The sequence below is a fragment of the Juglans microcarpa x Juglans regia genome, chromosome 8S (assembly GCF_004785595.1).
Source record: "Juglans microcarpa x Juglans regia isolate MS1-56 chromosome 8S, Jm3101_v1.0, whole genome shotgun sequence".
Lineage (NCBI taxonomy): Eukaryota > Viridiplantae > Streptophyta > Magnoliopsida > Fagales > Juglandaceae > Juglans > Juglans microcarpa x Juglans regia.
Genome location: NC_054609.1, coordinates 9,993,274 through 10,137,452, shown reverse-complemented (window position 1 = coordinate 10,137,452; position 144,179 = coordinate 9,993,274). Strand labels below are relative to the sequence as shown.

The window sequence follows — 144,179 nt, the reverse complement described above, 5'->3', positions numbered from 1 at the left end:
CTGTGTATGTATGTAAATTCAAACAGCAAAAATGTCTTATTTAAATTTTGAAAAATGATAAACATGGAACTCTTTTATAATTATTTTATAACTCTTCTAAAATATTAAAATTCTGTTTCTGGGACACTATTGTTTTCTGTAAGAACTAATTTATTTTGGAACAATGATAATATCTTTTATTTAATTATTTTGAAATAATATTAAATATTTTGGAACAATCAATCGTGATTAATTTATAATGATATAAAATTTATTTTGTATTAAACAATAAATAATAAATGTATGTTAGATAGACTACTGGAGACTTGTACGCCGTTGAGTGTTGACTATGCTTTTTGGTTGCGTAAATCAGGTGGCAAATCGTGGTGTTGACGTGCGACAAAGGCTCGAGCTAGATATATATAATAATGATATCGATATATTTTATAATACATATTTAAAAAATGAGATATATTATTATTTTATAAAAATATTTCATAATTTAAAATATAATTATATAAAATATTATAAAAAGATTTATGTATTTATTATGAATTTTTATCTATAATTATTTTTATATATTCTTTATACACTCTACTGATTTAATTAATCAAAACAGTTATTTTATTTTAAAAAAAATGATAGAACCAATTTACATTAGTTGAGCATATAAAGATTGCATAAAAGTGATTGTATATGTAGTTTTTATTTTTTTAATATTATTTTGTTTTTGAATTTAAAAAAATTGAATTATTTTTTATATTTTATTTAAAAATTTAAAAAAATTATAATGATAAGATAATAATTAAATTAAAAAATTAAATATTTAAAATTAAAAAATATTTATATTTATAATATTTAGATATTAAAATGAGATGGAAGTGTTTCTTTCCAAATCAAGTCAGTGTTAACTAATATTCCAGTAGTATATGAGCTTTGCTATTTAATAAGGCTCACACATTATACATCATAATTTTTTTTATTTTTTAAAATTTTTATTTTATTTTATTCTTTTTAAAATAATTGAATTCTTCAATGTATTATTTTTATATCACATATTTGATAAAAAAAAAAATTTAAAAATAATAAAAAAGATGATGTATTATGTGAGGTTTACTAATAGAATTTTTCTTAATATATTTGATGATTTTTCACCTAACTAATAAGTTTTTTGCCACAATTATATTCGGACTCTGTTAGAGCCAGCGAGACTTTCTCTTGAGAGTCCTATCGCAGTTTATACTTTTTTATTTGGTGCTTTTTTCTAATATAGTTTTTAGATCATTTTAAATATTTAAAAAAATCATAAACTTATTAAAAAAAATATTTTCTTAACTATTAAGTTAAAAAAAATAAAATAAAAATATCGATAAAAATTAGAAGAGAAATACTTAACACCGGTCTGTCCAAGTTTCTTCTATTGACAGCTTGTCAATAAATTAAGTGACACTTACACTTTTCACTATAGCTATGTTGTATCTACACTACATCAGATTCTCAACTATTGGCAGTGCCTTCGCACCCCCTCGAACACCCCCAAATCTTCTCCCCGTGCCCTATTTGACTTCCACCAACTCACCCTCACGAAGCCCAAAACTCCACCCTGCTGAGCCGCTCTACTCTCAGAGATTCAGAGCAACGCTTTGCAATTATGGAAGAATGTTTTCCTGAAGTTTTCTTATGCTTAAAGTGAAAACCCAAGAGTAGAGCGGTTTTACTCTCAGTAACAACAATTCGATTTCAAAGTGCTTCAACAGGGCCTCCTCCAAATTTCCTTCTGCTTCAAGATTGAGAATTTCGAAGTCTTTATACTTGCCCATTCCGTCCATATTTACTTATTCATCTCCATCTGGCTCATTGTGTACTTCTTCGGCTTGCTCCATCAAAATATCATTTTCTTCTATAAAAATATTTATAATATCAGATTATATAATTTGGTGATCTCTCACATCAAACGTGTATGGTGCCTGATAATCTTGAAAAGCTTCAAGATTTTGTATTGTTTCACCATTTTGTAACTCATAATTCTTAGCCATCCGGCCAGAAAAATCTCATATCTTCACTGTTTCATGTTCACAACCTTCGTCAATATCTACAGATTGTGGCTCCGTCAATTCACGCAACTCATCAACTGCTCCCTTCTTTTCATCCTCAACTACCTATAAAGCTTCACTTTTTCCACCATTTCATTTTCCATATACTATTTCATTTAGCACCTCAGAAATTTTTACTCTTCCTGTTTTAAAATCTTCCACCATTTTATTCTTCCTCACTCCTCTCCTCGTTAGCTCTGCAGCATCCTCGATCCAAACCCATTTATATTTCTTGTACTTGATCCTAAATGTTAGTTCCACTCTCAAGTCTCATAGCCAAGAAAGTTTCCGACGTATGATTCTGAATGTTATAGTACCCACCTTTAAGATTCTTCAAAGATTGCAAACTTGGTGAAGGAGCTATAGAAACTGAAGATACATATAAGGTAGAAAGAACGAAGCAAAACAGAGACATGGCAACAGTGTTTTCAGTGTCTGATTTCAGAAAATGGAAAATCTCCTCTCGACCTCGGCTTCTTCCACTTTTGATGTTTTACCATGTGCATGAGTGCATTGTAAATTTGGTGTAATTTGTGACGTGGCAGTAGATGTGTGGAAGGTTGTTATACTAAGCAGCCCGACCGCTTAGAAACGAGACTGAAATTAGAAACTCTCGTGAGAAAGTCATGCTGCTGGCCAAGCATTTTTCATTACATTCTCTACATTTACCATGCAATTATGAGGAAAATCTTTAAAGATACCACCAAAAGAGACTTGGGGGTGTGATTTAAACCGAGAAGGCAGGAAGTGCCTAAAAAAAATGAATAATGATAGTATGTCTTTTTATTTTGTATCTTCATTTTGACCATTCATGTATTTAATTTTTTAATTTTTTTCTCACTAATTAGGAAGTGACTATTTGTGTATTGACATTTTTTTTTTATTTTTTTAAAAATATTTAATCATATTTAAAAAATATTTGAAATAAAAAGTAAAAAAAGATACAATTTACACTAGGATTATTATTATTATTATTATTATTATTATTATTATTCCTCAATATATAATTATGATGTTATCAACTATTCCACTGTATTATTATTATTAAACCAAAATTAATACTATAAAATCACATCATCGACACTCATCAGTATTGACAATATATCATTAAAACAAATTTACAAAGTAAAAAATAATTGTGACGCTCCTAGATTTCGCTTGGGATCGAACGGATATCTGAAGAGTCGAGATATACAACACGGGTATCACATGGATTTCTTCACTCTTGTAGTGGTCCAAAAACTAATTGTGATGCCCCAAAAACTCGTAGTGGTCGTACATTGTCCTAAAGGCAATTTTCGGCATATCTTGTTCCTTGACCTTCAGTAGATGATATTGATTGCAGATTGATATTTGAAAACACTACTGCTCCTTGCAATTGATTCAGCAAATCGTTGATCCTTGTTAACAGATACTTGTTCTTGATTGTCACTTTGTTAAGCTCTCTGTAGTCTATGTACATCCTCATAAATCCATTTTTCTTCTTCACGAATAGCATAGGTGCTCTCCATGGCTAAGAACTGGGGCGAATAAAACCCTTCTCTAACAATTCCTCCAACTGCACCTTGAGCTCTTTCAATTTCGTAGGGGTCATACGATACGACGCCTTGTGAGTCGGAGCTGTCATAGATTCCAACTCATCTCAAACTCCATTTCTCTATCTGGCGGTAATCAAGGTAACACTATCAGCGAAAATTTTGGGAAAGTCTTTAACTACGGGTATCACATGGATTTCTTCACTCCTGACTATTTTCTCCACAATCATTAATAGAAATGTTGAGGCTTCATCCTTGATGCAGTTTCTGGCCTGCAAAGTCGAAATCACTAGAGGGATGGCCTTAACCGACGCTCTTGCGTGACTCATCTTGTCTTCACTTGAGGGTTCAAACACAACTTTTCACTTCCAATAATCTATCTTAGCATAGTGCTTGAATAGCCAATCCATCCCCAAAATTAGGCGAACTCCATCTGACTGAATACTAGCAAGTTAGCCTTTAGCGTCCTTCCTTCTAGCTCCACAGGACAATCCTTAACTAAACGGGTACAAGCTATTGTATTCTCGTCATGAATCATCACTACAACTCGTCGAGGTAATAGCTCAGCTCACAAACTACAAATCCGTGCAAAGGCTATAGACACAAAGGACTACGACGCGCCCAAATCGAATAGCGCACAAGTCGTGAACCTTAATAGGTTGACATTTCCTAATAATATATAACGCGATACTATTATTAATACTAATCCTATTATTCAAGCTAACAAAAATGCACAAACAATTAAGGAAATACCAGTGATGACGCTAGCCTCTTCAGCCTCTCATGCGTCAGCATCGATATCACCTGGGGTTACTGCATACAAGCGCGTTGGGACGTGGGGCCTTGGCTTATTATAACCAGCTTCACTACCTTGTGCAGTGTGGGGACAATCTCTGATCAAGTGTCCAGGCTTCCCACATCGGAAATGGACTCCTTATCCATAACAACATTTTTGGGGATGATGCTTTCCACACTTTGGGCACTGCGGGCAGAAAGACGGCTTGTGTCTTCTTGCTGCTATTCCCTTGCCTTTAGTCGGGCTGGAAAAAGATATTTTCTTCTCGATGCTACGACTTGAAATGAAAGGCATGGTCCTTTTCTATTCGGAATTGATCTAGATCGCAAGGCCTCTCTGTTCTGCTTCTGCTATTGCAAGTATGTTCACCAACTCCTAGTAGGTCCCTATTTTGTGGCAAGCTACTTGGCTATGAATCCTAGGCTGAAGTTCTGCTTGAAACTTCTGCACTTGCATACTTTATGTAGAGATCAAGTTGTGGTATGAACCTTCCTAATGCCATAACTTGGCGGTGTACTGCTCTACTATTAGACTAGCCTGAGTTAAAGATGTGAACTCATGCGCCTTCTGTTGTTTGACAGAATCTGGGAAGAATCTGTTGTCAAACTCCTCCTTGAATCTCCCTCATATCAAAGCATCGAGGGTTCTAAGTTCCATCATAAGAAGCTGCCTTTGGGTATCCCACCATATTCCAGCTTCTCCTTAGAATAGGTATCCAGCGTATAGTACCTTCTGGTCTTTAGTGCAACAGTATATCTCGTACGTCCTTTCGAGATTAATAATCCACTTGTTTGGCCTCAAGGGCCTTTCATTACTAGAAAAGTTTGGGTAACGGTAGATCAGAAATTTCTCATACGAACAATCCCTAACTTTGGGTCTAGATGCATGCACTTACTGTTGTTGCTGATGTCTAACCATGTCAATCAGTAGACGTATTGTTTCAGTGAATCCTTGTTCCCTATCCATCGTGGGATTCTGATTCTCTTGATTGATATCTCTTCCAGGGTTTTGAGGTATCCTACCGCGAGTCATGTGTCACTTCCTGAAACACACAGACACAATTATCAAAACCACGTACTAGCCCTTATACTTCAAGAAATTCAAGCCTAATAAAGACTAAAATTTCAAACCTAATCTTTGGTGCAATTCTTAAGGACATGTGGATTTTAGCCAGAGATGTATTGCTCTAATACTACCCTGTGAGGCCCCTAGATTCCCGCTTAGGATCAGATGGAGATCTGAAGCGTCGGGACATGCAACACAAGGTTACCTGCCCTCGTTCATGACTGTTAAAGATGCAATACACCTAACATGAATCTAGCAATATGCAATATTCGTAGCGGATAAGTTTCTTTTCTTTGAGCAAGCACTAATATGCATCAAACTAATAACATCACAACTGATTCTGAAACATATTACATAAAACATAAAAGTAATACATATCCATGATTACAACATAACTCCAAAACATCTGTAATCTCAGAGGTACTTTAGACATAGCTCCATAAGTATATTCACCAAAATAAACCTATTGGATTAGTCCGTCAAGCAACTCACGTAACTCGACTAGGAATGTCATAATGCTATCTATAAACCTAATCATGGAGACCATGAGCTCCACGTCATGTCGGCACTGCCTAATCGACCTCCTCCAACCGGCCAGGCTCAACTCAATCTCTTAATTCTGGCACATTGCCTATCATTCCGAGGAATGGTAGTTAGGAATACTATGGTGAGATTTGAGTACAAATTTCAGTAAGTTAACAGAAAACTTTAACATATAGTTTATACATGTATGCATGACAATAAAAGCGTGAATGCATAATCATAATCACAAATAAGCATGACGTGACTTGACATTTAATATGATATAAACTGACATGACTTTAACTTGAACATAGACTGAACTTGAAACTGAACTTGACATGACATGAACTTGAACATGAACTTAACATAAAATATATGAATTTAAAATCTTATTCAATAAATAAACATGATTAATAAACGTGAACATATGAATGCTACACGATTCCCCTTGATCCGTGTGTCCTTATCGATTACTGCATCACAACACAGAAGCACCAGTTGTGAGTGCATTAATATACGTGCCAGTTTGCAAGTATCTGCACTTGTTGTGTGGAACATGTAATGTACATATCCCGTGTCAGGTATCTACACCAGCACGAGTATGTAAAACATGAAATTGAAATATGGGTGACACCATCAGTGTTAGTGCCTGATTTCGCTCTGGTGTCCAATTAATTAGGTCCCATTCAAAGTCTATTGATCTTTACCTTGTCAATCCAGGAAATTTTACACTAATTTAGACACTCTAAAGTGAACAAATGAGTTCCATTAGGGTATTACCTCAACTTAGCACTTAAGGTCGTGATAAACGTAAACAGACTTGACTTGACTTGGAAAAATTGTTATCGAGTTACACAAACTATACTCAAGACATAACGTGATATGAAACAAAAGGACAAATGATCTAATGTAACGTAACGTGACATGTACATGAGCTACATGGCATGACATAACATGAAACATACGAACATTTCGTGACATGACATAACATGTAACAGAAAAAAAATTTATAACATGGCAAAACATGTAACAGATAAATATTTTGTGACATGACAAAATGTGTAAAAGATAAACATTGAGTGACAGAGTACATTATGTAACAAATAAATATTGCGTGACCTAACCTAGTCTCATCATGCAAAATGATCATATCATTAAAATCAACCCCAAAACTTTCAAACTAACATCCTAACATGTAGACCAAAGATTTAGGATCATCATATAAAAATAACAAAGCCATTAGAGCATGATTTTACCACAAAAGATCCAAACTTTCACAAAACAAAAACTGTTTCACTCCTTTGGTTTCCAACTTTTTAGATCTATGAAAAACTTTCATCAAAAGCTTATAACATGCAACAAATCCTCATCAAACTTTCATATAAACATGTTAACTACACGTCAAAAGAAAATCAAACCAATATCTTTCCAGTAGCTTGGTCAAAAATATCAAAATAACAAGCATTGTCCAGTTTACCGCTCAAAATGACCTTTCCAAACTTAAAACAACTTTTGGCCGATCAAATGACCATGAAAAATCCACAGAAACTAGACTCAAAGAGGAACAACTCTTGTGAAGGGAACTTCATGAGACAATATTTACAAAAACTTCAAAAAGGGCGTGCAATGTGACTCAGGAAAACTATCCGAGAGAACCTTTAGGTTTCCTCCAAGAAAAGTGTTGGAAATGGATGAAATGAAAGGGAATGAACTTGGATGCCTTCTTACACAACTGGGGGGGGGGGGGGGGGGGTGATGAAAGGGCTATGAATGAAACTTAAGTGATGGCTGTGTCAGCCAAAACAAGAGACAAAACCAGCCCATGATTTTCTGTCGTTGGAGTGCAGAGTGAGAGGGTGGTGATGAGGGGACTTGACCTTCACATCAAGTACAACTTGGGGCAGCTTTGGACAATGTTTGATCAGCCATGGCATGAGGGAAATTCCCTTCACAAGCCTTGCAAAGGTGGCTCAATTTCATGAGGCTTAACTGAATGGGCCTCGATTTGGGGTTTAAGTAGGGTTTGGTTGCTATAAAGCCTGAATCTAATTTTTCATGGCCCAATAAAATTTATAAGGTTAAAGGATTGAATAATGATGTCATAACATGAATTTGTATGGTTATAGCATGTGAAAATGATTTGATCTAAGTGATTAAAAACTAAGCTAGAAACTGGATCGAATTAGGGTTTGGAAGCAAATTTGGTGTTTGGGGAAACCATTTAAAGTTTTGGTTTCAACCAAAATTTTGAGGTTTTAATTAGATTCTAAGTGTTAATTAGGGTTTCTCTAAGGTTGAAACCCTATTTGGTTTAGTACAAATTGGATAGTTGGATGGAATAATAGTTTTCTTAGGTGGCATGACCTTAATGTTTAATTTCCTTTACATTTCCATCTCATGGTTACTCTGGTGTCATGTGTCCAATACTATTCACAAAGTGTGATTAAAATCTTACCAAGTGTCCAAATAAAACTTCTATAACTTAATTTGGACATTCTACACTGTAATTTTGAAAACACTACACTTGGTATACAATTAAGGTCACTATTCACTTCAAAAAAATAAAAAATAACTTTGCACTATAAATTCTAAATAATCATACTAACTTTAGAATGCAAATCGTTTATAAAATTTTGGCTCTGAATCGCTTCAAAATTATCAAAACACATTTTTCAAGAACAAAAAATGGTTTATTGTGTCATAAAATCCTAAATATTCAAACGAAACTAATGACGCAAATTGTATCTCATTCTGACACTTTTAGGTACCTCAAATAAATAAAATCGCTCTTCTAGCACCATAATTAGTGGTTGAATCGATTCGTAAAAACTTTTATATTTTCACGAGATTCCTAAAATTTAAAGAAATTCATCCATTGAATTTTTTGTAGGCTGTTACAATAATATTTCCAATCAAATTAATAATCTCTTTTAAATCCAATTCATTAAATGTAATTAATGTATTTATTTAAATTACTAATTTTTATTATCGAAACACACCTTTTTTCTAAGTTATGCTTTATTTAATCGGGCACATTTTGTAAATAGCTCATGCTATATCTCTTTGTTCAAGCAAAATTTGTAACGTCTTTCATAACTAATAGAAACAAAAGGAAAGTAAAAATTAGAAATTCTATTGCTCAACACAAATTAAAGATTTCTAAAATTAACACTTTTTTAAAGGTCTTATTTATTGTATAATATCTCAAGTTATACAACTTAGTCAAATAAGATATTTTTCATTTAATAAAGCTAGCTATCCATGTCCATCATGCAAGTTTGTGATTAGTTTCAATTTCAAAATTTTAACTTTTTTTTTAATCTAATTATTACCTAATTATTACAACTTTCCCAAAAATCCAAACAAAATAAAAAAAATAATTCAAATTTTTTAAATCTCAAAATAAAAGTTATATTATAATAATATTTTTATTTAGCATTTTCTCTCTCATTTTACAAAATTCTATAAAACATTTTATCTCAAATCATTTCACTATTATTTGTAAACTATTTTATTACTATTTACAGATTTCTTATTTTATCTAATCTCATATGTGTAATCAAATGAGGTCTGAATGTTGAGGACATCATAAACAGGAGAAGTGCATGTTAATGATATTTTTATTATTATCAATCTATAATAAAAGAGCGAGTTTATATACTACTTAGTAGGAATTCATGTGATGATTAGGACCAAAGTGCCCCTTTGCAAATTCCATATTGGATTAAAATGCCCTTGCTACATATATCAAATTGAACAATGTGTCCGTACTATAGTTCTTGGGTTGGGCTAAAATGTCCCTGCTACATGTCCAAAGAGACTAGGCCTCATTTGGAGGTTGAGATGAGATGAGAAATATATGAATAATAGTGAAATTGTTTAAGTAAAATGTTTTATTGGGTTTTGAAAAATAAAAGAAAAAATTAAATATAAATATTATAAAGTTAAAATAGTTTTTGAATTTTTTAATATTATTTTTGTTTTGAAATTTGATAATGTTGAATTATTTTTTGTATTTTGTTTATAATTTTAGAAAATTTGTAATGATTAGGGAATGATTAGATGAAAATTTTGAAATTGAAAATTATTTGTACTTGAGTGATGTTTGTGAAGAAAATGAGATGAGATGAGATTCATCTTAACATCCAAATAGTGCCTAAACTACCCCCACAATAAACCAAATTAAACATAAACACCCTTATCCATATCAAAGTAGTCGAGTACAACAAAAAATCTCCATAACCAGTTTTAGTTTTATCTTCTTTCGCACTCCCCACTTTCCATCTACTCTTCTTCTTCTTTTTTTTAGAACTATGTTTGTTCGTCAACCATGGTGTGACCGGATCTGATCACGACGCGACCTGCCTTCTCTCACTCTCTTTCTGCACTCCCTTCCACTTTTGCAAGACCCTTCTCTCACTTTCACACTAAAGACCCATGGTGTTGTTGTCTCCGTGGGTTTAAGATGGAGATTTTTGGTGGGTATTTTTTTCTCTAGTCGTAACACTGTTGTTGCCATTGTTTGGAGATGGTATGTGAGCAGTTTGTTTGGATGCAAGCACTTTTGCTTGCCCCAGGTTCCAAACACCCTTTGCTCGTCTCTGGAGTACAATATTCTTTGATTGCCCTACTGTGTTTTAAGAACATCACTTTAATTCTTTTTTTTTTATTTTTTTATTTTCAAATAATATGTATGTGGAGAACTGGGGCACGAGCACTTTGTTGGATCTTGAGCTCTTTGCTCGCCTTCCAGATTGTCGCTCACCCTGGGGTTGAAGCGATTTGCTTGCCCTCTAGGATGCAAGCACTTTTGTTCGCAGCGAGCAAGGTGCTTACTCCCAAGTTTGAAATGTTGTTACTCGTCCTAGTGCGAGCATTGTTGAAAAGGCAGGTCTACACCCACCGCTGGGGGCTCCCACTGGGAGCTCCTGCTAGGCCATCTCAATTTTTTTTTCGTTTTTTGTTTTCATATCATTTTTTAATACTTAAAAATATTTTTTTTAAAATTATAATATTATTAAAAAATTCTTTCTTAATCACTAAACAAAAAATAAAAAATAAAAAAAGACAGCGGTAGGTTACAGCAGGATCCCCCAGCAGGATCCCTAGCTTTTTCCTTGTTGAAAAAAATCACTTTATTTATTTTTTAAATGCTCTTCCATGATAAGAGCACTTTGCTTGCCTGGGGTGCTAGCTCTTCTACTCGTCTCGAGGTGCGAGTTTTTTCCTTTGGGAGGGGTACTTTGCTTGTTGAGGGGAGAGTTGTTGTTGCTCGTCCTGGTGTGATACCCTTTATTTGCCGTAGAATGTAAGCACTTTTGCTTGGTTGGAGGTGTGAGCACTCTTTGGTTGCCTCGAGTTGAGCAAGCATGGGGTCCAAGCATTCTTCGCTCGCTTCGAGGTGTGGGCTCTCTATTCTTACGCTTGAAAATTGTGGTAGTGGGTAGGGGTGCTACCTGCCCCTTACGGGGTGGGGCCACCCCTCCCGCGCCCCCTGCCCCCTCATGGGAAGGGGTGTGAAATTCTTCCTCGTACCCTCGTCGAGGTGTGGGGGTAGACCCCCATCCGTCAACCCCCCCTATATTGGGCCTTTGGCCCAGCTCAGTTTTCTGGGCCCTAAATGGCCCAAAATCCATTTTGGGCCACTTTAGGCCCAAAATCCGTTTTTAGGCCACTTTGGGTCCATAATTTAACTAAAAAAAATAAATATATTTAAAAATTAAAATATATATATATATATATATAACTATTAACTATATACTAAATTTCAACTATTAACTAATTAAATAATAATCATTACTAAGGCACTAAGAGAACTAATAAACTATTACAATATTACTAACTCCTCTAAAAATATTAAATATTACAAATTGTACTATTTGTAGCAACATTACACTTAATTGTAAATTAACAATTATAACTTATAACTTTTCAATTTAATCAATTTGGGATGGCGCTGTGGCGGTGAGTTCACTGAGTGGTGAGTTGTGTCGACTGCTGTGAGATTAAAAATCAAGATCATAAAAGTTAATAAATTATAAAACCTGAAATATTAATAAGTTAAAAATAAAACAAATTAGAATTGTAAAGTTATAAAATGAAACAAAAATTTAAAAAATTAAAATACAAAATATTAAAAGTCTAACCAAGATGAGATTGGGATTGTGCAATTGGACTTTGAGATGAAGATGAGGCAGATGAGCATAGATCGGTTATTAGGATTCGACATATGTATATTGAGAATATAAAAACTAAAAAATGTATAAGCAAAATATTTAGATACTAAAATATGATATAAAATTATAAATGGAAAAAACAAGCAAATGACAAATGGCAATGGTGGGTCAAATACAAAGTCATAGTGTCATATTGCATCGGAGATAGCCGTAGACGTCGTCTCATGTATCACTATAACAATAAAATTTGAAATGAAATTAATGAATACTAATTAAATAAAAATAAATTAATTAATAAGAAATTAGAAAATGAAATTAAAATAAATACCAGATCTAGGCTGATCACTACTCTCCTCCTCGACGTCGGCCTCCTCATACTCAAAAACATCTAGAACATGAATTGGAGTTCCCTTGATCCAATTCTGTATGCAAATCAAAGCCTCCACAATGGTAGGAGCTAATGAATTCCGAAATAAATTCAATACACGCCCTCCGGTGCTAAAGGCCGATTCTGAGGCTACGATGCTAACAGAGATGACCAAAAGACTGCGGGCTATCTCTCCAAGGATGGGATACTTCACGAAATTCACCTTCCACCAATTTAATATATCAAAATCTCGTGAAAATGGTAGAAGTTTCGCAGCTAAGTATTTGTCTATGACTAAGCCTCTACAGAACTTCGAATGAAGGGGATCTGCTCAAACCTCTCACTCAAATCCAATCTACGTCTTTTCCCACTATCGACTTCTTGAACCGGTGAGGGTTAGGTGTAGGTGCCGCAATATTACCACCACGCAGTACGGTAAACTTATCAAATAATCTATTAGGAGTTTCTCGAACCCTTGCTGCAATAAGCTCCTCCCATGCTTGCCCGTACGCAAGGCCCAATCCAAATATTATGCCACCCACCTTAAACTTCAGGTCAAGGACGACAGCTACATATAACAAAATATTAATCCTAATAAAATCTCCCCAATACTTGTTGTACTTAGACCTCATAACCAATGTTATCTCTTGCATCCTAATGTGACGACTTACGACCATGTCATCTAATTCTTATTTTACCCTAAATATTTGCTGACATAATTAATGTGATGTAGGATACAAAGTTTCAGATATTGTCGTGGTGACCTCATAAAAAAATCTCAAAAACTCTACAAAAATACATACAATCTCCCAATCATCATCTACGAGTTTTTCTAATCCTCTGTGATCATAAAAATATTTAACATATTGGATGTTTTCATCACCCAATAGTGCAAATGCTCGCTTATATTCTTGGGCAGCCTCCAACATAAAAAATGTTGAGTTCCATCGTGTAGGCATATCAGTACGAATGCCCTTCTTGGATGTTAGGCCCGCAGACCTTGAAGCAACCTTGAATTTCTCCAATCTCGAAGGAGAATATCTCACCCATCTCACAGCAGTCCTGACCCAAGCAATCGAGTCATGAAAATCCCTCAAACCATAAGTAACAATAAGATTTAAAATATGTGCCGCACATCTCGCATGCAGACACTCACCACTTAAGATTGTCTTATTTGCCTTTCTAAGATATATTTTCAAACGTCACAATGTGACATCATTAGACGAGATATTATCAATTGTGACTGTAACAACTCGGGTCAACCCCCACTCCTTTATTGCGGCCTACAAGGCCTTCCCAATTGTTTCACCCTTATGATCGGATTTGACAAAATTTTATAATTTTCTTATGCAATATCCAATTACAATCAACAAAATGCACAGTTAAAGACATATAATTAAAATTTTGGATTGATGTTCAAGTATCAGTGGTAAGGCAAACAAATTGACCGGCCAATTCACCCCTCAACTTCTCTTTTTCAAACCACAAATATTTTTTTACTTCCTTTGCTACCGTGTGGCGAGAAGGAATATTAAACATTGGTTCCAAGTAGCAAGCAAATACTTGGAACCCTTTCCATCAACAACTTGAAAGGGTAGCTCGTCCATGATGATCATACGAGTTAGGTGTCTTCTACACTTATCAGGATCATATTTAGTATATCCCCTCAAAGTTGCACCCCCACTAGTCTCATCCGCCATTTTTTAAAGTCCAATTTCTAGCCTAGATAGGCTCTTCTCTTGTAATGATCTTAATATTGGACTTTTTTTTACATTGCTCTTCTAAGTGTACCTTTAATTGTGAGGTGTCATGTTTCCTATAGTGACGTCCATAAATTTTTTCACAATGGTTACACTTGGCTTGAGGGTTATTGGGGTCACCACCATCTAGTTTGGTGAAATGAACCCAAACTATAGAAGCAAGTTTTTTGCTGGGCTTGGGGGTAGGGCAAGGTGTCGTAGGGGTAGGTGTTGGGCCAAGGGTAGGGGTAGGAGTAAAACCAGGAGTAGGGGTAGGTGTAGGGGTAGAGGTAGGGGTACCCTGGGCATGGAAATGAAAGTTCGCACTATAATCTACTGGCATATCCATGAACTCAAACAAACAAGAAATCTGAAATTATAGCAAACATAGTAACATGCCAAACAATTAACATCTAAGCATTAACATATATATTAGAAGTTGGAAGATCAAACAGCAATATATAAGGACTCTGGATAAACAAGTCAAAGTTAGACGCATTTATGTCTTGGAATCACTTCATCAGGAATATCTAAGTAAATGGTGAATACATTAGTCTTAGTGAACTGTAGACAACACCCTAGATATGGTGTCCTTCCTTTAAACCACATGGTTATACATTCACAGGGAGTACAGTCTCCATTACCTTGATCAGTTTAAAAATTAGTTTCAGTCAAACGTGAATGGTACACACCAATGACATCTCTGGCCAACAATATGCTTTAAGCAACATAAAATATTAAAACTTTTTTGTAAGAACATAAAACATTATAAATTAAGCTGGAATCAAAGGACCAGCCCCAGAGAGCGAGCGAGAGAGAGAGAGAGAGAGAGAGAGAGAGAGAGGATCATTTGTATGTTAAAAAGATGGCATGCGAGGACGACAAGCAAAAGGAAAAAATGACCAAACTTGACCAACCACTAGCATGTAGAGAACAAAGAAGTCTAGCATTTAGCTACCCAATGCTAAGACAATAAAAACAATATACGTATATAAAAAAAAAGGCATACACATGTACGAATGTTGCCACCAGACCAAAATCTTTACATCAATGGATGATGGCAGAGTTTATAATAAAACGTATTGTGATCAAAGGAGAATCTTGGCAGATGGGAAGATCAAAACTATTTTATCAGCAAAAGGGAAACACAACATCCCATATAATGAACATCCAAAAAATATCAATGCCTTTCTAAGTAAATAATTATCCATCATAAATCACCCAAAAAATATTAATTACACATGAAAACTATTATAGTAATCCAAGTGAAAATGCATTTTATATTTGAGTTTGTTGATGCTAAAGCTTTTTTAAGAAACAATAGTTACCAACAAAGAAAAGGAATCCTAGGACAAAAAACACAATTACACGTGAAACGAAATCCTAAATTAATTTAGGGGTTTCAAAGATTGAAACCCCCAAATTATTGTAGAGTATTTCGAAAAAGAAGACTTTTATAGACAACTAGCGGTGGGGAACCATCGGGTAATAAGCTAATGTGGTTTTATGCCACATTAGCCGATATATTAAAAAAAAAAGAAAGAAGAAAGAAGATCATCCTAAGCTGTGTCACTTATGAAATTAGGGACACTTCCCCAAATCTGAGAGCACAAGGACTATTGAAATTCAGAAACTTGAAATCCACCTTAACAATGGCTTCCTCCAAACAATTCGCAGCCGAGAAAAAGACCAAAGCAACCAAACCCACAAAATCACCTAAGAAGCAAAATAATCTTTTGCGCAACAAAGACTTGTAGAACCTGAGAATTGCATAACCTAATGGAAAGACTTGGCAACAAAGACCCATAATCCAAAATCTCTTATTATAATAAAACCTTTACAACGAAACGGAAAGTATACAACACCTACCCATTACGTAAAAGCTAATATAAGGTAATTACAAAATGAAAAACTATAATATGAGCAAAACGGAAAATAACCCAGAAGAGATTCGAGAATAGAAATGAAGCAAAATATTTCTACAACAAATGAAATGGCACCGTTTTTCCATTGACGAAACGACGTCATTTCGTTATTTGTATATAAAAAAAATAACCCAGATATATATACTTATATATATAATTATATCTATATATATATATACGGGGCGGGGCGGGAGTTGCCCCTATCCTGCCCCCGCCCTCGTCTTGGGGGTCAGATGCAGGTGGGGCCACCGCCCCCCGCATCTGAAGGATGGGGGGCTCTGCCCCATTAAACGAGATCGAAGTGGAAGTGAGGCGAGGCAACGGGGTCGGGGCCCTACTGCCCACCCCTAGTGTTGGGCACTTTTGGTAGCCCCTCCACCCAAGCGAGCTTTGTTGCTTCTTATAGTGCTCTGCTCACGTGCAATTCTGGGATCGAGCACTTTTGGTCGCCCCCTCCATGGCGCTCACACTAGGGGGAGCACTCCGCCATCTTGTGCTTGCCTTGGTAGGGATAACTTTTGCTTACCTCGGACAAACCTTCATACGCCAGGGTGCATGTCCTTTACTTTTGCTCATCCCTGGGTTCGAGCATTCTTTGCTAGACTAGGGTGTGAGTTCTGTTTGCTTGTCTTGATATTTGATGTGGTGGGCATGTTTACTCACCTATCGGGTTCTGTGCACTTTTTTTGGCCCGTCCAACCAGGCAAGCGAGCGTTTTTGCTCATCTCTTGTCGAACCTTCTTGTTCCTTCATGATGCTTGCCGAAGAGGTGAATAACATAAAATAAAATAAAATATAAAGTGGCTTAAACTCTTATTATTTGGAGCACTTGAATATTATCTAACTTTATGTACTCAGATTCTCTTTAATCTATTTGAATTAGATGATTTAATCTAGAAAAAGAAATACATAACATTAAATATTAAATGCCAAATCCACAATGTCAAACTCCAAACATCAAATATCATGTCCATTTCTCTTTAGATTAAGGTCATGTTTGGTGTTTTTTAATTTTTTTCAACATTTATCATAACTTTATTTCTAAAAAATAAATATAAAAATAATCTAAAAATAGAAAATTCTATTTCAACTTTTCATCCTATCCTTCTCCCAATACAAAAATCAATAGAAGTCTTACAAACTTCAAACCACCTTTTAATTTCACCTATCCACTTTTACAAACTTAGATACAATATATATATATATATATATATATATATATATATTAAATATTTATCTAAAACTTTTTTTTTTCTCTCATTTTCAAAATCCAAGAAAAAATATATATCAAAACAATTCCCAAAATTTTTCAGATAATTAGAATATAATTATCTTCAAATTAGAGTTGTCATTGAATTGGCAAAAGAAAATAGATCAGTTGTGACTAATGATAGACATTTAACAATTTTCAATCTATTCAAACATATGGTACATGGTATTATATACTCTTTTTTTTTTTTTTTTTTTAAGAGTGATACTACTCTGCTACTTAGACATGTCTATTCTGTGCACCGTCTAGTACAATTTATATTTTTCTTTTCTTTTTTACTTTTTATTTTAAATGTTTTTGAAGTATATTTAAATATTTTAAAAAAATAAAAAAAATATTAATATACTAATAATTATTTTTAATTAGTAAAAAAAATTTTAAAAAAATTAAATATATGGACCATCGAAATGAAGAGACAAAATAAAAAATCATGCTAACATTATTATTTTTCTAAATAATGTTACCAATTATTGGATTGATTAATGAACGATCTGAGCACTTAAGAGGGTCAATACTCCAAAAAATATACGAGAGAGAGAGAGAGGGGTCAAATCGAGTGGCGAGGGTTGGGTGCGTTTTTTCATAATATATTTGTGGTGGTGGTGGTGGTTTTAGACAAAAGAGTTCCAGACCAAGACAGCGAGAGGCCTCTGAAAGCCTGAGATAAACAGTGTATGGGATTCCTGTAGCTCGATACCCGAGGAAAGAACCCTTCTTCTTCTATCCTCTCACTCTATCTCTCTTTCCTGCCCTCCTTTCAGCTCATCCTATCTCCTTCAATCTATGCCGATGGATCCTTTCGATTTGTTTCGCAAAGGTATATTTTGTGTGTGTGTATATATATTATATATATATATATATATATATATATATATATATGTCAGATCTTTCCACTACCTTTTTCCCCTCTTTAAATTTGCAAGCTTCTTATTGATTTTCTGGGATTTTTTTTAAAGTTTATTTTCCCCCATTTTCTGGTCGTCGAATTGACTCAGATCTCTTGTAATCGATTTAATTGAATACCGGGAGGTCAATGGTTTGCTTTGCGGCTGTTTTTCTTGCTTTCGTCGTGTTTTTCCCCTTTTAATTTGCTTTTCGTGATTATATTTTTTAAACGCTACAGGTTGATAATTTATGTGGTGTTCTAGGGTTTACTTCGATTACATCGTTTATAATATTAGTCTAAGGATTTCGTGTTATTCTGTCTCTGTTTGTTTTATGTAAGCATTATCCTGTCTCTGTCGTTTCTTCTGAAAATTGCTAAATCTTCCGAATTCAGGAATTATAGAGTTTTGAGAGTTCTGTGCTATTTTGTCCCATTTATGAGATTTGGTTCAGAGTACTCTAATTACTTAGAAGCTGTTCCATGAAAAATGTTTAGCTGTAACTGAATACTTTGAGATCGTGTTATGCTTGTTTCACTTTTCCATGATGGATTCACATTGTGTATACTCCTATATCCATACCTTTTAGATGGGATTTCGGTTTACTTATCTATTTATTACCTATTCAATTTATCACAAATCAGGAAAGTTAATTTTCTGAAAATGCTCATAAAAAGAGCTTAATGATCAGATTTAGCACTCTGTGATATCTGGGATTGGCATTCAAATTCACTTGTGGGAAGTACTGGAGTTTATTCCTGTGGCCGCGTGTTAAAGTAGAAACTTCTTGTTCAATAATACTAAGTGGTGTACTTGAATGGAACTTCACTTTGCAGGCTTTGGGTGAAGCGTACTGAAGCTTGACTTAGCTCTCTCACTCAGAGATTTTCTATGCATGTCTAGTTTGTGTATTTTTTTCTATTTGACTAAATAATGAGCTTGTCCAAGAAAGGAACCCATATTAAGGATGCAAAGCTTAGCAACCCAATTAAGGTGGCAACTTTAAATCCAAATGCAGCAGAATTTATTCCGTTTGCCCTCAGATCTTCATCATTTGGAAGCAGCAGTACAGCAGATGTGACATCAAGGCTTGCTACTTCGGGGAGTCTGGGAAAAGCAGTGTTAGATCGATCAGAGTCATCTGTCTCAAATAATTCCGATGAAGAGGCTCACCAATACTGGTGCCAACAGCTCCCTGATGATATTACCCCTGACTTTAAGGTCATGGGAGAAGATGAATCACAAAGCATTGGGAACCTCTCTCTGGTGGGTCTATCTTTACATGACGAAGCGTCGAGGTTACCTGCTTCCAAGGGCAGTGGATACCTGTTGAATGAGCAGCAAGAATTATCTTCACACAGCATTAATGGTAATAGCTTTGCTGGAAAGTTGAGATTTTCTGCTTCATCCCATGGGGAAGATGCATCTCCAGTTAGTCTTCTGCATATGTCAAATAAACCATGGGACAATCATATTGTGAATGGTAATAAACTTGTCAGCCATGATGGGGAGGGACCTCCTTATGATGGCAATTCCCACCAGAGATATATGAATGATATGTTTGGTGAGCATGCAATTGTGGAGGATAATGATATGAACCCTGTTGAGTTCTTGGTATCTCAGTTCCCTGGTTTTTCTACTGAAAGCCTTGCAGAAGTTTACTTTGCCAATGGATGTGACTTGAACCTGACTATAGAGATGCTCACTCAGTTAGAGGTAAGCTTAATATTAGTCAATTTTTTTTGGCAATCTGCACATACGTGTAAGTCTCTCTGATATTATTTAATTGCCATAAATGTATTTGAGATAAGGAATTATGCTTCATCTTATGGATTTTTTTGGTGATGTGTGTGTAATTCTAATGGGTAAGATGCTAACCATAGAGAGCAATACCTCTGGTGCCTTCTTTTGGCAGGGAAGAGCTGGCTCCCCATATAGTTTTGAGGTGACCCAATGCTCCAATACTCGTGTGTAGCCATCAGTTCCTTAGTCACTGGCCTGGTACAGGGGGAGTTAGTGATTCTTTTTGGGTCATCCTCTTCTTACCCAATAGCACTGTGCTTTATTATTATCTGTTGTTAGTTTGACTATTGCATAATATATGCTATAGGCTTCTTGGTTTCAATGGGGGCAGTGGTTGTCAGTTTTAAAGAGTTAACTTGTTTTTCATGTATCCTGAAGCAGCATGAATACATGATTTCTTTTGATTCTGTAGCATATATTGTTAGTTTATCCCTTTCAATTTCTCAATGTGATCTTTGTATGAAGGGAATTCAATTTAGATTTTTGTTATAATTGTAGCTTCAAGTTGAGGGTGGTTTCAGTCAGAATATGAACTCAAAGACCTTGTCAGCCCCCAATCTTGGTACAATGGACTTCCCTGCACTTACTGTTGCGTGTAGTCAGAATGATCCTCCAAAATATGCTGGGGATGATCTCCCACAAAGTGGCAGTCTTTTCCGATCTGACAAGGACAACATGCTCTTGTTCAAATCCGGATCTTCTGTTCCATCTAGGGGTGCTATAGATTTTGCATCAGCTGTCCGGAAATTGGCATCTCAGGATTCTGGTATATGGAAGTACGAAAGAAATGGTTCCTCAGATGCCACTATTGGATCAAGTAGAAGTTCCCATGTTTTGGCTAGTGCTTACAATAGTGGACATGGGAGAGACATCTATGGTGACAGATTACAAAATCGTGGTTCTGCTCGGGCAGCTCCCATCTGGCTTGATACTGGAGATGCAGTTGGTAATATCCCCTGGTCAACAAAATAACTTGTCTTTATATGCCTTCAATTTGAGAATAAGGCCTTCTGCATTAATAATGGCTTTCACATTTGTTGAGATGACAGCGAATATGTATTCTGAGCTGCGTGGGGATGCTCGTGACCATGCACGCCTGCGTAATGCATACTTTGAGCAGGTATGTCTGGAATTTTGTCAAACTATTGTCAACTGAAAAATGCAATTTATATTTTTTTCCTAGTAGCAATTTTTAACAAAAAAAAAAAAAAAAAAATCCTTTTTTTTCATATAAGAGTAAATCTTGGCTGCCTAAATAAGGGGCAAATCTATAATTTCGTTTTGCTTGTGTAGAATCATGAAAAGAAACCCAACCTGCTTTCACCTCCGTCTCTCATCAACCACCTTAATTCTCATCCTCTCTCTCCCTCTTGATTGGACTCAAGTATAGTTTTTCTTTCACATCCATTATTGTTGTTGTCTCGATGAAAAAACAAAGCTTTAATGCAGCTTCCTAGGTGAAGTTATAAAATATTAAAATAGGATAAACTCCTTATGGCTTAACTGTTGTATGAGGCCTTTTTTATTTGTCATCCTACGGTGTAGAAAGAAACACTTTGCCTGCTTGAGATCTAAGCATTAGCATCTGTATAATTCAACCTTCCATTATCATGGTGCAAATAACAAGTATATGCTTTACAAGTGGCTAAGGTGCTACTTAGACTACAAGAGGGTAAAGTGTTGCTTCTATAAATTGCTGGCAGGTGAAATGCCACTTTTTATAAACTTGAGGTGAGTATAATACCACTTTTTTCACGAGGCATGTGATCTACATGTGCATAGTTCAATGGCATAAATTGACAAAACTAGTGAAGTTAAACTCAAAGTGGGTGAAGCATATTTTAAACCCACAGATTTGGCAAAGCCGAACTTGCTTTATAACACGGATGAGCCAAGTGCTATAACACTTAAAAAAAAACAGTCAAGAAACAGATGGTACATTGTGGGCATGTTACCTTCATGATCCTTTAATATGGTGGTAGTGCCCCCCGCAATGGCTATCACCTATCAAAGCCATCAAAATAGGAAAATTATCTATGGTATGCAGGATGAATTCTGGCCATGCTCATATTTGAATTTTAGCAATAATTGTGACAAGTTTAAGATCCAATTTTGCAACATTTGAATTTTGAGACTTATATCTCATATTTTGTTAATTTCTTGAAACCCCGAGGAGATGGCTCAAGTGGTAAAGGCCTTGGTCTTGGTGGTATGCTTCCTCCAGATCTAAGGTTCAAATCCTTTTGGGTGCAAACAATTTCTAGGGGCCATCGGACTGGTGGAACTTCCCCTTGAATTACCTGAGGTGCACTTGCTGGAAACTTCTTGTCGAAGGCTTATGCACCCTCGGGATTAGTCGAGACTTTGTTCTCGGACACCCGGTGCCAATAAAAATAAATAAATATTTTGTTAATTTCTTGATTGAAAATGAGAAGATGCTATCATGGCCATCCAACACGCCTCTTCTCATCTTAAAAAAAAAAATGGAAGAAAAAACTGCAAAAAAATTAACAAATCTAGAAAAGAAAAAGTGGACAAACCTTCCATCACTATCACTGCCCTTGTTTTTAGTCCTGGGGGTGGTTGGGGCCACCTGAGTACACTTCTGTTGGAGGGTTAGGGCCTGCACTGCCGAGCAAGGAGGAAGATCCCCCTTTGTTCAAGGTTGAGGGGCAAAATTAAAGAAAAAAAAACAACTGGGACTGGCTGTGCCGGCCCTCCCCCTTCCACATAGAGACAAGCCGGATGGCCCCAGGGACTGGAACCAAGGGCAATGGTGGTGACTATGGAGGGTTTTCCTCTTTTTTTTTTTTTGGAGGGCGGGGTGTTTAAGCAATTGACGGAAGTCTTGAATTTCAACTTCTGTGAAACTCAGGGTTATCGTAATTTCCCTTATTGTCTGCACAGTATGCCATTGATGTCTCATTACATGCTACACCAATTACCTTAGTTGATAGTGTGAACTTTAAAAATAGGCACGACAAGCATACCTCATTGGCAATAAGGCTCTAGCAAAGGAATTGAGTGCTAAAGGGCAGCAGCACAACATGCATATGAAGGCAGCTCATGGAAAAGCTCAAGAATCTATTTATCGCCAGAGGTTCGTAGTTCCCTGCTGGTCTCCTTTAGTCGAAGCAATGATCCATGTAGATGAGTTGAATGGATAATAATATTATGTTTAACATTTTTACTTTCATACATTTATTAATTTTTGAAGAGGTTGATTTGATACTTTTGGCTGCAGGCTGATTGACATCTTCATATTCTCTCATGAATTATCTTGCAAATCCAATTGGAATTTTTTTCCATCCCTCTCTCTCTCTCTCTCTCTCTCTCTCTCTAACACACACATTCATTCATACCCGGATTGCTTCTCTTTAAATGTTGTAACTGCTGCCCGCATTGTCTGCCTATTTGAAGTTAGACAGGAGCATTGCTACTGGTTCCAAAAAAAAAAAAAGTAAAGTAGCAGTTGAATTGCTACAACCTCGTGGAAAGATAATGACAGTAATAAAATGTTGTTAGACTGAGCTTTAATTAGATAACAGATGCCAATTGTGAGAAGTCTCCACATTTCACTGCAAGAACCTATAGAATCAGGGTTTATTATTTGTTTGTTTTAGCTATTTACTATGTTTGAACCATTGGCTTTAGGAACCCAGTTCCTCCAGAGATGCAGAGCAATGGTAGAGGACAGGAGCGAATGATAGACTTGCATGGGCTGCATGTTACCGAGGCAATGCATGTTTTGAAGCATGAGCTGGGTGTGCTAAGGAGCACCGCCAGGGCAGTACAGCAGCGCCTACAGGTTTATATATGTGTTGGAACAGGTCATCACACCAGGGGTTCCCGCACTCCAGCAAGACTTCCAATTGCTGTGCAGCGATATTTGCTTGAAGAAGAGGGTCTTGACTACACCGAGCCACAGCCAGGGCTGCTTCGAGTTGTGATATATTGAAGCAAAACCCATCCAGTCATAGTCGCCACTCTCATTGTTGTATCTGTATATGGGAGAAATGAAGAGTAGATCAAGTTCAAAAAGGAAAAAAAAAAAAAAAAAAGGTTTAAAAAATGGAAAATGAAGAAAAGATATCGGGAAGTTGGAGGGAGAAAAGTTGAAAATGAAGCCAGTGCATGATTTAGGTTTTACTGGTTGTCAATGGTATCAGGTGTTGGCAAGCATCAGGATTTCACATCATCGATCAGCCGATTTGTTGCAACAGTTTTTGTTTGTTGTACCTTAAATTGTATTTCTTTTATTACATTTTTTTTTCAACAATTCTCAGTTGTAACTGATAGAATTAAATTAAATCATAGAACAGATCACCTTGCCATTTATGTAAATGTGCAAATAAACTACAGGGAAATGAACACTACCATTGGTGAAAAGAGCTACTCTTGACCAACTGTAAAACAATTTGGTGGGGCTGAGTAATTTTTGACTAAACCAAAGGCGAAGACGGATTGAAGAAGATGGCAAAAGATTAATATTAAATAGGTTGGGCAAGTCGGATTCATGGGTTGTGTTTGTCGTGGAGAATTATGGATATGCAAGTAATTAACACAATCTCTCATATCTTATAAGCAAAATCTTTACGAATATTATATTAGTAATATTTGTACTAATATTTCATCATCATTATTTATGGAGTAATGTTTAGATAATCTTAGAGTGTGTAAGTTTTGCATATTCTCTTTGAAAAAAGTAGGGTTTACTATTAAAAAATAATATATATTTTTTTACGTGTTTCAAATTTACTCTTTTTTTAAAGAGAGTGTAAGACTTGCATATCTTATAACTATAAATATCATTTTTCTTATATATTTTGACAGGTATTTCATCATCATTAATGGATATTTTCCATCTTAACAAAGATTGATTCAATGATTATTCAACACATCACATCGGCTTAAGGGTGATAATTTCTACTATTTTTTTTGTATCATAGATATTCATAGCTATATACGAACATTCTACGTATACACTCCAATTCATCCAATTATAATGTCGTGATATTACTCAACAGTTTTTAAATTTATTTTTCTAAAAATTAAGGCCTCCGAGGATAATCTAACTAGTTTGTGTGGTTGGTTTGTTGGTTCCACCGACTAGACTCTTTGAGTGATTCAATCGATACAACATTTTTTTTTTTGAGGGGGGGGGGGGAGAATATTTCAATATATCTATTAATAATAATTATTTGAGTTAACGAGATTTTAAAAAATGAGAGAAAAAATTGAATAAAAATATTATAAAGTTAAAATATATTTTTATTTTAAATTTGAAAAATTTGTTACTTTTGTATTTTGTTTAAAAGTTTAAAAAATTTGTAATGATTAAATAATGATTAGATGAAAAAGTTAAAGATTTAAAATTAAAAAATATTTTATATTTAAGTAATGTTCGAAAAAAAAATGATAATACCTAAAATTACTAAGAATAATTGTGTTACTAAACGGAATCTTACCCATCCGAAGAACAACGAACCATCGCATTCGCATTTTGGTAAAAAAATTCTCATTATGCCAGCTAGAATAGGCAAGACTCCTATTGTACACGCAAGAGAAGTAGACTTGAATTGCTGGACCGTTTGGTCATTGGGTTCTATGTGATTGAGGTCTCATTCATTCAAGAGGTGGTTAACATTATATTGTCAATGTTCGTACTTCAAGGACAATGACCCATCTCGTCACCTTTATTTATTTATTTATATGTTATAATTTGTAAGATTGTTATTATTAAGTTTTTCAAACTATTTGTAATATTTGTAATTTAATATGTAATAGTTTTAAATTAATATTTAATAGTTTTAGACTATTTTATAATAGATTAGAATTATTATTAGTAATTTTATTAAGTTTATTTATATTTAGAGATAAGATTTAGGTGATGTTTGGATAATGAATTGAAATGAGATGAGTTAAGTTAAGATGAAAGTTAAATAAAATATTGTTAAAATATTATTTTTTAATAATATTATTATTTTAAGATTTGAAAAAATTGAATTGTTTATTATATTGCGTGAAAATTTGAAAAATTATAATAATTAGTTGAGATGAGATAATATGAGTTGAGATCAATTCTCAATCCAAACAGAAAATTTAATATATTTTAGATTTTCAAATTTTGTGCTCATAGGTGAAATCATGAACTGACAGGCTTTAGGCTAAAATTGACATAAAAACACTTTGAAAATGTATTTTGGACCCAAAAAGGACTAAGAAATAAGTTGTGGGCTCAATAGGCCCATTTGAGGCCAATGGGTGGGTGGATACTCTGGAAGCCAATCTATTCGCCTAACGTCCCGCCCAAGCAGGACGAAGCTGTGGCCGGGGTGCTAATCTAATCCTAGCCCATATAGGTGTGGGGGGTGGGTGGCTTGGCTACCCGCCCGCTAGGTGGGTGGTAGGCCTAGGCCTTGGAGTGGAAAAATGAATGTCAATTTCTAAGATGAACAAGGTGCATTGTTTTCTTTATTTGTAGCACACTAATTCGGATATATGCTCCTTTTATGTCAAATCTTGGAAAGACGTCTCATCCAATGTTAAAGAAAACATTACAAGTTGAAAAATTCTATTCATCATTCTCACACCATATACTACACATAATTTTTTAATTTTTTTCGCCTATCAAATGTGTGGTTTATGGATAATGAGTAAAAAAACTCAATTAGTTTAGAAAGAATAAATCCAAAAACAACTAAAAAATTTCAAAAAAAATTAAAATAAAAAAGTGTGGTGCACGGTGTGTGGGAATGATGAGTAGCAAGACTCGCTCTTTGATAATTATACTAGGTTAAATCATTAGTTGTTTCAAAACTTGAAATGGATGACAAAATATAAATTTAATTATTTAAATTATATTCTTAATGCTCTTCATATGTGGGCTAGACTCTCTCAATAAGTGGATATACAACACGTAAAATATTTAATTAAGAGTAAGTTTTCGAAAGGACCTCTAGTCAAATAACATGAAAAAAAAAAATTATTTGCAAGACTCTTTATTGACACACCAAATATGTTGATAATGCGACAAGCTTTTAAACCAGTTTACATAAAAAGGTATTGGCATTTTGACTCTTTTTATTACTATAATAGGCCTCACAGTTAATACACTATAATGGATTTGGATTTTTATGTCAGTTTAGCCTTTGTGACAGTCTAGAAACTGTCACGGAAGTTGGAAGATAAATAGACTTACGTTTGAACATTAAAGTTTCTACATTCGAACGTCAACAAGACATTGTCGTTTTTTGTTGAGTACATTCGAACTCTATCAATATACTTGCGAACGTATATAGTACATTCGAACATATGTTTATATGTCCTACCAGTTTTGTAGTTAATTCAAATGTTATGTGATCTACGTGCAAACGTAATCATATAAATTAAATATATATTATGTGGATGAATTACGTTCAAACGGTATAAGGTATGTGTGAACCTTACGGTTATAGCATTTGAACGTAATGTCTTAACGTTCGAACATTTGTACATTGGAATTTAAATTTGAAAACTTAAATATCCATACCAAAAGAAAGAATATAATATTAAACAAGAAATTTTAAATTAAAAGATTGTTGAGAACTGAAATACATAAAAATGAAATATATTAACTAATATTGTTCTTTACAGAAAGATAACAAAAAATGATATGAAATGATAAACAGAAAAGTAAAAAATGGATCAATAGAGCTACGGGTATGCGTTGTTTAAATATGTATGAAATTCATCTGACAATGTGTTGACAATTTCGTTTAGGATATCTAAACGATGGCTATTGAGGACATAGTGTCCTCTACTAATGCCCGAAGAAACCCAATTTGTCGGTCGATGTATGCAGTAATATCCTACACAATTGCATCGATCGAAGCAGGGTGCGCTTCCCCTACAACTGCACCCATTGGCTCCCTACTAGCACTCTCGTTGTGGGGAGCAACATTAGCCCCAAACTGGGTCGGTGACACAAGATCTGGTGGAGGCCCAGGACACTGCGAGGTGGGTAGTTTATCTGGGGCGGATGCCTCCTAAAGAGTAACGGAGGTGTGCGAAGGTAGGCTCAAGCTAAGATTCTGCTCGTGAGCGTAATGGTATAAGCCTGCCTGACTGTGAGACCGACTGGTCGAACAGAGACGAAAGTCGGCCATAGTGATCCGGGAGTCCCGTGTGGAAGGGCTCTCGCTCAACGGATCAAAGGTACGCCGGGGATAACAGGCTGATGATCAAGCATGCCCCTTCGCCTGTCCAAGGCTCCACCGATGTGAGGTCATATTGAACGGGCTATCTGCTCGGCCAACCACTCCTCTGCTTGGGGTGTCACTTTTGGCTACAGCAACAATCAAGTAATGATCATCCATATGGAAGGTTGTCGGTGGAGATGACGCTGGCCTCATAACAGATCCTCGCAAATATCCGTAATGGCAAGTCAATAGAGTCTCCATTTTCCAAGCGTAGAAGGAATTGTGCATGAGACTAAATGTGGCCTTATGTGCCACAGAACCTACGTTTGTCGTAACTATGAGTTGCAACATCCAGAAAAATGGTAGCATTGTACTCTGGTGGAAGGAGTTCTTCGTCTCAAACGGGGTGCGGTATCACCCAGTGAGAGTGAAGAGTCCTCGCTGCGGGTCATCATCTTGAGGTCGAGTCCCATCGCCATTCGAATGGTCTACATCTATGCCTGTCGAATTGGCCTTGTTAGGGCCAGCAGATTATCCAGATGTTCCAACATCCGATACGTCATTGGCCTGATCCAATGTAACGAACGACTTAATTACTAGAGGGATCTTGAGTAGGTTGGCGAAGACGTCTACCGATATCTCAAACTGAACATCGCGTACACATACGGGGAGAGTATTTGCATCATGTGGCATGTCCTGCATCTGCATGTAGAACTCGCGGACCATGGATGTGTATATCTTCCCCCTCGTCGATCTTGATCTTGCGTTCGGCCATAACTATTCGAATGCTGATCCGTGACGAGTCTGTGGTTCCTTCCCTATCCCATTTTTGTGTTGTCAAATGATGAGACATATCCTGCAGAAAAAACAAAAATATGAGTATATGTGACGCCCCAATCCCCGCTTGGGATGGAACGGAGACTGAGAGCATTGGGACATACAATACAAGGTTTCATACCCCAGTTCATGACAGTTAATATGCAATACATTCTAGTATGCAACTAGTAGTATGCAATAATCGCAACGAAAATAAAAGGTTAAGGTGAAAAATAAGCCAGAATAACTAAAACATCCTAACTTCATTAAATAATCATCATGTTCGAAATACTAAAGTAGTATAGACTTATATACAAAGTCATAACATTCTCTTAATGCGATCTAAAGCATAAAGGACTTGAGCTATGAATATCAAAATTAAGTCCAGCTTCCTCTCCATATCCGACTCCTCCTCAATCATGCGAATCCAGTGCTCCATCAATCTTGTCCTGGTCGATTCTTGACACAACTTCTATAATTCTGAGTGGAATAATAGTGGTCTCATAAAAGGGTGAGATTCACTCGAAATCTAAGTAAGTTAAACAACTAATTGACACAAAGATAAATCAATCTTGAAAAATGATAAATATGCGATGCATGAGATGCAGAAAATTAGTATACATGTCTCCCATTTAGATTCTTCAACATCTTTAAAAAAAAAATGAAGACGCGGGTTTTTACGAAGTAAGTAATTTCGTCAATATTTTTGAAAAGACATAACTTCTTCATAAAAATTTCATCATAGATTTTCTTCATCATAGACTTACATTATTATCTTAATTAATAACATAACGTGTGGTAATGTCACAGTTCTCTGTATCCACTGTGAGTACCTGCCGGTAACCGTAGTATAACTTGCGTTGAAACTACGTTGTCTATAGACTCGTTCTCAATGCATTGGTAAATATAACATAACATCATAAAAATCATAACGTGTACACCCATCCTAGCCTTTGGGGTCGTGATAAAATAATTTTTATGCAATATTTTAGAAAATATTTTTCATGACATGTGCAAATGTAGTAAATTTCATGCAAAAAAAAAAAAAAAAACTTTTATAAATGTAATATGCAAAAATGGTGAGAATGTCATATGTTATATAAGTATGCACTCAATGTGTCACATAACAAGATAAATTATGCCCAAAATGATAATTGAAGAATAAATGAAGCATTTATCAATAATTCATAAAAAATTTATCAATGTGTAAGTTAGATGCCAAACTTACAAACTTTCGGGAAAATTCGAAATTAGCGTCGTAGCTGTGTAAATTGTGTGTATACTAAGTTAGAGTTAATACTCTTATGGATAGGTTCAAAATCAAAGGTTTCAAAAAAATTGGGTATTCACAAAAATGCCCCTAGACTTTCAAAAATTGCCATCTAGGCCCTAAGTTTTAACTAATTGCAAACAAACTCCAAATTTAACCAAATTTCATGGACTTCATATTTTTGGCATTCTAAAACCATCTATGCCCTTAGATTTTCAAAATTCAAAGTGGAACTTGTCCAATTAGTCCCAACCTGTGGCATGCATCCTAGTTGATGCCTATGTGTATTTTCAACTATCGATCCCTATGAATGCATGCATATGAGATTTTCTTTAATCACTAATGATCACGAATGTCTTTAGGGACATTATGAAGTCTAATCATTGAGTAATGAAGTTCATCCCAACACTTAATCAAAGCTAAGAAATCCTTAATCACCAATATGCTTAAAACCGATTTATGCTTGATAATCAAAACAAGATAGATTTAAAACCTATTATGACATGCTTCTAATCACAAATTTAACCTTCAATAAAATCATTTTAGGATAATGATAGATCATATCAAATCATGATTAGGACATGCCATAGCTAAATTTCAAATTAAAAACATTCAATCATTCAAACTTCCTTTAATTGACCCGATTTTGCATTAAGCATCATAACCTTCTCAAAACTCAACCAAATTTCATACCAACACTTAAGGAAGAAAACTTACAAATTTCGTGGCCTTCCAAGCACTCTAGACTGCCCTACAGAAGAACACTCGAGAACTCTCGAAAACTCACTTGGTTTGCACTCTTTTGATCTCTAAGAGGGGGAAATGCTCTCAAGGCTCAAGTTGATGCTTGGAGCTATGATGTGGGTGAAATCAGAAGGGGAGGGAAGTATTTATAGGTGGCCAAGGGGTGAGGGCCGTTGGCTTGGGTGCTTGGTGATTGGGTGAATGGGAGGTGCTCAATCTGGAAAATTTTCAGATTTGCTTGCATGAGCTTAGGTCACTTGTGCAGAATGAAATGGTGCCCTAAACCACCATAATTTCCTCTCCACAATAGCTGCAAGGATCTTGTAGATGATTTCAGGTCGTGGGGCATCATTTGGATGGCAGAAGATCCCTCAAACCACCTTTAAAAACATATGGATGAATGTGGTTTTGTGGTGGCAGAAAATCAGTTCGGTTTTGGATCTTTTTGGGAGCAAAAATGAGTCAAAATCCTTCATGATGGTCATGGAACTCTTGGTGATCGGGTGGATAAGGAGGTGGCGCGGGGTGGTGGTGCAAACCATGGCAGGAGGCTGGTTCAAATTCAATCCAAATAGTTCCTACACAAAGTAGACCAAGGTGCACCCGGTTTGGTTCTTTGAGTTGGTTGATGCAACCAATTTTATCCAAGGCTCAAACTGTGTTTGGGAGGGTTTAATAAGGTGTTTAAGGACTATATTACCATTGAGGATAAACCACATAAATGTTGGGACCAAGGGTAAAACAGTCCAAGCATTACAAAGGGTAATGCACAAAACCGATTGAAGCATGATTTGGGCTTATTATGTCATTTTTCTTAATGACATGTGGAATGGTTTAGCTAGGGTATTAACATGGTCTAATCATGGTTTAAGGGAGTATTAATTCAATAACATTTGAATTAAAAAGTTTAAGAAAAGATTAAGCATGGTTAAGCTTCAAAGCATAGTTTAAAGTGTACTAACCTCAAGTATGATGGTTAATGGCCTTAGCCAATTTTAAAAACTTAATTTGGGTACTTTGAGTATGATTTGAGCTTAAGAAAACCAATGGTACGGTGTGTTGGGCCTTTGGTCTTTGAATGATAAAATGAATCCAAACATGACTTTGGGTCATATAAGCTTGAAAAGGGCTAAGGGTCCAGTCTACACCAAAAGCCTTATGCCTTCCTATTCTTGGGCCAAGACTAGTCTTGATTTTTTAAGGGCTTGGTTCAAGGTTTTCTTGGGCTAGGCCCATGAATGTACTTGGGTCCTAAAAAGCCTCACCAAAATTACTAATGGGCTTGCCTCTCTAATCCTTAGCTCATTAATACTAAGTACCAACATTAATGCTAATCTCACTATCAACCTTAATGAAAGTGATTAACCCATAATTAAAAGCCTAATCTGGAGTACTTAAGGGTTAATCAAGAGTTAATTAAGCGGGGTTTTGCACACATACGAAATCTTACATAGTCTCACAAATCCTCTCTGTTTTGGTTCACCGTGCACATACTCAGACCACTCAATCTCTCTTTGTGCAGATCACTATTCCTTTCACTAGATTTCAGTGAGCTTTGGGCTTAGAATTCTATGGGTTGCTTTGAATTGGGGTTGTACGAAGCTGTTTGAGACATTATTAGGTAATGCCCTTATGAAACATTAGATAGTGATGTTCATTAATTGCTAGTGTAAATCACAAGTAAAACCGCAACATTGTGTCACAGGGCATTGGCATTATCTTTAAGCATCGTCCACTCGCTTTCATTTTTATCGTACTAAACTCACGAATTTAGGTAAGTTAATCTATAGCGATAGTATCGTTTTTTTTTATATACTTGATATTATGATCTGTATTTTAATTTTTATTTGAAAACTTTTATGTTTTTAGTTATATAGTGAGTGTGGGTATAATTGGAATTACGTGGTTGGATTGAAATGTGGATAATGTGTAGTTGATGTGGTGGCTATGTGTGATTTATAATTGCATGGCTGGTTGGGATTGGCGGTGACCAAAGGGGAGCAGTGTATTGGTGTTGGTTGTCTTTGATTAAATGCATGCTGGTAAGAGGTAAGATGTATGGGTTATGTTTGGCTGTTGGGTGGAGATTTTAGTGGCTGTGTTGGGGTTTAAATGCTAATGGATTGATGAGGGAACTGTTCGGATTTAATTTTACGATAGGTATTGAGTTAAAATGGGGCTGATTTGGGTTGTTATTCAATTATAGTAGCTTATTGGGTTGGTTTATTAAATGTTTGGTATATATTTTGACTAGGTGGTGATACTGTTAGAGTTCAGACTCAAGGCGTAGATAATACACGGAAGTCAAGTAAGTGGGGTTCCTATGCTAGATTTGCATAAAAAGAAATGAACTGAGGTTGGTTTATAAAAATGTGCATGTTGTTCTAAAAAGAAAATGTGAAAAACAACCTTAGTATATGTTTTGCATTCACTCATGAGATTTGTATGAAAGATAAAAGAAATGCTTTTGACATGAATAGTGTAGACATGAGCAATATTTGACATGTTTATAAAATGTGCAAAAGAGAGAATATGATATCTGTGAATTTTTGTACATATGATATGAAAATGATTTGGATCTGTTTTTGATCAAATGGAAATGATATGAATATGTCCAGCACGTGGTTTGATATGATATGAATATGAAAAACCTTTGGCATGCTTATCTGTTTTGTTTCTGATTCTGAATATGGTTATGATATGATGATACTGGTTCATGTGATATGGTTGGTACCAACATGATATGATATGATATGATATGATATGGGTGCACCCACGTTGGAAACAAAGTGGTCTTTTATGTGTTCTTTCCTATGTGCACACTTGGGGCTCCGTGATTGAAAAATGGGAAGTTTCACAATATGGTACTGCCTGGTTTGGCCACCGAGGATAGCACAATCCTACCATGGGGGTTAAACATGGTATATGATATGATATAATAAGATGAAGATGTTTAGTTATGTTATGCCAAAGTGTTTTTAAATATGAAAATGATATTTGAATTTGGACAGTCGGTTTTTTGAATATGAAAATCGTTTATGAATATGAAAAGATTGAGAAGTCGTTTTGATTTTCTGATAACACTTTTTGAGATGTGCATATGAAAATGAAATGTTTTGTTTCTGTGTACTAAACTTTCTGAAAAGGCTCATGTTTATATACTAGTATATGTTCTCTACTTATTGAGTTGTTGATAACTCACACCTTATCTTCACAATATTTTTCAGAAGATATTGATGACCCAGCTGGGGGTCAGGAATAGAAATTGGAGCTTGGCTAGCTGTGAATAGAGGGTCGAGTACCTAAGGGTACTAATGTTAATAGAAGGGTTTAATTTGAGTATTTGGAGTTCATTATGTTATTTGGATCTATTGAGATTTAAAGATTTATCAGTTTATTATATTGAGACTACTAGAAGATTGTAGACCCATTGGTTTATGTTATTATCGTAGTGATGACTTTGTGGAGTTTATAATGTGTTTGTTTTTTTTTTGGAAAATATGAGATTGTTTACTGTTTATGAAATCTTTGGAGATTTTAGATGTGTTGGGAGACATAGGTAGTAATCCTCCGACCCATTTGGGTAAGGGGCGTTACATCTATTGTCGCTCATGCGAAATGTGTCAAAAGCTAGGAGCTTTGTCCCATCATAATATGATGCCCTTAAATCCGATCTTTGTGATTGAAATTTTTAATTGCTGGGGTATTGATTTCTTGGGACCGTTCCCTCCTTCCTTTGGATACCAATATATTATTGTGACAGTAGATTATGTGTCAAAATGGGTAGAGGCAGCAGCTTGTAGGAGTAATGATAATAATACAGTAATCAAATTTCTTAAAGAAAATGTATTGTCTTGGTTTAGTACACCACGTGCTATCATTAGTGATCGAGGCACACACTTTTGCAACCGTTCATATGAGGCTTTGATAAAAAAATATAGGGTTGTTCATAAAATTTCTACTGTCTACCATCCTCAGACAAGTGGATAGGTAGAATTTGCCAATAGGGAAATTAAGCAAATCGTATAGAAAACAATAAACATTGATCCCAAAGATTGGTCTTTAAGACTAGTTGATGCACTTTGGGCCTACTGTACAGCTTTCAAAACTCCTTTAGGTATGTCGCCTTATAGGCTTGTTTTTGGAAAGCCTTGCCATCTACCTATAGGGCTCGAACATCGAGCTTATTGGGCCATCAAGCATTTTAATTTTGAACTAGGAGAGGCGGATAATTTAGAAAATTTCAGTTGACCGAGTTAGAAGAGTTGAGAAATAATGCTTATGAGAACAGATGGGACACGCCAACTCAGATGCCTTCTGTTACACCTAGCATTAAAGTACTTAAGTCAACAAGTAAATGGAGGATGCAGATGACCCTCCATTCTCTGACTGAGGGGACTGGAAGTGATCGTGCTATCCGTTCACCACTGGGACACACCCGGGAAACCACGTTGCATTAAAAGCACAGTCTCAGGACCCACGCCGCATTGAAAGCTTTGCCTCAGAACACCACATCACATTAAATACCCAGACTAAGATAAATGCGGGTGGGACATCTTAACCCTGATACGGGGAAGAGAATGTTCCCTCATAGCTTCATATAAAAACTACAACCTAGGTACAAAAAACTCTCTCTAAACTCTACGATTAAAAAGAAAAGACTCTAAACCCACTAACTGAGGCATCTGAGGTTCCCCAGACCACCTCGAGCCCACCTTCTCCCTTGTGTTTGCAGGTGAAGATCCTAGCCCGAGTTGCCAGAACCCTTTTCAGGCATACGAAACACGATGCTAATAGTGGCATTGTCTGTGGGATCTTTCCTATAGGCATATCATGTCCTTTGTATGCCAGCGACAACCCATTCTCGACAACTCAAGGACCAGAAGCATTATCAGAAGACATGTGAGAGCATTTTGGGGAAATGGAGTGGTTGATAAAAACGCTGACTGCACAAGTGGAAACACTCCAGAGGGAAAACGAAGCCCTACGGGTAGACACTACCAAGCTACCTAAAGACAATGAGCCTAGCCATAATAGACCAGGGCGAGTCGCCAGCCATAAGAGGAACGAACGCCGATGATGAAGACAAAAAGAAGATGCAGCATGAGCTTCGCGACCTCATGGACAAATACGAAGTTATGGCAAAAAAGGTGGGAGCCTCATCCTCAGTAGACCAGATGCTCACAAGCACGAATCTATCTTACAATGTGGAAGTCATGGCTATGCCGCTGCCACCGAAATTTAGGGTTCCCTATATAGACTTGTACGATGGATCCAAGAACCCCTTGGAGCATCTAGACACCTTTAAGGCTCATGTGAGACACCTTTAAGGCTCATGTGACCATCACAGATTCCTCGGGGAGATCGCATGCAGGGCCTTCTCATTGACCCTAAAAGGTGTGGCATGGGCATGGTTCGTATCCCTGGCACCGAACTCAATCTAGAGCTTTGAGGACCTGTCTCGTCTCTTCATCATGTAGTTTATGGCTAGTAGGTGGAGAAAACGCCTAACGGCTTACCTCCTAACTCGACCCCTTCACGCCTATGAGGGTCAACGATGTGAGTCTAGTATGATGAACTGCTTGACCTTTATCCAATTTACAAGTCTAAAGGTCGAGTCCACTCTTACGAACAACTGAAACCCCCTCACGTCTACTAAGGGTCAATGAGGTGAGTACAGTTTGACAAACTGCTCGATCTCCATCCAGTTTATGAGTCCAAAGGGCGAGTCCAGTCTTAAGAACTGCACGACCCCCCCCCCCCCACGCCTGTGAGGGTCAACGAGGCTAGTCCAGTCTGATGAATTGCTTGACCTATATCCAGTTTATGAGTCCAAAGGGTGAGTCTAGCCTTATGAACTGCTTGACCCCCCTCACGTCTGTGAAGGTCAATGAGGCAAGTTCAATCTAATGAACTACTCAACCTCCATCCAGTTTACGAGTCCAAAGGGTGAATCATGTCTTACGAACTGCTCGACCCCCCCTCACACCTATGAGGGTCAACGAGGCGAGTCTAGTCTGATGAACTGCTCGACCTCCATCCAGTTTACGAGTCTAAAGGGCGAGTTCAATCTTATGAACTGCTCGACCCCTCTTACGCCTATGAGGGTCAACAAGGCGAGTCCAGTCTGACAAACTGCTCGACCTCAATCAAGTTTACAAGTTTACGAGGCGAGCCTAGTCTTACGAATTGCTCGACTTCCATCCAGCTTACGAGTCTGAAGGTTGAGTCTACTAGGTAAGCCTAGTCTTACGAACTGCTCGACCCCCCTCATGCCTACAAAGGTCAATGAGGTGAGTTTTGACGAACTACTCGACCTCCATCAAGTTTACAAGTCTGAAGGGCAAGTCCAGTCTTATGAACTACTTGACCTCCATAAAGTTTACAAGTTTACAAGGCGGGCCTAGTGTTATGAACTACTCGACCTCCATCCGGTTTACAAGTTTGAAGAACTAGTCCAGTCTTACGAACTGCTCTCCTCACGCCTACGAGGGTCAATGAGGCGAGTCTAATGTGACAAACTGCTCGACCTCCATCCAGTTTATGAATCCAAAGGGCGAGTCCAGTCTGACGAACCGCTCAACCTCCATCCAATTTACAAGTCCAAAGGGCGAGTCTAGTCTTACGAACTGCTCGATCCCCCTTACGCCTGTAAGGATCAATGAGGTGAGTCCAGTTTGACGAACTATTCGATCTCCATCTAGTTTACGAATCCAAAGGGTGAGTCTAGTCTAACAAACTTCTCAACCCCTCTCACGCCTGTTAGGGTCAACAAGGCTAGCCTAGTCTAACGAACTGCTCGACCTCCATCCAGTTTACAAGTCCAAAGGTTGAGTCCAGTCTTACGAACTGCTCAACCCCTCTCACGCCTGTGAGGGACAACGAGGCGAGTCCAGTCTGACAAACTACTTGACCTCAATCAATTTACAAGTTTATGAGGCAAACCCAGTCTTACAAATTGCTCGACCTCCATCCAGTTTACAAGTCTGAAGGGCGAGTCTGATCTTATAAACTACTCGACCTCCCTCACGCTTGTGAGGGTCAACGAGGCTAGTCCAGCCTGACGAATTGCTCAACCTTCATCAAGTTTACAAGTCTACGAGGCAAGCCCAGTCTAATGAACTGCTCAACCTACCTAACGTAGTTTTGATTATCTTGCATCTAAGGCTAGCTATCACCTTATGTTGGCTTCGGTCAATAAGGCCTTAGAAGAAAACATCATCCTGGTGCGCCTTGGCCTAGGCTCGCACGATCTCCAGCCAGCTTGCCTCCGCGGGGGTCGCCTTTGGTCTGACTTCTTTGTCCACAGGTACGACCCCCCATATGGCCCGCACGAGATACTCCCTCTAGTATAGTCTTCTTGACAAGGAATTCCCATCCTTTGCCAGACAAGAAAAAAAGAATCGCCAATTCCAATCTTAGACCCGATTGTATTGTGGCTTTAAACAGGCCACTTCCTGCCCTGGGTGCGAGCAGAAGCTGCAGATGTTTCCCTTATGCTTCAGGATGTTGAGGGCCAAGAGGAACTCCTAGGCTGTGAGGTCTGGATGCTTAGGGTCGACCTCCTACAACGCCCTACACCAAACTATGCAGCAACACACCAAGATGCTCCATGTGTTGGGGTGGAGTTGCGCAGAGGTCAAGCCAAGAAAACCCAAAACTTCGTAGACCGGCTTACAAAAAGGGAGCCACAACCCACTGGCAAACATACCAGGGTATAGTGCAACCTTCGAGGTGAAACCCTTTGGATCCACGGCCCCTTCATGGGCCTCAGGAATCTCCAGGATGACAGATTCTAGGAACCCATAGAACGCCTTCAACAACCATAGAGTCACAAAAGTCACCTTCGACCTGCAGTTGGAACCTTTAAAGGACAGACATTTCACGAGCCAGTGATGGGTCGTCATCACCAGGGCATCGAACAACAGGACGAGAAGTGTTCTTAGCAGCCATTGGGGAGAATAGAACTGATTAGGGTGACAAAAGAATGAGAGAAGGGAATGGAGAAGAAAGGGAACAAGAAAGCAAATTCTAAGGCACCGAAAGAGAATAGAGGCAAACATACCAGAAATGGGAAATGGGGCGCAATAGCCCCTCGCGTCGATTGAACTGACCCAAGTAACGGGTAGGACATGCGTTGCATGAAGGAAGGTGGACGGGTGCAAGCCCCGTTATACATGCTACATGAAGCAACGTAGGAGAAGAATTGTCATTTGATTAGCCCACGCAAGGGGAGCCCGAAGAGCATAATGGAGTGCACATTAGATCTATCAAAAGTGTGTTGCCAAAAAAAAAGAAAGAAAGAAAGAAGAAAAGAAAACAACTACAATGGAATTCCTGTTGAACTGGTTCAGCAAGAATTGGTAAGGTACTAGGAGGGGTATTCCCCCCCTCCCGGCCGAACATTGGGGCCCGTTCCAACTCGTGTCTCACCCTTCCAAGGCCTTAGAGTCGCCAAAGGGGTCCAACCCTCAAAGTTGCATCAGAGGGAGGAGGATGCATAGCGTGATAAGCCAGATAATGGGGGAACAAATGGGACACGCCAATTTTGACATCCCCTGCTGCACCTAGCATTAAAGGACTTACGTTAGTAGGTAAACAAAGGACATGAACGACCTTTCATTCTCTGAAGTGATCGCGCTATTTATCCACCACCAGAACACACCGTGGAAGCCATGCCGCATTAAAAACACCGTCTCAGAAGCCACGCCGCATTGAAAGCTCTGCCTCATAACGCCATGTCGCATTAAATAACTAGACTAAGATAGGCACGAGAGGAACTGCTTAACCTTGACATGGGGAACATAATGTTCCCTCGTAACTTTGTATAAAAGCTACATACCATGTACAAAGAACTCTCTCTGAACTCTACGATTAAAAAGACAAGAATCTAAACACTCAAGACTAACTGAGGCATCTGAGGTTCCTTGGACCACCCAGAGCCTACCTTCTCCCTTGTGTTTGCAGGTGAAGATCCTGGCATGAGTTGTTAAAACCTTGTTCAGGTGCACGAAAGACGATGTTAACAACTAGTCTAATATATATATATATATATATATATATATATATAGTATCCTACTATTTTACTATAATACTTTTAAATAGTATCGTGTATATATATATATATATATATATATATATATTCTGTATTCTCGAGTGAAGAAGCTGAGTTGATTAAAAAGATTCCTATAAGCTCTTATAACTGTCCAGACAGACTCATGTAGAGATGTTCAAAAAATGGTATGTTCTTTGTTAAGAGTGCATACCATCTGCATAAGGAATTGGTGGAAAAGACTAAAGGGTAGGGGTCAAGCTTTAATTCTCATAAAGGTGTTTGGTGCAAGCTATGGAAACTGCACATTCCTAATGCAGCGAAGCTTTTTTTCTTGGAGAGCTTGTTTAAAATCTCTACCTATAAGGGAACATTTTTTTAAGAAAAAAGTGGTGGAAAACCCCAACTGTCCTATATGCTTGAGTGAAACAGAAACAATTGTTCATGTCATATAGGATTCTAGTGCAGCTAAAGATGTTTGGGGTGCTTCCTCTAAGCAAATTCAGAAATGTGGGTCTTCTGTTACATCTTTTATGCAATTATTTGATGGTATGATGGAGTTGTTAGAGCAGGAGGCTTTGGAGGAATTTATTATGACAACTAAAAAGATTTGGCAGAGAAGAAACTCTTTCATCTTTCAAGATAAGTTTGCTCACCCAAATATGGAAGTGCAACAAACTAAAGAACTGCTATCAGCATATCAAGAGTGCCAGCTTACAAAAGAGTTTTCCAGGTCTGATATAGGAAGGATCCAATCTAGATGGGAACCTCTTCCTTTGGGATTTTACAAAATAAATTGGGATGCTGCAACCAGAGAAGAGGATGAAAGACTAGGAATTGGAATTGTCATAAGTGATTTTGAGGGTATGGTGCTGGCATCTAGGAGTATGCAGAGGACAATGTTCACTGATTCCTTCTCAACTTAGTGTCAAGGAGCTTTGCAAGCCATAACTTTTGCTAAAGAGATTGGGTTGAGGAGGATAATATTGGAAGGGGATACTTTGCAAGTTGTTCATAGCCTTAAACTCGACAGTTCACAGTTCCATAGTGCAGGTGTGTTAATTTGGGATGCTAAAGTAGTGTTATCTCTTTTTTATCATTGAGATGGTGTTCATGTGAAAAGGGATGTCAATGTGGTAGCACATGTTTTGGCTTTAAAGAGTGAAGAGGATGAGATTAGAATGGAGGAGTGTCATTCATGTATTTTGCGTTTCCTTTGATGATTATTAATGAAATTCACTATGTTTCCTTTCAAAAAAAAAAAAATTATATTGGATGCTATTATATATACATATTTATAGTATAATTCACATATGCTATTACACAATACTAGTAACTACTATTAAATGTATAATACTAGCAAAGTACAATACTATGTTGTAGATCAATATAGCATAGTCCTATATTTATAATGCATGATCAGTAGTGGAGGATTTTAGTGAAGATGAAGACAACACTCCGAGTATAGAGGCATACCAAGATTGTGGACATGGTTTAATTTATTTGTTGACCTTAGTGCATTGGTATAAATCTCGTTATGCTGAGATGATGTTCCGCCTCTACATCTCGATGCATTGGCATTAAGTGATCATCCAGTTGAAGATCTTAACGACTCAGAGGAAGAAGAAGAAGAAGAAGAACCAAAGGATGAGGAAGAAGACAAAGAGGAGCAATAATATGATGATGATGACGATGACGATGACGATGACGATGACGATGACGACGATAAGCTAGATCTTGTAGATGAGGCGGATGCCATGAATGATGTTATTGAAAGAAATTCTGAAACAATCATGGACAATACATTTGAGGATGGTGGAGAATAAATGTAGTAAATGTTTTATTTTAAGTAGCTTGTGGTATATATTTATCATGATTATTTGTACGCCAATTCATTAACAATGATAGTGATTTTGATGGATGCCACAGAAACGACAATGAAGAAATGTTCCTCCGGCACCAAGTCCGAAACCAGTTGAGGACTCCCCACCGGAGGACCCCACCCCTGATGAAGTTCATACACTAGAGGTAGACCAGTCGACACCTGACAATAAGTACACTATTGTCAACAATTTATTATTTATATCTTATTTCAGGAGAATTAACTATTTTTAATAATTTTAAGTATATTAGCTAATTCCTTGTCACGTCGTGAGCGTGGCTTAACACATGGCCTAGGATTGGAAAAAATGAGAAGGTACTGGAAAATCAAGGTCAATATCCCTAATAACTACACTGAGCTGTGGATGATAGTGGCGCATGGCTTTCCTCCTATGTCAGGACACTAGTTAGAACTTGTGCGGCCTTTTACATGCGATCTTGGCAAGATGTTCCAAATGAGGTTAAGGATCACATTCAGAGTCATGTACTGGTGCGTTTATATACCCCAAGTTTTTTTTACAAATTTGTTTAATTATTATTTATGATGTGGTGTTACTGTTTGTATGCATGGTATCTTAATTATTAACTTATTAGGATGAACTTGAGTTAAATTTCGGTCATAAAGAGGAAGTACAAGGGACAATGTCATGAACATTGTTTTGGCGTCACAATGGGAGAATATCATGAACACTTCAAGAGCTTTGAGACATTGGAAGAGGCTGTTCAAGCACCTTTTCAACAAATAAACTTAGACGATTGAAGGAAGTATTGCGAACTTTTCGCAAGTCCAGATTATCAAGTAATTGAGATTTTTTCTTATAACTTATTTAAATTATGTCACTATTGCATAGGTTATATTTAACATTATTACCTTCTCCCGTAGCACTTAAAATTCTATCAATGAACAGAATAGGTCGCCTTTGACAATCCACCATTGTGCAGGTTGAAGGTCATCCCAACGTCTCACAGAGAAAATGGTAATTAGTTGGAGAGACCATTTCCTATTTTGTGTTGAAGCAATTTATAAAGTGTAGGTTGAAACCAGTGAAATCAAAGGGCATTACTTGAATGCTACTGCAGGTACATGCAAAGAAATGATCAAAAGGGCTGTATTTGCCAGAGAATTGGGAGTTCCTGTCGTAATGCATGACTACTTAACTGGGGGATTTACTGCAACTACTAGCTTGGTTCATTATTACTGAGATAATTGTCTACTTCTTCACATCCATCGTGCAATACATTCAGTTATTGATAGACAGAATAATCATGTTATTATATCTAGATCTTTTTTTCATTAACATTAATGAAGTGCTAACGTGATTTAATTTTGTATGTGGCTTTATTAGAAACACGATGATCCTGAAAATTTCTCTCTTATTCATGTGTATATTGCTACCCATACCAATATCAACTGCGAATGGATTGATCCTATCGCCAGAGATAATTATGTAAGTAAAATTCAGTTTTGTAAATAATTATGCCAACATATATATCATTCGCTTATTATATTTTTGTTTAGTTTTTTATTTGTTTGTTACTTATTGTAGTTTATGTATTTCTTGTAGAAGAAAATGATTGAGCTGCAGTCAACCTCTGAGGAATCTTGTACCAGTGATGTCGACATATTTACGCAGGTCCCTGAGACCAAGTCTGGTTTGGTCAGAGGGCTAAGATGCTTTTTCAAGCATGTCGGTTCATCCTCCATGGCCTCAGGTTCAGAAGTTAATAATCTTAACAAAGCTTTACACGCCACGTGCCAGGAAATTGAGCAAATGAAGTTGAGACAGTAGGAGTTGGAGGATCTCCTATCTTGATAGTCAAATTTAGAGACGTGTTTGCAGGAGCATCAAAGAGACCAGGAGGAAAGAATATGCAATGAAGTTTAAGAACAAAAACAGAGGGAGATGTTGGTCTAGATGGAACGTGTCATGTCACTACAACATGATCGCAGTGGTCGAGAAAAGAAGAAGAAATCAACTTTAATATTTGGTAGAAACATTTATCATCCAATATATTTAATTTTATTTTGTACCCTCTCAAACATTTTAGCTTTGTTGTGTATGATACAATTTGAATGATATTTAATTTTATCTAATTATTAGTTTTGATAGGCCAAATGTTCGAATGTAGACCTCACACGTTCGAACCTGTGATCACTTTTGAAAAGATGTTCAAACATAAATACCGAATGTGCGATAACAATGTTCAAACATGTATTGTTCTCAAACGTGCAAACATATCCTTGCACATCCGAACGTATATCCCTTTACATCCAAACTAATAACAACCCGGCATTCTAACTATATAGTACCATTCGAACATTGTATTTAAAAAAAGATTCAAACATATTTACAAACCGTCTGAAAGTCTATTTGTTCACATTCAAAATTTTGTCGATGGGCATTCACATTTAAAATTCAAACGTCGCGTTTCAAATGCTCGAACAAATGGTACATGCGAACGTGTGTATATTAACAGTTCGAACTAACTTAATTGAAGGTTAGAAAAATAGCGTTATAATGATACAAGATTGGGTAAACATTCGAATGGAAAAACATACGTTCTAATGATCACGTTCGCAAGGAAGGAGTAACGATAGACTATCAACCGTCACAAAAAATTAATGTTCGCGACAATTGCACAATAAATCGTCACAAAAAATATTTAGTGACGCCTTAGTCATGTCGGTATGTTAAGTGTTTCTAACCATCTCAAAAAAGTTTATGTGATGGTAAATAGTATAACTCACATTATAAATCAACATTTTCCCAAAAGTTTAACTTGATAAGTAGTAAATTTAATTATTTAAATTATATCTTAACATATACGCTACTTTGTTTTAGAATGAGCTCAACTTTAATTTCAGTTATAAAAAGGATGTTCAAATTTGAATAAGTCAATATCATCAACATTTTGACATCATACAGGTAGGTGTCATTATTAATGTTAAGACGCTAGACAGAATTGGAGTCAGACAGACGTCATTTTTTAGAAAATTATGGAAAGCCAAAGTTCTACTACTGACCTTGACTCAAATTTAATTTTCTTATAAAAGTGCCAGATACAAAGATTACTTATAATAAATAAAGTCATTTTGTATTTTAAAAAACTGAAGACATAAATGAGAGTGTGCGGAAGCATTTATAAAAATTTTCTTGACTTTTTACTATAAGAATCATAACTTAAAATTTCTACACATGATCTAGGCCTCTGTTACGCCTCCCTGGAACAAGTTTCGTTGTGCAGCTCTAGCTTCATAATATCCTGACCTTGGGTGGTTTAAGAACATAAAAACAAGTAAAATGAGTCGATGACTCAGTAAGAAACCTATCATAATATAAACATACTTAACATAAGGTTTTTCATAAAATATTTCATGCTGAGAACTTAAAATCATGACTATGCATACGTATGCTATGACATGCATGACTTATCTTGACTTATCTTACTTATCATACTGGCCCACACACTTAACCATGTGCGCAAGGTTGTACACCAGTCCGACATCCCACAGCCACAAGAGGAGTCGCTAATAGTATTCTAGCATACTATGGTGGACCACATTTAGCTCCGCGACTTGCACATCCACCCATAAATCGCATTGGTACCATACATCTAAATGACCATCTAATTAACTATTCTAAGCTTATCTTACACTTGATCTTATGAAAACTTAAGTGTCTTATGCAACATAAGATGCATGAGATGTATAATACACACATAACAACTATAATATGCGGAATGAGACGTGATGAATGACGTGCTTGCAAATATCATGACATGCGCGGTACATAAACACTGACTTTCAAAGAACTGGCTTAAATAATAATATATATAACTAGCTAACGTATGTTAATCCTAATTTATGATCAGACTACTTACCTCGCAGAGTTAATCAAGTATTTCTGCCATGAAGTCGATCACGTGAACTAGAAAGAGAGAGAAAACCTGAGGGATGTTATGAAAAGAATGAGGCAGTCGACTATTGGCGTGGTGAATGTGGGACATGCACGGCACTGGACTGGGTATCTTGGGTTCGGCCACTGCACTTACGGAGGTTTATGGTTTTTTCAAATAACACACGGAAGTGAAGATTTTTATAGAGATATTTGGAGAGGGCACTGATGAGTTCAAATTCGAGTTTGACTCAATCACGATCATTCAAGAAGAGAGTTTGAATTTAAAAAATGATCTAGTAGTTCATTCAATGTAGGATTGACAGTGATTGAGACTACATATGGGACTTTAATTAGTGATGATTTTAAATTGAAATAAATTTCTAATGGCCGATCTTTAAATTCCAAAAGGAGTATAACCCCTTGAATAAATAATAAATGAGATTTAACCTAGTCATTGAGCCTAATTAAAACTTCTAATCAACCTCAATAATTATCACTTATGGGCTTAACCAATATGGCACATTAAATATAATTTAGGCCTAATAAAATTATCAATATTTCGACCTTAAAATTATTGGGCCGGGTCGTTATATGGAGAGGCGATGGAACAACCTTTCAAGAAATAAGTTCAAATGCTTGAAGAAGTCTAGGAGAAATGTTGCAAATCTTCTCAAAACCTGAGTATCAAGTGATTCTATTTAGTTTTCTTCAAATACTCTCAAGTTTTTCAAAATATGCTTTTGTATCAAATCCTTTATTTTATTGTTTATACAACATTTGTTGCTAAAAAAACTTAAATCGATAATTGATTATTTTCTTACTGATCATATTTTTTTTTTCTTTCAAGATAGGATGATCGAGTTACCGCCTGCATCTTCTAGTGACATCTAGAACTCTTAAACCATCGAGACTAAGTTACGTTATGTGACATGACGTTGATGTTTTTGCAAGCATGAGGCCACCTTCACAGCTCTGTATGAAGGTGAGGAAAAAAAGACCTCTTCTCTTGTTATTTTAAAGGTGGGGAAGCATTTGCGGTAGCAAAAAAAAAAAGAGTTTGGTACAATTTGGACTTTGTTTTAATATTTGAGGCAATTTTATGTCTCTCATTAATGTGAAGAAGCTAGGAGTGGGCGGCTGGCCACAACATTTGGCTCGTCCCCCACCTTGATCTAGCCCTCGCCTAGGGTGACCCGGCACATGGCCAGCGTGCAGGTGGAACCCCACATTGATCTTGGTGTTAGGGGATGGGCCAGCCCACCCAAGGTATCCCCCGTTCGCTCTGCCCAAATTATATATGTATATATAACAAGTTTTTTTGTAAAAAATAAAACGACGTCGTTTTACCTTCTGTTTTGTTTTAAAAACCGCCCTCCCCCCTTGTGGTCTCTCCCCCTTTCTCTCCTTACTCAATCTCTCTTCCTCTGTTTCACCCCCAAGTCGCTGTCATCCCCAACCCTGTTTGGTCGCCTTCCGTAGTAGTCTCTCTCTCTCTTTCTCTCTCTCTCTCTCTCTCCCACTCATTGTCGCCCCTACCCCCAGGCCCAGGTGTGACGTCCCCAATCCCTGCTTGGGATGGAACAAAGACTTAAGAGCGTTGGGACATGTAACACTAGGTTACATACTCCCGTTCATGACAGTTAATATGCAATGCATCCTAGTATGCAACTAGAAGTATGCAATAATCGCAGCGGAAATAAAAGGTTAAGGTGAAAAATATGCCAGAATAACTAAAACATCCTAACTTCATTAGATAATCATCATGTTCGAAATACTAAAGTAGCATAGACTTGTATACAAAGTCATATTATTCTCTTAATGCGTTCTAAAGCATAAATGATTTGGGCTATGAACATCAAAATTAAGTCCAGCTTCCTCTTCAAATCCGACTCCTCCTCAATCATGCGAATCCAGTGCTCCATCAATCTCGTCCTGGTCGATTCCTGACACAACTTCTATCATTCCGATAGTGGTCCCATAAAAGGGTGAGATTTACTCGAAATCTCAGTAAGTTAAACAACTAACTGACACAAAGATAAATCAATTATGAAAAATGATAAATATGCGATGCATGAGATACAGAAAATCAGTATACATGTCTCCCATCCAGATTCCTCAACATCTTTTAAAAAAAATGAAGACACGAGGTTTTACTCAGTAAGTAATTTCGTCATCATTTTTGAAAAGACATAACTTCTTCATAAAATTTTTATCATAGATTTTCTTCATCATAGACTTACATCATTATATTAATTAATAACATAACGTGTGGTAATGTCACAATTCCCCATATGCACTGTGAGTATTTGCCGGTGACTGTAGTATAACTTACGTTGAAACTACGTTGTCTATAGACTCATTCTCAATGTATTGGTAAATAACATAACATCATAAAAATCATAACATGTTGACTTTGCTCTGGTGTTCTTTAAGGGGAACCCATTCGAAGCCTGTTGACTGTTTTTCGTCAACCCAGGGGTTACCACTCTATTATTAAACACTCCCAAGTGGACAGAGAAGTTCCACTAGGATAATTCCTCATCCTAGCCTTTGGGGTTGTGATAAAATGATTTTCATGCAATATTTTAGAAAATATTTTTCATGACATGTGTAAATGTAGTAAATTTCATGCAAAAAAAATGACTTTTATAAATGTAATATGTAAAAATGGTGAAAATGTCATATGTTATATAAGTATGCACTCAATGTGTCATATAACATGATAAATTATGCCCAAAATAATAATTGAAGAATAAATGAAGCATTTATCAATAATTCATAAGAAATTTATCAAAGTGTAGGTTAGAGGCCAACTTACAAACTTCCGGCAAAATTTGGAATTAGCATCATAGCTATGTAAATAGTGTGTATACTAAGTTAGGGTTAATACTCTTATGGATAGGTTCAAAATCAAAGGCTTCAAAAAAATTGAGTATTTACAAAAATACCCCTAGACTTTCAAAAATTGCCATTTAGGCCCTAAATTTTCACTAATTGCAAACGAACTCCAAATTTAATAAAATTTCATAGAATTATTATTTTTGGCATTATAAAACCATATATTCCCTTATATTTTCAAAATTCAAAGTGAAACTTGTCCAATTAGTCCCAACCCATGGCATGCATCCTAGTTGATGCCTACATGTATTTTCAACTATTGATCCCTATGAATGCATGCATATGAGATTTTCTCTAATCATTAATGATCACTAAAATCTTTAGAGACATTATGAAGTCTAATCTTTGAGTAATCAAGTTCATCCCAACACTTAATCAAAGCTAAGAAATCCTTAATCACCGATATACTTAAAACCAATTCATGCGTGATGATCAAAACAAGATAGATTTAAAACCTATCATGACATGCTTCTAATCACAAATTTAACCTTACATAATCATGTTAGGATAATGATAGATCATATCAAATCATGCTTAGGACATGCCATAGCTAAACTTCCAATTAAAAACATTCAATCATTCCTTTAATTGACCCGGTTTTGCATTAAGTATCATAACCTTCTCAAAACTCAACCAAATTTCATACCAACACTTGGAACAAAGCTTCAAATGCTAGATAGGATCAAAAGGAAGAAAAATTATAAATTTCATAGCCTTCCAAGCACTTTAGACTGCCTTACACAAAAACACTAAAAAACTCATCAAAACTCACTCCGTTTGCACTCTTTTGATCTTAGAGCACTCTCATTGGATTAGCTAAAGCTAAAGTAAATTTTTGATGAATGTAGGATGAATTTAGCTTTTAGCTATTTCATTCACATAAGTCTCTACATTAGAATAGCCATCTTTTCATTATATGACAAAAAAATAATATAAGATGAATTTGACTTTGACTATTCACATCAAATCTCCACATTGGATTATCCATTTATTCATTATATAGTAATGAGTAATTAATAATTTCAAAAATATTTTGATTTTTTTAATTATGAATTTATTTCATTTTATCATATTTTACTATTCATAATATTATATATTAATTAGTAATCATATTCTAATTATATTTTTTCAATTTTCATTTAAAAGGGAGAGAGAAATAATTAATATAAAATGTATTTGATGAATGAATAGTTCCTTTCAAATTTAGAAATAATTTTAGAAGTAACTATAGCTAAATTCCAATTATTTGGTATTTAGTTATTCCAATGTGATCACATTTTATGATTTAATAGCCAAATCTTCAATGGATTTAGCTTTTAACTAATCCAATGAGAGTGCTCAGGGGAAAATGCTCTCAAGGCTCAAGATGATGCTTGGAGCTGTGGTGTGGGTGAAATGAGAAGGGGAGGGAAGTATTTATAGGTGGCCAAGGGGTGAGGGACGTTGGCTTGGGTGCTTGGTGATTGGGTGAAGTGGGAGGTGTTCAAATCTAGAAAATTTCCATATTTACTTGCATGAGTTTTGGTCACTTGTGTAGAATGAAATAGTGCCCTAAACCACCATCATTTCCTCTCCATAGTAGCGGCAAGGGTCCTGTAGATGACTCCAGGTCATGGGGCATCATTTCGATGGTAGAAGATCCCTCAAACCACCCTTAAAAACAAGTGGATGAAGGTGGTTTTGTGGTGGCTGAGAATCAGTTCGGTTTTGGATCTTTTTGGGCAGCAAAAATGAGTCAAAATCCTTCATGATGGTCATGGGAATTCTTGGTGATTGGGTGAAGGTGGTGGCGTGGGGCGGTGGTGCAAACCATGGCAGGAGGCTGGTTCAAATTCAATCCAAATGGTTCTTACACAAACTAGACTAAGGTGCACCGGGTTTGGTTCTTTGAGTTGGTTGATGCAACCAATTTCGTCCAAGACTCAAACTGAGTTTGGGAGGGTCTCACAAGGTGTTTATGGATCATATTACCCTTGAGGATAAACCACAAAAATGTTGGGCCCAAGGAAAAAACAGTCCAAGCATTACAAAGGGCAATGCACAAAACCGATTGAAGCATGGTTTGGGCTTGTTATGTCATTTATCTTAATGACATGTGGAATGGTTTAGCTAGGGTATTAACATGGTCTAATCATGTTTTAAGGGAGTATTAATTCAAGAAAATTTGAATTAAAAAGTTTAAGAGGAGATTAAGCATGATTAAGCTTCTAAGCATAGCTTAAAGTGCACTAACCTCAAGTATGATGGTTAATGGACTTAGCCAATTTTCAAAACTTAATTTGGGTACTTTGAGTGTGATTTGAGCTTAAGGAAACCAATGATATGGTGTATTGGGCCTTTGGTCTTTGAATGATAAAATGAGTCCAAACATGGCTTTGGGCCATATGAGCTTGAAAAGGGCCAAGGGTCCAATCTACACCAAAAGCCTTATGCCTTCCTATACTTGGGCCAAGACTGGTCTTGATTTTCTAAGGGCTTGGTTCAAGGTTTTCTTGGGTTAGGCCCATGAATGTACTTGGGTCCTAAAAAGTCTCACCAAAATTACTAATGGGCTTGCCTCTCTAATCCTTAGCTCATTAACACTAAGTACTAACATTAATGCTAATCTCACTATCAACCTTAATGAAAGTGATTAACCCATAATTAAAATCCTAATCTAGAGTACTTAAGGGTTAATCAAGAGTTAATTAAGAGGGTGTTACACCAGGTCTCTCTCTCTCTCTCTCTCTCTCTCTCTCTCTCTCTCTCTCTCTCTGTGGAAACTCGTCATTGGTGGACGTTCCTGGGCCAATTTGGAACAGAGGCACTCTTGCACGGGGGTAGGACCAGGGCCCGGGGGCCCAACTCACTCCCCTCCTCCCCTTGCCACCCGTGGTGGGGAGGGGTCAAAAACCACCTGTCCGGGAGCCCAACATAGGTCGCAATGTCACTATGTGTAAACGTCATGTCTTTAGTATATGTTCACATACTTGTAACGTTCCAAAGTCAAGAAATTTCCATGGGCTTGTTTAAATTCAAATGTAATATTGTTGATTCAAACACACAAATATTCACGTTCGAATGTGAAAAATAATAATGTTCTAACATTAAGTCATTTACGTTTGAATTTAAAATCCGTTCAAATGTAATTTTCCACTTGTTCATATTGCAATAGATACAGTCGAATGTATAGATTGCACAACCCATTACTAAATCTAGCATTTCTCTTTATTTATACCCAAACATTGTTACAGTTAGGGAACCAAACCTTACAAAATGCTGTTCACACTAGACAATTAGGCCACAAACAAGCACAAAATATTTTCAATGACGGTTGAAAAGCAACCTGTCACAAAAAGCTTTGCAATGGTGATATTGTTACAGTTGTTGTAGATTGTTTTGTCATATTGTTACAATCAAAAAATATTTTTTGTTACATTTTTATGATTTCTTTCATTTCTTCCATCACAAAAACTCAATTTTGGTGTTGTGTTGTCCCAAGTCTAAAGGCATGTGTAGAAAATTGAAACATTACAAGTATATATGAAACATTATTATGCAAACCGAGGAAATAAGTAAATATGATGATTTCTTTACTTTCTTCAAAGTATCAATACAATATACATATATATATATTTAAATTGCTTGAAGTATTATGGTGTAATGTTGTCATTATTTGGTAGCATGTATGTAACACCCTGTTCTACAATAAGGATATTTTTTTAAAATTTTTAGGAAACTGGTGTGCTACTAAATTTTGATTTAAAAACTTTTCTTCTTAATGAAGTGTCAGGTACAAAAAATTCCTGTTGAGGACGTGTTTCACCGACGCGCACTCTCAATCTCTTGCAACCAAAGAGTAAGAGGGCTTGGGGGTGGTAAAGGGGACCCTCCAGTGCCTAAGTCAATAACAACATGAGTAATCTCAAAGCCAATCAATCCCCTCTCTTCATTAGCATACCTGGCCTATTTAAATAGAGATTTTGCCCTCTTCTGATCCTTTGGGTTTAATTGCCTTATATGTTATTTCAAACTTGGGTTTCCGTTCCTCAGAGTTATCTATCTATTTTGAGTGGATAGACACCTTTAGCAACGCTGGGATAGTTGGCAGGCACTTTCTTTATCGGTTCAGCCTAAACCCTACTGGGTTAGGTTGGTATTTAGTCCTCAAGTGTCTTGTTGGGCCGTGGAGGTCCATGCCCAGGAAAACACCCTGTGGGCCTTTGGGAGTATTGGAGCCCTTCCAGTTACCCCGTGAAGTCTCATGGCATATTGTAATGGGACTTTTACATTAGGCCTTATAAGGTTCTTGATTGATTTATTTTATTCCCCTTGGATTACTGTGTCATACGGTGGACTCTTTAAATCACTAAAGAGGTGTTGGGCTTTGAAATTATTTCTGTCTGTGAGGTTAGGCTTTGGGACTTACGATTTGAGCCCAATCCCTTGTGCTCCTTTCAGCTACCCCGCAAGTCCTTGCGACACGAGAAGGGTTTCTGTGGCAACATTTGGAATTCTGCGTCATGATTCCCCACGATCCTTGTCAGAAAAAAAACCTTCTCTCGTATTAATTGTCATCAGTATTTATTGCGGGGCATTTTTCAGCTTTATTTTCTTCCTGTCTTCTTGCGGAAGTTTCTTGATTTACTCCTTGGCCCTCCTCGTTCCCGTCTCTTCGTATTTCTCAGTCCTTCTTCTTTCTTTCCTTCCTTTGCGTTTTCCGCACTCACATTTTCTTGGCTTCTGGTAAGAACCCTGTCGTAGGCTCTTCTCGAGGTGGTGGTCCTTCGCAACCCCACGAGCCCTCTGCCCTAGGTGGTGCAGGTGGCGCTGCTACTAACCCTTATGTCGATGGAGGCGTTTCTCGCTCCATCTTCAAAGGTCATCGTTAGGTTTCCTCTCTCTCCCGTTGCGAGTTGGATGGTGCGAAAGACCATTTTAATATCCCCAACTAAGTGGGGTTGTCTCTACCTAGCCAACGGAGGGGAGCGATAGACATCAGAGGTATGGCCATTTCCGTCACTCTTTATTTAGCTATTTTTACAATGGGGCTTCGCCTGCCCTTCGTGTGGCCCGTTCGCAACGTCTTTGATGTCTTGCGTCTTGCTCCGGCCCAACTGGTGCCGAATGTATGGCGTATCTTGATGGCTTGCTACGTTTTGTGGTGGCGAGTTCTGGAACCCACTGATGACGATTATCCTGATCTCACTGCTGGAGAATTCCTTTTCCTTCCTGGGTTTAGGCGTTTGGATGGGAATCTATGCAGTTTTAGATCGAGTAGCAAACTTGTTCAACTTGAGCGTAAATACTCCCGCACTAAAGATTGGTCAAAGAAGTTTTTCTTTGTTTCAAGAATGGGTGAGAATTTCTGGCGAACGAGGTTTTACACCGGGAGTTCCCCATTCAAGCAGATTGGTCGCATGTTCCCAACTAGCGTGACTTTGAGGTCTTACTGTCCCCCCAAGAAGAAGCTCGCATTCGCTTGGTTCAATCTTGGGCAATGGCCAATCTTAATTCTACCTAGTCTGATGCCCTTTTGACGCCCACAAACATTGATGGATTTTTTATGGTCCCTAGTCGTGCACATGTGCTTGATCGTGAGATCTTGGGTGCCCCTTCGCAGCGGGAAATCTAAAAAGTTGGCACCATCTGTGGAATAAGTTTATCTTGCAATCAACGTGCTTTTCACATGCCCACCACCACTCGATCTCAAGCAACTAAAGATCAGGAGGAGACTTCGCGAAACATGGAAGGAAGGCTTGCTGAAATGGAGGAAATAGTAAAAAAAACTCACCAAAGAGGTCAACTCACTGAGGAAGGAGAACAAACCATAAAAGGGAAGACACCACACCCAGTTAGGCTGACAGGGTAGAGATGGAGGCATACAATGCGGGCACTGGTAAGGCCCACCGTGAGGACGAGGACACGAAGAAGCTGCACAATGACTTGCACAGCCTCATGGATAAGTATGAAGAAATGGCCAAAAAGATGGGGACATCGTCTTCAGTTGACTAGCTGTTAACCAATACTAACTTGCCAAACACTTCGGAGATCATGACAGTACCACTTCCAGCGAAGATCCAGTGAAACACCTAGAAACCTTTAAGGCCCACTGACTCTCCATGGATTTCCGGGAGAGACTGCATGCAGAGCTTTTCCTCTGATGTTAAAAGGAGTAGCTTGGGGATGGTTTGGAGCGCTGCGATCGGGCTCCATCGAAAATTTTGAAGAACTCGGCACATAGTTCATCACCCAGTTTATGGCCAGTGGAGAAGATGGCCGGTGGCATACCTATTAACGAAGAAACAGAGGGAGGACAAGAGTCTGAAGGTATTAGTGCGATTCAATAAGGAGAGAATGACAGCTGACAACCAAGATGAAAAATTCATATTGGCTACATTGCTCGGGGAAATCTAGCCAAGAAGTCCTTTCATGACCGAGCTAGCAAGAAAACTCCATCTACCCTACGAGAGTTTATGGATTGGGCAGATGATTTTGTGAATGTTGAAGACACATTAATTGCCCTCACCACCAGACCGGGGCGAAAATCGGAGAATGTGTCGAGGGAAGGCCTTAAGAAGACCCATGAAAATAGCCAAAGGCCAAGGAAGAATCAATACGAGAAAAAGAGGGAGACGCTTATGAGGCGATATAGCAGTGGTCATGTACACTATTCCAGTGTACAAGACCAGGTCAAAACAAAGGAGAGTAGACGTGACGAGGACCACAGGCGACCGTCATAAAGGTATTGTACGCACCACAGAGTGAATGGCCATCGAACCGAGGATTGCCATACACCAAACAAAAAATTGAGGAATAAAAAGGCAATGGAGAGCAAGAGTGCATTGTGGCCGAGAACACATCTCTGCCACGACGTTTAAACAATAGGAGGCAAGAGTACAAGTCTAGATGGAGAGAAAGCCCGAGGAGGAGATCACCTAAGAGGGCGAGGAGGTCACAAGAACCAAGAAACCAATGGCCTAGGCAAGAGGCAGATAGGCAGAATCCACCTTTGGGAGAAATTCGTACCATAGATGGGGGATATGCAGGAGGTGGTCCAACCTCGTCGAGGAGAAAAGCCTCTGCAAGGTGGGCAAGATACGAAGAAGTTTACAATGTGGAAAGACCTATTAAACAAGCACAGATGTAGACCTTGCCCCCAATTTCTTTTGGAGAAGAAGACTCCAGGGGGTAGTATACCCCCACGATGACGCAATAGTAGTGACAATGCTTGTAGCAAATTACACAATGAGAAGGATATTGGTAGATAACGAGAGCTCAGCAGACATCCTGTTTTGGGTTGCTTTCACGAAGATGGGATTAAATGCGAGTCAACTTCGCCCAGCACGAACCACATTGAAGGGATTCATGGGATACGCAATCCAACCCATGGGATCCATTACATTGCCTGTGTCAGTAGGGACTGATCCTTACATCGCCACCAACATGACTGAGTTCTTGGTGGTCAGAACGCAGTCATCGTATAATGCCATCATAGGCCGACCAACATTGAATGCTTTGAAAGCAATCACATCGACTTACCATCCGAAAGTGAAGTTTTCGACACCAACGAGAATTGGCGAGGTACGCGGTGAATATGTGCTCACTTAGGAGTGTTATGTGCAGGAATTAAATGAGGAGAGCGGGACGTAAAATTGGTAGAGTTGTAAGAAAATGGCGATGGAGTCTTCCCGCCACCTCCACCCGCAATTTTCATGACAGAAGTAGAAATGAGGGATAAGGAAGCAATGTGACAAGCAGAAGTTGACGAACAGTTGGAACTTGTGTCTTTTGATCCAACCCAGCCGACCAACCGTCTGGGTATCGACTCCTTTTTTAGCACAAAGACGTCTTCACCTAGAATCACCAAGATATGCCAGGAATCTGTAAGGAAGAAGAGGAATTTCAACACTATAAGAAGTATCAAGCTATGGCAGAGGAAGTCTATCGTCTGTTGACAGTAAGATTTATTAGGGAGACTCAGTATCCATAAAGGTTGTCAAACGTTGTCCTAGTGAAGGAATCCAACGATAAGTGGCGAATGTGCGTCATTTCACAGACCTAAACCGAGCGTTCCCAAAAGATATTTTCCTCTCCCCAGGATAGATCTGATAGTCAATGCCACGACTAGTCACAAGTTGTTGAGCCTCATGGATGCCTACTATGGGTACAACCAAATCAAAATGAGCCATGCTAACTAGGATAAAATGACCTTCATAACTGACGGGGGTCTATACTGTTACACAATTATGCCATTCGGATTGAAGAACATGGGAGCAACTTACCAAAGGCTGGTCAATAAAATGTTCGAAGATCAGATAGGCCGGAACGTGGAGGTGTATGTGGACGATCTCCTGGTAAAGAGCATGGAGTTTGGGCAGCATGTGGAAGATTTGAGGGAAGGTTTCAGCGTATTGCGCCAATACAAAATGAAGCTCAACTAGACTAAGTGTGCGTTTGGGGTTCAGTTGGGCAAGTTCTTGGGCTTCATGTTGTCTGAAAGGGGCATCGAGGCAAATCCCGAGAAACTCAGGGCGATCATCAACATGAAGTCACCTATGACTTTTAACGAGGTTAAAAAACTGGCGGGAAGAATAACGGCTCTCAACAGGTTCATATCCAGTTCAATAGATAGGTGCATGCCCTTTTTCCAGGTGCTGAAGAAGGCGCAAGAATGAGATACGCAATGTGAAGAAGCATTTGCATAGTTGAAGGAATACCTCGCCCACCCGCCACTACTCAGTCAGACTAAGCAAGGGGAGCCCTTGTCACTCTATTTGACCTCCACTTCAGAAACGGTGTCCGCGAATTTAGTCAGAGATAAAGGAAGGATCATAGGCCCATATATTATGTTAGCAGAGCTTTGAGAGGAGTAGAGAAGCGATACCCAAAGATCGAGTTGATCGCCTTCGCCCTAGTGACGTCAGCGTGGAGGTTGTGCCCTTAAGGGTCATCACTTCCACGCCCTTGCAAAAGGTACTGCAAAGGCCTAACACTTTAGGACGACTGGTGAAATGGTCTGTGGAGTTAAGCGAATAAGACATCAGTTATGTTTCCGGAACCTCTGTCAAAGGGCAGGTCTTGACCGATTTTGTTGCTAAGTTAACAAACTTTCATGAGGAGACACCGAACGTGCCTGAGAAGGAACCGTGGCTTGTGCATGTAGATGGCTCATCTTGCCGAGCAGGAGGTGGTGTGGGAATCCACATGGTAACAGAAGATGGCATGGAGAGTCTTTTCATGCCATCCGACGAAACTTCAACGTGACAAACAATGAAGCGGAGTATGAGGCAGTGCTCATGGGGTTGGCCATAGCTGAAGGATCAAGAGGGAGTTTGATAGTTGTCAAGGCGGACTCCCAGGTGGTGATTGGCCAAATCACGGGGGCGTATTCAATGAAGGGACTGAAGCTAATGAGGTACCTCCATCATGTTCAAGAGAAGTCCCGTTGATTCCAATATTTTTGAATCGAGCGAATTCCCAGATGGGAAAATTGGAAAGTGGATAGACTGGCAAGGGCAGCATCGGCAAGACAGGAGCAGCTGTTGCCATGGGAGGTAGCCCTTAGGATGGTAGATGCGACGACCATAAGGGATAAAGTTTGTGGAATCGATGGAAGTTTGCCAGAATGGGTAGATGACATCACTCAGTACTCGAAAGAAGGCGAGCTACCCATTTCTCGGGAGGAGGCAAGGAAGATTCACCTTGATAGATGGAACGTTATACAGGCGGGGCTTTTCTAGTCCACTACTCAGATGTATTTCGAAGGAGGAGGCCGAGTATGTTATGAAGGAAGAACATGAAGGTATTTGTGGGAATCATTCAGGAGGAAGGTCGTTGGCGGCTAAAGTCATGAGGGCAGGCTACTATTGGCCAAACGCCTTGCGGGATGCAAAGGATTCATGAAAAGGTGTGCCCAGTGCCAACTGCATGCGCCAGTCTCAAACATGCCACCAGAAGAATTGAGGTCAATGATGGCTCCGTGGCTGTTTGCCCAATGAGGGATAGACTTGGTTGGCCTTATGCCCCTGGGTAAGGGAGGAATAAAATTCATCATCATCGTCGTCGACTATTTCACAAAATGGGTAGAGGCTGAGGCAATAGTAGCAATGACTGCTCAAAGTGTGACAAAATTCATCTAGAAGGCAATCGTATTCAGGTTCGGGATTCCACAAAGCATTGTCTCCGACAATGGCAAGCAATTCGATTCAGAACATTATTGTGGGTGGTGTGCAGAACTTGGGATCAAAGTCAAGTATTCATCTCCCAGACACCCACAGGCAAACGGACAGGTCGAGGCAACTAATAAAACCATAGTCGAGATACTAAAAAAGAAAGTAGGCGAAAAGAAAGGGACGTGGGCAGATGAACTCCCCGAGATTCTATGGGCATATGGGACACACCCAGGACATCAACATGTGAAACTCCTTTTGCCTTGGCCTATGGAACCGAAGCCATGATACCCATAGAAGTGGGGGTACCAAGACATAGGAGGTCCTATTTCGACACCAATGAGAATGAAAAGAAACTGGAAGAGCATCTGAATCTACTAGAAGAAAGAAGGGGAAATACTAAGACAAGGGTGGCAACTTACAAGAGGAAGACAAAACAATATTTCAACAAAAGAGTGAGACTGAGGTCTTTCAAGGTAGGAAATTTGGTGTTAAAAGAGACCGGAATCCACTGCAGAAGAAGGAAAGATAGGTCCAAGATGGGAAGGACCGTACTTGGTTACAGGGACTAGCCGTCAGGGAACCTATCGCCTAAAAGACATGATATAGTGTGAATTGCCACATACGTGGAATGCTGAGTGTAGCATCCCGCTAGAAATTCATTGGTGAAATTTCTATTGACTTTAGGAACCTCGTACTCCTAAGTTTTTACGAATCAACTAATCGCGCAGGTTTTAGTCTGTCAACTTAGTCAATGTTATCACTCACTAATGCTAGAAATATGAGTTTAATTATTTGAGGTAGTAAGAAGTGTCAGAATGTGTTTTGGTCTACACCATTAGACTCAGATGATTATTTAGGATTTTATGGTGCAATAACCTATTTTCATAATTTCAGACGAAAGGCTTGTTCGAAATTGTGAAATTATTTTAGGGGCACTTCAGAGTTGAATTTGGGTAAACGATTTTCACTATACGTTAATGTGAATACTTGGATTTTTTCAATAATAAGTTTATTATACATTTTTTGGAGTGAATAATAACCTCGATAAGCACACCTACTGCAATGTTTTTCAAAATCACTGTGTGGAATGTCCAAATAAACTGGGTTTTATCTGTTCAACCAAATTGTGCCAGACCAAAGAAAGTTTCAATCTTAGTGAGACCTTAAATGGTTGGAATCCAATTGAAACCCCAAAAGCTTAGTTGAAACCGAAACCCTAAACGGTTTCCCAAACCCTAAAGTTGGCCTCCAAACCCTTTTTAATCTGATTTCTAGCATTGTATTTAATCACTTTATTAAATCACTTTTACATATTATTAATTAATCAAATCCTTGTTATGACATCATTATCCAACCTTTTAAACCTTGGAAATCGGATTGGGTCAAGAAAAATTTGTTTTGGGCTTGATAGCATCTCAAACCCTAACCAAACCCCCTTTAAACCCCAAATTGAAGCCCACTTTGTTAGGGCCCACCAAGGCCCAAGAATTTGGCCACCTTGGGAAAGGTTCTTGAAGAAGTTTCCTCCCCCACATGGCAGACCATCCACTACCATTGGCTGCACCCATTAGTGCCTTGATGTGAAGGAGAATTCCACTCCATCAACCTCCATCTCTCATAGCTATTACAGGCAGTCCTTTGCCCTCATTACTCTGCACTTTATGTCACATAGCCAACTCCAATCAAGGGTCTTTCAAGCCCATAACTTCCCCCTCCAGGAGTCTAAAGTCGTGCAAGATACACTTCTCTCCATTTTATCACTTTTTCCCCCCGTTCTTAGAGAGAAACCCAAAAGAGCTCTCTCGGCAGATTTCTGGGTCTTTTTGCATGGCCATTTCTGACCCTTTTTAAGTATTGTCTCATGATTACTTGTTCATAAAAGTTGTTTCTCTTTGAGTATAGTTTCCGTAGATATCTTATTAGTCTCATTACATACTCAGTTGATAGGTTAAAAGTATTTTTAACCATGTAAAGGTCATTCTCGGCATGAAACTAGAGAGTATGATATGTTTTAGAATTTTTGACCAAGCTAATAGACATATCTTGATTCAAATATTTTATGGAGTGTTGTTAGCATGTGTTTATGAATGTTAATTGAGGTTTTGTTGCATGAATAAATCTTTTGATGATAGATTTCCTTAGGTTTAGAAACTTGAAAACTGGAAGTGGAAAAACAGTTTTTGTTTTGTGAAAGTTTGAATATTTTGTGGTCTGATCTTATTCCAAAGGCTTTGATATTTTTATATGATGATCCCAAGCCTCTTATATACATGTTAGGATATTATTTTGAAGATATTTAGTATTAGTTTTAAATATATGATTTTTCTATGCAAGAAGATTTGGGTTAAGACTAAGATTTTTGGGTTAGATCCATGTTTTATTGAGTTTTAGCCATGTGATTTTAAGTTTTATGGTTGGATCTTCTTTAGGACACATTTTTAAACCATGCGATGTTTTAGTTTGAAATCACATATCTTTAAGCCATGGATCAAGAGATTGATCAAAGTTAGTTGATAGAAAAGTTTATGTTTTTGGACTAAGTGTAAAACCAAAAACTCCAAGTGTTATTTTGTGTTTTTTGGTGACTTTTGTTTGATCATTTAAATCATTGTTGATCTTAGGATGATGTTATGAATATGTTAGAAGAAAGATTGATTTTTTGGGAAATCTTGAAGATGTTTTTATTAAGGCCAAAATTTGTGATCTAAGGGTTTACTTTTTGTTAAAAAGTTTGGTGTTGATGATTAGCCTTTCTTAATAGATATTTTTAGTGTACTTTTAAACTTAGGATAGGAATATCCTTGTTACAAAATTTTGGTTTAATCATGGATTTTGAAGATGGAAGAAATTACAGCCAAAATCAAGAGAAATGGCCTATGAATGTTTTGGCCATTGTGAGTTTTTCATAGTTGTGAATGGTTTTAAATTTTTCTGAGTTGTTATTTGAGTCTAGGACAAAATTTACATGAGCAATGTAAATTTTGATAATTTTTTGAGTTAGGATATGAAATCCTTAAGTTTGAGGTAAAATGGTAATTTTACTCTCAATTGTCACTTTTCAATTTTCTAATTGTTAGTAATTAAATTTCTAACTTTTAGAATACCCTCTTACAGTTCTTCGTGTTTTGCGCTTTATTCTCATAGAACGCGACGATCGAGGTAAGTTAACTCTTAACTTACTATCAGTTTACTGTGTATGTGTGATGGGTAAGAGAACTACAGTTTATGTTCGTAAGTTGTTATATATGCCATGCCATGCCATGCCATATCATGTCATCACATGTTTGTCTATTATACAAATTATTCTATCATGAAAATCTTATCTGTTACATAATATATTCTATCTCGTGTTACTATCTGTTGCAAGTATGTCACATTACGTATGATATCTGTTACATGTATGCCATGTCACGTAATATTCACTGTCACATGTTATTTCATGTTATAAAATATTGTCTGTTACATGTTATGCCATGTTATGAAATGTCGTCTGTTACATTTATGTCTCAAAGTATGTCATGTCTGTCATCTTACGTTCATGTCATGTCATGTCATGTTACGAAATGTTATATATGCCAGTTAAGTTATTCATATCAGTCACGACCCTAAGCGCTAGGATAGAGTAATATCCTAGTGGAATTCCTTTGTTCACTCTATAGTGTCTAAATAGGTGTGAAATTTCCTGGATTGATGAAGTACAGTCAACAGGTTGCGAATGGGGCCTAACTAGCTGGTCACCGGAGTGAGCCAGACACTAACGCCGATGGAGCCATACTTTATGTTACATGTGTCCATAGCAAGTGTGGCAAAAACAATTCATGGGGCCACAACAATTGTGACATGCAGAATACGTGGGGCCACAACAACTGTAGAGTACGTATTAACACACTCACAGCTGGTATAGACACCTATGTTGTGATGCGGTAATCGGCAGAGACACACTGCTCAAGGAGACCCGTGTAGCATCCGTATGGTCACTTTTATTAATTAAGTCTATTGAATAAGATTGCAAGTTCATGTATTTCACGTTCAAGTCATGTTTCACGTTATATTATGTTCAAGTTTACGTTCATGTCAAGTTTCAAATTCATGTCAATCATGGTAACCCTATGAGATAAGAATACGCAATCATGGTAACCCCATGAGATAAGATTACTCAATCATGGTGACCCCATGAGACAAGAATATGTTTCAAGTTCATGTTTATGTCATGTTATATTCAAGTTCACGTTCATGTTATGTCATGTTCACATTCACATTATGTTTCAAGTTCACGTTTATGTTATGTTGTGCTCAAGTTCATGTTTATGTTATGTTGTGCTCAAGTTCATGTTATGTTCAAGTTCATGTTCAAATTATGTATGTTCACGTCATGCTATGTTTCAAGTCTATGTTATATTTCAAGTTCACGTTTATGCTATGTTGCTAGTCTATGTTATGTTTTAAGTTCACGTACATGTCATGTCACGTCAAGCTAAGTTTCAGTTTCAGTTCAAGTTATGTCATTTATGCCATGCTGTATGTCAAGTTATGTTATGCTTACTTATGACTTTGATTATATATTCATGCTTTTACTGCCATGCATGTATCATTAACCTGTGTGGAAGTTTCTTGTTAACTTGCTGAGATTTGTAATCAAATCTCATCTTGGTAGTCCCAACTACCATTCCACCGAATGGTAGGCGATGTGTCAGGATCAGAGTAGGGAGCAGACATTGGCAGACTGGAGGAGGTTGACTAGACGCCGTAGACGCAAAACGGAGCTTGCAGCCTCCATAGTTAGGTCTTTGGATAGTATTCCGGTATCGTTAGTCAAGTTATGCGAGTTACTCAATGAACTAGCCTAATAGTGTATTTTGGCAATGTAATTATGGAGTCAGGTCTCTGTTGTTTTGATATTACAGTCTTCTGAGACCCGTGTTATAATCGTGGATGTTTTAAGTATGCATGGTTTATTTGTTGACTATTTGAGATATTATAAGTTTGGTGCATAGTATTGCTGGAAAAAAAAAATTATTTGCTGTAAATATTGCATAATGCTATATGCATGTTAGGAACATTGCATTTTATATGTCATGAATGGAGGCAAGTAACTTTGTGTTGCATGTCCCAACGCTTCAGATGTCCAACCGATCCCAAGCAGAATCTGGGGGCGTCACACTGAGCACCTAAGGAAGTTTTATGTTTAAAATCTCATTATTAAGACTTTTTGTTTACTATTGTTCTTGTTGAATGATTTCATTTTCGATAAGCTCAATCATTCACATTGTGTTATTGCTTTTATTATCTCCTATGTTTCGCCAAGATTAAGCGGTTGAACAACTCTCTCGCCTTATTCCACTCACCAAGGTCAAGAAATCTCCCGCTACACCTTCTTCCCAAGGCTACATGGTCGAGGCACCCTCCCGTTACGCCAATCGCCAAGATTAAGCGGTCGAGCAACTCTCCCGCCTTACTCAACTCGACAAGGTTACACAGTCGAGAACTCTCCCGCTACACCTTCTCGCCAAGGCTACATGGTTGAGGCACCCTCACATTAAGCCAATGACCATGATTAAGCGGTCAAGCAACTCTCCTGCCTTATTCCACTCGCCAAGGTTACACGGTTGAGAACTCTCCCACTACACCTTCTCGCCAAGGCTACATGGTCGAGGCACCCTACCGTTATGCCAGTCATCAAGATTAAGTGATCGACCAACTCTCCCACCTTATCCCATAGACGGCGCCAACAGTTGAGAACGTGTTTCAAAGATGCGCACTCTCGATCTCCTACAACCAAAGAGCAAGAGGGATTGGGGATGGTAAAAGGGATCCTCCGATGCCTAAGTCAGTAACGATATGAGTAATCTCAAAGCCAATCAATCCCTTCTCTTCGTTAACGTACCTGGCCTATTTAAATAGAGATTTTGCCCTCTTCTGATCCTTCAGGTTTAACTGCCTTATTTGTTATTCGAAACTTGGATTCCCATTCCTCAGAGTTATCGAGTGGATAGACACCTTTAGGAGCGCTGGGATAGTTGGTGGGCACTTTCTTTATTGGTTTAGCCTGAACCCTACCGGGTCAGGTTGGTATTTAGTCCCCAGGTGTCTTGCTGGACCGTGTAGGTCCAGACCCAGGAAAACACCTTGTGGGGCTTTGGGATTATTGGAGCCCTAACAATTCCATAAATAAATAAGTCAATCTTTATTAAATACTTAATATCCAAAAGAAAGTCTGCGGAACACTTATTTAAAATCAATAAAGTCTCGTGTGCTTATCAAAATAACTTATTAAACTATAATCATAAAACTGAATATAACATAAACTGTCTAGGCCTCTGCCTCGCCTCCCTAGGCCATGTCCCCGTCTTGCAACTTCATTCTGATAAAAATGCTCACCTAGAGTGGTTAAAATATAAAAATAGACAAAAATGAGTCGAATACTCAATAAGCAACACATCATACAGTAAACATAATAAACATAAGGTTTCTTGAAAAATATGTAGACTTATAAATACATACGTAAATAATATGAACTTATCTTTCACTTCTCAGAGACCGATACCTACTGTTGAACCACATGAGTTAGGTTTAGCAAATCTATGTAGATTCTGATTCCACCTATCGCCGCTAATTGTGGAATCCATACATAAGGAAGACACATTGAATGCACTACCAACATGTAAAACCTGGCAATGCAATATGTCCATAACATATGGTACCTTCTTCATATCATAACATAGGCCATTACGTATTTTATTATTCATACTTTATCATAATCATACGTGCATACTTGTCATATTTTGTCATATCATAAATATCAAGTGAAATCGCATATTTCATAAAATGTCGTGATACATATTTCTTCACATAAAATTAATATTTTTCATAAATATTTTGATGCATAACTCTTCACATAAAATCATGGCTTTTCACAAAATATTTTAATGCATAACTCTCACATAAAATCATGAATTTTCATAAATATTTTGATACATAATTTTTCACGTAAAATTATGGATTTTATTAATTTTATCATGATCACTTGGGTACAAAAAAAGGGGCTTTCAATGGAGGGCGTACATGCAATTATTTTTATAAAAGACATGCTATTTACCATACATACGTGTAAGGGCATGATCATGCTACTTACCTCGTAGCTAATCCAAAATTTCCTAGACGAAGCTGGTTACCTCTTAAATACACATAATTTGCATAAATCTCTAATTAAATACATACTTTGTAATTAAAACCTAAAATACTAATATAACCTATATTTCCTAAAAGTACTAAAATCCTCGAAACCCTAATATGTCGTCACCCCAAATACTTTGATCTCCACATAATTATTTCTCAAAAAATTTACGATCAATCCCAAGATCACATAAACTTTGTAAATTTTGTAAATTTAGGTACATGTATTATAACTCCAAACTCGATGAATAATTTGCATGACATGCCTATATAATAGGGACCCACAACACTACCCTTTCATATAACATCCTCAATCTGTAACGTGCATAAACCTCCAATATAATTAAGACCAAATAAAACATAGATCTATACTGAGTAAGAGACAGATAGAGCAAGAATAAGAGAAAGCAAACTAACGCAGAGAGCATTTACGTAGGGAGAGAAACTGAGGGCTAATTTCTTGGCAACAGTGGTTGGGTAGCGTCGTTCTGTCTGGTCTATAGAGAGAGGGGCATCCGACGGTTATGGGCGGCCTGAAGTAGAGCCTCGCGTGGTTTGTTATGGCAGTTAACGGTCGTGTGTGTGTGTGTGTGTGGTGTAACATGAGAGATGGTGGCAGTTGTCAATGCAACGTGGTCATTGGCAGGTTCTCGATGGGGCAGTCGCTTGCGTCATCTCCAGAGTGGTTGGCAGCTTCCGTCGTCGGTAGTAGTGGTGCAGTGGCTGGTTTGGATGCTCTATTTTGTGGGGCTAAAAGAGAGGTGCATTTGGCGTCGTCTATGTGGGTTGTGGTATGGAGAGGAAGGAGTGGTGGGTGGTGCTATGTGGGTGAGTGGGTCTGGTTTCCGTGGTAGTTCATGGTAGAGGGAGTAGCTTCATTTCGTGTATAGGTATTGCTGGTCTTGAGTGACAGAGAGGTTGGTGGAGGGTAGTAGCAAAAGGGGTGTGGGACGTTGGTTAATTTGCTCCTGTGGGGTGGGCTTTTCAGTGTTTGTCATGAGGGGGAGTCTACGTGAGAGAGTAGCAGCGGTGTTTGAGGAAGGAGGCAGGTAGCTAAGGCGGAGCCGTGAGGTTGTTGGTGGACTGGAGGTGCACTGCGTGATTTTGGGTAAACAAAAAGTACATTGGAGCTTGAAGAGAAATGAGATACACGTAAAGTGCATGGGGCTGAGCATATATATAAAGAATCGGTTTAAGAGTGGTAATGTGAAAATGATTTGTAGAATTTTAATAGAGTTCTATTGGGCATGAATTCTAGTGGAAGGTGGAGATGTGCATGGTTTAGAGTTTGAAAAGGCAGCCGATTAAAAAGTTTTAACGTGAAGATGACTTGTAGAGTTGTATTCTTGTTGGGAGAAAATTTTATTAGGTCTAACGGGTTTGAGTTCATTTCATGAGCTAAAAATTCGATAATTTCAATTGGGTTTCTAAATTATCAGCCTATTAATTTCTTCTAGAATTTTCAACTAATCTTAACGACTTTAAAATAAAATTTTTGACTTTTGGGCCTAACTAAATCCCAAGAAATAATAACTCGTAGATTATTCAATATGGCCTATGAAATCCAATAACCTCAAAAATCTTAATAGCCTGTAGGCTATTCCAATACGGCCCATTAAACTTATTTTAGGCCCATTAGAGATTTTTTTATTTTTCTATTTCATCGCTAATAATATTGGATTGGGTCGTTACAATGTAACATCCCATCCTTCTAAGACTTGTAAAGTTAGAGAAATGCGGATGCTACTAACCTTAAATATACATTCTTTGCGCCAAGTATAAAAACTCCATACATTTATAAAAATGTCAAAATATTTTATTAAAAAGAACTCTCTCAAAAATAAAAATTTATTCAGTAGCACTTATTAAAAGAAAATAACTTGTCACATGTTATACGTCATCGGAACTAAATCATTTAATTGTAAAGATAATCAAATTCTTTGTCAGTACCTCAAGCCTCGTTGTCAATATCATCTCCCTGAATAGTCTCCTCACTTGCAGCATCCTCATAACCTTCCTCACATATGGTGGGAAAAATATAAAAATAACTAAAATGAGTCAAATACTCAATAAGTACTACATATGCAGTAAACATAATATAGACATAAGGTTTTAGTTAACATTAACATTCTTGAGAAACATTACCTTTAAGCATACATAAAACATTTACCTCAAAGGAAAAAAAAAAAAAAAAAACCCTTCATTTCTCAACCTCAATGGTTGTTACACACTGTTAACCCCCGTGTGTTAGGTTAGCGACCCTTGCGATAAATGGTTCTTTTCCTAGATAGCGGATAAGAAGCGAAACTCAGGAATGGGTCATCATGATGCATTCCAATGTCGCCATCCGTCCTAACTTCATGGTACTGTCTTCATCCTCATAAGTCCCATTTAATAATTTATTAACCTTATCAAATACATGCAGTCATACCATTTTATTTTCTTTAATCTTGCTTTCACTTTCATTCTTTAAAATAAATAGTCATACTATATAGTATTCGATCACAACATCATTCATGCAGTTAAAATATATGTAACATTCTTCATCTTAAATAAGGTTCACAAAAAAGGGCTGTCAATGAAGGCTCATAACATACATATATATTCCTTTGTAAACCTTTTCTACATATATACATTTGTAAAAGGAACTTTACAGTTTATCATAAAGTGATATGTAGAAGAACATGATCATAGTCACTTACCCCAGTCCTCGTACAAATTAAGTTAATCGTGTGTATCTCCAGGTTTAGACTGAACCTATAATATCTTCGGCAATAGTGTAAACATTTTTAATTGTTAAACATTATGCATGATATGCTTCATGCAAGGAACCTCGGGATGTCTAGGTTTCTCGGTCACTACTCTTCCTCGCCTACACCTTGCTTGCTCCGTAGATTGCTTAGCGAGCACTTTGCTCGTTCAATACATTGCTCGCCTAGTACTATGATTGCTTGATGCATTACTTGCCTAACCTTACTCGTGTACTATATTGCTCGCCTAGCCTTGGTCTCTTAATATGTTGCTTGCCTAACCCTAGTCTCCTTCCCGTGTTACACCACTCAACTCGAATCCAAATTCCTCGTGTTACAAACCCTAATTTGAATCATTCTACAGTTCGAGACTACTCCCACTGAACATGCAGTACCTGTCTTCCAAAATCACCAATAGACTGTATGTAACACACTCTCATACACATCAATATGCAATCGGTTTAACCCTAATCCTAAGTGAACTCTTATTCCCTTCAGTTTACGCTAATATGCCATGATATGCTTATAGGTATAATGCATATAGTGAAGGAAATGAGTATTTAACTAGGGCAAACCAGAAACACCTAGGGAAGGTAGAGACCGAAAGAGTTAGGGTTTTGAAACCCTAATTTTGGGCTGCTTCAAAAGTGGTTAAGTGGCACTCCAACGGATCTCGATGGTTGTGACATAGAGCGGACGTGGTTAGGAAACATGGTGTCATACTGGGGGTGTTGGTGGCTGTTGATGGTGTGTGTGGCATGAACGTGTGTGCAAGTGCATTGGCATGCGATGGTTCAACTTGATGCATGGGTGTGTGCAAGGGGTGTGTGCAGCAAGGAACTTATTGACAGTAAGGGTGGTGAACAGCATTGAAGAGCTAGAGGTATGGTGGGCAGACGAGATGTGTAGAGAGCGGTTTGGAGAAGAAGAGTTTTTATAGCCATATATGTTGTGTGGCATCCTATAGTTTTTATAGTCAACCGGGTTGGGTCAAGAGGGAAATGGGTCTAGGGTTTTCCAAAATTTGTTGGGGTTTTCTTTAGTTAACGAGTCTCGGTTTAGACCTAATTCTTGGGTCTTAGTTTACTCTCTTGGTCTAATTCTCTTTTCTATGAATTTTAAGCCCTAGTGATTTACTCAGTCGTGGCTAGGTTCTAATCAAATCTACTCTTACTCCTTAACTAGTATAAGATAGCAAATTTAGGTTTATGCATGAAGTGATAGGCTAGCTTAAATTCCAGCGCAGCTCCTATTAAAGAAAAATAGCCGAATTAAAATCACTAAAACGAGTGTTTGTAAAGCACCACCAGCCCACTTTAAAACAATAAAATAGTTTCTGTCAACCCAAAATTCACCCACTTAAATTATTATAGTTTTTGAAATAAGCCCAACAAGGTCATTTAAAAACTAGGCCTAGTACCAACTCAAGGAAACACTAGCCGAATGGGCTAAGCCCAAAGGCCTCTTATGAACTCAAGGGTGGCTACTCTTCTGGAAATTAAATCACATGGGACTAACAGATGAAAGGAATAGCCATGCGATGCTCACTGAGAGGAGAAGCTGATGCGCGGCGGCTCTGGGTGGCTGGGAAGGACCGGCAACATAGCTCGAGGGTCCCTATGGTGGTGCGACGCCGAGAGAGGGAGAGAGAGAGAGTTTAGAGAGAGGAACTATCAAACATACGGAAATAGAGGGAGGGGAGGGTGGTAGACGGGTATGGGCTTACCAGAAAAGAGTGGGCTCGATGGGGTTTGGCTGGTCGGCGATCTCTATGGCCGCCGGGAGGTGGTTCAATGTTCCTTGATGTGGTTGATGGTGGCTAGGAACAAATGCAAGGGCTGTTTTTATTCTTGGTGGGGAGAAAACAAAGACCCAGAGGACTTATGGGTCACGCACGCAGTGGAGGAAGGAAGGCTCACCTTCGGCATGCTCAGTGATGGTTTCTGGCGAGGTAGGTGTCTCAATTTGTGGGTTTTGCTCTATCTGCCGAGGCTGCTATGGTGGCTAGTGTGTGAAAGTTTCATGGTTTTGCTAAGGGTCCCGTGGGTTTTATAGATGAGGGGTAGGGAGCTATCGTGAGTGATCTAGAGATGTTTGAATTCGACTAAACTTTGGAAAACTACTCCCACAAGGAAAGAAACACTAAGAGGATATAAGAGTTTTGAAGTGTTTGAGTTGAAAGTTAGTTTCAAATCAAGAAACTACCCAATCTGGGAGACTAAATAGAAAAATAAAGGAGGCGTATAGCTTAACAGTAGAGAAATCCTATTCAAAACAAATTACTACCTCAAAACGTATATAATAAAATAATAACAATAACAATAAAAATAACAATAAAATAGGAATAATAATAATAATAATAATAATAATAATAATAAAATCACACTTTTGGGGTCTGGATGTTTCAAGTTGTTCCCGGGAGTTCGTGATGAAGTGTGGGTACATGAGCTTGTCGAGGGCCGTAGGTGGATGGAGGACGACCTCTTGGGGAGTCTGGAGCTGTGTTCGAGGCCGGGGAGTCTCCCATGCCAAAGTTAATAAGTGTTCTTGGAGGTTTGTAAATAAGTAAATGAGTCCAAGGATTAGAGATAGTAGTCTCGTACCAAGGACATGCTATTTATACTATAAGCCTGGGGGAACAGATCGTGTCTGCCCCCATGGAGTCCGCATCCTTCGTACTGTTTCTTATGTTAGAGTCCTTTAATGTAGCGTGGCTCTGCAATGGCATCATCAATGTGGCATGTAGCCCTGGTAGTGGTGCCATTAATGCGGCGTGGTTTTCTGATTTCCTTCTCCCAGACCGTATCCTTGGTGATCCGTTGATATCCTTCCTATCAGAGCATCGAGAGTTTCCCAAACATTACGCCTACTATGCGGAAGAGCACTTGAGAACTGGAAGTGGACACTACTCGAGAGGACTTCAGATCAACGAGTAACATCCCCTGTTGCACACTCCGTCCTGCAGGTTGCGTCTAGAGGACTCTACCCATGGGCCGAGTTGAAGATTTTGTTTGTCCTGGGCTAGGCCTTTGGTTCTCTTACTTTGTTTGAATCCTACATTTCTTTGTAACCCTCACCCTAGCCTTACATCACAAGCTTAATAAAGACCTATTGATCCCTGGTGATAGTTTATGTTCTACATTAGTGGAGAGTGATTTGCAAAGGAAGCCTATGGAGTCTTTAGAGATCCATTATTTATTTACTTGTTTGCATAAAACCATCCGGGGAGCTAATGATGAAGTGAGAATGATAGATATGCATGAATGTGAGGAAGGATAATGCAGTGGAATTGACCTTTGAATTAACTTTGGACTTGATTAATCTTGAATGATTCATTTGAATTATAAACTTTAAGCAATTTTGAGGCAATAAATTTTATGAATCAAACCAATGCTTGTTTTTATTGTTTTCTCTTTTTCTTTGCAAGAGGGTGAGTAAAGCTTAAGTTTGGAGGTATTTGATAAGTGTTATTTTTATGTGATTTTTATTACTCTTTTATTTATGAAAATTGTCAGTTTTCCTTTAAAACTATTGATTTTATTTTATTTCTATATATTTTCTTTATTTTCTTGGATTTGAAGGAATGAGAAGATTTAGTGCAAAATGAGAGCATTTTGGTACAAAAGAGAGACTACGGATCCAGACTGACGAGAGGCAACGAGATCTGAAGAGAGCGGAGGATATTTGGGCGAGAAGACTTACCATTAGGTAGGCAAATAGTCTTTCCTCTCGGTAGGCGAGGAGACCCAAGGGCGACCAAGATTGGGAGACTAGTTTGGGCGATGAAAATTGAGTTTAAACAACTGCGACCAGTCTAAACGACCAATTTAAGCAACCAACCTAAACGACATCGTGGGCAAAAACTAGCAAAGGTGAACAACTTTACCACTTGGTAAGTTGGCGAGAGAGGTCTATCATCCCGGTCGGGAGTCTTTCATCTTGGTCAGGAATATTAAATCTCAGCCATTGGCCGAGGAGACTAGTTAGATTTAGCACAACAATGCTCGAACTATCTGGGTGAACTATCTGGGTAACATTCAAATGATCTGGGTGATGTTTGAACTATCTTAATATTGTTCGAACTATCTATAATGACGTTCGAACTATCCTAGGTAGTGTGTGCACTTTCATAGGTGACGTTTGAACTAACTTGGCTAATAAACGGTATCAATTAATATATTTTGTATTTATGTATTTTGTTTCTCTATAAATTTTAATTTTTAATTTCCTTCCAATAGTATGTTGCTTATTTTGGTCAAGATATTTAAATTTAAAAATTCCAAATCACGATCATACATTTGAACACATTAAGTAGAGACGTTCGCACAACAGGGCATATTGTGCGCACTAGAAGAAATCACGTGCACACGGTAGATCAGATACGTTCGCCTTACGCTCGTTGCATTTGAATGTAATTCATTCAAACAATATAAATATAATTTTAAAATATTACATTTGCAAATAAATCCTGCATTAACGTTCGAATAAATTTCAACCTACATTGTTCGCACGTATAAATATACGTTCGAACTTATAATATACTTTCGCACGTCTAATGATACGTTCGAACGTATTCAACTGTAAAAATACAACATATTATGGATGATTGTACGTAATTTTTATACGTGGGAATGTTGTTCAAATAATATTCTGACGTCACTAGTAATACCTTTGGTAACGGTTTAGCGACCGTCACAAATTCTAAACTGACATAAAAACTCAAATACGTTGTAGTAGTGAAATTCTATTTGCAAATCTGAAATCAAACCATGAGACATTATATTTTATTGGATGATTGATACATATTCTCATATGCAACTCATCAAATGGTAGCTTTATTTGCTACACAAGAAGGTTTTATTGTAGAAAACCAAGTTCGATATATATTACATACACCCTCACTAGCTTTATTTTTCTCGTACAAGTATTATTCAAGCATTTTTTTTAATGTCCAGACAGTAGTATTAGTGTCTTGGAATCTTGAAGGTTGAATCCTTAATGCTCGTCTTGATTGCGCTAGTCATGTTAGAAACTGTTAAGAACAGAAAGTGAAGATGAGAAGAAATTGATTCTCATTGATATGTTTTTTATTACACAAGGGTCACATATATATATATATATATATATACATTACAAAAAGCAGAAAAGTAAAAAGAAGCTACTGAAATTTAACGTTTGATTATGTACACAACATCAATTCAGAACTTTTGTGGACAGTATGGTAGAGGTAGCTTCATGCATCGTGTTCCTCATACTTCTTTGTGTGCAACCATGCATTTCCTTAGCTGAGGTTCTTCTTTTCTGTGCTATCCTTTTTGCTACTGCTGCTGCTACTGTCTTTTTTCTTTCCATGTACTACAACATACTTTATCAGCTTTATGCATGTCTTGAGTGCTGCAATGTATTTCAGGCATGCTTTGGTTGTTGTCCTCGTGTAGAACCAGATTGCATTTTACTTTATTACATTGTATTCTGTAAGACTCCCCCTCAAGATGGGCATAGATGTTAACAATTCCCATCTTGGATAGTAAGAATAGAAATGTAGAAGTTGGTGAGGCCTTAGTGAAAATATTTGCCAACTGAAATTTTTAGGACACATGCATAGGTGTGATAATACCAGCCAAGACCTTTTCTCTAACAAAATGGCAATCTAGTTCTATATGCTTGGTCCTTTCATGAAAAATTGGATTCTTTGTAATGTGGATGGCTGCTTGGTTATCACATAAAAGGGAAGCAGATTGTGCATGGTCAACATTAAATTCCTTTAGCAAACCGAAAAGCCACATGATCTCACAACTTGTAGATGCTAGTGCCCTATATTCAGCCTCAGCTAAAGATCTAGAAACTGTTTCTTGCTTCTTAGATTTCCAGCTTATTAGTGAATCTCCAATGAATATACAGAACCCTGTGACAGATCTTCTTGTCTCAGGGCAGCTAGCCCAATCTGAATCACTATAGGCCCTTAGATGTAAAAATGATTTGGATGACAAGAAAATGCCTTGACCTTTGGATCCCTTGAGGTACTTGAGAATCCTATAGGTTGAGTGCATATGAGATTGTGAGGGTCTGTCCATGAACTGGCTTAGAACACTTACAGCATAGGTGATGTCGGGTCTAGTGATGGTTAAGTAAATTATCCTTCCAATGAGTCTTCTATAAGCTGTAGGATCTTGGAGGATTTGTTCTGTGGTCTGACTCAATTTATGGTTCAATTCAATAGGTGTGGAAACTGTCTTTGTGCCAAGTAGACCTGAATCTTCTAATATCTCGAGGGTGTACTTCCTTTGACAAAGGTTAATTCCAAGTGAGGACCTAGCAACTTCCAATCCTAGGAAATACTTGAGGGGTCCAAGGTCCTTAATTTTGAACTTGCTGTGAAGGTAAGATTTGAGTGAATCAACTTCTTCTTGAGAGTCACTTCCAACTATGATGTCATCCACATAGACTAAGAGTGCTATAAATCCATTGGGACTAACCTTAGTAAACAAAGAATAGTCAGATTTTGATTAATGAAATCTAATGGCAGTGAGTGAATTTGAAAACTTTGAGAACCATTGCCTAGATGCTTGCTTAAGTCCATAGAGAGACTTATTTAACTCGCATACCAATTACTCCCCCTCAATCTACTCACTCTTGGCGTGATAGCCTGGAGGTAATTGCATATAGATGTCCTCATCAAGGTCTCCATGGAGAAAGGCATTGTGAATATCTATTTGAGTGAGGGACCAGTTTTTAATGGCTACTATGGCAAGGAAAACTCGAATTATGGTGAGCTTTGGAACTGGACTGAAGGTCTCTTGGAAGTCAAAGCCTTCTTTTTGAGTGTAGCCTTTGGCCACAAGTCTAGCTTTGTGTCTTTCAAAAGATCCATCTGATTTCACTTGGTCTTGTAAACATATCTACAACCAATTGCAGTTTTGTTGGGAGGTAAGGTGGTGAGAGTCCATGTGTTGTTTTCTTCTAGAGCATGAAGTTCAGCTTTCATGGCATCTTGCCAATGCTTAAACCTGACGGCTTCATTATAGGACTGAGGTTCATGAAGTAATGAAAGGGAAACAGAAAATGACTGATGAGAGGGAGAGAGATTTTTGTAAGTTATGGAATCATGAAGGGGGTGATTTGTGGAGGAGGAAAGGAAGGGTTGAGAGGCTGCAAGCTGGCAATGATATTGATGAAGATAAGCAGGTTGGTTCCTATTTCTAGTGGACCTTCGAAGAGGGAAAGGGTTAGGATGAGATAAGGGGGCAAGTGAAGGAAGAGTGGAGGGTCAGCTGGGGAAGAAGGTTCTTCATCAGCTAGTGAAGAAGGTTCTGATGAAGAAGGTTCTTCATCATTGTGTGATTGAGTGGGGGTTTGAGAAGTTTGGGGAAAGGAGAAGATGTCATCTGGTGGTGAGGAGGAAGGACAAGGTTATTGGGGAAGGAAGACAGGTCATTGTTTGAAGGGGAACCAGATTTAAAGGGGAAAATGGATTCATGAATAATGACATTTCGAGAGATAAAGGTAGAGTGAGATTCAATGTCATACAACTTATAACCTTTGACATTAGCAGGATATCCTATCAAAATGCAAGGTTTAGCTCTATGTTCAAATTTGGTTCTGTTTTGTTTGAGAGTGCTACCATAAGAGAGACAGCCAAAGACCCTAAGGTGAGAATATGAAGGTGGTGATGAGAACAACATCTCATATGGGGATTTGTTGGAGAGGAAAGGTGTGGGGATTCTGTTAATGATATAGGCTACTATTAAGATAGCATCTCCCCAAAATTGGATTGGCAATGATGCTTGAAAGAGAAGGGCTCGGGCAACATTCAAGAGATGTTGGTGTTTTCTCTCAACAATACCATTTTGTTGAGGGGTATATACACATGATGTTTGATGAATGATGCCATATTTTTTGTAAATCAGTCATAGCAAATTCGAGTCCATTGTCAATTCTGATTTGCTTAATGTTTTTGTTGAATTGGGTTTGTATGAGATGGAAGAAGTATTGCAGGAGAGATCTTGTGTCTGATTTTAGTCTCATTAGGAAAATCCAAGTAACTCTAGAATAATCATCCACAATTGTTAAAAAATAATGAAATCCTTGAAGGGAATCATAGGAGTATGGACCCCATAAATCACAATGGATTAAATCAAAAGGAAATGAGCTACTTGAAACACTTGAAGGGAACGAAAGTTGTTTCTGTTTAGTCAAATGACAAACTGTACAATGAGATTTTTCTTTGGACTTTACATTAGGTACATTAGAATGAATTGAATTCATTCTTGGAGAGAATAAATGTCCTAATCCGCAGTGCCATAAGTCAAAATCTTGATGTACAGCAGCTTGGTTGACTCGTTAGACTAGATGGGCTTGAAGATGGAATATTGGTATTGTCTGGTGGTGAAGACAATAGGTAATAGAGACCAGCATGGACTTTAGCAAGTCCAATCGTCATCCTTGAAGGGAGGACCTAAATGAAACAAAGATTATTTATGAAAAATAGACAAGTGTCTGGCCTTTGAGTGAGTTTACTGACTGAGATGAGATTGAAAGCAAATGAGAGAACACATAGGACATCAATAAGAATGAGAGAGTCTGAAAGTTTAACAATGCCTATGTGTGTGACTTGAGCTTTTGTACCATTTGGAAGTTGTACAAAAGCTTGAATGCAGCATGAAGAATTAGTAAAAAATGAGGTGGAGCACACCATGTGATCAGTGGCTCCTGTGTCCATGATCCATGGTGTGTGATGAAATGTATCATGCTAATCTTGTGAAAGAGCAATGAATTTATCATGACTTGTGACATTGAAAAGAGAGGGGTTATGAGAGATGCTAAAACTAGAAAAATAATGATAATTACCTACTAGATTAGTGAGATGTTGTTGAAGGGCAGGTTCTGAAATAATTGGTGAGGGATGCACAGGTGGTGGCATGAGAGGTTGATTGTGTCCTGAGATCAGCTGAGGGAATTGAGCATTGACAAGAGCCACGAGGTGATGTGCTTGTGCTTGAGAGAGGTTTAACTGAGAGGTACTTGGTGCGGGAGATGCATGGCTTGCAGCAACAGTTTGATCCATGGTGGAACCATCAAGAGCAACCTGGTTTGCAGAGTGAGCAGTAGGTTTTCCAAAACCATTTCCAAACTTGGATTTGGTGAATTTGAAAGTGGGTGGAAACCCTATCAGTTTGTAGCATTTCTCCTTTATGTGTCCCATCTTCCCACAATGTCCACAAACCAAATCTGTTTTCTCCTTTTTCTTTAAGAAATTTTGATAAGCAAGCAAGGCAGATGGTTCTGTGGTAGGAACAACTATGTTTCTTGCTTGCCTTTGCCTCTCTTCTTGTAAAATAAGTGAGAAGGTCTTATCTAGAGAAGGCAAGGGGCTCAACAAGATAATTTGCCCTCTAACGGCATCATAGCTATCATTTAAACCCATTAAAAATTTGAAAACATAGTCCCTCTGCTGAACTTCACCAACATTCCTTAAAGCATCACAAGTATAGAAACCACAAGAGCAACAAGGAAGTGGTCTATAGCTATGCAGTTCTTACCAAATGGCATTAAGTTGGGTGAAGTAGTCACTTACAGAAAGATGCCCTTGAACTATGCCACTGAGTTTGTGTTGAAAGTGATATATCCTAGCTTCATCAGGCTGTGCAAAGCACTCCTTGAGTTTATCCCATACCTGTTTAGTTGAAGTCATGAAGAACACATTAGAGGCTATGTCCTTGGAAACTGAATTTAAAATCCAAGCAAGCAGGATGTTGTTGCATCGTAACCAAGATACATAAGAAGAATCTGCAAGGTCAGGAGTGGGGATGGTGCCATCCAAGAATCCTGACTTATTCTTGATTGAAATGGAAAGAAGAAAAGATCTGCTCCAAGAAATGTAGTTGGAGCCAGTCAAAGGTGGTGAAACAATGACAGTATTTGCATTGTCACTGTGATGCAAGAAAAATGGGCTATTTGGATCTTCTGTAGGAGAAGAAGAAGAGGAAGATGAGGAGGCCATAGGTTCAATGAAAGATGATTAAAAACGAGAAGGTATTGCAGGAAATTATTCCTTCTTTGATACCATGTTAGAAACTATTAAGAACAGAAAGTGAAGATAAGAAGAAACTGATTCTGAGAAGAAACTGATTCTCATTGATATGTTTTTAACTTTTGATTATATACACAACATCAATTCAGAACTTTTGTGGACAATATGGTAGAGGCGGCTTTATGCATCGTGTTCCTCAGAACTTTTGTTGTATTACATGAACGTTTGTGGGAATATCATTTGACATTCAATGACGTGTTGCATGAACGTTTGTTGAAGTATCATTTGTCATTCATTAATGTTTTGCATGAACGTTTGTGGGAATATTATTTGCCATTCAATGACGTGTTACATGAACGTTTGTGGAAGTATCATTTGTTATTCATTGATGTATTGCATGAACATTTGTGGGAGTATCATTTGCCATTCATTCAAGTGTTGCATGAACATTTGTGGAAGTATCATTTGTCATTGATTCACGTGTTGCATGAACGTTTGTGGGAGTATTGCTTGCCATTCATTGAGTTTGCATATAATTGGAGTTGTTATTTTGGTGTAAGGAAAGCTTTAGGTGTGTTTCATGAACGTTTGTGTAAGTATCATTTGTCATACAATGACTTGTTGGATGAGCATTTGCGGGAGTATCATTTGTGTTTCATTGAGTTTGCATATAATTGGAGTGTTCATTTTAGTCTGAGGAAAGCTTTAGATATGTTTCATGAACATTTGTGTGAGTATTGTTTACCATTCATTGAGCTTACATATAATTGGAGTTATCATGCTACTACTAAATTTTCACCTTTTGAAATTGTTTATAGACTTAATCCATTTACTCCTTTAGATTTAACACCTTTACTTGTTGATGACAGGAGTAGCTTGGATGGACTTTCCCAAATTCTTGAACAAATTAATGAAAATACATATCTAATGGATCTTCCAGGTAAGTATCCTATTTCTGCTATTTTCAATGTTACTAACTATTTTCCCTTTGATCCAGGTGGAGATTCGAGGTCGAATCCTTTTGAGGAGAGGGGGAATGATGAAAACTAAGATGGGCCTAGTCTTAAAGATCATTTGCAACTTCCAGATGAGCCAAGAAGAGCAATGAGACAATGCAAAGATTGATGCAATCCACTTGGGACGAGTTTAGCAAGAGCCCAACATGCGAGATGGGCTTGAAGGATGGAGATCAACTTTTGATTCATATGATATGCTATAGAAGAGGGCAACTACATGACTTAAAGGCTTTGGGCACTTGAAGGCTTTCAACTTGTTTGATTCATTTAAAGGACTTATTTTATTAGTTTACAATAATTGAGTTTATTATGTGAAGGACTTAAGGGGGGCCTATGCAAGGGCACATTGGGAAAGTTATTATTTTATTGAACTAGGGTTAGGGTTAGTACTATAGCCAAGTTACTGTAGCGTCGTACTGTAGACACGGCACTGTTCACTCAGGGGTATTTTTGAAAGTTGGGGCATTATGTTGGCTAGGGTTTTAATTAGATTTGGTTTAAATACTCTATGTTGCTTCATTTTAAAAAGTTTATGAAATTTCATGAATTTATTCATTGTAAGTTGAGTTTTACTCCTCTTGTTCTTAATTGAACTTTTGAACTTATCAAAGGTAAATTACAACCTTTGTGGCGTTCCTCCTTTGTAATCTGGGTTCTTGAGACAGGTTCTTCAACGAGTCTAGATTTTGATATAATCTAGGTTCTTGAAACGAGTTCTCATCGGGTCTAAATTCTCCATCCATTTGACTTGATTTTGGCTTTCTTGGGGAGTTTTCAAATTGATTGTGGGTTCAAGGATTTCATTCCTGCGGGTTTATATCACTTCCAGTGAGTCTTCTATAAGCTGTAGGACACTTATGAGTAGATTGCATCAAGAATGGTTGGCACTGTTATTCAAATTATAGCATTGATTTTGTAACGCCCCGTTCCCGGAAGTCCGGAGAGTTAGCTCTTATTCCTCAAGAACATCTCCAATAATCAGTAATAAATAAACAAAAACTCCATAAAATACGTAACTTATTTGTTCGATCCAAAAATCCGTATCCTTCCTCATAAATACTAAACAATAACCTCAATATAACAAATAACATCTCCACAAAGACCCAAATTAATCATAACTTGAAGTACCAAAATAACCGCTAGAGATAAAACTACTAAATATGATCCTTCAAAATACTCGTACCCTTAGCACTCATTCATCTATGATCATCAGACTGTTCCAATACTTCATATTCTTACTCTTCAGCTGGACCATAAAAATATCTGAAAAATATTATAGAGATAAGGGGTGAGTTATCAACAACTCAGTAAGCAGAGAACATATGCTAGTATGTAAACATGAGCATTTTCATAGAGTTCAGAATGCAGAAACAAAACATTTCAATTTTCAATATGCATATCTCAAAAAAATACATATTATTAGAAAATCATAGCGATATTCCAGACATTTCATATTCAGAAACCAACTTTTCATATTCAAAGACTCCTTTGGCACAACATGACTGAATATCTTCATCTTATCATGCCATATCAGAACATCATATCATAACAGAGGGTCATGTTTAACCCCCATGGTAGGGTTGTGCATTCTGTGGGAAGTCAGGCAGAACATAAATCACCATGAATATCAAAGCGATTGCACTCAGAACAGAAATCCACTATTATATCCCGTGGTAGGGCCAGAGGTCACTATTGTATCCCGTGACAGGGCCACATATCAGAGCAAAACAGAATCAGAATCACATATCAGAATTAGAGTCAGAGTCAGAACAGAATCAAAAAGTCATGCCAAATATTTTTCATATGCCACATTATATCAAAACAGAGTATTGAAATTCAGATCATTCTCACATACTGAAAATAAAAGTCGGAGCATCTTTCTAAATCAATGCACAATTTTTCGTATTCTCAATATCATTCTTTTTCAGATTTCAGAGACAGCATGATAAAATTTTGCTCATGTCTACACAATGCTTGTCAGAAAATATTTTCCTTTTTTTGTACAGATTTCATGAGTAATGCAAATAAACGACCGAGGTTGATTTTTTCCAAGTTCTCATTTCATCGCAAAATATGCAAAGTTTTCAGAAGTCAACCTCAGTCTCAATAATTCGTATAAAACCTAGCATAGGAACCCCCACTTACCTGGGCTTCTTAGTTTATTCAGAAATTCTCTACAACAGTACTGAACAATTGTCAATCGTCACCTATAAAAATCATATAACTTAAATAAATCTCCAGTGAACATATAAATCTCATATTACACTTGGAGTACCTATTTGAATTCCTCAAAAACTTAAGATTTCTCTTAATTCTAAAATACTATCACTTCCTAAATTCCTCAATATCCGCATAACTATAAAACTCAGAATATTTCCAAAATTGCATAATAATATTAGTAATAGATACAATTATGTCGTAAAATACATATCTGGTTTAAAGGCTCATTAAAACAAAACTGATTAAAGTAGGAGGACAAATATTTCATTTAATAAAAATAGACTAATTAGTATCTCTTTAAAGATTTCAAAATAGAAATCCTGCACTACTATGTACTTCTAAAAATATTAATACTTATAATATCTTTCAAATATTTATTCAATTTGTATTTAAAACAAAACTCACACAAAGTGAATTTAACATATAAAAACTACAACATGATCAACTTATAAATATTTTGTTTAAAACACCAGTACATTGGCTTAGTTTATAAGCCCATACATCTATGCCCAAAATAGACTATAACCCACATAAAACAAAACTCAAGCTTTCAGATTCAATAAGCATAATATCAACTCATGTATTCCAAAGACGGCAAAATGGTAAAACATCTAATATTATTAGAGTAACTGAGATACACAAACATATGTATATTTCCTTCTTAAGAAAACTACCACAAGACAAGAAAAGCAAGAGATGAGCAGCGGCAAAGACTTACCCAAGGGAAATTGAGAGGCAACAAATGGTAGTAGAACATGCACTCACGGCAAGCACCAAAATCACCAAGATACGAGTGAAGCTCATGACTTTTATGGCAAAAACAGGGCACGGCAAAAAGACAAAACAGAGCAGTGAAGGACCAAACAAAAAGGGAATGCAATGGGAATAAATCACAAGCATGAGCCATGAAATTAGTAAGGAAGATTTAAGAGAAAGCACAACAATGAAGGCTCACGGACAGACCTGCAAATGGAGAGAAAAACAAATGAAAAATATATGCTAAAGAGGAAGATATTTGCACGGTTTTACAGCAAAAAGGGAAACCGAAAATTAAGGAGATGGAAATGGAAACATCACCAGCCGAAGGAGGAATGAGTAGTGGCGTTTGCTGACTTGCAGAGGGGAAAATTCGAAAACAAGGTGGAGAGGAAGAAGGAACACTGTAGACAGCAACTCAATGAAAAACAGAGGAAAGAATGACATAAAATGAAGGAGAAAAGGAGAAGCAGTAGCCGCACGGATTGAAGAAAGGGGAATGAAAACTGAAATGGAAAGCTGGAGAGGCAACGACGCTGGAGAAGAAAAGAGAAGAAGAAACCCTATAGCTGAACCAAACGACACCGTTTGTGGGGGGGGGGGGTAGTGGGCTTGGTTGAAGGCTCACGAGTTGGGCTGGGAACCAAATGGGTTGGGATCCAAAAGAAACTAAAACACACTCAAACAGGCCCAACCCGAAAATAGAAAAGTCCAACAAAAGAAAATGGCACAATAAAAAAAATAAGAGCTAATTAAAAACACTGCAACTCAATATTAATAAAATAAAATAATTAAAGTCCAACAATAAAATTATTCATTAAAGCAAAGAGCAAAATTAAATACAAACACTAATTAATATCAAAAAAGCACATCAAAGTAAATTTCACAACTTAAGAATTATAAAATAAATCCAACGAGAAATCTGATAAATTTAAGACAGTAGAACCAATATTTAAATTAATTAAAATAATCTTTCACTAAAAATAAATATACTAAAATACGAAGTATCACAGATTTCATCTTAACAGTAGGGAGATTAAATTCATAGCGGGTTCATGAAACAACACAAATAGTAATAGAAATGAGAAGCAGTATTTCAGTTTGCTTCAGAACAGAGAAGGAAAAGACTTCTTCACAAAAGGAATAGAAAATGAATTTAGATCAAATTACCGAGACCCAATAAATTGTTTCTAAAAAGAATTACTTGTAGCCAGAAGAAATTACATACCGAATATGCTGTGATTATGTTGGAAGAATGAAGAACGTCCAGGTAGACCGAGCAAGAGATCTAGCAACCGTGAAGTTGTGTCGCGAGGAGCTAGGTACCTACAACTTTTTGTGGCCTTAAAATGTATATCACTAATGTTACGACGTCCTCTCATTTTGACCGCTCATGCATTTAATTTTTTTTTTTATTTATTATTTAAAGAATTAACTATTAGTGTATTGGTGTATTTTTTTATTTTTTAAAAATATTTAAATATTTAAAAAAAATGTAAAGAAAAAAAATAAAAAAATAAAATTTTTACTAGTGAGCATGCTCATTAGTTTGGGTGGCACACTAGCACTACTCTTAAAATATCTCGATAAATTGATAGTCAACGTAATAGTTACGATTGTTAAATATTTTAATCTAATAAAATAACATGCGATTTAAAGCCTACATATCTTCTAGTATTTTAACAAAAAATTGATATAATCACGAGATAATGATTACCCTAATAACTTTACGTCCGACTATCTCTCACTGGCTAGAGGTACAACTATGTTATAGGTGACAACTTATAACACCTCGCTAGAAATTCAATGCTGAAATTTCTATAGGCTTTAGGAACCTTGTGAAAACTCGGTAAATTTTCACGAATCGACCAATCGTGCAAGTATTAGTCTGTCAGTATAGTCAATGTTACTCACTCACTTTGGTGCCAGAAGTGCGATTTGATTTATTTGAGGTACCTAAAAGTGTCAAAATGGGATATGGTCTGCGCCATTAGTTTCGTTTGAATAATTAAGATTTTATAGTGCAATAAACTCATTTTCATTTTTCAGAAGAAATGTTCGTTCGAAAAGGCATTTTGATTATTTCGAGGTACTTCAGAGTTGAATTTTGATAAAAAAAAAATTGTACTATTAGGTTAGTATATTTATTTAGGATCTTTAAGTGTAAATTTTATTTTTCACTTTTCTGGAGTGAATAGTAATCTCGATAGTAGCACCAAGTACAGTGTTTTCAAAATCACAGTGTGGAATGTTCAAATTAGGTTAGAGAAGTTTTATTTGGACACTTGGAAATATCTTAGCCACACTTGGTGAATAGTATTGGACACTTGGCACCAAGAGGAATCATAAGATGGAATTGTGAAGGCAATCAAGGTATGAGATCATGCTACCTAAGTAAAACACTATTCCATCCAATCATCCATTTTGTCCCAAACGAAATAGGGTTTCAACCCTAGTGAAACCCTAAATACTTAAAGTCTAATTGAAACCCCAAAAAGTTAGGAGGAAATCGAAACTCTTAAGGGTTATCCCAAATCCCAAACTTGATTTCAAAACCCTAATGGATATGATTTTTAGTATTGTGTTTAATCACTTAATTAAATCACTTTTGTAACAGCCCGCTAGAAATTCAATGGTGGAATTTCTATAGGCTTTAGGAACCTTATGAAAACACCATAAGTTTTCACAATTTGACCAATTGCGTGGGTTTTAGTTTGTCAGCATAGCCAGAGTTATCACTCACTATGGTGCCAGAAGTGCGATTTTTATTTATTTGACATAGAAGCGTCAGTTTGAGATATGGTCTGTGCCTTTAGATTCAGTTGATTATTTAGGATTTTATGATGCAATAATCTCATTTATAATTTTCGGGCAAAACGCTTGTTCGAAAACGCATTTTGCTTATTTCGAGGCACTTCAAGATTGAATTTCAATAAACGAATTGCACAATTAGGTTTGTATGAATATTCAAGATTTTCCAGTACAAAGTTTATGTTTCACTTTCCCGGAGTTAATAGCAACCTCTTCAGCAACATCTAGTGGAGTGTTTTCAAAATCACAGTGTAGAATGTCTAAATTAGGTTAGATAAATTTTATTTGGACACTTGACAGGATCTTAGCCACACTTAGTGATTAATATTGGACACTTGGCACAAAGAGAAAACAATGAGATGAATTGTGAAGGAATCAAGGTGTGAGATCATGCCACCTAAGCAAAACCCTGTTTTCCATCTGGTAAACCAAGTTGTGCCGAAACAAAGAGGGTTTCAACCCTAGTGAAATCCTAAATTGGTTGGAATCCAATTGAAGCAAAACCCTGTTTTCCATCTGATCAACCAAATTGTACCAAACCAAAGAGGGTTTCAACCTTAGTGAAGCCCTAAACGGTTGGAATCCAATTGAAACCTCAAAAGCTTGGTTGAAAACTGAAACCCTAAACGGTTTCCCCAAACCCTAAAGTTGGCCTTCAAACCCTTTTTGATCTAATTTTTAGCATTGTGTTTTATCACTTGATTATTCCACATGCTATTATGTAACCCCCGCTCCTCTCTTCTTACGTAAGCTTCTCTCTTTCTTACGTAAGGCTCCTCCTTTCCGACGTAAGGAAATTCCGATGACGGAATTATGCAACAGTCTGCCATTCTTTCTGGCTACTGCGAGCATCGTCATGTGTGCCGAACCATGACGACGTGCCTCTCGAGATATTAGGTTACTTCTAAGGTACGCCCATTGTTTTAAATGTACTGGAAATATTTATATGAGGTATTTCCAGTATCGTTGAGTTAAACTTGTTTTTAAATGAGACAATTATAATATTTTGAAGAGTTCCAAAATATTATAATTGTCAGAAATCATTTTAATATTAATTATTAAAATGATTCCAGTTATTTGAAATATTATGGGATTTAAATTATGTTGAAAGCTTTAATTAATTTAATGGTTTTATTCTCTTAAAGATATTAAATAAGTCTTCATCATTTTATTAATGATGAAGAAATATTATTTTATAAACTAAAATTAGTTTAAAATAATATTTACCTTAATTCCTCTGAGTGCTTTTAATTAAGTTAACGTTTACGCATTTTCAAATCAGCATTTTAATATCTCAACGTTAGATCGTTTTGAGGACCTCTAAGACGAAGGGACTGGATTATAAACCCAGACCCCCTCTCTCTTTCCCTCACTTTTCCCCAGCCCTCTCTCTCTCCTCCCTCTCTCCTTCGGCGTACTCTGTACGCAGCTCCTACGCAAGAACTGCTCCATGCCTCAGCCCGGCGCCGCCGTGCGTCGACAGCTCTCACCGCCGGCACCATCGTACTCCTCTCCCTCTGGCGAGTCCATCCACGGCAGCCCCTCTCCCTTACGCTCTCTCTTCCTCTCTACTGGAAGTGCAAAGCCCGAATGGGCTTAATGCATGTAGCACCGCCGTGCGCCACCCAACGGCGCCACCACTCCCACGACAGCTTCCTCTGCCACTGGCCACCACCCTCCAACAAAACCAGCACCTCCCATGCAGCCACCTTCCCTGTAGCACGCACGCACAAGAAACCCACGCATAGCTTCATCGTGCGCAACCTCTAGCGCCGCCGTGCACGACTCCCCCGGCTACCCATGACCACCATGGACCTCCCCTTACCTCCCCCTTCCTCCTTCACGTGACCCATGGCCAGTAGCCTTTCCTCCATGCATGGGTTTCCCCCTCACACACGCACGGCCTCCCTCACGCACACAAGGGTTGCACGCCGTGCACCGCCACCCACGGTGGGTAACCACCATCATCAGCCTCCTTAGGCCACCACCAAGCCAACCCAACCTCCCATGGCTCCGATCTGTCACCCATGCACGCACACTCTCTCTCACTCTCCCATGGCCTTTCCTCCACTATGCGGCCAGATCCGTCGCCGTGAGCCACCGTGGCGCCACCTCGACGCCACCATGAGATTCCCCGCATTTCCCTTAGCCAAGCCCAAGGTCCAAACCACCACTTTATGTGGTGGGTAATCACTGCACGTGATGGACAGTCACTGCGCGTGGCTGACCGCCACTGCACACGGCTAGAGCCGCCATGTTATGGCCCTCACCACCATCACTAGGCCTTCACGAGCCCTTCCAAGACCACACTTAGCTATCCAAACGCCCAAACAGTCAACGTACGTGGGTTAGCCGCCACGTACGACCTCTCCGACGTCATCGGCTGTGACGATCAGTAAGCAACGCACGGGTTATCCCGTCGATGGTATAACTCTCTATCCCTCATTAATTATGTTAGATATTGATTAGTACACTAGGTTGTGGACTGTGCTGTTAGTATTAGGAGAATGACTGTGTAGTATGGAGGTGTGATGTACTGTGAAGTGTTGGGCATTTGTGATGTGTTGTGCTGTGAAGTATTGGGCATATTGTGTACTGCGCTGTGTAGTGCGCTGTGAAGTGTTGGGCTTATTTGTGAAGTGTTGTGGACTGTGTTGTGTAATGCAGTTGTGCCGTATTTATGACGTGGTTGTGTTGTGCAGTGTTGTTGTGGGGCATGTGCTGTATGGATGGTGTGTAGAATGGGAAGAGTACACGCTGAGTGTACTCTGTGTGTAGCGTAGTGTGAGATAAGAGAGTATATGTAAAATATACCCTCTTGGCGTATTGTGGAATGGGATGAGTACATGTGGAGTGTACTCCATGTTGTGGAATGATGCATCGTATGGCGGGTATGCCATATTGATGATAGGTTGTAGCGTGTGGAAAGGGAGTATACGTGGAGTGTACTCCACGAGGCAGCGACACTCCGTTGACGTGTCGTAGAGATAAGGATGGTTGTGCAGTTGATGGATGTAGAACGTGATGAATAGTGTCAAAAATTATGGAACAATGTCTCGAAGTAGTTATGGTGTAGCCTGTAGTCTGAGGTGACAAGTGTCACTGTAATTGACTTAGGGCTAGAAGTATGGGTGTAATAGCAGAATAAGTGTAAGAGTACGCAGCGGAAGCATGACTGGGCAATGTCATGAAGTGACGTGGTTACTGACAGTCAGACTTATGATGGGTGAAGAGTTATTATAGAAATGGCGTAACGGGAACGTGACGAGATGTCACGATGTTACGGGAGTACGTGAGGAACAGTACTCGTGATGAGTTAGAAGTTGGCATAGAAGTGACGTAACAAGATATCAGGTGACGTGACAAGGTCACGGTGTAGCTTGAGAGTAGTCGCGAGCTATGTGACGTGACATAAAGCGTAATGGTGAATGAAGCCTTGTCATGTTAAGTGTTGGGATGAACTGTAAGAAGGGACGGCAAGCATGAAGAGTCATGCTAGCCGAGTTAAGAGGATGTTGGTATCGGAATATAGCCCTCATCCCTACGAGCAGGTGATCAACATGTTATATGTTCATCTTAGGTGATAAAGGGGTAAGGTACATGTGTAATCTAGTGAGACACATGTGCCGGACGGATTCACCATATGTAATGGGTAATCTGTCCTGAGCACAGTTACACAGTGCTTAAGTCTCAGAGTTGGCTTAGAGCCGTGTGGCTTGTATAGATGAGAATGAGGATTAGTATGGGCTAAGATGTATGGAGGTAGTGACGAGTGTCTAGGATTGGGATGCGTGACTTAGTTGGTCTGAGTCATGCATCAAGATGAGTTCAATAAGGAGAATAAGACAGAGGTCTTAGTGTCTTAATCTTAAGGTGAATCATGGGTTCACTTTAGTGAATGAGCACTCGAGGCAAGAGACCTGAGTTGGAAGATGCGGTGACCGCAATGGGTCCCCAAAGGTTTTAACGTAGTAAAGGGCACGCAAATGCACGGGATAGAATGAGAGTGTTCCAAGTATAGCGTAGTTCTATTTATAGTTAAGTTACTTATGCACTAGATAGAAAATGACGTTAAGGTTATGTATGCATGTAGGTTGCCAGCTGACAAGTGCATGAATGGACTGCATGGTATGAAAGTAGCATGGAGTCTAGGTAAGTATTACGTTCATGCCCTTCTGGAGTTTTCTAGAAATTACGAAAAGAAAATGAAAAGCTCTTCTCTTTAAGAAAATGCTTACAAAAGAAGATGCCATGCTTTCAAACGTATAAGTACGTACGACCCCTCCATGAAAGCCCCTTTTTACGCACCCAAAGTTATTAATTGTACGCATGCGAATGGATGACTATAAGATGTATCTATTGTATGTATTTTCAAAGAAAACGAACTGATGTAAATGCACGAAAGACGAGCTTGAGCCAACGCCTTCATGGATCCCACGGACCGACGCTGTCGCGAGCGCCGCGCGGTGATGCTCGTGAAGGCCGACGTTCAAGGTGATGCTTATGGATGTCGCGAAAGGCGAAGTTTGAGCCCGTGCTTTATGTTTTATGGACGGTGCGAACTGATACTTTTGTGAATGCCGGACGTCATGAAAGAGGACGTTCGAGCCCATGCTCACGAAACGATGTTTTCTCATGAAAAGAAATGTTTTCTCATGTTAAATGAAAAAAAGAACTGAATGGAAGCTCCAGCTCTTCAGAGCTGGCATGAATGAATGAATGAATGAAAGCATGAAATGTATGAAGATACTTAACGGCCACATGAATGAATGAAAGGGTACCAATGAATGGGCAGATTGTAATGCCGGGTAAGTAGTACTGGTAGTGCACCCAGTGCTGCCCCCTATGAAATGGAATTCCCAACCTGTGGCCACGAGCGGAATCCAGGTCAAAGGGCCGCTAACCCTAACACACAGGGCGTAACAGTGTGTACCGGCCTATGAAAGTGAAAAGAAAGAATGTATGTATGTACGTAAGTACGCATGCACAAACGCACTTTAAGAAATGAAGGCACTGACGGGTGAAACGTTTTACGAAAAGAGAGGAAAACTCCGTCCAGTGACGTTTTCAAATGAATGCACGTATGCACGCATGCATGTATGTATAGTATGTACGAATGATGAATGCATGAATGAAAACCTACGTTGATATATTTTAACTGCATGAAGTAATGCTTACAAGTCTTCGACTCATTTTAATTTTTATGCATGTCCCTCCCCCCACAGGGATGGAAATGAAGTACGCGTCGGAACAGACACGGCCCATGAGGAAGAGCATGGAAGTCTAGGCACGAGCATTTAAATGTAAGAGAGGCCTTTTTATTATTAAAAATGATGTTTTCCGCTGTAAACCTCTTTTATTGTAAAAGCACATTTTTATTTTATAAACGTAGAGTCTTGCACCCTGGGAAGAAGCAAAAAGTTTTAAATCGGACGGTAATTCCCGTCGTCCTTTTTCAAAATATTTTATAAAAAGACTCACCACAAGGACGGGTGTTACATATTAATTCCTCATATTCATGTTATGACATCATTATCCAGCCCTTTAAACTTTGAAATTTTTTTTGGATCAAGAAAAATTGGATTTGGGCTTGATAGCATCTCAAACCCTAACCAATTCCTATCTAAACTCCAAATTGAAGCCCACTTGGTTAAGGCCCACCAAGGCCCATGAATTTGGCCACCTTAACAAAACTTTTTGAAGAAGTTTCCTCCCCCACATGGTAGGCCATCCACTGCCCTTGACTGCACCCAATAGTGTCTTCATGTGAGAGGGAAAATCCACCCCATCACCCTCCATACCACACGGCAGCAATAGGCAGTCCTTGCCCATCACTATTCTTCACTTTATGTGACAGAGGCACCTCCATCAAAGGTCAGTCAAGCCCATACCTCCCCTCTCTAGAAGTCTAAAGTCGTGCAAGATACACGTCCTAGTTTCAGTGCAACTCCTTTTAAGCTTGAATGCAGCTCAAATGCCTTCTCCAATACTCTATTTGCACAATGAAAGCATATCGAGAGGAGAATTAGTATTTTTTTAATGCCTTAACTACATACAAACTCATCACTCGACAAAAACTAGTACACTTATGAGCAGATCACATCCATAATGGTTGGCACTGTTATTCAAAATATAGCACTGATTTCATCTTAACAAAAGGGAGATTAAATTCATAGTTGGTTCAAGAAACAACACAAATATTAATAGAAATGAAAAACAGTATTTAGGTTTGCTTCAGAATAGAGAAGGAAAAGACTTTGTCACAAAAGGAATAGAAAAGGAATTTAGATCAAATTACCGAGACTGAATAAATTGTTTCTGAAAAGAATTACATGTAGCCAGAAGAACTTACAGCTAGATCGCGAGAATAATATATTCACATGCCGAATATGTTGTGATTGTGTTGGAAGAATGAATGGAGGCCGAAGAACGTCCAGGTAGACCGAGCAAGAGATCTAGCAACCGTGAAGTTGTGTCGCGAGGTCCTAGGTACCTACAACTTTTGTGGCCTTAAAAAATCTCCATAAATTGAAAGTCAACGTAATAATTATGATTGTTAAATATTGTAATATGCAGCGTTAATTTTTAAAATGATCCATATTGAATCTAATAAAATAACATGCGATTTAAAATGTATATATCTTCTAGTATTTTAACAAAGAACTGATCTAATCACAAGATAATGATTATCCTAATAATTTTAGGTTCGACTATCTCTCAATGGCTAGAGGTATAACTATATTGTAGATGATAACTTATCACAGCCTGTTAGAAATTTAATGGTGCAATTTCTACAGGTTTTAGGAACCTCATAGAATGGTCATTTTATTTGTAAAAAGTTGTTTAAACCATGGAGAGGTCAATCTGGGCAATAAATTGGATAGTGTATTGTATTTTGGAATTTTTGACTAAGTTAATGGACAGATCTTGATCCAAAATTTTTATGGAGTCTAGTTAGCATGTATATATGGGTATTGGTTGAAGATCAGTTGCATGATTAAAACTTTCAATGCAATGTTTTCTTAGATCTAAAAGGATAGAAACTGGAAGGAGAAAAACTGTTTCTTTTTTTAGAAACATTGGATATTTTGTGTTTAAATCTTACTCCAACGACTTTGATGATTTTATTTGATGCTCCTAAGCGTTATATATACATCTTATGATGTTAGTTTGAAGATCTTTAGTGTTAGTTTCAAAGATATGAATTTTATACAAAAGAATACTCGGTTTGGTCAAAAGTTTGATGATTTCGGCTAGATCCATGTTTTGGTATATTTTTAGCCATGTGATTTTAAGTTTAATGCTTGGATTTAATTCATGACACATTTCTAAATCACATGATGTTGTTGGTGTGAAGCTTTCTTCATGGTATGTCTCGGATCAAGTGTTTGATCAAATCAAAGTTCAGAAACAATTCTGTTTTTGACTAAGTGTTGGAGCCGAGTACTTCAAGTGAGATTTTGTGATTTTTGATAACTTTTATATGTTGATTCAAAGCATGTTATTTCTAAGGAGTGTGTTATGGACATGTTAGAAGAAAGTTTTGAATTCTTGGAGTTCTTGGAGATGTTTTGATAAAGGTCATAACCTTGAGATTCAAGGTTTTGTGTTTTGGTTAAAGGTATGGATCTTTTGATTAAAAACTTTTGTGCTTTGTGAATTAGATTTGTTTTGCGTGTTTTAAGCATGTTTCTAAGCTTAGGATATGCGGATCCGTGTAACACTCGGGTCCAACAACAAGCTATTTTTCTAAAATTTTTGTTTTTGGATTTATACGTAGGGAGAGCCCAGTTAATTTGTCAAGTATTATTTTTTTTTATACTGGTTGCGGGTCCAAATTGTATTTTGGCGGATAACGAATTTTTTTTAAATGGGTTTGTTGTTTTAGTAATTTTCTTAAATATTTTTTGGTTTGGATGGAAAAATCTTATTGAGGGTCAAGAAAATATTTTGACTAGGTAAAATGTTTTATGGGGCGTGATAATTAGGTTAAAATCGTTTTATGGGCCAAGTGGGTATTGGCCCGAAAAATTTATAAGACAAGTTGTATTATTTTTAGAGATTGAGTCGAGGCCTATCATTCACTAAAAAAAACCTAAATCTCGTACGCCCAAAAGCCCAAGGCCCACACCCGTTTGTTTTAAACCATGAAAACAAACTATCAATTTATGATCAGTTTTCCCCACCCCGTACGACTCTACTCCCATGCACGTGCACGTCTCTTTTCCGTTTTCGTTTGGTCTTCAATCACTTATATAAATACACCTTATACACCTTCATGCATGGTCGCCTCCTTCATGTCCTACGGTTACAACAGCCCTTACTTTAACTTCAGCAAGTCGTAGCCCCCATGGAATCCCATGCACGACAGCTTAGCCAGTCCCACCTCCAGGCCAACACTCCACGTCGTGGTAAGCCTGCTCCACAACCTCCACCCCACGTAAACTTCTACTCAGACCTGTGACACTGCAAGTCTATACCGAAAGCGACATTGCTGCAACACCTGAAGTAGCCATAGTCTTCCTCTCCACCCTCAGAAACAGCTCAAACAGCAGCCACCATCACCAACTTCCGTGGGAAGCGGAAACTGCAGTTAATCTAAGCCATGGTGACAGAGCATCCTCGTCCAAACTGAGAGCCATGTCGTGCCACAATTGAGCTGCGACGCCACCGTCAATAGCAACATATGACGCTGAAGATTAAACCTCCACTGCCCAGTGATGTCCAGTGCCACCGTCCGAAGCACCCATGCATGCTGCATGATGCGTACAACTCTCTCTCTCTTGGCTTACTCTATCTCTTTCCCGTGTCTCTCCCTCATATCTCTCTCTCTCTCTCTCTCTCTCTCTCTCTCTCTCTCTCTCAGTGTTATTCCACAGTGCCGACCACCCAGTACTGCCCCAATCCGCTATCGTGAGCTTCCCTCTGGTGAGCAAGGCCTCCACCGCACGTCTCTCTTCCCTCTTGGTAATCTTTCAAAATAGGAAGGTATTTCACACATAAAGCCCTTAACGTAGAAAGTAGAATAAATTTTGAGAGGATATTGCAGTTTTTCCCTTTTAGTTGTAAGCCATCCAAAGCATATTGTGTTCTGAACGTGTAGTTTCGGTTGGTCTTGATTTAATGGTGGGCTTTGTTTACGTATCGGGCTTGTTGTTATTTGGAATTAGGTTAAGTGATTATTGAGTGGATACCAATAAATTTGGGAAGTGACGATATTTTAGGGTTATGATAATTTTAGAATTTTAAGAAAATAGGTTATTTTAGTATTTCAGGTTTAAATATTGAAATACGTGTTCAATTGAAAGTTTATGAAAGTTACGTTACTATTTTATAGGTGACAATTAATATTCGTTCGGCACTGTTGTGGAAAAATTCTGAGAAACTAAAAAGTCCAGGTAAGTGGGGTTCCTATACTAGATTTTTCATAAAAATAAAATAGGCTAAGGTTATGCATGTTTTGTTATGAAAAGAAATTTGAACTAACTCAGTTATTTGTTATGCATTACTCATGAGATTCGATTTAAGAATAAAGTATTTTTTGGTATGACTGGTGTAGACATGAGCTATTTGGGTATTTTGTTTCTGAACTGTGCAAAAGAGAGCGAATATGAAATTTTGTGCATAAATTATATTTTGTGATCTGATCTTGTTCTGTTCTGAAGATGTTCTGTACTCTGATATGATATAATGTAATTTTTGAAAACCTTTGGCATAACATTCTGTTTTTGTTTCTGTTCCGTTTTGACCTTACCACAAGTGTAAAACTGTGGCCTCTATTCGGGTTACTACCAACTTTTCTATTTCCGGTGCACCCATTTTGGAAGCAAAGTTGTTTTTTTGCGTGGTCTTTCCTGTGTGCTTACTCGGGGCTCTAAGAATAATAAAGGGAAGATTCACATTCTATTTTTACTCGGTTAGCCATCGGGGTTTGCACAACCCTACCACAGGGGTTAAACATTGTCTCTGTTCTGATATGATAAGATAAGATGTGATATTTCAGTTTATGCTATGCCAAAGAGATTTTGATTATGAATATTTTTGAACTTTTGCTTTGACATTTTTTATAATATTCTGATTCTGCAGTATGAAAGAGAATGTTTTGTTCTATATTCTGAAAGAAAATGTTTTGTTCTGCATTTTGAAAGAAAGTATTTTGTTCTACATTCTGAACTTTGTAAATGCTTATGTTTACACACTAGTATATGTTCTCTGCTTATTGAGTTGTTGATAACTCACCCCTTATCTCCAAACATTTTTCAGATAATTTTGATGGTTCAACTGGAGAACAAGAGAATGAAGTTTTAGTAAGGTGTTATGATCGTAGAGGAATAAGTGTCCGAGGGTACAATGACTTATTTGAGAGTCATAGTTAGTAAATTGATTATTTTTGGATATTGATGAGTTGAGCTAAGGATATTTTCGAGTCTTTGCAGAGTTTTTAATTTATGTTATTGAGAATTTCTTTGTTGTTCCTATGAAGGAACATGAATATTTTAGTTGAGCAAATGAATTAATATTTCATGGAGTTTTCTAAATTTTATAGTTGTGATTTTAGGTAATATGAGTCAACTCTCCGGACCTCTAGGAACGGGGCGTTACAATCCTTGTTGCAATATTTTGGTTTGATCATAAGTTTTAGAGTTGGATGAAATTGCAAACAAAAAGCAAGAGATATGGCATTTGGAAGTTTTGGGCTTATAATGTTTTTCATAGTTGTGATTGCTTTTAAATTTTTCTAATTTGATATTTAAGTATACGACAAATTTACATGAGGAATGTAAATTTTGATAATTTTTGAAATTATGATGTAAAATCTTTAAGTTAGGTGTAAAATTGTCATTTTTCCACATGTAGTGGGTAAACTTTTACTCTAAGATATCATTTTTCATGTTTATAAATTATTGGTGATAAAGTGTCTAACATTTTAAACCCCTACTTATAGTTTCTCTTATTTCATGCTTTTCCTTGTAAAACACAACGGTTACAATAAGTTAGCTTCTAACTTACTGTCAGATTACTATGTATGTGTATTGGTAAGGAAACTATTGGTTATGTACTTATGTTATCATATATGTCATGTCACTACAGGTTTATCTGTCATGAAATAGTTATTTGTTACACATTATATTTTGTCATGAAATAGTTATTTGTTACACGTTGTGCTATGTCACGTAATGCTATCTATTATACGTTATGCCATGTCACGCAATGCTATCTGTTACACGTTATGCCATATCACGTAATGTTGTTTGTTATAAGTTATGTCATGTCGCATAATGTTATCTGTTACATGTTATGCCATGGTTCGTGTATTGTTTATCTGTTTCATGTTACGTCAACTCATGAACTCACGTATATGTCACATTACGCATGTCATGTCATGTCTCTACTATAGAATGTGTCTTTAAAACAGTATTTTCTCAGTCAATCATACCTAGGATGCTCGTGACGTAATCACTATGATTGTTCGAGCATCTCCATTTATAATTCATGCGTGGTACTTCTAGCATAATCATTTTGATTGTGAAGAGTACCTCTACTCAAATGCTCTTGAGTAATCATTCTGATTATCAAAATATTACTAGGTACTCGTGATATAATCATTCTGATTGTTAGGGTATCTCATTTAAAATACTCATGGCATAATCATTTTATTGTCTGAGTATCTCTGACCAAATATGTTGGGCATAATCATTTTGCTTATTCACTATTCCTGACGAAAGAACTGGCAAAATCATTTTGATTTTTAGAACTCATTTACTTCCACGTTTAGTTATTTTCAGTTTCAATTCATGCTATTCCACCATCAGTTTCATGTCACGCTATTTTAGTCAGTTCCAAGTTCATGTATTTCACATTCAGTCATGCTCAATTCAAGTTCATGTAATGCACGTTCAGTCGTGTTTCAAGTTCACGTTCAATTCATATTCTAGTTTACGTTCAGTTCATGTTCAATTCACACTCCAGTTCACGTCATGTCAAGTTCAGTTTCAAGTTTAATCCACGTTCAGTTTAAGTCGTATTAGTTCATGCCATGTTACATGTCAAGTTATGCCATGCTTATTCATGATTATGCATTCATGCCTTTACTGTCATGCATGCATTTGTATAACATCCCGCTAGAAATTCAATGTGGAATTTCTTTAGGCTTTAGGAACCTTGTGAAAACTCCATAAGTATTCACAAATTAACCAATCATGTAGGTTTTAGTTTGTCAACATAGTCAGTGTTGCCACTTACTATAGTATTAGAATTGCGATTTTATTTATTTGAGATAGTTAGAAGTGTCAGAATGACATATGGTCTGCGCCATTAAACTCAGTTGATTATTTAGGATTTTATTGCGCAATAATCTCATTTCCAATTTTTGAACGAAACGCTTGTTTGAAAATGCGATTTTATTATTTCAAGGCACTTCGAGGTGAATTTTGATAAATGAATTTCACGGTTTGTTTAGTATGTATATTTAAGATTTTGCAATGCAAAATTTATTCTACAATTTCCTGGAGTGAATAGTAATCTCAATAGTGGCACCTAGCGCAGTGTTTTCAGAGTCACAGTGTCGAATGTCCAAATTAGGTTGGAGAATTTTTATTTGGACACTTAGCAAGATCTTAACCACACTTGGTGAATAGTATTGGACACTTTTCACCAAGAGGAACCATGAGATAGATTATGAAGGAAATCAACGTGTGAGATCAAGCCACGTAAGCCAAAACCCTATTTGATCTTATTTCTAGCATTGTGTTTAATCACTTGATTAAATCATTTCCATGTGCTATTAATTTCTCAAATTCATGGTATGATATCATTATCCACCCTTTTAAATCTTGAAAATTTGATTGGGCCAAGAAAAATTGGATATGGGTTTGGTAGCATCTCAAACCATAACGAAACCCTCTCTAAACCCCAAATGAGGCCCAATTAAGGCCCACAAATTTTGGCCACTTGGCAAAGAATCTTGAGCAAGTTTTCCCTCCCCCATGTGATGTTTTGGTGTGAAGATCTCACCATAGAATGCCTTAGATCAAGTGTTTGTTCTAACCTAGTTGGGAAAGAAATGATGTTTTTGGCTAAATATGGAGTTGAGTGCTTCAAACGATGTTTTGTGATTTTTTATGACTTTTATATGTTGATTCAAAATATGTTAGTTCTAGGGAATGTGTTATGAACATGTTAGAAGAAAGTTTTGGATATTTGGAGTTTTTGGAAATGCTTTGAAATAGTTCAAATCTTGAGATTCAAAAGTTATATTTTAGTTAAAAGTTTGGATCTTTTTACCAAAGAGTTTTGTGATTATGTGAAGTATAATTTTGTTAGATGTTTTAAGCATGTTTTTAAACTTAAGATATAAGGATTTTTGTTGCAATATTTTGGTTTGATCATGAGTTTTGGAGTTGGATAAAACTGCAACAAAAATCAATGAGAAATGGTCTTTGAAAGTTTCGGCCCTAGCATGTTTCTCATAGTTTTCTTTTGTTTTAACTTTTTCTAATTTGATATTTGTGTTTAGGACAAAATTTGCATCAGAAATATAAATTTTGAGAATTTTTAGAGTTAGGATGTGAAATCCTTAAATCAAGGGTAAAATTGTCATGTTCCCACATGTAGAAGGTAAAATGATAATTTTACTCTAAGTTAGCATTTCTTCATGTTTCTATTTGTTAGTGATTAAGTTTCTAACATTTAGAACTCTTACTTACAGTTTCTTGTATTTCATGCTTTGCCTCATAAAACACGACGATCACTGTAAGTCAGCTCTTAACTTTACTATCAAATTACTACTTATGTGTGACGGGCAATGAAACTACAGTCTATGTATGTATGTTATCATATATGCCATACTATGCCATGTCACTTCATGATTATCTGTTACATAATTTATTCTGTCATGTATTTCTATCTGTTATAAGTATATCATGTTACGTAATGCTATGTGTTACACGTATGTCAAGCTACAAAATATTGTATGTTACATGTTATGCCATGTTACGAAATGTTGTGCGTTATATGTTATGCCATGTTATGAAATATTGTTTATTACATGTTATGTCATTTACGAAATATTGTTTGTTACATGTTATGTCATGCTACAAAATATTGTCTGTTACATGCTACAAAATATTTTCTGGCTCATTGTACGTCATGTCATTCGCCTCACATTTATGTCATGTTACGTTATGTCAGGACTTTTGTCCTTTCGTTTCATGTCATGTTTCTTCTTGGGTACAATTTGTGTATCTTGGGAACAACCTTTCAAGTTATGTCAAGTCTGTTTACGTCTATCACGACCCTAATTGCTAGGATGGGGTAATATCTTAGTGAAACTCCTTTGTTCACACTGGAGTATCTAAATTAGTGTGAAATTTCTTGGGTTAACAAAGTACAGTCAACAGGTTGCAAATGAGGCCTAAGTAACTAGTCACCGGAGCGCACCAATCACTAACGTCGATGAAGCCATATTTCAGTTCACGTTATGTGTACTCGTGCAGGTGCAAATACTTGATACGAGATACATACAATACGTGTATCCACAGCAAGTGTGGCACATACAATACGTGTGACCACACCAATTGTGGCACGTACAACACATATGTCTACAGAAAGTGTGGCACATATGTCAACGCACTCACAGCTGGTGCAAATACCTGTATTGTGATGCGGTAATTAATAGGGACACATAGCTCAAGGAGACTCGGGTACCATCCACATGGTCACTTTTAATTATCACGTTTGATAGAAAAGATTACTCTATTATGGTAACCCCATGAGACAAAAATGTCATTATGGTAACCCCACGAGACAAGAATGTCATTATGGTAATCCCATGAGACAAGATTATCATTATGGTAACCTCATGAGAGAAGAATGTCATTATGGTAACCCCATGAGACAAGAATATCATTATGGTAACCTCATGGAAGAAGAATGTCATTATGGTAACCCTATGAGACAAGAATGCATTTCAAGTTCATGTTCATGATATGTTTCAAGTTCACGTTCATGATATGTTTCAAGTTCACGTCCATGCTATGTTTCAAGTTCATGTCATGATGTTTCAAGTTCAAGGTCATGTTATTCAGATCAAGATTCAAGTCATGCCAGTTTATGCCATGTTACACATCAAGTTATTTTATGCTTGCTTATGACTTTGATTATGCATTCACGCTTTTACTGCCATGCATGCATCATTAACCTGTGTGGAAGTTCTCTGTTAACTTGCTGAAATTTGTATTCAAATCTCACCGTGATAGTCCCAACTACCATTCCCCCCGATTGGCAGAAGATGTGTCAGGTTGAGGAGAGAGAGCAATGTCTAGCCGATTGGAGGAAGTTGATTAGACGATGCCAATGCGACACAGAGATTGTGGCTTCCTTAGATAAATTTTTTGACAGTATTATGGCATCGTTGGCCAAGTTATGCGAGTTACTCGACGAACTAGCCCAGTAATTATTATTCTGATGTTGTAATTATGAAGTTCAGTCTCTCATGTTTTGAGATTACAGTCTTCTAAGACCTGTACTATAATCATGGATATTTATCCTTTCCGTATGTATGGATTATATTTTAAGTAATAGATATATTATTAGTTTGGTGCATAGTGTTGCTCAAAGAAAAAAAATATCCGCTGCGAATATTACATATTGTTTGATGCATATTAGTAACATTGCATCTTTATCTATCATGAATGGGGGCAAGTAACCTTGTGTTGCATGTGTCAACGTTCTAGATGTTTGTTCGATCACAAGTGGAATCTGGGGGGGTCACAGGGTGGTATCAGAGTAATACGTTTCTGGGTTATAAATCCGCATATCCTTAGGAAATGCACCAAATATTGGGCATGAAATTTTAGTCTTCATTAGGCTTGAAATTCTTGAAGTATAAGAGTTAGTACGTGTATCTGATACGTGTACATATGTGTTTCAAGAAGTAACACATAAAGCGTGGTAGATTACCTAAGAACTCTGGTGGAGATAACAACCAGGAAGATCAAAATCATCCAATGGATAGAGGGCAAGGATTCACTGAAGCGATACGTTTGCTGATTGACGTGCTTAGACATCAGTAATAGCAGCAAGTGAACGCACCTAGACCCGAAGTTGGGGGTTGTTTGTATGAGAAGATCCTGATTCACCGTTACCAGAACTTTTCCAGTAATGAAGGACCTCTGAAAGCAAAAAAATGGATTATCAATCTCGTAAGGACATATGAGATCTGCGGATGCACGGAGGAACAGAAGGTACTATGCGCTGGGTACCTTTTTCAAGGAGAAGTTGACATTTGGTGGGATACACAGAGGAAGCTTCTAGTCAGGGAGCTAGAAACTCTAGTTGCTTTGACTTGGGGAAGATCCAAGGAGGAATGTATGTGACAACTGATTCTTCCCAGATTCGGTTAAACAATAGAAGGCGCAAGAGTTTGCATCTCTGTCCCAAGGTACTTTAATTGTGGAAGAGTACGCTGCCAAGTTTATGGCATTGGGGAGGTTCACACCTCACCTAATTTCTATAGAAATGTAACACCCCTACCCGTAGACTAGAAGTGTCACGTGTTTTTCATAAAATAAACCCGGCAAGAGATATCATATTGAATAACATGAAATTAGCATTTATTTCATAAAAGATTTTTATAATAAAATGTCATCCAAAAACTTAAATGAATAAACGGAATAAATTTATGTTAAAAAATCAATTTTATTCTAGAAAGTCTAAAACTAAATCAACTGCTCCTTCTAATCCTAGCCTGCCTGCTCGTGTTCATCATCCTCATCTTGGTCGTTAAAATACATGAAATAAAATAAAATGAGTCGAAGACTCAGCAAGAAATCCATCACAACGTAAACAAAATAAACATAAGGTTTTCATAAAATTTTTCATGCTCAGAGCTTAAATTCATGACTATTTATACTGATGTTTATGCTATGCATGACTGATTTATCTGAATTAAGTGACTAATCTGACTTAACTGATTGATCTTATTGGCCAACACACTTAACCTTGTGTGTGAGGTTGTGCACCGGCCCCATGTCCCGCGGCTGCGATGGGAGCCGCTGATAGTATTCTGGCATACTATGGTGAACCATGCTTGAGTCTGTGGCTTGCACATCCACCCTGAAACTTAACTACATTGGTACCATGCATCTAAACGGCCATCTAATTAACTGATCTTATCTTATCTTGCACTTGAACTGAAGATAGCTTATGTGTCTTATGATATAATACATACATAATTATAATTTATGAATCTGAACATGATGCGGAATGACATCATCGTATGCTATGTTGGATGACATGTTTGTCTATGACATGAGTGGTACATAAAAATGACTGTCAAAGAACTGGCACTAATAATAATCTATATAAGCTGAACTATGATGATCCTAATTTGTGGTCAAATTACTTATTTTGCTATGCTGATTTCTGAATCTACTTCGTCAATCGTTACCTATACGAAGTACTAAACATTACTGACGTTTCTTGAAAGACTTGTCGTAATATTCCACTTGATCAAGCCGTAGAACATAATCAAATAAATATTCTGTTTATCACGAGAATCTATGAATACTGATATACTAATAACATATTATAATTTAGTAGAATACTTGGGATATATTCAATTCTATTAAAATAAGTCATGAAAACCTCAATTCATAAAATATGTTTCCTCTCTTATAATTAACATAATTATCAATCTTTACAAGAAATCTAATAAATATTAATATCATTTAAATATTCTTAACATATTTCTTTATTTTCAATATACAACTTTAATAGCATAATTATATAAAATCTATTGCAATAAACAATAGAAATTCTCTTCATACAATAGACATTGAAAAAGCGTTTAAAATAAAGATTAAATACTTACTATTTACTACTGAACTTTAAATACTAATATGACATCTAATCTTTCAAATATAATTTAAATATATATATATATATATATATATATATATGTATTTGTATCTAAGTTTATAAAAATAGTTGCTGGAAACATTCGAGTAATAAAAATAGGCTTAATCATATTTAATTACACTTAGATTAATACATAATAATATTATTCACAACTCATAACATATTCCTTAATTTCTATTTAAAATATAACTTAATAATTTTATTAAAATCCGACTAAATAGACAAAGGGGAATATTAACTAAAATAATAGGCTCAATAGTATACTTTAAAATACATTTCAAATTCTTTAACTATTTTCTTGTAAAAATGACCCTTTAACTAATATATTTATTTAAGTAAAAACTCACCTTTCAATATTAAGCCCAAATAAAATGACATAATAGTCTCCATAATTAACATATACTTAAGTGTAAGGTTATAAATGTAATTATTCTTAAAACAATCCTTCAAGATACTAGATTAAAAGGGCATATTTGTAATCTCATCAACAACTGCACTTAGTAAACTAAAACCTAAAGCAACTAATATATTCTCTAGAGAACAAAGGGCTTGGGAGAGTGGGAGAGAGGCTTGTGGCAGAGCTTACCGAGAGAGGGCTGAGTGCGACAGCGGCTCTGGGTGGCTGGGAGTGTCGGCGATGAGACTGGGTTCCTCTGGTCAGGATGGTGCGACACTGAGAGAAGGAGAGATAGAGTTCTGCCAAGCCGAGAAGTAACCGAGAGAGAGAGAGAGAGAGAGAGGAGGGTGGTGATGGCATTGGCTTATCTGAGGGAGTGGGTGTGATGGAACAAAGATGGTTGGCAATTTATATGTCTTCGGAGAGGTGGTTTGACGTCCCTTGAGGTGGTTGGCGACGACAGCACAAGTACAAGGCCAAAGAGCCACTACGGATGAAGAGGGAGAGAGAAAACGATGGGGTTGGGCTGGTCGGCATTTTCTGGGCAGCCAGGATAGTGCTCCGATGCCTTCTGTGGTGGCTGGCGGTGTGCCTTGGGGGTCTTCACAGTCATGCATGGTCTGGGCAATGGAGTTGCCGTGTTGGTTCCATCATCGAGTCGTGGTCCTTTTCAGTTGCTACTGATGGTGCTCTGTTCCATGTGACAGTGGTTTTCATCTTGGCCTAACGAGGTCGACGGCACTACTGGTGGATGCAATGCGGATCGATTTCAACATGGGGGCTTACTTTTATTCCAGAGGATGTAGTTTGCTGCGAAGAAATATAAAGAGAGCTTCATCACTTCAATGTAGTCGGTTATAAACTGATAAACGTGCATATCGACTCACAACATGAGACAAACCTAAATGAATAATAGTCCTAGGTGGATAGGATTCCTTGAGGAAATAATGAAAGTGGATTCAGTTGTGTATGGATTAAATTCTTCCAAATTTACATTTAGAGAGTATGACGGTATGACTCAACCTACTTTGCGGAAGGATTCTAATGTTACTTGTTGAATTGAGAGAGAGAGAGAGAGAGATAAGGAATGATAGAATCTCAGTGGTAGAAATATATGTGGTGAATAACCCTTTAAGCAACAAGGAAAGGAGTAACTTTGCTTAAGCAAGGATTTAGTGTCCTAGATAGTTAGCCTAGAACTTGTTCATTTTAGGCAGTAACCTTTGTGAGTGTTATATTCTTCTCTTAAATGGTGGTATTATATGAACCATTATGGATATAGATAGGAATGGTGTAGGCTATGAGAAGAAGGCTTTGCCTCATGAAGAGCGTTATCCACTTCTTCACTCGACCATATGGATGGATTGAAATAGTTTCCAAGTAAGAATGGCACAGGACCAAGTTGAGTCCAACAGAGCAACAGAGGAGCGCACCACAGCCGCCAACACTAAGCCCGCCACATCAGGATCATCTATGTCATCAACTCATCGCAGACGTTTGATAGCATTGGGTCAAGTACCAAATAGTGACGACGAAGAGGTCGAGCAGCACCCCGACCTAGATCATAACATGGTGTATGATTCGGACAATGATGCGTTCTACTACTAACCCCAGCACGTCATGCCGATGGACATGAACGTACCACCACCGGCATTGAGCAACAACGATATGTCCTGTGATGGACAATAGATTTGGTGAGCAGCATCTTCTCCTTAGCATTTTTTATTGTTAGTATTTACGTCGATTTCAAGAACAAAATCTTTTTTTTAGGAGGGGAGGATGTAACAACCTGCTAGAAATTATATGATGGAATTTCTTTAGGCTTTAGGAACCTCTTGAAAACTCCCTAAGTTTTCACGAATTAACCAAGTGTGCAGGTTTTAGTCTATTAGCATAATCAGTGTTGCCATTCACTATGGTGCTAGTAGCGTGATTTTATTTATTTGAGATAGTTAAAAGTGTCAGAATGGCATATGGTCTGCGCCATTAAATTCAGTTGATTATTTAAGATTTTATGGCATAATAATCCCATTTTTAATTTTCGGACGATATGCTTGTTCAAAAACGCATTTTGATTATTTCGAGGCACTTTGGGGTTGATTTTGATAAACCAATTTCACAGTTAGTTTAGTTTGTATATCTAGGATTTTGCAATGCAAAATTTATTCGACACTTTCCTAGAGTGAATAGTAATCTCAATAGTAGCACCTAGCGCTGCATTTTCAGAATCATATTGTGAAATGTCCAAATTAGGTTGAAGAAGTTTTATTTGGACACTTAGCAAGATCTTAACCACACTTGGTGAAGATCTTGCTAAGTGTCCACATGCTATTAATTCTTCAAATTCATGTTATGAAATCATTATTCACATTTTTAAACCTCGAAAATTTGATTGGGTCAAGAAAAATTGGATATAAGGTTGATAGCATCTCAAACCCTAACCAAGCCTTCTCTAAACCCCAAATGTGGCTCATTCATTTAAGGCCCACGAATTTTGGCCACTTGGCAAAGCTTCTTGAGCAAGTTTTCCCTCCCCCATAGCAGACCACCCTCTGCCCAAAGCATGCCCCAAAGTCAAGCTTGATGTGAAGCCAAAGGCCACCTCACCACCACCCTACTCGTAGATATTTCTTTGGCTGAAAACCACTCACTATTCTTGCCTTTTTGTGACATAGCCACCCTACCTAAAGGTGTCAAACAAGGCCCTACCTTCACTCTTCATAATGTGTAAGAGGTGTGCAGGCCATTTCCACATTCACTTCACCACTTTCCACTCACATTCTTGCAAAGAAATCCTTAGGAGCTCTCTAGGGCAAATTTCTGTGGATCTTTGTGTGCCATTTTTGGGACCCTTGTAAGTTTCTTCTCACATAATTTCTTCATAAAAGTTGTTCTTATTTGCCTCTAGTTTTCGTGGGCATCTTGTTTGTTTGATTTCAGGGTCGTTTGATTTGTCAAATGTTGTTTTAACCATGTAAAGGTCAATCTGGGTGACAATCTAGATAGTGTAATGTGTTTTGGAGTTTTTGACCAAGCAAATAGACAAGTATTGGTCTGAAACTTTTATGGAGTGTTGTTAACATGTATATATGATTTTTTGTTAGAGATTAGTTGCATGATTAAAACTTTTGATGAAAAATTTTCTCCTATCTAGAAACTTAGAAATTAGAAGAGGAAAAATAGTTTCTGTTTTAAGAAAGTTTGAGCCTTTTGTGCTTTAATCTTACTCCAATGGATTTGATATTTTTATTTGATGATCCTAAGCCTTTTAGCTACATGTTATGATGTTATTTTGAACCTTTTTTACGTTGGTTTCAAAGATGTGAATTTTTATGCAAAAGATCATACAGTAGAGTTAAAAGTTTGATGTCTTTAGTTAGATCCATGTTTAGAGTTATTTTATTCATGTGATTTTAAGTTTAATGCTTGGATCTACTTTAAGACACATTTTTAAAACATGTGATGTTTGGTTTGAAGATCTCACCATAGAATGCCTCAAATCAAGTGTTTGTTCAAAGCTAGTTAGGAAAGAAATTATGTTTTTGGCTAAGTATGGAGCTGAGTGGTTCAAATGATGTTTTGTGATTTTTGATGACTTTTATGTATTGATTCAAAGCATGTTAGTTCTTGCGAATGTGTTATGAACATGTTAGAAGAAAGTTTTGGATATTTGGAGTTTTTGGAAGTACTTTGAAATAGGTCAAACCTTGAAATTCAAGAGTTGTATTTTAGTTAAAAAGTATGGATCTTTTTACTAAAGCGTTTTGTGATTATGTGAAGTATAATTTTGTTGTATGGTTTAAGCATGCTTTTAAACTTAGGATATGAGGATCTTTGTTGCAATATTTCAGTTTGATCAAGAGTTTTGGAGTTGGATAAAATTGCAGCAAAAATCAAAGAGAAATGGCCTTTGAAGACTTCAACCCAACCAAGCTCTATTTTTATTTATTTATTTATTTTTAGTTCATTTATTTTATTATATTTTCTTCACATGTTTATTTTTTATTTTAAACACCAGATTTAATTTTGTTTTGTTTTCTTTCTGTTTTTCTTTCTTCTTTTTCCCCCTAGGTCTGCCTCTCATCCACGGCATGCATACACACGCATTCGTTCTCGGCATGCATGCACACACACGTCTCTCTCGTCTCTCTAGGGTTTCACCTCACATATATAAAGATACACTTTCACCTTATACCCTTGAGAATTACCCTGTACCGTCGCTGAACCACTGCACAGAACCACCCAGCCCTCCTAGTTCGATGCCAAACTCCATTCTCCATGTAAAAACCGATCCCGTCCTTCTACCGTAAGCGGCCACCACCTAGGCTCAAAACCACCGTGCGCCACCTCTTCCTTTCAATAACCTAGCCCAAAACACACGAACCACCGTGCAATAGCACTGCCCAAGCCCCACAAGAAACCGAACAACCACCACTGAAGGGCAGTCCCACTGCGAAGCCTTCCACGCAGCAACCCACACGGCTGGCCCCTTGCACGATGGAAAACACTAGCCCAAAGCAGAACTGACCACTGCAAGCCACCACCGGCAGCCACACGAAGCTGCCGCCTATAGTCCCGTAGCCTTTTCTGCAAGTTTCGGTTTCCTCTATTTTTGTATCCAAAAACAGAGCAGCTTTCAGCCACCATAAACCGCTGCCATACCCTCCGCTGAGAGCTCCACCATGTTGTGACCCCACCTCATGAAAACCACCGCGGTTAACACTATCCCGAGCCACCCTTCTCACGGAAAACCCAGCTGTGTTTTCCTCTGTTTTTAGCCACCCGAAACAGAGGTCCACCCACTGCACTGCACTGCACTGCACTGCACCGCGCCGCACCACCCCAACCACTCCAAGCCGTCGCCACCACACGGAAAAGGGCGCTGAACTCCCTTAGGCCACCTCAGCCGTAGCACCCCTTCACGGTGAGTACCTCCCTTGGTTACTCCCTCCTTTCTCTCCGCCCTTTCTCGCGCTTACCTCTCCCTCTCTTTTTCTCTCTTGCTCAGCCCAACTCGACCGCATCTCCACCGCACTCCTGCTCCTCAGCCGCGCCAACACAGTCCCTCCAGACAGCCCCGTCGCACTTTAGCTTCTCGGTGAGTTCCTGCCGCCGCATGCGTTAATCCCGTTGTTTGCATGATTTACGCTTATAAGTTATATATACGTACTTTATATATATATATATTATATCGAAAGTTTTAACCTAGGTTGGGTACTTAATAATTATACCTAATATATATATATATGGAAGGTAGGTTTAACCTAATGTTTTCGAGTGAGAAGTTTTATTTGTTTTTTTTTTAGGGTTTATGTTTAAATGAGTATTGCTTTAAGTGTCAATAAATATTATTTTTGTATTTTAATAATATTGCTAATTAAAGGAAGTAAACCTATTTTTTTAGAGATGAGTTTTTCATGACTTATTTTATGAAAATTTTAGTAACCAATGCATTCTTTTTATTTATAAAATATTGTTGGTATTTTAGATATTTTGAATATTAATTTTTATTGAGTTATATAATTATCATAATACTTAGTTGATAAATTATCTTCTTCAGTATGAATTCGATTAAGTGGATATTGATGGTCTTAGAAAATGATGATATTTTAAGGTTATGAGGATTTTAAGTTTTGAGGAATTTAATAGGCTATTTTAGAAGCGTAGAATTGAATATCGAAATATGAGATTATTTGGAAATTTACGAGAATTATGTGATTATTTTATAGGTGACGATTAATTATTATTCGACATTTTTGAGGAAAATTTCAAAAAAGCTAAGAAGTCCAGATAAGCAGGGTTCCTATGCTAGACTTTGCATTTAAAATAAAATGAGCTGAGGTTATTTTTGGAAAATATACATATTTGATTATGAAAAGAAATTTGAACTACCTCAGTTATTTGTTCTACATTACTTATAAGATTTTGTTTAAGAAGAAATTACTTTCTACCATGACTGGTGTAGACATGAGCTTATTTTTTACACTTTATTTCTGATTTATGCAAAAGAACGAATATAAAAATTTGTGCATAAATATTGTAAATATGCTTTGAATCTGTTTTGATTGCGAAGATAATATGATTTTGTTCAGTACTCTGTTTGGATAAGATGTGATCTCTGAAAACATTTGGCATGACTTTTTGATTCTGAATTTGATTCTGTTTCTGTTCTGTTCAGTACGGATACGGCCCAACCACAGGTAATAATAGTGGATACGGCCCAACCACGGGTTATAATAGTCGAAACGGCCCTACCACGGGTTATAGTAGTGGTCTCTATTTTGAGTGCACACCTTGGTAACAGAGTGATTTTCGTTCTGCTTGGTTATCCACAGATTACACAACCCTACCACGGGGATTATACATGGCTTCTGTTCTGATATGATGTTCTGATGATGATCTTCATCATTTATGCTATGCCAAAAGGATATTTTTGAATGAAATTATTTCTAAATCTTCGCTCTGATATTTTGATAACGTGTTTTGCTTCCGCACTCTGAACATGAAAATGTTTTGTTCTACATTCTGATTTCTGTAAATGCTCATGTTAACACACTAGTATATGTCCTCTACTTACTGAGTTGTTGATAACTCACCCCTTATCTCCATATATTTTTCAGATAATTTTGATAGTTCAGCTAGAGAACAAGAGTATGAAGTTTTAGCAGGGTGTGATGATCGAAGTGGAATAAGTGCATGGGTACAAGTACTTATTTGAGAGTCGTAGTTAGTGAACTGATTTTATTTTTCGGGTATTTTGATTTGAAGAGTTAAGGATAATTTCAAGTTTTGGAGAGTTTTTAATTTATGTTATTGAGATTCTCTTTATTGTCCCCATGGAGGAACTTAGATATTTGGATTGATTAAATAGATTAACATTTTATGGGATTTTCTGAATTTATAGTTGTGTTATTTAAGTTGATTTTAGATATTAAGAGTTAACTCTCCGGACCTCCGGGAACGGGGCGTTACATACTTGATACTTGATACATATAATACATGAGTCCACAGCAAGTGTAGCACATACAATACGTGTGACCACAACAATTATGGCACGTACAACACGTGTGTCAACAGCAAGTGTGGCACATATGTTAACGTACTCACAGCTAGTGCATATACCTCTGTTGTGATGCGGTAATCGGCAAGGACACATGACTCAAGAGGACTCGTGTAGCACCCACATGGTCACTTTTAATTATCAAGTTTGATATACAAGATTATTCTATTATGACAACCCTATGACAACCCCATGAAACCAGAATGTCATTATGTTAATCCCATGAGACCAGAATGTCATTATGTTAACCCAATGAGACAAGAATGTCATTATGGTAACTCCATGAGAGAAGAATGACGTTATGGTAACCCCATGAGATAAGATCATCGTAGTAACCCCATGAGACAAGAACATCATTATGGTAACTCCATGAGACAAGAATATCATTATGGTAACCCCATGAGACAAGAACATCTTGGTAACTCCATGAGGCAAAAATGCATTTCAAGTTCACATTCATGATATGTTTCAAGTTTACGTTCATGTTATGTTCAAGTTCACGTTAATGCTACGTTCAAGTTCACGTTCATGATATGTTTCAATTTCACGTTCATGCTATGTTCCAGTTCATGTTCATACTATGTTTCAAGTTCCCGTTCATGCTATGTTCAAGTTCATATCATGTCATGTTTCAAGTTCAAGTTCATGTTATTTAGGTCAAGATTCAAGTCATGTCAGTTTATGCCATGTTACACGTCTAGTTATTTTATGCTTGCTTATGACTTTGATTATGCATTCATACATTTACTGTCATACATGTATCATTAACCTATGTGGAAGTTCTCTTTTAACTTGCTAAGATTTGTACTCAAATCTCACCATGGTAGTCCCAACTACCATTCCCCCAGAATGGTAACATGTCAGGTCGAGGAGAGAGAGTAGAGTCTGGTCGATTGGAGGAAGTTGATTAGACGACGCCGACGTGATGCAGTGCTTGTGGCTTCCTTAGTTACATTTTTGGACAGTATTATGACATCATTGGCCAAGTTACTTGACGAACTAGCCGAATAGTTATTATTCTGATGTTGTAATTATGGAGTTCAGTCTCCCATGTTTTAAGATTACAGTCTTCTAATACCTATACTATAATCATGGACGTTTATCCTTTCCATATGTATGGATCATGTTTTAAGTAATTGAGATATTATTAGTTTGGTGCATAGTGTTGCTCAAAGAAAAACATTATACACTATGAATATTACATACTGTTAGATGCATATTAGGAATAGTGTATCTTTATCTGTCATGAATGGGGGCAGATAACCTTGTGTTGCATGTCTTGATACTTTAGATATCCGTCCGATCCCTAGCGAAATCTGGAGGCTTCACAATTTGTATACTGTATACTAAGTTATCTGTTAACTTGTTGATATTTGTAATCAAATCTCGCTGTGGTAATCCTAACTACAATTCTCCTCGGAATGATGGACCATGTCTCAAGATCTGGAGGTGAACCAAAGGTTGACCAACTGGAGACGGTCAATTTGACAGTAACAGCACGACGCCGAGCTCATAGCCTCAATGCTCTGATTTATCGTTAGTATTACAACATCCTTGACTGCGTTGTGCGAGCTACTAAATGGATTAGCCTAGTATTTGCTTTAGTTTCTGCTTGTACTTAAGGAGCTCGGTCTCCACTACTCTTATGATTGCAAACCTTTTGGACTCATGCTATAATAAAAAGGTCTATCACTTTAATGTTTATATATTATGTTTAAGAATCCTTTGGGATATTATTAGTTGGTGCATAGTATTGCTAAAAAAAAATATCGGCTGCAAATATTGCATACTACTAGATGTATGTTAGGAACATTGCATCTTTATCTGTCATAAACGAGGGTAAGTAACCTTGTGTTATATGTCTCGACGCTTCAAATATTCATCCGATCCCAAATGGAATATGGGGGCGTCACATCTCTTAGCAGTACCAAGTGTCAAAACGAATGTGGAACTAGAAGAAATTCTTATATGGGAGAAAATCTAATACTCTTGCATAAATTATGATCTCCCAAGCTTTGGAAAGCTTTTATTTTTAGCAAAGCAAAATATAACTCGGGAGACTTTGCAAGTTTTATTTCAAATTTTATCTGCAAAAGAGTTTGCATATTTGACATCAACTAGCATGAGAAGTGCTACAACTAGCCACAAAGAAATTTTATAAAAGTAAACACAAAAACTAACGTAACTTCACGTGATACGTTATATTTACTTTACAATAAACACACGATAAACGTAATTTATTGTAAACACACAATAAAACTATTTTACAACAAAAATAATATTACAATCTGACAAACCATACCAACCCCGTTAGTTTGTAGGTTTACTTTTGTGAAATCTTTTTGTGGCTAAATTATTTCTTTTTTATTATTTGACAATACATTGTAACACACCCCAAATACTTGTTGTAATTCTTCTAGTAACAACCTCCTTCGAGGAGAGCAACTTCCAAAGAAGATGAAAATGAGAGAGAGAAAAGGAAAGTTGTGGCGAACCGCTCCTTTTTCGCTTAGTTGGTCACAAGTCTCATCTATGCATTTTAAATCTTGAAGTCATGTTTTAAATATTGTAGATGATTTTTAAATGGAGTATAGTGTCTTAAAGCCTTCGAAATATTTTAAATGTTCAAAATTATTTTAACAGGGGTATTTTTGGTATTATTGAACCAAGCCTGATTTTCAAGTAAACCTTTTTATATTGTGAAGCCCAAAAAATAATATAGTTTTAGCAAATAATTTTATTTAAATGATTTTATTTCTTTAAGAATATTATTAAATATTCATTATTTTATTTTATGTTAAAAACTCTACTTATTTAGATGAAGTTATTTCTCTTAAAAATATTTAGCAAACTTCATCGTTTTATTTTATGATGAATGATTGTAATTTTTTTTAGAATTTAAAGTTGATTTTTAAATTAGTCTTATTTTCTATTTTAATTCCTATAATTTAGTTAGTTTATTTTCAGTGTTTAAATTTCTACCATTAGATCAAATCTGGGGACTCCTAAATGAAGGGATGGAATTAAAACCACAAGGGAAACCCTAATTCCCTCTTTTTTCCTTCTTCCATCTCTCTCCCCCCCTCCCTCCAACTGATGCTTCCCTCCTCCCCCGATTCCCTCTCTCCCTCTCGACTTCCTAGCCACAAACTCCGTAACTCAGTCACGCCACCACCGTCAGCCACCTTCCCCATGCCGATCTCCTCCCCCACGAGCCTCTCTCTCTCTCTCTCTCTCTCTCTCTCTCTCTCTCTCTCTCTCTCCCTCTCCAACCAGGCAAAAGCCCGTAGCCCTCTCTCTCTTCTCCCTCGATTTCGCTCCACCGCGAGTAGTCCGCGACGCCACCGTCGAGCTTCGCCGACCACCCCTCCCTCATTGTTCCATCCCCCCACAGCCCATCCCAATCTCTCTCCCTCGGGCTCTCTTTTGCCGCCCCTAGCACTGTTGAGGCATAGCCCAGCACCACCAGCCACTGCCACGAGCCTCCTCCATGCCGTGGACCACTGCTGCTCCACCTCAGTGCCCGAAGCCCACAGATCTCTCTCCCCCTATTTCTCATTCGCGACCTCTTGTTCTTCCAGAACGGGCACATCTCCTCCCAAGCCGCCGTCAACCACCAGCTCGCAACTACCCACAGCCATTGCACCCCTCACAGCAGATCAACACCCTCGTTTCCCTCTTCCCTCCATGACCATCCAACACCACGATGCCCATCGCACACACCCTTTTCCCCCATCATGCACGGCCAAGCCAGCCCCTAACCACCATGGTGAGACCAAAGCCCACCTGCTGCTGCCACCACGAAACCCTCCAAACCCTAGCTCCAACCACCCAACAACCCTGTTTTAGGTCACAACAGTGACCACCATGCCTCAATCAGCCCCTCCTTGTAGTGCGTAGCCGCCATCGCAAGACCATGCCGGGCAGCAAGCGACACGACATCTCAGCCCCAACGCATGGTATAATCTCTCTCCCTTTCTCTTGATCATTATTTTATTGTGAAGCTGGATGTTGTTGTGAATTGTGGCGGAGTAGTTTGTGGCAGTTGTGTAATTGAAGTGATGGGATTGTATGTGGTGTGTGTGTTGTTATTGTGAAGTGTGAAGTTATGTAGTTTGAAGTGATGGGCTATATGTAGTGTGTGGTGCGATTGTGTTGTGGTTGTGCGTAGCGTGAAGCGATGGGATTGGATGTGAAGTTGTGATGGTTGTAAGTAGCATGAAGTGACAGAATTGTGCAATTGTGACGTAGTGGTGGTATGGCGTGATGCTGTGAAGTGACGGGGATTGAGTGTGGAGTTGTGTTGTGAGAAGAATGAGGTGATTAGGTAGTTGTGCAGTGGTCAGGTTCTACGTGAAGTAATGGGATCACTGTACAGTTCGGGGTTGCGAACTATGTAAAGTGATTGGATGCAGTGCAATCATGACGTGGTCATATGTTATGTAGGTTGAGTATTTTGTTGGGATAAGTTATGTAGTTTGGAGGTGATGTATACCATGAGGTGTTAGTTCGATTTGAGTTGAAGGTTAGTATCGAAGTATGGAGCTTGTTTATACAAGCGGGCATTAGTGGATTATATGTTGGTCTTAGGTGACAAAAGGGGTAAAGTACATGTGCAATTTGGTTGGACGCTTGTGCCGGACAGATTTAACATATGTAATGGATAATTTGTCTTAGGCATGAGTACACAATGATTATGCCTCTAGGTTGGCTTAAAATTGTTTATTATGCATGGTTAGGTTACGGTGAAGTGTTGGTTAGGTTATATATGAATGAAGAAAGATATGTATGTATTGACTAGGATTGGATTGTATAACTTGGATGGTTTGGCAGGAAGAGCATGGCGTAGGTGACGATGTGTCTAAGCCTTTAAGGTGGATCAAGGAGGTCAACCTTAAAGGATGGGAACGTGAAGTAGGAGGCTATTTTTTTGAAAGGTTACCTCAAGTGGGTCACATGTTACGACCCTAAAATTGAGGAAACGTGATAAAGGAAAGCATAAAAGATGGAACTGGAAGATGGAGTGTGTCTAAGTGAAGAGAAGTTTATATATTTTCTAAGTTTCGTTACTTATGCGCTTGAAAAAGGAATAATGTAAGGTTACGTATGCATGTAGGTTGCCATCTGACATGCACATGAATGGACTGCATGAAATGTATATGGCATGGAGTCCAGGTAAGTATTATGTTCATACTCTTTTAGAGTTCTAAATGATATGAAATGAAATGATATTTTATGAAAGTATGCTAAGTATAAATATTTAAAGGTATATGTATGTATGGTCTTCCTTGGCAACCCCTATTTATGCACCCAAAACTAATAGTTGTATGCATGTGAATAGATGTTATATGTAGTATCTATTGTCTTTATTTTCCATGAAATGAAATGTTGAGGTTTATGCTTGATACTGTTAAATGATGCTTAAATGATGCAATGAAAGTGTTTCCAAATGATGCTATGAACTGAGTTTTTAAATGACACTATGAAAGGAATGTTTAAGGCATGCTATGAAATGATGTTTATGATGATCTTTAAGCTTATGCTTTTAAATGATGTTTATGAAATGAATGGACTGATGAATGAAAAGAAATGAAAAGGAAAGGAATGAAAGGAATGAATGAATGTTTTAATGTATGAAAATACTTAACAGTTATGACTGAATGAATGGGTACCAAAGGATTAGGCAGATTACAATATCAGGTAAGTAGTATTGATAGTGCACCCAGTACTACATCCTGATTGAAAGGGATTCACAACCTGTGGCCACAGGCAGAATCCGGGTCCAAAAGACCGCTAACCCTAACACACGAGCATAATAATGTGTACCAGCCAGAGGAAAAGTGAAAAGAAAGAAAGAATGAATGAATACATGTATGCTTTAGTTTCTTTATGAATGGAAGTACAAGGTGTGGAAAATGTTTTATAAAAGGAAAATGTTTTTAAAGAAAAACCCCACCTTGTAATGTTTTCAAATGAAATGAATGTTTTAGGTAAAGTATGTATGATGAACGCTACTTCATACTGTAAAATATATACTGGGAAGGAAAATAAAAAGTTTTAAAATGATCAATATTTCCCGTCTCCTTTTCTTAAAAACTATTTTCTAAAGTTCCACTACAAGGACGGGCGTTACAAAAGTAGCTTTTGATTAAGGATTTTGCATGCCATTAGAAAGAGGGACGCCCACTATATATACTAGTCAAACCTTTACTACCTAAAGGACCAAATCCCAGCACACTGAAACAACAATTATAACAAAAGGCCAAACACACAACCAATCCAACAAACAAGTGGCCAAAAGGCCGAACAGAAAGCAAATAAATGGACCATGGGCCTACAAATAACCAACGAGGCTGAGCCCAAACCTCTAGCCCTTTATTACCCCAAAACAAAGTCCACAGTGACTCCATTCCACTCTTGTAGAGGTACATGATTGTGACAAATCCTACCCCTTCAAAGCACCTTGCCCACAAGGTGCGATTATGCTTCAATCTTTGCTTTGTAGCTGAGGTAAGCTTCTTGCCTTCAAATTCTTTGAGTTGTCCAACAATATATTAATCGTTGGCATCTACCATATAGAGAAACTCATACTCCTTCTTCATTTCCTCCACGATCTTCTTACCTTTTCCCGTAAGGTAATAGTGGTCGCTCTGGCCTGCCTTCATCTTGGGCACATAATCTTCCAAACTTGTCATCTCTAGTGTTGTCTGTGGCATGATGAACTGAGAACCTTCTTGAGATTTGTTGGTCACAAATCCAAGCTTTCAACCAAACTTCCTATATTCATTAGAAAACCACTTGAGCAAAGATAACTTCTCCTGAACCTCTAGTTCAACTGAGCTAACAGAATGTCGAGCGTTGCCCTTATCTACCTTCTATTCCCTCTCCAAGTGCTTTATAAAAATCTCACCAGTTGTGCTATTCTTCAGCATGTACCTATTTATATTCATATTTCCCCAAGCAATAAGCCACTCCACAGAAATTGAAAAAATAGGAACAATGACAAATTTGGAGCCCAATGTTCCAGTGATGCGGGCTTGGCTTCCTACAACTGCAGCAAGTATGGCTATTACAAGAGCAACCATCTTATGTTCTCAAGTAGAGACACAAAAAATCCAACAATCTCGAGTAAATGATTCTCGGATATATATGCACCCTGCTCCATATATGTAAGAGTCTCAACTATGTAAACCATAATCGTGAAAGAAATCTTGACTAGTAACTGTGGAAAGTGTCCAAGATCAAAAAATATGGTTCCCGAACCTTTTATGCACAAAGAAATTCCACCCAAGAACATCTCACTTGTGCCTTGAGTTTTCCTTAAAAATCGATACATGTAACATGGAAAAAATGCCTGATAGACATGAGGGTTCTTGCAAAATATGTGATATATGCCAATGCCACTAATGCACAAAGGCCATGTCAAAACTAGAGGAGAAAACAAGCCTAACAGTATGATGCCATTCAAATAACCATGGCAAGCTTTGTCTTCATTCAGGGACTTGTTTTTCATCTCTGAGTCAAATTTCCTTCTTCTGATCACATGTTGGTGTATTTTTCTTTTGATCACAAGCTTCAAAAACTAGTCGCATGCATCATGGGTAACCCCTTTCATCACAAGCTTACATCACTAGGGGCTGACAACCAAGTGACAAGGAGGTTCATTTCACTCCCCAAAAGTTCCAAGAGCTTAAAACCATCCATGTCTAGCATATTCACGTCATTGATAACAAGGTCAAATTTGGTTCTATTCTCCCTCGACACTTTTGGTGCCATAACAGCCTGATTGGTCATTATAACTTGACCAGTAATATTTCTCAATATGGCCTTATTGATGAAGCTCACACTCCTACGCACTAGGATTTTTTTTTATTATCATGTTGACCCAAGGCAACTGTACAACCCTAAGATTCTTAGCAACGGGGCAGGTATTGATAGTATCTATATATATGACAGCCAAATTTAGTGACATACATCGATGAGGAGCTACAACATAGCATCTGACATTGAAAAGGGGAAAAACAAGGATATGCTCTCTTTGTCTATCAAAGGGCTCAAAAACACCTTTAGCTGGCAAAAAATCAAGTAGTTGAGGAACAAAGTTCTTATCTCCTAAAACTTGCAAACCCATGAGAATTTTTCCTCCACCATAGATTACAAGCAAAGTATAAAGGACTTTATATACCTCAAATATACCATCAATTGTATACTATGCACTGGAATCTCGACAGAAAATGAGATGCGCACCACCTCTAGGAGAGCCACCTATGTCGCTCCTTTGACCACCACTTCCACAAAAGCCACTACCCCCACAGCCTCCACCACCTCTACCACCCCCTCTGAATCCACTACGACCAGCTCTAGATGCAGCTTGTGGTTGTCCAATGAGTAGCTGGTCGGTGTTGAACTACACCACTATGCCCTTGAGGACCTCATGGCTGATTGACAGAAGGACCTTCTTGTCATGGTCAAGCCCTAAGGTTTGGAGGATCTAGGGCAGTTTCGTGACCTTGGTGTGAGAGAGGACTCGAAGGTTCAGGTTGACCATCTAGAGGTCTTCAGTGTTGGAGACGGACGAGAAGGTGTGGGGCTTGGTTAGGATTGATGGCTTCTGGACCCATGGGACAAAGAAATGGGTCCCCTCGCCCACCATCTCGTCCAATATTCCGCAGCAATGGGCTTGGTGCAGGGTTTGATTGCCGAAATAGGGGTGGTTAAGGTGGGTGAGGAAGGAGGACAAATGAGTGAACCACCGAAGCTGTGATGCCTAAGGACTTCTGGTGTGCTAGAGCTGGCTGGGTGTTTGTGGTGAGTGCAAAGAGTTGTAAAGAGGTTTTCGATCCAGACCACAGAGGAAGGACTTCTTCCCTACCTTGTACTTCTCATTTCTGAGCTCCTCCTCTATTCGATGCCTGATAACGACTCCACCACGATTAAAATTCCATTTGGTATCGAGATCTATCTTGATGGCTTCTCCGTTTTCGATCATTGTATGGGCCTTGCTTGGGACGGCTGATGGAAGGGAATGAAAGAGGAAATAATTTCTGTAAAGTGATGGAAATGAAAGTCAGAAGGGAAATATGAGTGTTGGAAAATTAATTTTGGATTTCTAAAGGAAATTCTAGTATATAAGGAAAAGGAATCTTGATGGGATGACCCTTGGCTCGTTCTTCTTCTTCTTCCTGCATCACATGAACTTGTTGCATGGGATGGGCAAATTTTTCTTCAAAATCCTTCTTGCCATCAATTATCCGCTGATGGAGACTTTGAAAATTTTCTTTTCTTTGTTCCACTGACTCTTGATAAAGTGTTAAAATTGCATGATTAAGTTGCTTAAGTGAATAAATTGCTTAACAAAAAATGAGTTAAGCACTTAATTATACAGTAGATTATAGTACTTGAGTAAATTGATAATTCCTAATATTTTGCACTTAATTGTAGCAAGGATATACATGACACTTACATTATTAAGCCACATCAGGTTTAATATTCTAGTTTTACCCTCATAGTGCTGAACACTTAATCCTATTTGTTGTAGGGCATTTTTGGAAGAGAGGTTACCAACTGAATTATGTTTTTCTAGGCCCTAGCAGCACTTTTCCAATGGTGGTTTCTTCCTTGCTCACTGAAACACAAGAGGGGAGATTAGTTGAAGTGTTGAGGCAGCATAAGGGAGCTATTGGCTGGACTATAGCAAATATTAAAGGTATATGTCCCCTTATTTGTACTCGTTGGATTTATTTAGAAGAAAATACAAAAGCTTCTAGGGAAATGCAAAGACAATTGAGCCATACCATGAAAGAAGTTGTTAAAAATGAAGTTTTGAAATTACTTGATGTTAGTATCATTTACCCTATCTCGGATAGCAAGTGGTTGAGTCCAACTCAAGTAGTTCCAAAAAAATATGGTTTGACAGTTATGAAAAATGATCATGATGAGTTGATTCCTATGAAAATGACCACTAGTTGGCGTATGTGTATTGATTATAGGAAGTTAAATGCAGCCACTAGGAAATATCATTTTTCCTTCCCTTTACTTGATCAAATTTTCGAAAGAGTTGCTGGTCATGCTTTTTACTATTTTTTAGATGGTTTTTCGAGCTACTACCAGATTGAAATAGCCTTAGAGGACCAGGAAACTACCACTTTCACATGTCCCTTCGGCACTTTTACATTTAGACGAATGCCCTTTGGTTTATGTAATGCACCAGCTACTTTCCAACGATGCATGTTAAGTATTTTCAGTGATATGGTTGAAAACATTTTGGAAGTGTTTATGGATGATTTTTCTATTTTTGGCTGCACCTTTGATGATTGTTTAGCTAACTTAGAAGTGGTGTTGGCTAGGTGTGAAGAAAAAAATCTACTCCTCAACTGGGAGAAATGTCACTTCATGGTTGAAAAAAGGATAGTCCTTACACATATCATTTCAGTTAGGGGAATTGAGGTTGTGTAACGACTTGATCCTATATTTTTAGGAATAAATTACAGAAATTTTTTTTTTAAGCTCAATCAATGAGTTAAAGCCCATTAGAGAATTTATCAGATAGATTATTATTTGTTTTTAAATTAAGGCTCTATCATTATTATTATTATTATTATTTTCTCTCCAAGCTCATGAGTCCTTTTCATAATAAAACTCCTCCCTATCATATTTTTCTTCTATGAATTTCAAACATATCACTCATGCACATTCATGCCTCTTTGCATCTAAGGTTTTCTTTTAGGTTTTCAATCATATTTATATATATATATATATATATATATATATATATACACACGTTTCACTCACCAAAAAACTGCAAGCCGCAAATCCTCCATCGTGAATCTTCCTCTCACGTATCAAACCTATGCATGCACGGCTTCATTGCATCCGTTTCCTCCGCATGAACGTCTAGTCATCTCACTCGTTGCACGTCTCTTTCCCTAGGTTTACTTTGAACCTTCTCTATCGCCTATATATATATATATGTATATATGTATATACTTTGAATCTCCTCCACGCTGCTACCAGCCCACACTCTGTAAGTCATGAACACACAACCTCCACCACCTCCCCTCAGTTCGTCCAACAGACCACCCAAGACCTCCTCTGTGACGCCCATCGAAAGCCACGGCCGCAGCCCCATGTTCAGTCCCGTAGCGCAGCTACCCTAGTTCAGCACCTGTCCGCACTAACGTTCACCCTCCAATACCCCTAGCTCACGTCTCCTCCCTCAGCCACAGCACCATGAACCACCAGTTTTCTCACACGCAGCAACCATCACACAGCAAATAAAGCTTTTTCCGCAGCCCACGTAAACGGCGGCAACCACCGAAAGGTGTAGAGAGGGTGCTCTGTTTTCACCATCGAAAACAGGGGATTTTTATACCCCATCGTGAGCCAAAAACCATTGTACCTCACCAGCCCCTCCACCTTGTCGCCACCCACACAGAAAGAGCCACCGAGCACCTCAAGCTACCCCAGACCGTCGCACTCCTCTTCGTCTCACGGTAAGTTTCTGTTTTTCCCCACGCTGTGTCCTCCCTCTCTCGTTCATCTAGTCTCTCTCACTTGGTCTCTCTCTCTCTCTCTCTCTCTCTCTCTCAAGCTTTCAGTTTCTCTCTATCTCTCTAGCCTTGAGCCACCGAGGAACCACCCAGCTCCGTCGTTCAGCACCACCAAGCTCGAAAGCCTCACGCCTAGCTCTCGGTAAGCCCCTGCCCTTTGCTTCATGCGTAAAACCAACCCGAATGCATGCAACCCGTGTAAAACCCAACCCGAATACATGCAGCCCGTAAAATCAATTTTAGGTGGGTTAGTTAAATTACAAAAATGCCCTTTGTATTATTTTCCAAAAATACTCATGCCTATTTAGAATTAAAAGATGAGAATATTTTAGTGCTAGGAAGAATCTAGGTTTATGAATTATAGACTATTTTAGTATTTTAGGTTTTAAATAAAATCACATGTTTAATTAGAAATTTATACAAATTACGTATTTATTTTATAGCTGACCGATTACGTGCCAAATGGATTAGTACTGCAAGGTAAGTAGCATGATCATATCCTTACACGTATGTACAGTAAATTGCTTGTCTTTTTATAAAAGATAGTATGCATGTATGCCCTTCATTGGAAGCCCATTTTTTACGTACCTAAATGCATGATTTTATGTGACAATTATTTCATAAAATTATTTATGAAATGCATGATTTTATGTGACAGTTATTTCATAAAATTATTTATGAAATGCATGATTTTATGTGAGAGATTATTCATAAAATTATTTATAAAATGCATGATTTTATGTAAGAGTTATTTCATAAAATTATTTATGAAAAGTCATGATTTTATGTGAGAGTTATGCATAAAATTATTTTATGTGAGAGTTAGGCATAAAATTTTTCATGAAAAGTTATGAATTTATGTGAGGAAACATGTATCACGATATTTATAAAAGAATGCGATTTCATTTGAAATCTATGATACGATAAGACAAGTATGTATGTGATTTCTTTTGAAATTTATGAAATGACAAGTATGCAAGTATAATTTTGATGAAATATGTAACGGCCTATGTTATAATATGAAGACGGTACCTATGTTATGGACATATTGCATTGCCAGGTCGTGCATGCTGGTAGTGCACCCAGTATGTCTTCCTTATGTATGGATTCCATAACCCGCGGCCACGGGCGGAATCAGAATCTTCTTAGATTCGCTAACCCTAACTCACGGGGGTCAACAATGGGTAACGGCCTATGATAAGTGAAAAGATAAGTCCATGTTCATGTTCATGTTAATTACATATGTATTTGTGAGTATTCACGTTTTTTAAGAAACATTATGTTTATTATGTTTACTATATGATGTGTTTCTTATTGAGTATTCGACTTATTTTAGTTTGTTTTTATGTTTTAAACTATCCCAGGTAATGACATTTATGAGGATGAGACTGCAGGATAGGACTTGACCCCGGGAGGCGAGGCAGAGGCCTAGACAGATTATGCTATGATTATTTCTATGGTTTATAGTTTAAATAAATTATTTTGATAAGCACATGAAACTTCCGTATTTTTTTTAATAAGTGCTTCCGCAGACTTTATTTTGAATTTTCAATATTTATTAAAGGTTGTTATTTATGGAAATCTTCTGCATCTAGCGCTTTGTTAAAAGAAAAGTTTTTAAGTTTAAGTTTAGTAGTGGCACACTGGCTTCCCGAAAATAATAAAATATCTTTTTGGGAAGTGGGGTGTTACAGGTTGATAGGGCCAAGACTGACCTAATTTCTAAGCTCCCTACACCTAAAACAGTAAAGGATGTTAGTTCATTCTTAGGTCATGTCGGTTTTATAGAAGATTTATCAAAGGTTTTAGCTCCATTTCTGTTTTGTGTCTTTTACTCATCCATGAAATTGTTTTTAATTGGATAGCTGAGCACCAAAATGCTTTTGACCAACATAAAAATTTGTTCACCACAACCCCTATCATGCAACCCCTTGATTGGTCCCTCCCTTTTGAAATTATGTGTGACACTTGTAATTTTGCCATAGGGGCCGTGCTTGGACAACGGAGGGATAATCGTCCTTTTGTCATATATTATGCCAGTAAAACTTTAAATGGAGCCCAAAAGAACTATTCCACAACTGAAAATGAGTTACTTGCTGTTGTTTTTGCCTTGGAAAAATTTCAGACTTACATACTTGGTTCTGCTGTGGTAATTTTCAATGACCATGCAGCTTTGATTTACCACTTGACAAAGAAAGATGCTAAACCACGCCTCATCCAATGGACCCTTCTCCTTCAAGAGTTTGAAATCACCATTAAGGACAAAAAGGGTGTAGAGAATGTTCTTGCTGATCATCTTTCTCGACTCCAGTTCATCGAAACTGAACCTTCTTCTTCTATATCTGATTCTTTTCCTGATGATCAGCTTTTGTCTATTAATGTTTTACCGTGGTATGCTGACATTGTAAACTTTTTGGTGACAGATCAGACTCCATCACATTGGACTGCCCAAGACTTAAAACAATTCAAAGCTGAGGTTAAGTATTTCTTCTACGATGACCCTTGTTTGTTTAAATATTGCGTTTGTATTGGCCTACCATATTTAAGGATGCATTTAATTTTTGTAAATCTTGCGAACTATGTTAGAAATTGGGTGGAATAACTAAAAGAAATATGATGCCTCTACAACCTGTTTTGGTGCTAGAAGTTTTTGATTGTTGGGGCATTGACTTTATGGGGCAATTTCCTCCTTATTTTGGTCATTTATACATTCTAGTTGTTGTCGACTACATGTCTAAATGGATCAAAGCTATTCCTTGCAAAACAAATGGCCATCAAATTGTGCTTAAGTTTTTAAGAGAAAACATTCTCTCTCGTTTTGGCATGCCTAAATCTATCATAAGTGACAATGGCACCCATTTTTGCAACAAACCATTTCATGCCCACTTACAAAAGTATGGCATTCACCATAAGATTTCTACCCCATATCACCCTCAAACAAATGGTCAAGCTAAACTTGCTAATAGGGAAATTAAGACCATTTTGGAAAAAATTATGAATCCTAACCTTAAGGATTGGATTTTGAGCTTACCCGATGCATTGTGGGCATATAGGACTGCATATAAAACTATTCTTGGCATGTCCCCTTATCGATTAGTCTATAGTAAGGCATGTCACCTTCCTGTTGAACTTCAACACCGTGCCTTTTGGGCCATCAAGAAATTTAATTTTGATATTGACCAGGTTAGATCTTTAAGGAAGTTACACCTTTTTGAATTAGAGGAATTTAGGAGGGATACTTACGATAACTCTAAGTTGTCCAAGGAACGCATGAAGTCTTTACATGATAAGCATATTCAAAGAAAATCATTTGAACCTAATCAGCAAGTTTTACTTTACAATTCTGGACTTCATTTGTTTCCTTGCAAGTTAAGATCCCAATGGAGTGGCCCCAATCTAATTAAAATAGTCTTTCCTCATGGTGTTGTTGAGGTTGTCAATCCTCAAAATGGAAATTCCTTCAAGGTAAATGGCCAAAGACTCAAACCTTTTCGAAAAAAATTTTCACCTGAGGCCACCACTAGTCTTTTGCAGGATCCTACTTACCTTACTGCTGCTTAGTACTTTTCTTTGTTTTAATTTTTTGTTGTTTTGCTTAGTTTCTTTTGTTTTACAGATTTTTGTTTTATCTTTCTTTTCCCTTTTACTATCATTATCCTGCAGCTCATTCAGGTAACTGTAAAGCCCAGGCCCGTGGTCCAGACCAAATGCATCCCAACCATTAGGATGTTATGGTGTCGTTTAGGTAAGATTTTTTTTTTTTGGTTCAGTTTCTCTTCCCTTCTATTTCTCCCCCACCCCGACGGTTTTCCTCTGTCACCCTCTCTTCGGTTTATTTCATCCGAAAATGCCCTCCTTCCCATATCCCATCTTCCCACATTTTTACATTTTCTTTCCTCTTTCTTTTCTCACAGTCACTCCCTCTCTCCAAGCCTCACTGTCTCCCACATGCCCCCGTTTCTCTTATCATTTCATCTCTCTCGATTTTGTAGTTATGTTCGGCACCACCTCGGTTGCCGAGGCCTCTCTTAGACGAAACCAAAACAGGAGGACAAGCGCAGCAAGCACTGTCAACAGACTCACCCATGCTGTGAGCACCATAGCCTAATCACCGTAGCCCTCCCCTCAGCCACTTCACCATTAAAACAGCCCCCATGTCGCACTCTGATCCCCTCCACACCAACCCAAACTACAAGCCACTGCATTTGATCCCACGCCAAAACTCTTTCCACATCCACACTAAACAACCATAAAACAGCCACTGGGAACTCCAGTCCACACTATGAGCATGCTGACCTCCACATCCAGGAAGCAATCGCTGCCCCTATACCACCCACATGATCACAAACCACCACCCATGTTCAGCCCATGCACACAACCAACAGAACTCGCCAATTTTAACCCCCACCAAAACAGAGTCAATGCAAAAGCACCAGCCACTACTCCTGCACAACAGAAGCTACCCTAACAACGCTCAATGCCAAAAAGCTAGCCTCCACCCACAGCGCACCAGCCAACCTCCACGTCACACCAACAACTGCCGCAGTTCCTTCTCCATATCAGATCCCCAAGTCGCGCACCACCATAGCACACTGAGGCCAAACCGAGAGCCACGCCCACCGTAAAAACCAGAGGAATGTTGCCCAAACCAAGAGCAGCCGGAGCACCATTCCATGTCTACCCAACGCCACTGAGCTGCACCAACACGTCTCTGGGTTGCCTCACCATAAGGGCTGCTATGCCGTGCACCACCATAGCACACTAGGCCCCTGGTTGTTACACCTTTAGTCTCCATCGCTACTCTCTCTCTCCCTCCGTTTTCTCTCTCTCTTGGTGTCAAGCCGCCGTGCTCACTACCGTCGATCCCTGCCCAGCTCACTATCCTGTCGTGCCTCTCATCCTCCCTCGGTGAGTATGCCTCTATGTTGCTTAGTTTTGATCTAGGAGTTCCTTTTATTTTTATCCCACATATTTCTTGTTTCTAGTCGTACCCAACAAGCATGCATCTTGATGTTTTTATTTTTCCAAAATGCCCTTTTCATTTAGATGGTTTCATGTTGGACTGATTTTACATTAAACTTGTGTTAAGTGGGCTTTGTTTGAAGTATAAGAATTTACATTTACGGATTCAAGTTAAATTACTAAATATTTTTACAATTTGGTTGTGGTAGTAAACTGTAAGTATTTTAATCTTTTATTTTTTTTTAAGCACTTTAAGCCTATTATATTAAATAAACCTTGTATAGTTTTAAATTAGTATGATTAGTAGTTTGCTATGATTTTTAATATAAATATTATTAAATATATTTTATGAACTACTATTGTTTAAAGAAATTTACGATTTCCTACTACGTTATATGTTAGTGGTATTCAATTATGATTTCAATAATAGTTTATAAATATATGAGTTTTAAATATGATTAAGTTAATTTTCAACATGAATCTAAGTTGTTTTACCATATTCGATAAAATTATATTACGAGAAATTAAGATTATTTTTAATGATAATAGTATTTATTAGATTTCTGATAACTAGATAGTTATCAAAACTATTTCTGTAGTATGAATTTAAGTAGATGGAGAGTTTTAGCAGTCATTTTAGAAGTTTAGTAACATTTAGTATTCCGTATAGGTGACGATTGGTATTCATTCGGCACGATTGTGGAAAGATTCAGAAAAGCTAAAACGTCCAGGTAAGCGAAGTTACTATGCTAGATTTGCATAAAAAGAAATGAACTGGGGTTGGTTTGTAAAAATGTGCATGCTATTTTAAAGAAAATGTGAAAAATAACCTCAGTATATGTTTTGCATTCACTCATCAGATATGTATGAAAGAGAAAAGAAATGCTTTTGGCATGAGTAGTGTAGACATGAGCAATATTTGACATGTTTCTGAAATGTGCAATAGAGCGAATATGATGTCTGTGAATTTTTGTACATGTGATACGAAAATTATTTGGATCTATTTTTTATCAAATGGAAATGATATGAATATGTTCAGCACGTGATTTGATATAATATGGATATGAAAAACCTTTGACATACTTATATGTTTTTATTCTGATTCTAAATATGGTTCGGATATGATGATACTAGTTCACGTGATATGGTTGGTACCAACATGATATGATATGATATGAGTGCACCCACTTTGGAAACAAAATGATCTTTTATGTGTTCTTTCCTGTGTACACACTCGAGGCTACAAGATTGAAAAATGAGAAGTTTCATAATATGATACTACCTGATTTGGCCACCGGGGATAGCACAACCCTGCCACGAGGGTTAAACATGGTATATGATATGATATGATAAGATGAAGATGTTCAGTTATGTTATGCCAAAACGTGTTTGAATATGAAAATGGTCTTTGAATATGAAAATGATCTTTGAATATGAACAATTAGTTTTTGAGTATGAAAATATTGAAAAGTCGCTCTGATTTTCTGATAACACGTTTCTGAGATCTGCATATGAAAATGAAATATTTTGTTTCTGCATATCGAACTTTCTGAAAAGGCTATGTTTACATACTAGTATATGTTCTCTGCTTATTGAGTTGTTGATAACTCACCCCCTATCTCCATAATATTTTTCAGATATTTTGATGGTACAGCTAGGGATCAAGACTAGAAATCTCGTATAAGGTTACGTGAGCATAGTGGAATAAGTACAAAGATGGTACTTTGGTTATCCGAGCATTTTATTCAATAGTTCTATTTTTTCTTTGTCGATTGGGTATTTTGGAAAGTTGAGGTTTATTTTGAGATTTTGTAGTGTTTTAGATTATTCATATTGGAGTCGTTGATTTGAAATAGTGAGTTGTATGTATCATTGAAAACTTTGGAGTCTATAACTACATGATTGAGACATGATTTTGAGTGACTAGTGGTAACTCTCCGACCCATCCGGGACCATGGTGTTATAGTAAACCTCTTCCATTTTTTTATGCCTGATTCTTTCAGCTTTTATTCATTGAGAACAATGTTCATTCAAGTTGAGGGGTGGGAGCAGAAGTGTTTTTTTTTTTTATGGCTTTTCTGGTGCTAGCATGCTTTATGTGAAATACTTTTTATTGCACCTCCAAGAACATTTGAAAGGAATTGATTTGTTTTTATGACCCAAGAAGTTTTAAAATTACTATTTTTCAAACTTTTATACCTGTGAAAAGATCTGTTGGAATTATGAGCTACTTTAGCATTTAAGGATCCAGATTTTAATTCAAAATAGAAGTTTATCCAATTTTTAGTCGATTAGGCCAGGGGTGATTTGCTAAAAACTGCTAACTGCTGATCTACACATACACTCAGAATATCTTAGTTGACACTATTATACCATGAATTGGAGATCAACATTGCAACTGTATGGAACTCTTATGAACTATATTCTAATGGTTTAGGAAGAAACTCCATTATGATTTAAAAAAATATATATATGAAAAGGGAGAATGAAAGCATGAAAAACAAATGAGAAAAAAGAAAAGCCAGGGATCATATAAAAGTTGTGTGATGGAAAAGGCTTCCTATTACCAGGGTTCGTACAAAAAAAATGGCATTTTAAAGTGTAATAGCGTGAAAGCCGCCATTACAATGGTTTTGAATTAGAGTAAGACCAGTTGATCTTTCTTGACCAGTTGCTGATGTTGGAACCTTTAAATGGATTTTGGTAGTCAAACTTGAAAATCTGACAGCACACTTGCACACTCAAGGTTAAGCATGCTTTTTGCATTTTTTTCCTTTGGATGATTAGCTGGATAATGTATAAACTTCTGTAGGGAACTAATGTCTGATTTACATTAGCTCTAATGCTCTAAAGCCAATGAATCTGACCTATGGCATAAATCTTTGGATTGAGTAATTTTGAAGTAAAGTTGAATCTTCTTGCTCTTTTGACCGCTCAATTTGCTAGAGACTAACAGAAAGCTAGTTGGGGGTGTGATAAAGTGTTAAAATTGCATGATTAAGTTGCTTATGTGAATAAATTGTTTAACAAAAAATGAGTTAAGTACTTAATTATGTAGTAGATTATAGTACTTGAGTAAATTGATAATTCCTAATATTTTGCACTTAAAATATTCATAATGCAGCTGGTTGTAACAAGGATATACATGACACTTGCATTGTTAAGCCACATCAGATTTAATATTCCAATTTTATCTTTATAGTGCTAAACAGTTAATCCTATTTGCTATATGGCATTTTTGGAAGAGAGACTACCAACTGAATGAGAAATTTTTTTGTCCTGAAAATAGGTCCCGAATTTGTGTCCCGAATATTTTTTTTTTTTTTTTACTTAGTGATTAAGGAAGTATTTTTTAATGATGTTGTGAATTTTTTATTTTTTAAAAAAATATTTATAATGGTTAAGAAAATACATGACAAAAAATGAAAAGAAAAATAAACAAGTGAAATAGACAATTCGAAATATTTATTCGATATGCATTTTCGGTGAACGTAGCAATGCTCCAACTGAATTGGTACTTTTTGGGAGGATTCAGGCGTGTGCGAGGTGGAACGTGCGAAGAGGGGATGTGCGAATTAACATGGCACGAGAGAGAGAGAGAGAGAAGCAGACCACTAGAGGAGAGAGACATGAAATTGGGGCTAAAAGCAAGAAAGTGGTCCCAGGGAGCAAGACGAAAAAGTGCGCCTGGAATGTTTGCAGAAAGGAGTATTTTTTTTTCGCTAGAAGCAACTGGGAGTAAAAAGAGATAATCACGTCCAGAGAGTTGGTGGCTTGCATTGGGAATTTCCTCTCTGAGTTATAGCTCTTTGTTTGATTATTTTCATTTCTGAAAAGATGATACAAGGCTAACTTTGTAGCTTGGGTTGCGGAATGGGATTTGATTGGTTTTGAGGTTTTAGATTAATGAAATTTCAGTTGGTTTAAACGTTATTTTTAATCTGTTGCAAGCCTGAAATTGATTTGAAACTAGATAGAAACTCTTGTTCATGCTTTGTTGTAGACGTAAGGCACAACAAAGGCTTGAAAATTTATCAAGATTCTTTTTGGTCAGATGTTATTATGGGTTTGGCCGGCAATGTAGTGAGGATTTTTAAAGAAATGGTGCAAATCTGAACATTAACTCTCCATCTTCTGATTATCAATTCCTTGAGTGGATTGATAGTTGAGAATCAGCACCACGAAACATTAACTAAGAACCAAATAAAAAAGAGACCCATCCGCAGCTCAAGTGTATGATAAATTGCTTCTTCGAGCTTCTATTCTGTTGAAATCTCTAGTGTTTCTGACTTCATTTTGCTGTATTTAGTTTCATACTTTGTTTCCTTTATTTTCAAGGCTCTTTACATGTTAGGTAGTAGGAATGAACTTGATACTTCATCATTTCGGTTTGGACTCAAATGTAGATATGTTCAAAGCTTGTTTTTGTAATTAGATTACATAAATCCTTTCATACACTTTTTTTACATAACCATAAAAAGTTCAAAAAGAATTCACATGGAACCTCCTCTCCTTTCTTTATACATAAACCATAAGATTTTACATAGCATTTTCAAGATTGTTTTTAATACTCTTTCGTCCCTGGGAAATACGATCTTGGATTTATTCTTGATTTAACTTGACAATTCTATACTTGGAAGAATGCATTTGGATTAATGTCAACTCTCTTATTTTGTTTAGGGATACAAAACTATCTTCCATGATAACACAGAGACCGGTGTCTCGCTGATACTACTTTGTAACACATCCCAAATACTTGCTGTAATTCTTCTAGTGACAGATTCCTTCGAGGGGAGCAACCTCCAGAGAAGATGAAGATGAGAGAGAGAAGGAAAGTAGCTTTCTATTAAGGATGTTGCATGCCGTTACAAAGAGGGGCACCCACTACATATACTGGTCAAACCTGTACTAACTAATGGGCCAAAGCCCAACACACTAAAACAAAAATTATAACAAAAGGTCAAACACACGGCCAATCCAACTAACGAAAGGCCAAAAGGCCCAATAGAAAGCAAATAAATGGGCTTACAAATAACCAACGGGGCTGAGCCCAAACCTCTAGCCCTTTATTACCCCAAAACAAATTCCACAGTGACTCCATTCCACTCCTGTAGAGGTACAGGATTGTGACATACATTTTGTGATATGCAACTCATCACATGGTAGCTTTACACACCTACATACAAACATACATACACATGCACACTTTTTTATTCCTATGTTTTTATACAATATCATCTATTATAGTTGTTGTTTTTCGTCTCCAAACGCTAGATTTAGTGGCATAGATTCTTGGAGGTTGACTAATTATTAATGCTCAACATGATTCCCTAGTCAACCCAGCCGCCATCAACCGCTAGGTTATGCCCATTGACAAATCTAGAATCATCAGATGCAAGGAAGAGCACGGCATCAGCCACATGCCCCACTTTTAGCTCAACTCCTTTTAAGCTCGCATGCGGCTCAAATGCCTTCTCCACCTGCTCTGCGTCCATTTCGGTTTTACTGCATGCCAAAGGAGTCGCAACTACAGAGGGCGATACACAGTTCACTCTAATCCCATGCTCCCCTGGCTGCCTGCTCACTGATCAAACAAGTCCAAGCACCGCGTGCTTTGACATAAAGTAATCAGTGCTATGGGTTGAACCCTGAGTTGCTGCTGCACTGGCAGTGCACACAATGCTCCCCCTCACATGCCCTTCAACCATAGCACGTGCTGCATGCTTTACACATACAGCCATGGCACGTACATTGATCGCAAATAGGTGGTCAAAGGCCAACAAGTCTAGGTTAAGTACGGTCTAATCTGACTTATTAAGAATCCCTGCATTACTAAACATGATGTCAAGTTGCCCATAATTATTGACCGTCCATTCTACCATGGCTTTGACCTGGTCTTCATCAGTAACGTCACAACATTTGAATATAGAATGGTTCAAACCAATTGATTTAGCAACCTGATGGCCTAGTTCTTCTTGGATATCAGCAATGACCACCATACGCGCGCCATGCTTGGCAAAAAGATGTGCAGTCGCCTCCCCGATGCCACTAGCACTGCCTGTGACTATGGCCAGTTTGCCTTCCAGTTTCTTCTTGAGCAATGTGGTTTCCGTCATTGTTATATGACAATAAGATTATAGGATGGATGGGGGCAGCAGCTGTCTCCTGCTAAAAGAAGATGACCAATATATGGTGATTTTGGATTAATTGGGCAAACCGAAAATCTGATATTACACACGTGATTTGTTGACAAAACTAAGGAAAGAAAAAAGAAGGTCCAAAAGTTCTACCAAATTAAGAGTGATTTGTGATTTGTGGTGGAATTATGATTTAGATTTTAAACGTGCTCTCAAATTCATATAAAACAGTGGATATGAAAAGAAAATAAAGTAAGCTTGATCAATTCCACTACAAGAATTGGGACAGGGTTTGACAGTAGCTTCTCTCTGATGGGTATACTGCAATCAATCGCAAAATCCAAGTTAACAACGCTCTCTTGGAATTCTTGGAATCTAAACACACAATAATAAACAAATAACAATGATATAAACAACTGAATATCAAGCAACAATGCTAGATCAAGTTTCAATTCAGCAAAACTCCTAATAGCACTCTTCAAGCCAATGTAGAGCCTTAAAATCCATGATCATCATAAATTATTGATTTGAGAACTTCTTTGGAATATTCTTCCTACTAGAACAAGACTTGGTGAAATCATCTCCCACCAAGAAACAGAAGAATGTGTATTCTCTAACCATGAGAAAGAAACTCTGATGTACCTTTTTGTTGAATGTCCAATCAACAAAATCCTATGGCAACTGTAACCCCCGCTCCTTTCTTCTTACGTAAGCTTCTCTCTTTCTTACGTAAGGCTCCTCCTTTCTTACGTAAGCAAATTCAGATGACGGAATTATGCAACAGTCTGCCATTCTTTCTGGCGACTGCGAGCATCATCATGTGTGCCTAACCATGACGACGTGCCTCTCGAGATATTAGGTGACTTCTAAAGTACGCCTAGTGTTTAAATGTACTGGAAATATTTATATGAGGTGTTTCCAGTATCGTTGAGTTAAACTTTTTTTTAAATGAGGCAATTATAATATTTTGAAGAGCTCCAAAATATTATAATTGTCGGAGATCATTTTAATATTAATTATTAAAATGATTCCAGTTATTTGAAATATTATTGGGATTTAAATTATGTTGAAAGCTTTAATTAAATTAAATGATTTCATCCTTTTAAATATATTAAATAAAACTTCATCATTTATTAATGATGAAGAAATATTATTTTATAAACTAAAGTTAGTTTAAAATAATATTTACCTTAATTCCTCTAAGTGCTTTTAATTAAGTTAACATTTACGCATTTTCAAATCAGTATTTTAATATCTCATCCTTAAATCGTTACGCGGATCCCAAGATGAAGGGACTGGATTATAAACCTAGACCCTCTCTCTTTCTCTTTCACTTTTCCCTCCCCTCTCTCTCTCTCTCCTCCCTCTCTCCTTCGGCATACGCTGTACGCAGCCCCTACGCCCGTAGCTTCCATCGCACAGCCCGGTGCCGCCGTGCGCCATCCACTCTCACCACCGGCACCGTCGCACTCCTCTCCCTCCGGCGAGCCTCCCTAGCTCAGCCCCTCTCCCTCACGCTCTCTCTTCCTCTCCACTGGAAGTGTAAAGCCCGAACGGGCTTGATGGCCACTACGCCGCCGTGCGCCGCCCAATGGCTCCACCGCTCCCACGGCGACCTCCCCTCCCACCGGCCATCATCCTCCACCGAAGCTAGCCCCTGTTATGCAGCCCTCCCTCTCCTTCCACGGCAAGTACCCGAAATGGGTCTCTAAACCATTTCCTCACCGTGCACCGCCTACATGGCCACCCACGGCCACCCAGCACCACCATGGACCTCCCCTTACCTCCCCCTTCCTCCTCCATGTGACCCGAGGCCAATAGCCTCTCTCCACCACACGGGTTTCCCCCTCACGCACGCACGGATTGCACGCACTTGCACCGCCGTGCGCCGCCACCCACGGCGGGTAACCACCCTCTCCGGCATCCTCAGGCCACCACCAAGCTATATCAATCACCCACGGCCTCGATCTGTCACCTATGCACCTACACTCTCTCTCACTCTCCCACGGCTTCTCCTCTATCGTGCGGCCAGATCCTCTGCCGTGAGCCACCATGGCTCCACCTCGACGCCACCACGAGATCCACTGCATTTCCCTTAGCCAAGCCTTAGGTCCAAACCACCACTTTACGTGGTGGGTAATCACTGCACGTGATGGACAGTCACTGCATGTGACTAACCGCCATTGTACACGGTTAGGTACGCTGTGTACCGCCCTTCACTGCCACCATCACAGGGCCTGCACGAGCCCTTCTAAGACCACCCTTAGCTATCCAAACGACCAAACGATTCCCGTACGTGGTGTAGTCGCCCCATACATCCTTTCCGACATCATCGACCGTGACGGTCAACGGGCAACGCACGGGTTATCCCGTCGATGGTATAACTCTCTATCCCTTTTAATTATGTTAGATATTGATTAGTTGATTAGGTTGTGGACTGTGCTGTTAGTATCAGGGGAATGACTGGGTTGCATTGAGATGCGCTGTGTAGTGCGCTGTGAAGTGTTGGGCATATCTGTGTAGTGTGGTGATGTGATGTGCCGTGTATGTGAAGTGTTGGGCTTATTGTGTAGTGCGCTGCGAAGTGTTAGGCTTTCTATGTTGTGAAGTGTGCGGTGAAGTATGATTGTGGAGTTTGTGTTGTAATGATGGCGTGGTTATGCTGTATGGATGGCGTGGCGTTGTGTGGAGTGGGAACAGTACACGCTAAGTGTACTTTGTGTGTGGCGTAGTGTGAGATAAGGAGAATATATGTGAGATATATTCTCCTGACGTATTGTGGATTGGGAAGAGTACACGTAGAGTGTACTCTGTATAGTGTGGTGTGTGAATGGAATACACGCGGAGTGTACTCTATGTGGTGGAGTGATGCATCGTATGGCAAGTATGCCATAACGGTGATGGGTCATGGCGTGTATGAAGGGAGTACATGTGGAATGTACTCAATGTGGTGGAGAAATGCACCATATGGCAAGTATGCCATAACGGTGATGGGTCATGGCGTGTGTGAAAGAAGTACACGCGGAGTGTACTCAATGTGTTGGAGTGATGCATCGTATGGCAAGTATGCCATAACGGTGATGGGTCATGGCGTGTATGAAGGGAGTACATGCGGAGTGTACTCTATGTAATGGAGTAACGCACTATACGGCGGGTATGCCATAGTGGTGATGTGGCATATGTGAAGGGAATATATGTGGAGTGTACTCCATGAGGCAGCGACACTCTGTGTGGCGTGTCGCAGAGATAAGGATGGTTGTGCAATTGATGGGCGTAGAACGTGATGAATAGTGTCGAGAATTGTGGAACAGTGTCCTGAAGTAGTTATGGTACAGCATGTAGTCTGAGGTGACAAGTGTCACCGTGATTGACTTACGGCTGGAAGTATGCGTGAAGTAGCAGAACAAGTGTAAGAGTACGCAGCGGAAGCATAATTGGGCAACGTCACGAAATGACGTGGTTATTGACAGTCATGCTTATGATGGATAAGGAGTTAGCTTTGGAATGATGTAACAGGAACATGACGAGATGTCACAATGTGACGGGAGTACGTGAGGAATCATACTCATGATGAGTTAGAAGTTGGCGTAGAAGTGATGTCAGGTGACGTGACAAGGTCACGGTGTAGCTTGAGAGTAGTCTTGAGCTATGTGAATTGACGCAAGGCGTAATAGTGAATGGAGCCTTGTCATGTTAAGTGTTGGGATGAACTGTGAAAAGGGACGGATAGCATAAAGAGTCATGCTAGCCGGGTTAAGAGAATGTTGGTATCAGAATATGGCCCTCATCCCTACGAGCAGGTGATCAACATGTTATATGTTGATCTTAGGTGATAAAGAGGTAAGGTACATGTGTAATCTGGTGAGACACGTGTACCAGACGGATTCACCATATGTAATGTGTAATCTGTCTTAAGCATAGTTACATGATACTTAAGCCTCAGAGTTGGCTTAGAGCCGTGTGGCTTGTATGGATGGGAATGAGGATTAGTATGGGCTAAGATGTATAGAGGTAGTGACGGGTGTATTGTCTAGGATTGGGATGCGTGACTTAGTTGGTCTAAGTCGTGCATCAAGATGAGTTCAATAAGGAGAATAAGACGAATGTCTTAGTGTCTTAATCCTAAGGTGAATCATGGGTTCACTTTAGTGAATGAGCACTCGAGGCAAGACCTGAGTTGGAAGATGCAGTGACCGCAATGGGTCCTCGAAGGTTTTAACATAGTAAAGGGCACGTAAGTGCACGGGATAGAATGAGAGTGTTCCAAGTATAGCGTAGTTCTATTTATAATTTAAGTTGCTTATGCACTAGATAGAGAATGACGTTAAGATGATGTATGCATGTAGGTTGGCAGCTGACACGAGCATGAATGGACTGCATGGTATGAAAGTAGCATGGAGTCCAGGTAAGTATTACGTTCATGCCCTTCTGGAGTTTTCTAGAAATTACGAAACGAAAATGAAAAGCTCTTCTCTTTAGGAAAATGTTTACGAAAGAAGATGCCATGCTTTCAAACGTATATGTACGTACGACCCCTGCATGAAAACCCCTTTTTATGCACCCAAAGTTATTAATTGTACGCATTCGAATGGATGACTATAAGATGTATCTATTGTACGTATTTTGAAAGAAACGAACTGATGTAAATGCACGAAAGACAAGCTTGAGCGGACGCCTTCGTTGATCCTACGGACCAACGTTGTCGCGAGCACCGCGAGGTGATGCTCGCGGACGCCTCGAAGGCCGACGTTCAAGGTGATGCTTGCAAATGTCGCGAAAGGCGAAGTTTGAGCCCGTGCTTTATGTTTTATGGACGGTGCGAACTAATACTTTTGTGAATGCCGCGAGGTGATGCTCGTGGAAGTCATGAAAGAGGACGTTCGAGCCCATGCTCACGAAATGACGTTTTCTCACGAAAAGAAATATTTTCTCATGTTAAATGAAAGAAGAACTGAATGAAAGCTCCAGCTCTTCAGAGCTGGCATGAATGAATGAATGAATGAAAGCATGAAATGTATGAAGATACGTAACGGCCACATGAATGAATGAAAGGGTACCAATGAATGGGCAGATTGCAATGCCGGGTAAGTAGTACTGGTAGTGCACCCAGTGCTGCCCCCTATGAAAAGGGATTCACAACCTGTGGCCACGGGCAGAATCCAAGTCAAAGGGCTGCTAACCCTAACACACGGAGCGTAACAGTGTGTACCGGCCTATGAAAGTGAAAAGAAAAAATATATGTATGTACGTATGTACGCATGCACGAACGTACTTTAAGAAATGAAGGCACTGACGGGTGACACGTTTTACGAAAAGAAAGGAAAATCCCGTCCAGTGACATTTTCAAATGAACGCACGTATGCACGCATGTATGTAAATATAGTATGTACGAATGATGAATGCATGAATGAAAACCTATGTTATTATATTTTAACTGCATGAAGTAATGCTTACGAGTCTTCGACTCATTTTAGTTTTTATGCATGTCCCGCCCCCCACAGGGAAGGAAATGAAGCATGGGTCGGGACGGACACGGCCCATGGGGAAGAGCACGGAAGTCTAGGCACGAGGTTCAAATGTAAGAGAGGCATTTTATTATTAAAAATGATGTTTTCCACTGTAAACATCTTTTATTGTAAAAACACATTTTTATTTTATAAACGTAGAGTCTTGCACCCTGGGAAGAAGCAAAAAGTTTTAAATCGGACGGTAATTTCCGTCGTCTTTTCTCAAAATATTTTATAAAAAGATCTACCACAAGGACGGGCGTTACAGCAACAGAGCAATTGGCCTTTAAACCTTGCAAATTTGCCTATTGCTTCTATATCAGACTGGATTCAAATGATTATCTATCTGGGAAAAGAGCTGGGCTTCGAAAAGAGGAAAGACACCACTTCCAACTATTTGCAGTCATAATGATAGATTTTATTTGGAGGAAGAGAAATGATATCATTCATAATCACACTTCTCTTTCAATTGAGGAGGCAAATGTTCAAGTCAAGCACATCTATGAAGATTAAAAAGAAGCGTGGAAAGAAAAATTTGATCAACAAAGCAAAGAAGATAAATGGTATCCTCCTCCTCCAAACTATCAAAGTTTCTCTTTTGATGCAGCAGTATGAGATCAATTTTTAGTAGTCTCAGCAATTCAAAGAAATCATAGTGGAGATATTATGAGCATAATAACGGAAAAGGTACAAACCACTATCCCTTTAATTGCAGAAGCAAAAGCAGTGCTGCTAGCATCCAATATGACTTCAGCTCAAAGTCTTGCAATAACAGAAGGAGATTCCCAATTAGTAATTACATCCATTGAAAGCCCAGATACCTCTTCACTCCAGAAAATATCAACTATTATCAAGGACATTCAGCACATAGCTAATCTTCATCAAGACTGGAAATTTGCTAAATTACATCAATCTCAAAATTGATGTGCGCACTCAGTTGCGCAATGGGCAACTACCAATCATGTTTTTGGAAGCCTACCCGTAGATAAAATTCCTTGATGTTTTCTGTATATTGATAGTGGAAATGATCCTCCTTAAACTTTGTATCTTTTTTTAATCTATAATATGCTTGATTAGGAAAAAAAAAATGGTCTTTACCAAACAAGTATAAACCATTGCCTAACAATGTAAGTTCAGGACAAAATGAAACCCCAGCCATCAGATTGTTTTGCAAAAAAGGTATATATACTGAAAGCAGCAGTATACTAGAAAGAGAAGATGACCCAGATAGGTTTTTTCCATCAAACAGAGCATTTGCATAATGAAAGCAGAGGAGAATAAGGACTCTGTAGACTGTAAGAAACCTACCAGAGTGCTTGGCAGTCTTATTCAAAACATCCAGATAATAAAGACTGCACAAAAGGTCCTAAATACACTGTCAAATTCCTTCAGAACAAAAAGAGCAAAGGAAATTCGATCAAATTACCGAGAACAAATTGTATTTTAAAAGAACTATGTAGATATAAGCTAAAGATATTACAGAGGAGTAGATTTTCATACCGAATATATATGCTGGGATTGTGTTGGAATAATGAGAGGAAGAACGTTCAGCTAGAGCAAGAGGAACGGCGAAGTTTTGGCCTAGACAAAATTTCCTTGAATTGAAAGTCAGAAAATGATCAACGACTAATAAAAGTGTTTGGAGTGAAAAGCTCAACTTTGTATTTTTATATTGATTGTACCCATTCCGACAATTGACCACGTCCCAGGCTGCCATCTGCTTGAACATCAAAGGACAAATTTTTATATTTTCTGGCATTCTTTATAGAGAAAAGCAGACACGCGATGCGCGGGACGGCGTAAGCATTTAATTATAAATGACTTTGTAAACTTTCTTATTTTAAACTTTTGCAAACTAACTGTGAAGACCAAACAAATATTCTTTAAAGAGTAGTAGTGGCAGGTTTTTTTTTTTTTTTTTGAGAGGTATAAATACTTGTAATATATTAAGGATAATGTTGCCATTCAGCCATTACAAGATCTGAAATACAAAGAATAACAAGGTCAATATCAATCTTTTCTTCATCTAACAACAATGCTTCCCTTGCAAGCCGATGTGCAACCCGGTTTGCATCACTTTTGATATGTCTTACCCTCCAGTCAATTCCATGCATCATATGTTTGATGTCTACAATAATAGGATTGTAGCTGTCCACTTCTTCTTTCTGATTATGTATGGCAATCACAACATGTGAAGAGTCACCTTCAAACATGTAGTTAAACAGGCCAAGATCTTTACACAACTTTACAGCTTCATTTAAGCCCCTTGCTTCAGCCATATCAACATCTGAGCAAAAATGCATGGGTTTCATCAAACTCATTAACACAACCCCTTCCCAATCTCGAAGCACAATGTCAATTCCAATCTTATTTGCTTGTTTCTGTACAGCAATATCCCAATTGATTTTTATATATCCATCTAGTGGAAACTCCCATTTAACTGTAGCATTTGGAACTGAATTCTGCTAATGAAAAATGGCCTCCATAGCTTGCTGATATGAATTACATTCATTGACAGCATACTGAAATAAAAATGAGAGATAAGTAAACTATTGTTCATGAATTAAGAAATTCCTTATGTGCCATAAAGATCGAGCCACATGAGCAAAACAAGCTAACTCCCTTCCTTGCAACCTGTCATCCATCTGTTTAAAAATCTGAGCAAAATCAAGATTAGTAATTGCCATTTTCTGCATATTCTTATCTTCCATTATCCATACATCCATAGCAGCAAAACCTAACCATAGGATATGCCCAGTAGATTTAGGTTCTAGCAAACAGACAGGACATAAAGCAACAACAGTCACATTTCTCTTGTAAAAATTTAGTTTAGTTGGGAGGGAATCTGAACATACTCTCCACATAAAATTCTTAACAAAATTAGCAACAGGTAGAACCCACAATTCTTTCCAACAAGAATCATACTCGGCTCTTTTAGATGTCTCACCATTAAGACTCCAGATTGTCTCCATATACATGTGATAGGCACTTCTAACAGAAAAGATGCCATTATGAGCCCCTTTCCAGACCAGTTTATCAGGGTTGCCCAACACACTAACAGGTATCTGTAATATTGCATCAGAAACAGCTTCATTAAAAATAGACTGAACCAATTGAACATTCCACCAAGCAATCTATTTATCAATTAAGTCCTCAACCAAAGCATTAGGCCCCAAAGTCTGTACTAGAGATTGAATCATACAAGAACTCTCCCTTTGAATCCATCTGTCCTGCCAAATATGAAACTGTCTACCATTACCCACTCTCCAAATAAGACCATCCTTAAGAAGCCTTATAGCCTGCCATATACTTCTCCACACAAAAGATGGTCTTGACCCCAAGTTGGCTTGCAGCACTGAGGATGAAGGAAAGTACTTAGCCTTAAAAATTCTGCTAGGTAGGGAATTTGGGGCTGTAAGAAATCTCCATGCCTGTTTAGCTGATAAGGCCATATTAAAATCAGTCAGATCCTTGAATCCACACCCTCCTTTCTGCTTACCAGTACATAATACATGTCAAGATTTCCCATGCATTTTATTTCTATCTTCCATGCACTCCACCAAAAATTTGAAATTAAGGAGTTTAACTTCTGACACAAGGTTTTAGGCAAAAGAAACACACTCATGTAGTATGTTGGGACTGATTGGAGCACTACCTTAATAAGAACTTCCCTTCTAGCTTGAGATAGAAATCTATTTTTCCAATTCACAATCTTGCCTTGCACTTTGCTCACAATATCTTGAAAAGCCCTCAATCAAGATTTACACACCAAACTAGGAAGTCCCAAGTATTTCTCCATGTTGGATGAGTCATTTAAACTAGCAATCTCCTTAATATATTCCCTTGTTGAGAATTTTGTATTTCTACTGAAAAATAGAGAAGTCTTATCTTTGTTAAGCAGCTGCCCTGAGGCCTTTTCATATATGCTTAAAATGTGATTCAGTCTTCCCCATTCCACCATATTTGCTTGACAAAACATCAAACTATCATCTACAAAGAACAGATGATTCATGGATAGCACACCCCTAACAATAGGCACACCAAAAATTAATCCTTGATTTTCAACAGCATAGAGTTGAGAACTCAAAGCTTCAACACATAGAATGAAGAGGTATGGTGAGAGAGGGCAACCTTATCTTAAACCTCTTGATGGTCCGAAAATTTGCTGAGGGGAGCCATTCACTAATATTGAAAAACTGGAAGATGATACACATTCCATGATCAATTGAATCCAATTCTGTGCAAAGCCTAACTTAGTCAAAACAGCCTTGAGAAACACCCATTCCACACAATCATAGGCTTTACTCATTGTCAAGCTTCAATGCCATATAACCCTTCTTGCCATACATTTTACTATTCATTGTATGAAGGATTTCATATGCTGCTAATATATTGTCAGAGATTAAACGCCTAGGCACAAAAGCACATTGAGTTGGAGTGATTAAGATTGGCAGAATACACTTCAATCTGTTAGTTAAAACCTTTGCAATCATCTTGTAATTCACATTACAAAGACTAATTGGTCGATATTCAGTTAGAAAGTGAGGGTTGAACTTCTTTGGTATCATAACAAGATATGTGAAATTAATCTCAGCTATTGATTGGTTTGAGTTTAGAAAAGATAAAACTGCCTGACAAACCTCCTCTTTTACTGTTGGCCAATGATCTTGGAAAAAAATGTAGCATATCCATCAGGACCAGGGGCTTTATGAGGATCCATTTGAAAAAAAAAGCACTTTCAACTTCTTTGCAATAAAAGGCTGATTTAACTTGGCATTCATCTCAACATAAACCTTCTCTATTAAATGAGCAAGACATAAGTCAATGTTAGATAGATTAGCTGA

At 37.8% G+C, this 144,179-nt stretch overlaps 3 protein-coding genes, 1 long non-coding RNA gene and 1 pseudogene across 4 annotated transcripts in view; 3 read left to right on the top strand and 2 right to left on the bottom strand.

Annotated features, from left to right (window-relative positions):
* Positions 1-48, top strand: part of LOC121244976 (copper transporter 5.1-like) — a 693-nt gene extending 645 nt beyond the window's left edge. The window contains exon 1 of the mRNA XM_041143234.1: positions 1-48. This exon is cut by the window's left edge and continues 645 nt beyond it. The gene's annotated coding sequence lies outside the window, so the exon portion shown is untranslated.
* Positions 49-18,009: 17,961 nt separating this feature from the next.
* On the top strand, positions 18,010-24,492 carry LOC121244059 (polyadenylate-binding protein-interacting protein 7-like). Its single transcript, XM_041142102.1, has 6 exons — positions 18,010-18,284; positions 19,188-20,067; positions 20,653-21,100; positions 21,204-21,274; positions 23,130-23,254; positions 23,809-24,492. Exons 2-6 carry the CDS (start codon positions 19,285-19,287, stop codon positions 24,110-24,112), a joined length of 1,731 nt encoding a protein of 576 aa, XP_040998036.1. The 5' UTR covers positions 18,010-18,284; positions 19,188-19,284; the 3' UTR covers positions 24,113-24,492.
* An 18,579-nt stretch (positions 24,493-43,071) lies between these two features.
* On the top strand, positions 43,072-43,338 carry LOC121244212 (ribulose bisphosphate carboxylase large chain). Its single transcript, XM_041142233.1, is given in 1 exon segment — positions 43,072-43,338. A coding segment is annotated over 1 exon segment (228 nt). The 3' UTR covers positions 43,300-43,338.
* Positions 43,339-73,695: 30,357 nt separating this feature from the next.
* On the bottom strand, positions 73,696-140,970 carry LOC121244977 (annotated as a pseudogene).
* LOC121244978 lies at positions 80,930-83,315 on the bottom strand. Its single transcript, XR_005936515.1, has 3 exons — positions 82,956-83,315; positions 82,163-82,224; positions 80,930-81,280 (listed from the first exon to the last, which is right to left on the bottom strand). It is a non-coding gene; the product is annotated as an uncharacterized LOC121244978 (long non-coding RNA).
* Positions 140,971-144,179: the final 3,209 nt, after the last annotated feature.

Bases quoted from the DNA above. Each gene is read 5' to 3' on its own strand.
- LOC121244059 (XM_041142102.1), top strand. From the start codon at position 19,285: ATGAGCTTGTCCAAGAAAGGAACCCATATTAAGGATGCAAAGCTTAGC. The intron at 20,068-20,652 runs GTAAGCTTAATA...TTATAATTGTAG, and splicing joins AGATGCTCACTCAGTTAGAG to CTTCAAGTTGAGGGTGGTTT. The intron at 23,255-23,808 runs GTTCGTAGTTCC...CATTGGCTTTAG, and splicing joins GAATCTATTTATCGCCAGAG to GAACCCAGTTCCTCCAGAGA.